The 121,896-nt window shown below is 51.0% G+C and overlaps 2 protein-coding genes across 3 annotated transcripts in view; both read right to left on the bottom strand.

Moving 5' to 3' along the window:
- Positions 1-2,039: 2,039 nt before the first annotated feature.
- PLXND1 (plexin D1) lies at positions 2,040-59,207 on the bottom strand (the record flags this gene model as incomplete). The annotated part of the gene is made up of 36 exons (XM_080809090.1): positions 2,040-3,234; positions 3,460-3,534; positions 3,698-3,838; positions 4,945-5,092; positions 6,244-6,407; positions 6,942-7,046; positions 7,335-7,369; positions 8,160-8,223; positions 8,307-8,410; positions 9,225-9,381; positions 9,570-9,716; positions 10,748-10,946; positions 11,314-11,444; positions 11,959-12,063; positions 12,918-13,030; positions 13,130-13,237; positions 19,822-19,936; positions 20,775-20,924; positions 21,018-21,281; positions 21,454-21,544; positions 21,628-21,795; positions 22,601-22,740; positions 22,834-22,933; positions 23,797-23,948; positions 24,756-24,910; positions 25,872-25,965; positions 26,192-26,281; positions 28,806-28,907; positions 34,883-34,985; positions 35,641-35,749; positions 35,868-36,045; positions 37,463-37,592; positions 37,692-37,792; positions 38,053-38,184; positions 40,914-41,090; positions 57,888-59,207. The coding sequence occupies 36 exons, from the start codon at positions 59,205-59,207 to the stop codon at positions 3,118-3,120; spliced, it is 5,784 nt and encodes a 1,927-aa protein (XP_080665216.1). The 3' UTR covers positions 2,040-3,117.
- Positions 59,208-93,437: 34,230 nt separating this feature from the next.
- Positions 93,438-121,896, bottom strand: part of TMCC1 (transmembrane and coiled-coil domain family 1) — a 192,024-nt gene continuing 163,565 nt past the window's right edge. For both annotated transcript variants that reach the window (XM_080809067.1, XM_080809068.1), the window contains exons 2-4: positions 117,710-118,644; positions 99,854-99,989; positions 93,438-97,452 (exon numbers count right to left, since the gene is read on the bottom strand). In XM_080809067.1, coding sequence (XP_080665193.1) covers positions 97,138-97,452; positions 99,854-99,989; positions 117,710-118,644 — 1,386 coding nt within the window. In that variant the 3' untranslated portion in view covers positions 93,438-97,137. The remainder of the gene's footprint in view (positions 97,453-99,853; positions 99,990-117,709; positions 118,645-121,896) is intronic.

The following is a 121,896-nucleotide window of genomic DNA, read 5'->3' as shown; positions in this document are numbered from 1 at the left end:
CAGAGAAGGAAGGGGTGAGGAAGTGCGCGGGGGAAGGTAGGAGACTGGACAGGACTCGGGAAAGGGGGCAGACAGGGCACAGAGGGAAACCGATGTAGGCCAGCATGGAGCATTGGGCCGTTCCTTCCTGCCCCTGCTCCCTCAGCCCTGTCCTCACTGCCTCAAATCCCGCGTGAGGCTTTTTCTAGCTGTGCTACCAGCTTCCCTGGGGTATCAGTAAGGAGGCTGCCAGCTGCGCCCCAAGGATACTGTGAGCAGACAGCAGGGGCCAGGCTGGCGCTTCCTGTGGAAAGGGTCTGCTTGTGCCCCTGCTCCTTTCACAGTTTGGTAGGGGGTTGACGGGAGGCACCTGGCCGGGCTCCTGGGCAGCATCCCTGGGCCTTGCGCCTCCGTGAGCTAGGGGTGGGGGAGTACCCCAGGTCTGGCCTAGGCCGGACAACAACCAGCACCCAGGGAATGCGGCCAAGTGTCCTCCCTGCTTGAGGACACCGTGCTGAAGTGTCCATGACCTTCCATGACCTTCAGACAGTGAAGGGGCACCTGTTGCTGCACGGCAAGTCTTCAGGTCCCCAGGTAACTATGGGTGGCTCACAGAAGTTGCCCACCTTCTGTGTTGAGAAGTGACCCCCAGAAACTAGAGAGATTTCTTCCACGTGCCAACATGTTTCTAAACTTCAAGAAGGAACTGTGTGTTCGTCAGGCGTGACAACAGGCTGCAGAATATTTAATGCCATGGGAAGATGTCATGACATATGGTTGCACAGGGAAAAGGCAGGTTACGGAACGGTGTGTACACCCTGGTCCCAGATTTACGCAGCCCCCGGCCCAGGTGGGCACATGATCTGGGACAGTGTTCTCTGGGACATGAACCGTGGGTGGGTTGGGAGAGCTTGGCTATCCTGACATTTCAGCAGGAAACATGTATTCATTCTAAAATCACACCAAAAAAAAAAAAAATCCCTATCAAATGTGTCAATAACTTAAATTAGAAAATCTGCTGCTTAATGAAAAGGAATCAGTGCTCAGAATAGAAAATTTGAAAAGATAAAGAATCTGTCTCCACCCAGAAGCCCCTACAGGAAAAGGCTCTTCATAAAGCTAAAAATTGTTTTTCTTTTCTTACTTCTCTGTTCTCATTAATTCTAGAACTGGTATTTGTGGGATTTTGTTTGAAATAGTATGAATTTTTCTGTCCTAGTTCTTGATAAATGGGTGGTTTGCTTTTTCCCCCATTATGATGGAAAAATGATTAACTTGAGTTGTTTCTAAGTTGGAGCTAGTTCTCTAATGACCTTTCTTGGGGGACAGTGATGAGCCTCACACCCAGCTTGGGCCCAGAGCCTGTCGGGTGGGCTGAGGGTTCTGTGGTCATGCTGACCCCAAGGTTGACCCTCCTGAGGAAAGGACTGCCCCTCTGGGAACAGTCTAGGGTTACACTGGCCTTGGGGAAACTGCGCATTTCCTCACATGAAAGAAAAAATGGGGTTTTCAAGATTGAGGAAATATTTAGGGGGCATATGTAAATATCAGTTTTCTTTCTAAGGCTGTCTCCTTGACCTCCCCATGCATATGGGGGCCACGGTGGTGACTGCCTGGAGGAAGCACAAAATGGACATGCAACCTGGTTTGGGTCCCCACTTTGTTACTCCCTGGCCTTTGAGGATTCTTCCACTGTGTTGAGGGTCCATTTTTACATCTGTAAAATGGGTATCATGTTCCGTTCCTCACTGGCCTATTATAAAGGTAAGAGGAGCAGGGCCTGCCCAGGGGTAGGTGGCACGTGGCCACCATGACATCTTCCTGGAGGGCCCATGAGAGCCCTCCAAGCCCAGGAAGGTCAGCTATGGGCCAGGCCCCAGCCAAGCTGACCTTGTCCCACTGAGCCCTGCCACTGGCTCCCCAGGGCTTGGTCCGGTACATGCTCCTCCTCATGCAGGAACATGGCCGAGGCAGGGCTCTACCCGCCACCGCCCCTCTCCTTTCTACTTCGAGCACACATTTCCCTCCATGGCCATCTCAGGATAAAGGCTTGAGCCCACAGCAGGTTTTCCCATCAGGCTTTTATTATAAAGAAGGTTCCAGAGCATCCCAGCCACCACCTCCAGCCCAACCCCCGCAGGCTCGGAGCCAGTCCCAGCACTGGCTGGGTGTGCTGCGGGGGGAGCTGGCCCAGCCACGGAGGGTGGCTTCTCACAGGAACAGAATGGGTGATTTTTTTTTTCAGGGCCTTGGGTGTTGGGGGGTGTTGGGGGTCTCTGCCAGGTCTGCCTGTTCTCTGGAACAGTCCTTTCCAGTGTTGTGGTGGGAGCCCCTGGGGACCCCCTCCCCAGGTCCTCTGCACAAGCGGCAGCTATTCACAGTTGGCGCGTGATAAGTTTTTTAATATATAAAAGCTTTAAAAAAAAAAAAAAGTGGTGCTATCTTTAGAAACACTTCCAGCAAGATCAAGTAGCCCAGCTACAGCCTTGGTACAACATAAGCCCCTCTCCCCTCCCTGCAGCCCAGCAGCGCTCAGCACCTGTCCCCTTGTGCTCTGCCCACCCAGCTGGGGGGGAAGAGCCCACGGAGCCTGCCCACGGGCAGCCGCTCCAGCGACCGACATCTGACGCCGCCGGGAACCATGCGTCGCCAGGATCCTCTCTGGGTGACCGAAGACGGAGGGAACATTTTGATGGTTGAAGCAGAAACCACTCGAGGGCTGGTTCAAGGAGGCCTCCTCTCCGCCACATGGGATGAGGTAGTGTTTCTGGCTGGGGCCTGGGGGCCAGGGGCTCATCTCTGGTGGAGGGCCCTGGGGGGCGGGGCTCACAGCAGCGGTGGTGGTGGCAGAGCTGGGGGGGGTGGGGGCTCCATCCAGGCTGTGCTTGGGGCAGGTGGGAGCCTTACCAGGGGTGGGCTGTGCCTTTCAGGTCCCCAACCCAGAGATCAGGTCTGGGGGCTGGTGGGAGGGGACAGAAGTGCCCAAGGGGCTCGGGGCTGGGGGCTCCTCTGCCTGGCGCAGAGAAGCCCCTCCATGCCCCCCCAGCCTCTCCGAAGCTGACCCTGCTCAGTCCTTCCCCAGCCAGAGTCCGAGGCACAGGGCACAAAGTGCGGTCACGGTCGTGCGCGTCCCCAGGTTCAGGCCTCACTGTAGCACTCGTAGATGTTGTCCTCCATCAGAGCCACCACCTGCTCAAACTTGTGCTGCAGCTGGGTCCTCCGGGCCGTGGGGTTCGCCTCCAGGGCTGTCATGATCTGAGGGGGAAGCAAGGAGCAGCTGGGTCCCGGCCCTGGTCCCAGAGGCCCCCACCACAGGAAGATGGGGGGACAACGCTGCCTGGATTGCCACGGCTGGCCACTGGCAGGTGAGTCCCTGAGCAGGAGCCTCTCCTGGGGCTTCCCTGAGCAGAGGGGAGGCGGGCAGGGCTGCGTGGGGGGCACCGTGGGCCCCAGAGTGCGTACCTCCTATCAGGAACCCACCTGCGGGCGATACCTCTTGGCGTATTTGTAAATCTCAGCCATGGCCACGTTGGTGTTGAACTCGTTCTGGTATTTCTAGGAGGAAGGAGGGGGGAGCGGGGAGGGGGTGGTGAGCTGACCCCTGGAGACCAGCCCAGCCTGGGGGGTGATACACAAGCCCCCAGCTTCTCCCAGCCTCTCCCTGGAAGTCTGCAACCCCCAACCCCGCGCCCACAAGCCCATCCAGTGCCAGCCGCACCCGTGACTCCTCGGCCAGGTGCGCGTTCATCTCCTGCTCGCTGAGCGGAGTCATGTCGTGGATCTGCTTGTAGTAGCGCTGCACGATCTTCCGGTACTCGGGGATCTCCTTGGCGTACAGGAGCTTGTTGGTGGGCGAATCCTGGGCAGAGAGGAGGGGCAGGGATGAGGTGGCCAATGGAGACCAGACAGACCTGTCTGCTTCTGGCCCAGCCCAGGTCCCCACAGCCCCATCACAGCCAGCTTCAGACCAGGCCAGGGCTCTTCCTCCCCACACGCCCCCCCAAGGCTGCCCTTTGGCACAGAACCCCTGCCCTCTTTTCTAGGACACCACTGGGAATGACCTGAAGCAGGGGGACCTGCTTCCTTTAGAGGGGAAAAGTGCACGGGCTGTGGGCCAGCTCTGTGTTGCACGCAGGCTGTTTCATTTGGATCCTTGCTTAGGGCTGTGGGTCTTGGTGGCTAAGGTTGCTGGAAGCCTGATTGCTGGCTCAGTGGAATATTTCCCACTGTATGTTCCAATGCCCGAAAGCCAAACGTGCCAAGTATACTCGCAGGGCTTTATCATAGGCATCCTGTCTGCGGAGACCGTATGTGAGAAGTGAGGGCATTCTATTTCTCTCCCTCTCTCAGCCTTGGAAAGTCCGAGGCTAATGGCAGGGCAGGGTCATGTACCCACCATCCTGCGGCACTGGGTCTCATCAGACCATCTCCTCAATGTTCCCAGCATCCAGGCTTTCATGCCTCCCTGCCCTCGGCCAGGTAGGTCCCTCTGCCTAGAAGGCTGTTCTCCCTCCTCTCCCCCCTCAAAAGCCAGCCGGATCCTCTCCCCACAGAGGTCTTGGGGCTGTCCCTCCTGCGTGCAGCTCAGAGGTCTTGGTCACCTGCCCCCTCTACCCCCTCTGTCACTCAGTGACCACTTGCAGGGCTCCTGACCAGCAGGACGGCTGCTGGAGACTGGCTGGCTCTCAAGATGTCGCACCTGCCCACGCTGGTTTCCCACATGGATACCGGCGTCCCGGGGTCTTGCTCTAGGGCCCAGATGGTGGGAGGTGGTGGTGAGCACAGCTGAGGCGGGTGCAGATTTCTGACAAGGGCCAGGTTCTGGGCGACTAGACAGCCCAGCTGGAAGGCCCCCCATGCCTGAGCTACTTGGGTCCCCCTCCCAGAAAGATCTGAGACCCCGCACCCCACTGTGGCCCTGGCTCCCCGCCTAGCCCATCGGCAGCCAGCCCCGGAGCCGCAGACCTTGCCCAGCTGCAGGTCGGAGATGGAGCAGGCGTCAATGAAAGCCTGAGCAATGACGGACAGGCAGGCGTCAATGTGGTCCGTCTTGTCGATGTCGAAGACAAACTGGGGGTTTTTCAGGATGTTCACCCAGAACCGGAGAGGAAGGCTGTGGGAGGGGGTGATGGAGGCACCATGAGCCCACCCAGAGAATGGGGCAGCGAAGAAGTGGTTGCTGAGGGGGAGGGGGTCACAGGAGGGAGGCGGCCAGGCGCCAAGGATAGGTTTGCTTTCCCCTGCAGACCAGAGAGGCTTCGACCCAAGATGGAGCCTCAGTTTGCCCCTCCACAAAGGGGGCTGAAGACCATCCCTTCTGGCTGGGGTGGTGGAGAGGCCCTGAGCCGAGGCTGTGGCCTGCAGCGGGCCAGGCTACCTGCACGCCTGCCCCCCAGCTCCCACAGCGCCTTCTGTTCTCACGAGGAAGCCTCAAGCCTGGTCCTGGTTCTCATTAGAAGAAGCCCCCACCCCGCCCTGCTTGGCAGCACACGGCTCCTCCTTCCAGCCCTTGCACGGCAGCAGGAAGTCCAAATTAGCTGGGGCCACGGAGCAGCCAGAAAGGGCTGGGGAAGGGCGGGGTCTGGATTTTTGGCCTTGGCCTCCGAAGGCCAGAGAAGATTAGCAATACCCCCACCCCCAGGGCCACCCAGTGACTCAGCAATCTGGCGTGCATGGACACCCTCCCCACCCAGAGCTCAGAGAAGCCCCTGCAACTGTGCAGAAACTTCTAGCCTGTGTCACTTCTCCTAAGGTTCACGCTTCAGTTCTCAACAAGTTGTGGGGTTCTGCAACCCAGAAAGCTAAGAAAGACAAGCCTTAGAGGAAGGCTACGAACAGGGTAGGGGAGTCAGAGCATGTGGGTTTGAGCCTGGTTCTGCCCCTGACATTGGGCAGGCACTTCTCTGTGAGCCTCATTGTTCTCATCTGTAAAACGAAGTTGATGGTACCCACCTAAGAAGAGTGGAGGAGAGAGAGGATGCTGAGGCCAAAACTACCATGCTTGCTTCTGGTTAAGTCTTACAATTAAGGTGGAATACTTTTTAATCCCTCTGGTTTTACAGGTGGGAAGAGTAAAGCACAGAGTGGTGAAGTGACTTACCCAAGGTCACACAGCTAGGACGAGGCAAAACAGGGACTGAATCCAGGCAGGTGAGCTGAGAGACCAGGCTCTGAACCCCTGCCCTGAGCACCGTCCACATTGGAACAATGGAGCCACACATCCTTTCCTGCACGCCCCGGCCCACACATCCGTGGCCCACCAACCTGTTGGTCTTCCAGATGTGCAGAGTGTCGGGATCGGAGATTCCCCTCTTCTCTGCCTGCTCTTCTAGGAAGTCAAAGAAGTACTTGACAGCCAGTGGGGGCTTGTCTTCTCGGATGCTCAAGATGGCCTTGAACAGGTCATCCAGAAACTTCTGCAGCGTGCCCTGCAGAGGAGTGAGGGGGCTGCCATCAGCCCAGGGCCACTTGGGGAGAGTGAGCGGGCACCTCTGTGCTTGGGCTAGTGAGATGGAAAGCTGTGCACCATCAGGTTGGTGCCTAACCTCTCTGGTCCTTGGTTTTCTTGTCTGTGAAATGGGTTAGCAAACTCCTCCTCCCAGGGGTATTGTAAGGACTGATCCAGATACTGAGGCAGAGTGGGGGAACTGGTAGGGCCAGGGTGCTGACTTTGCCCCCTGAGCCATGTGATCTCAGGAACAGCACTAATCCCTCTGGGCCTCTGCTGCCGTGTCATGCTGGCTAATACAGAAGTTGTTTGGGGGCGCCTGGGTGGCTCAGTTGGTTAAGCGTCTGTCTTTGGCTCAGGTCATGATCCCAGAGTCCTGGGACCAAGCCCCGCATCAAGCTCCTTGCTCAGTGAGGAGCCTGTTCCTCCCTCGCCCTCTGCCTGCTGCTCTCCCAACTCTCCCTCCACCCCCAGGCACAGGCACACGGGGGAGGGAGAAAGAGGCCAGGCCCACCTTGGTGGACAGGAGGCGAGTCAGGTAGATCTCTGGGAGCACCTTCTTGCGGTGGCTCTGCCGGTGGGACTTCTTGGGTTCTGCCAGCTCGTCTGTGGGCAATACCTGGGAGGCCGGGGCAGTGGTCAGTCTAGCGCCTGGTGCCCAGCACCATCCTTGGCCATCCTGTGGGAGGTCCTATCCCGAGACCCACAGGTACGGGGTTCCATCTGGTTCCACAGATGCTTTGTGGTGCAAAAGGGATGCGGGGGATTCTGGAACCCATCCCTGGTCTCCAATCCCTGGCCTTTCCCAGGGCCTGGGAATACTCTGCCCAGAGCCCCAGGGTGGCAGGAAGCCAAGTCCACACCCAGTGAGGGCGGGCACCCCCAGGGCCGGAGGCCGGGCACTTACCAGATGGAAATACTTCTCTGTGTCCAAGTCTTTCACTGTGAGAGGGAAAACACAATAAATAAACAAGAGAGAGGAGAGGGGAAAGAGAGAGAGAAAGAAATGGAGACAGAAAACTGGAGAGAGGCAGAGAGATCCAAAGCAATACCTGGAGAAAGTAAGAGAAAGAGAGACAGAGCAGTAAAGAGAAATAGGCAAGAGAGATCCAGAGAGACACACACAGAATGAGACTGAGAGAAAAAGGCCATGAGAGATGCCCATCAGGAGAAAGGAGAAACAGATGGGCATGGGGGAGACCCCAGAGGGGACAGGATGGCTGCCCTCACCCTCTCCACTGCCCAACCCAGAGCTCCTGCCACCCAGGCCTTGTTAATGGCAGGGAGAGACCCAAGATCATGCTCCTGACCTTAGCAGGGGACCCCGAGACCAAAGGAGCCTTGGACCCCACGCCTGGGAGCTGGGCAGCTAGGCCTGGGAGCCCGAGGGTGTGAATGGAGGGTGGGTTCGAGGCAGGGATAGAGCCCAAAGCCCTGATGGGTATGCCAGCCTCCCCCTCCAGCCTGGCAGCGGCCCAGACCTCTTGAAACCACATCCCGCCCTCTCAGGGCCTCTCTCTGGCTGCCCACAGGATCCCAGCCTGAGGAGGCCTGGCGGCAGGCCCTACCCAAACAGTACTAGGGCAGAAGGGCCTGGCCCAGTTCTTGTCCCCAAACAAGGAGACCAGAGCCTGGCCCAGCCCTGCCTCTCGAAGCCTCGGTTTCCCTACTAGGGCTGCTCAGAAGGGGCCAAAGCCTGGCCTGACCCCCTCCCTGTGTCCACCAGTGCTACCTCGGCCCAGTGTGTTGTCCTTCTTGTCTGTGAGGCTCATGGCCAGGGAGGCACCTTCAGGGATCTAACAGGAGGGGAGAGGCCAAGGTCAGAGGTCAGAGGTTAGGGAGGGTGCAAGTGGGAGATGGGTGGGGCTGGGGACCCCACCTTATAGTGCGCCAGCGTGTTGAGCTTCTTGCGGCCATCTTCCACTACCGAGGTGTCATCCAGGTCCCGGAGGATATAGCTCTGCGTGCTCGAGGCAAACCACTCTGGGGACAGGGAATGGGGTGTCAGGGACAGGGACAGGCTGGAGGGGGCAGTACCAGCCTGGCCCACACAGGGAGAGGCCTCTCACTCTCTCTGTGGAACCTAGGGCAAGCCATGCCTCTCTGAGCCTCATTTTTCCATCTGTAAAATGTGGAAGAGGAAAAAGATCCAGAGGAGAGGCTGGTGGTGGGCACAAAGCAGAAGGTCTGGCAATGTCCTCACCCTTGAGGTTGTTACTTTACTGTTGCTGATGAAATAAGAAAAAGTACCATGTGCGAAGGGGATCACGTACCTTCCATGACTCTCCCTGTCCTTAGGTATTGACTCTGCCCTTCCAGGCTCTGGGTGACTGAGTGCCCGCCCAACCTCCTCTCATAGCCTATCCTGGCCCCTGCATGCCAGACCCAGGGAACCCCTTGCTCTGAACAGTCAGTCACTGTGCTCATTTATCATCACAACCTGGTGCTTGGAACAGGGCCTATGATCACAGAACAAAGGGCAGCTTGTTGGCCTAACCAGAACTCCTATGCATCCTTCAAAACCCACTCTAATTTCCACTCCTTGAGCACGTCTTTCATGAATACTTTTTACTGTTGTCTGCAGCTTGCTCACACTGCAATACCCTGCAGTACTCTGGCAGTTCTCCCTGCCAGAGAAGGAGCTCCCTGGCAATGGGCACCTTGTCTGATCATCTCCATGTCCCCAGGGCCACAATCAGCGTACATTTCCTGAGTGAAAGGAATATGCAGCCAAAGCAGGAGAAAGTTCCCGCTGGAGTAGCCCAGTGCTGAGGCCCGCCACCCCACTCCTGCCCACCGAGGTCAACGTCCTCCGCACGTGGCCACTGAGAGTAGGGCACATTCTTGCAGAAGGCTTCCAGAATCTTCTCTTTCACCTGTGTCAGCGTGTCCGTGTCCATGGCCCGCACACTCAGCGAGTCCATGCCGCAGCCCTGGAAGGACACGTTCAGGTTCTGCACAAGAGAAGAGGAAACGGTCAGCAAGCCCTTCCCATCACTACCCTGGGCCCCAGGCAGGGCAACCACCTGCCCACAGCGACAAGGTCAGGATTAGGGTCAGGGTGCTCCAGGCATGTAGATCTCCCCAACAACTGCCAGCCTGGGAGGGGGCTCCCACCTGGCTACCCAGCCACCCAACTCACCCGGGGCTTGGCCTCGATGTTCTCCCGCAGCAGCCACTCCTCATTGAGTGTGTAGCGGGCCTTGCCTGTGATGGCATCAATGGAGCCCTTGTTGATCTGCTGCTTGATGGCACACAGGAGCAGGAAGAATGGCTCCCCAACTGTTTCCTGGGGTGGGCACAGGGCTGTCAGGGGCTGGGGCCCAGCCTGCCCAGCCCAGCCCCCACCCTCCATGGTCCAGCCCTCCAGCCTCTGGCCATGCCATGGTCCCCATGTGAAACACTTTCACTGCCCCCCCACCCCCGCCAACACCTCCATGGCTGCCAGGGTAACACCCCCTCTGGGATCCTAGTGCCATTCTCCCCACCTCCCCCTGCCTCCTATCCCCCACCCCCAATGTCTCTGTGGACTCCCAAGGCAGAAAACCACGGGCTGTGGGCAGGCACATTCATCTGGTCATCTCAGCAACTCTTGCTGGTATGGGATAGCATCCTCACTGCGGACGCTCTTCAGAGAGGACCATCAACCTGCCCAGGGTCATCCGGTGGGGAAGTAGCAGAGCTAGCCTTGGGCCCCGGATCAGCCAGCTCCCAAGTCCCCGTGCCTCTGCTAAGCCACCCAGGGTGTTTAGGTGGAAGCAGAACACAGGATCTGGTCTCCAATCCCAGGCTGTTGAGGGGACAGCATCTTGGGCCAGGCTGGGCCTCATATCCCTGCCCTCCTACGAAGCCTTCAGACCTGAGCTTAGGGCCACCTCCTCCAGGAAGCCACCATGAACCCTCCAGCGGGGTCTGAGGCCTCAGAGCTTGAGCGCCACTGTGTGGCCTTGATTGCTCTGTATTTGCTATTTCTGCCTCCGTCGCCTCTAAGCCTAGAGGAGTCTTAAAGGTTAGGACTGGGCCTGAGTTATGGTCTGAGCCGGGGCCCAAAGGAACACAAGGGCAGTGGGGCAGGGGTGGGGGTTGACAAACAGAAAGCAATCTGGAACAAAGCCTCCTGAGCATGCTCTGGGCCACTGCGGGAAGCCAGTCCTCCCCTGAGCCATATAATGGACCCTACAGGCCTGTCCCTGCTCCCTGAGCCCCTTCCTCATCTGCGCAAAGGGCGTGAGGACCCCTCCCAGCGGAGGGGGCCTGCCCTGTGATGCTGGTCCTAGGGGCAGGAGTTGGGGGGGCATGGGTGGGCCGGCCCCGCCTCACCCGCAGGCAGCTGTACATGCAGATGGACATCCAGTTGGTGAGCATCTTCTCGACCACGGACTCCGTGCGCCGCAGCATGAGCTTTGGGTTCTTGGCAGCCGAGGCATCGATGAGGTCCACCAGCAGCTCCTTCATGATGCCCGTGTAGTACTCGAGCTTGCCGTGGAGCGCGATGGTCAGCAGCGAGGCCAGGCTGCACCTGCAGGTGGGCGGGCACATCAGCCCCGGGGTCCAAGGCGTGGCTGCTGTGGGGGCTCTAGCGTGGCCCCATGGACCTGGCGGCCCCACGTCCGCCTGCGTGGGCGAATACAGCTCAAACCCACCTGCAGAAAGAGCCACTTTCTCTAATGTCCACAGCCACTGCTGTGTCTATAGGCCCCTGCCTTAGGCACCCAGACCCAGGAGAGGGAGGCACGTGGAGGCGCAGAGCCGGGTGGATGCCCCCTGCCCAGCAGGCAAGGTAGTTTGCAAACCGCCCCCGGCATGGGTCCGGCTAGGCCGAGCCCCAACAGGCTGTGTGGCCTCCAGTGGGCCCCTGCCCCTCTCCCAGAGCCTCATAGCCTGACCTGTCACGCACTGCAAAGTCTTTCTGCTGCTCCAGCGCGTGCACGAACACAATGAGGAAGTGCTTGTTGTTGAGCAACGAGGAGAACAGGCTGATCCCCTCTTCCATGTTGGGCCGGCAGCTCTCCGGGATCTGTGGGATCAATTGGTGCTATGCGCGGGGGTCTGGTGCCTCTGCCTGGCCTTGGGGGCAGCACCTACAAATGCCCTGAATGGCTCTGTGCATGCCTCCTGGGATGGTAAGTTTACCACCTTTTCATGACAGATGTCTCTTAACCCCCCATGATTGGGAATAATGGCTCAGTTGAGTTGGAAAGGGGGGCTCAGAGAATGTCAAGGGAGGTATCCCTGTGCCTAGTACCCTCTCGCTTTCCATTTCCTAGGCAGCAGATGGAGTGGGATGTCCAGAAAGGCCCAATCCTCTCCCCTTGCCTCCTGGCTTGAAGTCAGAACCTCTAACACCCTGAATGGTGTTATTCTGTGACTGCCTCCTGGGATGGACTCATTGTCTTCCAATGACTGATTCCTCCCAACTCCCCACACTTAGGATCAGAGGATCAGATGAACAGGAAAATGAGGCCCAGGGAGGGGTGGGGTGGCTCTGAGGCAGCCCTGCGTGTGTGCACACACGTGCATGGGGTACTCACCTTCCACTCTCCCAGCAGTGGGTGAGTCTCCTGCACCGGGGAACTGCCCTGGGAGTTGAGGGTCTGGGAGGGCAGTACATAACGTTCTTCATAGAGGGAGGAGCACTGTAGGGGTAGACCACCCCCCAGCATCTCAGCAGGGCTGTGGTCTCCCCGGGCTGGCAGGCAAGGGATGCTCAACAAAAGCAAAGGAAGAAAGGCAGCAGGCCATGCCCAGAGGCTTTAGGGATTCAGAGACACAGGGAGGGGTGGCCCAACGGGCTTTGTAGGGGAAAAGGAAGGAGTAGAGCCTTCCCTTTAGATGCAAGGTGTGCAATGCAAGAAGGCACAAGGCTTAAGATGAAGCAAGAGGAGCTGAGCAGAGAGTGGGAGAAAGAGCAGAAAGGCCAGCAAGGACCATGGTGTGGCCTCGTTCGGGCTGCTGCGTGGAGAGCAGTGTGGACAGGGCAAGAGGCAGACCACTGCCACCAGCCTACATGCTCTGGCCAGCCAGGGAAGGTGAGGACAGGGCAGTAGCCCCTGAAACACAAAGAGGGGTGGGAAGCTTGAGGCCAAGTCCAGGGGGCAGGAGGAGGGAATGCAGAGACCAAAACCCCTGGAAGGGACCCAGTACTGAGAGAGGCTGGTGGGGCACCAGGGGCCCAGGACAGCATGGACCGCCTCTGCTCACCCCCTCAGTGTAGGGAGAAGCAGGCCTTATACCCCAGGAGCACAGTGGGGCTAGTAGCCGGCTTCTATATGGACAATCAAACATCAAATGAGTAGAGAAGAAAAGTGAGGGGAGAAACTGAGCCACCTCCCTTGGCAGGTGAGGGCAGGTGGCCAAGGCTGCCGTGAGCATGCATGCGGGTTACACACTGCTCAAGGGGCCCACGGGGAACCACGTTTTCCTCTAGGTTGGCATGGCTCAGAAAGAGATCAGGGAGCCCCTGAGGCGGCTGGCAAGGGTGCGGGCTGACCTTAGGGAAGAAGGTGCGGGTCACAAAGTGCTTATACTCCAGGAAGGGGATGCCCTGGCTGCGGTTCAGCTCCTTGGTCAGATCAGTCATGTCCGTCTGCAGCTCGGCAAAGCCTGGTGGATTGGCCCCCAGGGAGCTGTGAGTGGATCTCAATCCCATTCCCCAGATGGCAAATCCAAGGTCCATAGCCCTGCACAGTCCCTACCCGGTACCTTTCCGGATTTCCTCTCGGATCTGAGATTCCATCTCCTCCATCTGAAGCAGAGTCTTCTGCCAGTAGCGCTCCGCACGGCGGCTCTTGGTGCAGAAGACGAACAGGGCTGAGGGCGGTAGAGAGGCAGGTCAGGCCTGGAAAGCCCTTTAGAAAACATTGGTGGGCACATGGCCGTGTACAGGACCCAGGCCTGGAGGGAGAGGTCCAGCTGGCTTCCTCTCCACCTGCTCTGGGCAGGGTGTGGGAAGGTGGATGGGTGCCCTCAGCCCGTAGTCCTCCCCTCCCTGGTGGGCTGGAAACTCTTATATGGTAAAGGGTTCAGGAATGTCCAGGAAAATAATGCTGATGTCCCTTTCTCACAAATAGTTTGTGTTTTAAGGGGCTCCTGGGTGGCTCAGTGGGTTAAGCCCTGCCTTCGGCTCAGGGGTCCTGGGATCAAGCCCCACATTGGGCTCTCTGCTCAGCAGGGAGCCTGCTTCCCCTCTCTCTCTGCCTGCTGCTCTGCCTACATGTGATCTCTGTCAAATAAATAAAATATTTTTTAAAAATTCACTATAAAAAATAGTTTGTGGTGTTTTTTTTTTTAAGATTTTATTTATTTATTTGACATAGAGAGAGAGATCACAAGTAGGCAGAGAGGCAGGCAGAGAGAGAGAGAGGGAGAAGCAGGCTCCCCACTGAGCAGAGAGCCTGATGTAGGGCTCGATCCCAGGACCCTGAGATCATGACCTGAGCCGAAGGCAGAGGCTTTAACCCACTGAGCCACCCAGGCACCCCTAGTTTGTGTTTTAAAACAGTGGTAAACCTTATGAAATAGTGTGTGTTTTAAACCTTATAAAATAGTGTGTGCTTTAAAATAGGGATAAACCTTATGAAATAAAGATAGTGGGTCAAACACTTATAAAGCAAGTATAAAGGTAAGGCAAAGGTAGAAAAATTCATTAAAATATGATAGTTAGTTAAGAGATACATAAAATACACAAGTAAAATGTGGTCATCAAAAATATAAAATGGTGGAGAGATGTGTCTGGGTCTTGGTTTAAGCATCCAACTCTTGGTTTCGACTCAGGTCATGATCTCAGGGTCGTGAGATCAAGCCCCACATCAGGCTCCATGCTCATTGCAGAGTCTGCCTGAGAGCCTCTCTCACTCTCTCCCTCTGCCTCTCCTGCTTTTGCTCCCTGAAATAAATAAATAAGTCTTTAAAAAAAAAAAATATATATATATATATATATATAAAACAGGGGGGAGTAAAAACATAAAGTTCTGTTCAAAATTAACTTACTATCAACTTAAAAGAGACTGTTATACATATAAGATATTGTATGTGAACCTCATGATAACCACAAAGAAAGAACATAAAATACACCAAAGAAAAGAAAGAGAAAAGAGGAAAGAAATCTAAACATACCACTAAAGAAAACTATCAAACCACAACGGAAGAAAAAAAGAGAAGAGAAAGGAACAGAGAAAAACTACAAAAAGAGCCAAAAAACAACTAATGAAATGACAGTAAGTACACAGCTATCAATAATTATTTTAAATATAAATGGACTGAATTCTCCAATCAAAAGACATTGGGTGGATGAGTGGATTAAAAACAACAACAACAACAACCAGCCCCATCTATAGGCTGCTTACAAGAGACTCACTTCAGATCTAAGGACACACACAGACTGAAAGGAAGGGGGTAGAAAAACAAGTTTCATACTAACGGAAATGAAGAGAAAGCTGGGGTAGCAATACTTATATCAGATAAAAGAGACTAAAACAAAGACTGTAATAAAGACAAAGAAGAGCTCTACATAATGACCAAGCGGTCAATCTGACAAGAGAATTATAACATTTGTAAAGATCGATGCATTGAACATACCTAAACATACAAGGCGAATGTTAACAGGCCTAAAGGGAGAAATAGACAGCAACGCAGTGAGAGCAGGAGACTTTAACACCCAACTCACATCAACAGATCACCCAGACAGAAAATCAATAAGGAAAACATCATCCTTAAACGACACGTTGGACCAGATAAACTTAACAGATACATATAGAACATAACACCCCAAAACAGCAAAATACATATTCTTTTCAAATGCACATGGAACATCCTTCAGGATAGGTCACATGTTAGGCTACAAAACAAGCCTCAATGAATTTAAGAAAACTGAAGTAATATCAAACATTTTTTTTCTGACCACAACAGTATGAAACTAGAAATTAATTATAAGAAGAAAATGGGAAAAGGCACAAACATGTAAAGACTAAAAATGGTACTAAACAACCAATGGGTAAATGAAGAAGTCAAAGAGGAAATAAAAAAATACAGAGAGACAAATGAAAATGGAAAAAAAAAAAAAAAACCAGAACAAAATCCTTGCGACACAGCAAAAACCATTCTAGGAGGGAAGTTCATAGTGCTACCTCAGGAAACAAGAAAAGTCTCAAATGATCTAGCCTTAAAGGAACTAGAAAAAGAAGAACAAAACTCAAAGTTAGGAGAAGGAAGGAAATAAAGATCAAAGAAGAAATAAATGAAACAGACTAAAAAACAATAGAAAAGATCAATGAAACCTAGAGCTGGTTCTTTGAAAAGAAACAAAATCAACAAACCTTCAGTTAGACTCATCAAGAAAAAAAAAAAAAGGACTAAATTAAATCAGAAATGAAAATGGAGAATTATAACTGATACCACAGATATACAAAAGGTAAGAATACTATACAGTTGGCTACACCAACAAATCAGACAACCTATGAAAAAAAATGGGCCAATTCCTAGAAATATACAATCTTTAAAGACTGAATCATGAAACAGAAAATCTGAATAGACTGACTGCTAGTAATGAAATCAAATCAGTAATCAAAAAAACTCCCCTAAAACAAAAGTCCAGGTCCAAATGGCTTCACTGGTGAATTCTACCCAACATTTAAAGAGGAGCTACTACCTATCCTCTTGATATAATTCCAAACAACTGAAGAGGAAGGAACAATCCCAAATTCATTTTATGAAGCCAGCATTACTTTCATACCAAAACCGGACAGAGACACTACAAAAAAAAGAGAACTATAGGCCAATATCATTGATGAACCAAGGTCCAAAAACCCGCAACAAAATTTTACCAAACCGAATTCAATAATGCATTAGAAGGATCATACACCATGACCAAATAGTAATCATTTTGGGATAAGAGGATGGTTTAACATCCACAAATCACACAACGTGATATACCACATTAACAAACAAATGAAGGACAGAAATCATATGATCATCTCAACAGAAGCAGAAAAATAATTTGACAAAAATTCAACATCTACTTATGATAAAAAATCTCAACAAAGTGGGTATAGAGGGAATGTACTTCAACACAATAAAGGCCACGTAAGATGGATCCACAGCTAATATTAAACTCAGTGGGGTAAAACTGAAATTGTTTCCTCTGAGATCAGGAAGGATGCCCATTCTCACCAATCTTATTCAACACAGCATTTAGAAGTCATAGCCATAGCAATTAGGCAAGAAAAAGAAATAAAAGGCATCCAAATTGGAAAGGAAGAAGTAAAACTGTCACTCTTTGCAGATGATATAATATATGCAGAAAACCACCAAAAAAAATTATTTGACCACCAAAAAATAAAGACCACCAAAAAAATTATTTGACCACCAAAAAATAAAGACCACCAAAAAAATTATTACAACTACTAAACAAATTCAGTCAAGTCCCAGGAAACAATATTAATACACAGAAATCTATTGTGTTTCTATACACTAATAAAGAGCTATTCAGAAAGCAAAATAAGAAAACAATATCATTTACAATTGCATCAAAAAGAGTGTAATACTTAGGAATAAATTTAACCAAGGAGGTAAAAAAAAAAGGTGTACTCTGAAAACTAAAAGAAACTGATGAGAAAAATTGAAGATGACACAAAAAAATGGGAAGTTATACCCTGCTCATACATTGGAGGAATTATTGTTAAAATGCCCATTCCACCCAAAGCAATCCACAGATTCAATGCAATCCCTATCAAAAAATATCAGTGGTAATTTTCACAGAACTAGAATCCTAATATGTAAATGGAACCACAAAAGACCCCGAATAGCCAAAGCAATCTGAGAAAGAAGGAACAAAGCCGGACGTATCATGCTCCCAGATTTCAAACTATACTACAAAGCTATTATAATCAAAACAGTATGGTACTGGCATAAAACCAGGCACACAGGTAAAGGGACCAGAATAGAGTCTACAAATAAAATCACACTTTACAAGGTCATTAATCTTCAACAAAGGAGGCAAGAATACACAATGGGGAAAAGACAGTTTCTTCAATAAATGGTGTTGGGAAATCTGGACGGCCACATGCAGAAGAATGAAATTAGACCACTTTCTTACCCCATATACAAAAATAGAGTCAAAATGAACTAAAGACTTAAATGTGAGTCTTGAAACCATAAAACTTTTAGAAGGAAACATAGGCAGTAAGCTCTTGGATATCAGTATTAGCAATATTTTTTTGGATCTGTCTCCTCAGGCAAGGGCAACAAAAATAAACAAATGGTACTACATGAAACTAAAAAGCTTTTGGATGGCGAAGGAAACCATCCACAAAACAAGAAGGCAGCCTACTAAATAAATGGAAGACAATACTGGCCAACGATATATTCAATAAAAGGTTGATACCCAAAATATATAGAGACTCATACAACTAAAAAACAATCTGATTAACAAATGAGCAGAGAACCTAAATAGACAATTCTCCAAAGAAGACATGCAGATGGCCAACAGACACATGAAAAGATGTTCATCATCACTAATCATCAGGGAAATGCAAATCACAGCCACAACGGGATATCGCTTCACGCCTGTCAGAATGGCTGGTATCAAAATGACAAGAAATAACAAGTGCTGGTGAGGCTGTGGGAAAAAGGGACCCCTGGTAAACTGTTGGTGGGCATGTAAATTGATGCAACCATCATACTGTGGAAAATATTATGGAGGTTCCTCAAAGATTAAAAATGCAAATGTCCTAGGGCCCAGCAATTCCACTTGTGGGTACTTAACTGAAGAAAACGCAGTAACTAATTCTAAAAGATACATGCACCCCTAGGTTCACTGAAGCATCATTTACAATAGCCAAGACGCGTAAGTTACCCAAGTGCCCACAGAGAGATGAATGGATAAAGAAGTCATGGTGTATTGATACAGTGAAGTATTACCCAGCCCTGAAAAATATCAGTGCCATCTGTGACAACATGGATGGACCTAGAGGGTATGATGCTACGAAGTCAGAAAGACAAATGCTATGTGATTTCACTCACATGTGAAATCTAAAGAACAAAACAAAACAGAAACAGACTCATAGATGCCGAGAAAAATCTGGGGGTTGACAGGGGTGGGAGGTGGAGGATTGGATGAAATAGGTAAAGGGGATTAAGAGGTATAAACTTCCACTTATAAAATAAATAAGCCTCGGGGACCTAATGTACAACGTAGGGAATATAGTCAATAACACTGTCATATCTTTGTAAGGTGACAGATGGTAACTGAATAAAAACACTGAATCACTATGTTGTATACCTGAAACTAACATAATAATGTACATCAATTATAATTCAGTAAAAAAATGGTAAACAGTGACTCTCCCTGGGTGAGAGAATGATGGGTGATTTCTGTTCTCTGTTCCTTATCATTTTCAGTTCTTTCCACAATGACCAGGTGTTAACTTGTGAAACATTTGAAAGATCAAAAATTATGAAACACAAAAGATTATACACCAGTATTATATCATAGTCCCTTTCTGGGGTGGGGGAGGGGGAAACACACAGATACACACACGCAGCCAAACCTTGAACAACTGAGTTTGAACTGTGTGGGTCCATTTCGACACAGATTTTTAAAAATAGATAGAGTAAGAACTGTGTATTTTTTTCTTCCTTACTATTTTCTCTTTTTTGAAGATTTTTAAATATTTATTTATTTGCCAGAAAGAGAGAGAGAGAAAGGCAGGCAGAGGGAGAAGCAGGCTCCCCGCTGAGCAGGGAGCCAGATGTGGGGCTCCATCCCAGGACCCTGGGCCATGACCTGAGCCAAAGTTAGCTCCTTAAACGAATGAGTCACCCAGGCGCCCCTCTTCCTTATGACTTTCTTAATAACATTATCTTCTCTCTGGCTTACTTTACTGTAAGAATGTAGTATGTAACACATGTAACACACAAAATGTGTTGACAGTAAGGCTTTAGTCAACAAGAGGCTACCAGTAGTTAAGTTTTGGGGGAATCAGAACTTATCTGTGGATTTCTGACTGTGTAGGGTCAGCACCCCAACCCCCACGTTGTTCAAGGATCAACCATATCACCTTCATAACCACTATTTTAACAGTGGGGCAGCCTACCAAATATGTAGGTTAATCTTCCCTGAATAATGATCTTTTAAGTTTCCTCAGTAGCTCCTTAGTGCCTAGAGGACAAGGTTCCGAGTTCCTGTGCCAGGCACTCAGGGCCCGCAGCCTGGAGGCAGCACATCCCCCAGCATCTACCCTCTTCTGCCTGCGTGAGCTGTAGCCAGGGCACATCTGGTCTTTGCGCAAGCTGTGTCCCCCGCCCATCATGCCTTTTCTCCAATGTGCCAGTCTTCAGAGGGGCTGGGACAAGGTGGGGCAGGTCTGGCATGGCGTCATGAGAGAAAGGCTCCTTACCAACCACAGAGAGCAGCAGCAGGACACTGCAGATGACGATGGACACGATGATGGCCGTCTCACTGCCCCCCAGCTGCAGCGTGGCAATGGTCTGGTTGAAGTTCCCAACCTGGATCTGTATGGAGGTGGGGGGAGGGGCTGTAGCTTCCCTGGACTTGTGCCTTGGCTCCTCTCCTCCCCAGCTGTGGGGCCCCAGGCAAGCCACCTAACCTCTTTTATCCTCAGCTGCCACATCTGGAATGCAGAGATAACCACGCCCACTTCCCCCGAGTTGCCCTGAGGGCTATATGAGAGGCTACCTGCTCAGTACAGGGGACTGTGTTCATTATTACAGCCTGGCAGGAGCCATGGAGGAACCAGAGACAGGGCAGTTCACAGGCCCTGGCTGCAGCCCACCATACCTGGAGGGCTGTTCAAGGACCCAGGGAGCAGGCAAAGTCTGAGGACTCAGAGGGCATAACTGGGACTGGGGTGCAGGTGAAAGGGAGTTTTCCTGATCAGAGTTTGCCCATTCTGGACAACACCAGCTGCCTGGGAAGGAGGGAGCTCCCCATCCCAGGAGGCATGCAAGCAGGTACAACGTAGAAAAGGTCCCATTTCTGGGCCCTCTCTGCCCTCCTCCTGTTTCCCTCCCCTCTGTGACTCTGCATGGTGACTGGAGGCCCAGACTCCGGGGGGAGCATCAAGTCAAACAGGAACAACTTTTTATGGCCTCTGAAGGTCCAGCCCCATCAGGCCTACCCCACGCCCATCACTGACCTGGAGCAGGTCCCTAAGTGCTGGGGCCTCCTCTGTCAAGCGGGGACGTAAAGCTCTACTTGCTCCCCCTGCCTCATCCACTGAGCACAATGCTTGGCCCCGGCATGGCATGCGGGGAAGGGGTTGGCACTCAAGCAGATGGGGCAGGGCTGGGGGCCAGGGCCGCCTCCACCTGGGGCGCCCTGTTCACTCACCGTGATGGGCAACTGGCCCTCGGCTGTGCCCAGGGACTCGTTGACAGAGCAGTGGATGACTCTGTCCGAGACGATCTGGATGTCACAGGCCACTTGGCCTATCTTGATCCGGTACTCATGGCTCTGGAGCCCCAGGCTGTCCTGCTCCTTCTGCGGGAGCAGAGCGGGGGTGCTCACCAAGGGCCGTGGCTGAGCCCGGCCCCGCCATGTCTTCCCCCACCCCCCGCACCCTTGGGCACTCACATGGATAACCAGGGTGAGCGGCTCCCCAGGGTGGTGCTTGATCCACCTCTCCCTCTTGGCCGTGGAGAACTGTGGGTCAGGGAGGTAGTCGAGGCGGAACCTGCCGCCCCGCCGCGCCTCCTCGGGGTCTAGCAGCTCCTCGGCCACGGCCACCTCATCGGCGTAGGCCCGCCCGTTGATGAAGAAGTCCACAGGGGCAGATGCATTGCTCAGGGCCCCCGGGGATGGGCAGGTGATGAGGGTGGAGTTGAGAACCTTGCAGAGCTGGCAGGGGAGGGCCAGGCAGACAGACATGGAGAAATGGAGAGACATGATGGAGGTTTCGGAAGACAGAGAGAGAGAGAGAGACAGAGGCAAGGGAGAGGTAGCAGAGTGAGGCCTGGGCAGTCAGGGCCACAGGCTGCTCCCCACCCGCCTTGGCCCTGTGCCCCCTCACCGTGGGCTCCCGGCCAATGTGGTGCACAGCCATGGACACATTCTGCACCATGTGGAAACGCTCGCCAGCCACGGTGATGGTCCTGCCGCCACTGCGGGAGATGGCAGGCCTGTCAGCCCCCCTGCAGCTCCAGAGAGCAGGCTCAGCCTGTGGGGGGCAGGTCTGGGGTCTCACCTGACAGGGCTGCGACGGGGACTGATGGCCGTGATGACGGGGTTCTGCATATAGTGGAAAGTGAGGTTGCTGCGCACGCAGCCCCGATGCTCGAAGCGCACACATACAGACACAGGGGCTGGCAGGGTGCCTTCGGGCACCGTGCAGGTGATGCTGGTGTCCGTGCGCCTGCGGAAGGCAGTGGCATCGTCAGCACGGCCCCACCTCCCCCCAGGGTCACTCCTGCCTGTCCCATCGCCCAGGGCAGGAGCCTGTGCACTTGGCCTGGGTTCCAGGCCTCCTCGACAGGGCCCCAGCCTGGGCTTCTGGCCCCTCGCACAGAAACCTGTTGTTTCTATATTTCCACCACCACACTTTGCTTGGGCTGTGCTCCCTACCTTCAACACCCTCCCTTCTCCTCAAACCCTGCCTGTCCTTCCCAGTTTTCCGCCCCATCCCACATCACCCAAGAAGACTTCCCAGAGTTCCTCTCTCAATAGCCATCCCTGCTGTGGAGTGATTCTGAAAGTACTGATTTTTCTCCCTATCTCAGATGTTTCTATTTCCTGTGGGAATGTCTGCTTTCCCCTGCTGTGACTGTGCTGCACTCTCCTTGGTAGCCACAGCAATGCCCATCCTTGGGGCCTGGTACGCAGTAAGTGCATGATAAAGACGGAGGCATTTCACCAAGAGGTTATGGACCACACCCCTGGTGGCAGACACATCAGAGGATCTGAGAATATGTACAATCATCACCATTCTCACTGCAGCTGTCACTTATGAGGTGCCTACTGTATGCCAGAGTATTACTCATAACTACTGTTCTTACCAGATGAGGAAACTGAAGCTCAGAGAGGGAGAGGGGCTTGGCCAAGGGGACACAGCCAGTGGAGACCCAAGTGATCCTTGGTGCAAGGATGTCCTTCCACCCCTCCAGCCCCCCAGCCTTCCAGTTACCCTGGGCTAGAAGGGGTGGCCCAGCCCAGGGGCTTACACGAGCTCTGTGCAGGGCTCTGTGTCGTTCACCAGGACTTGGAGCTCAGAGCCCACATGGAGGTCGCTCCCGTGGATTGTGATCCGGGTGCCCCCAGCCTTGGGGCCCTTGTCAGGCTCCAGGAACTGGACTAGGGGCAGCTGTGGGGAGAAAGAGAGGTGGTCAGGCCTCAGGCCGTTCCCCAGGCGTGTGCCTGGTTGGGTGGGCGGGAAGGTGGACGTGGCCTCTCTTACCACATAGGAGAAGCGCTCCCGGGATTTTCCCTCCTTGGAGGCATTCACTGTCACCACATCTGAGAATGCCCCTGGCGCTGGCCCTGTGGCACACACAATCCTGGGGGGAGGCGGCTTTGGTCAGCGAAGCAGCCCGAGGATCTCAGGGGCTGGGTATTCTCCCTCGAATAATGCCCCCCAGTATACCCTGACAGTGTGGGAGCACCCCACATTTGCCCTCAGCTATCAGCCCTGCCACTCACAGCGGGGGCAGCCATGTGGCCAGGACACCCAAAGGCATTACCCACATCAAAATACTGAAACCATTCCCTGTCACTCGGCAAACAGCCACTCTGACACCCCCCAGTGTCACCCTGATGCTAGGCTCTTCCCCAGGACTCTCCCACAGTTCTGCAACCCTATGAAAAAGAGGCTGGGTAAGACGGTCTCTTTGGACCCAAATGTTCTCCAACCATGAGAACATCGGCTAGGCTGGGAGACTGATGGTCTTTCTGCAAGCTGGCCTTACAGTCCCCCAAAAGGAAACCCAGCTTAGTCCCTGCTTTTCTAGAGCCCCTCCGGGCCGGCCCACAGCTGCAGGCCCAGACCTTTGTACCATACGGGCAGCCCCACGCTTTGTTAATTGCAAGGTTTTTGTTGTTTTGTTTTTTATGAGTGCAAGGCTTCTGTGGAAGGGGAGCTGGTCTAGGGGCACCTGGGAGGGCTTCCCAGAGCAGCAGGCACTGAAAGGGGAACCTGAAGAGTAAAGACGAGTGGCCAGAGCAGAAAAGGGCAGGACACACAGGGAGGGGGAACAGGTTGAGCAAGATCCAAATGGCGGTGGGCCATCTCTGGGGAGCTGCGGGCTGCCAAGGAGGGTGGGATGGCCGAGGGGAGAGGGGAGGGCAGAGCTGTGGCTGGCACTGTTGGGGGCGGGTCACTAGAGGTCATTCAGAACCGCCCCGGGGACTGCCCACTACTCACTCCTCTGACACCGTGTATCTGTCAGCCAGGGGCTCACAGGCCACGCTGCCAATCCACACGCCATGGGCCACGTCGCTAAGCCGCCGGCCTAGGTTCCTGCCTCGGATGGTCAACAGGGTCCCGCCGTCCAAGGGGCCACTCAGGGGCTCGATCTGCCAGGTGACAGAGGATGGATGAAGTTCTGAGGCTGGGACACCAGCAGCCTTCCCCTCCCCAACTACTGCCCAGGGGGAGGCAGGACCATGCCCACCTGCTGCTCAGGAGAAGGTTCTGGCTCTAAGAGGGCTGGGACCACCGTTCACTTGACAGGTCCCTGGGACTGCCAGGGAGGGTGTGCGTGTGGGTTACTGAGCCCACATGGGTGTGGGGATGAGAGTGTGTGTGCACAAAGTCAAGGATACTTGGGTGGCGTGGGGGGTCTCCTGGGGACAATGAGGTCCGCTCCCAGATGTCTGACCACAGGATCCTGCATCCCGGCCAGAGCAGGGCACCTGACCCAGGCTAAGCCCGTGACAATCCCGACCTAAGACTTTCTTCCCTAAAACTGAGGCTCAGTGGTTATTACCACCCTGTCGGCAAGGTTTCCCTGACCTCACTATAAAAACTATATGCAAGCCCCAGCGTCTCTCCTATCCCAGCCTCCCCCCTTCACTCTGTTTTTCTCCATAGCACTCACCATCTTCTATATGTAAGTTACTGACTTCCTTACCTATTACTGCCCACCCTGCTCCCCGATGAGACCATGAGCTCCCGGTCCAGGGTGCTATGTGTTGTGTTCACGGCCGTGTCTATGGCACAGAGGGGGCCCAGCCCCCAGCAGTGCTCAGGAGGTCACTCTGTACACCCGGCCATGTGAAGCACAGGAGCCACAGGTCTGTGGGCCCAAGCGAGCAGCCGTGTGTGTCACACAGGCAGGCACATGGGCACGACAGGCCCCCAAGGGGGGAGGGGTTACTTACCGCACGGATCTCAGGGGCAGGGCAGGTGCCAGGCAGGGGCTGCAGGGGCCCCCGCAGGCGGCAGCCGTCACTCCACACACACAGATGTCCCAGGTCCTCCCGACCCAGGCACTGAGAACAGTCGGGGCTGCCCATGGCGCAGTTATAGACCTCCACTGGGAGAGACAAGGAGGCAGCATGGGTCAGCCCCCTGCCCCATAACCACAGTGGCCTCTGCACCCTCCCTCTCTCAGGGATGTCCACCCACCCCCGCAAGAGGTGAGTCCTTGTCCTCCAAACCCTTCAGGGCCTGCACCCAGCACAGTGCAGCCACAGCCTCATTAAAATCTGTCCTCACCACCATTCAGTCAGCAGGGAGCTCTTTACTAGCTCCATTGGACAGATAAGAGACTGAGGGTCGGAGCGGAGAAGCAACTTGCCCAAGGTCCCACAGTCTATGAGTGGCAGGGCTGGGATTCCCACCCAGGCCTGAGTGGGACTGTTCACCCACCACTGAGCAACGTGGGCTCTGTGGGTGCCAGGGCCTCAGACGCTCGGAGGGGCCCAAGAGGGAGCACAGGAAGGGTTCTTCAGGGCCTTGGGTATTCAGGCTGGTGCTGGGGTCTCTCTGGGGTCTTCATGGTGGGGATGGGGGCCCCCATGTCTATCAGGGGTGGCCGAGGCTCCCCATGGACAGGTTCTTGGGGAACTGATTCAGTCCATGTAGGAACAGCAAGGACACCGGCCACGATCCGGGGGTGCCATGTCCCAGACATGAAGGTAAGATCTGTGTGCATCGTCTCAGCAAATCCTCACCACGCCTTCCATGAAAGGGTCTGTGCCTCATGTCCCATGGGGACGATGAGGCTCAGAGAGGGACAGCTAAGCAGGGGCCCACAGCTGCACAGCCGTTAGCACAGAGATGCCTGGCCCAGAGGAGCTGCCCAGTGAATGAATACTGAGCCAGTGACCAAGTACAGATGGGCAAGGCTCGGTTCTGAGAACCTGTGTGTTAGGGAAGGACAGGACAGGACATCTGTGACTGTGCAGTGAGCACTCGCTGAGTCCCCCAAGGGAGAGCCCCACCCATTAAGACTGAATCCCCTGTGGCCACATGGGGTAGATGGAGGCCCCCACCTGTCATGGGGGCAGGGCTGTCCAAGTATCGGGCTGGCTGCCCCTTTAGCTGGAGGCTGAGTGGAAACACCTGGCTCTTCTGGGTCGTGTGCAGCTGCCAAAGGACAAGAAAGAGCATGAGGGGCATGAGTGGCGTCTAGGTCTCTGCTGGGGGAGGGGATGGATGCCCTGGAGGGAGGACAGGGCAGGGATGTTGAGGATGGGGGGATCAAAAAGAGGAAAGGAATAAGGTGGGAAGGAAGGAGACAGCATCTGGATTTGTGCAGGCCTCCCTCCACACGCTACCCCACCCCCACACACATCCGAGCCACACCACTCACCACCACTTGGTTGCAGTGTACAGTGGATTCATTCACCCACATGGCTTCAAAGATCTCCTCTGGCCCGAAGCTACATTCTAGGGCTGCGCCCTGGAAGACATGGGGGCGCCGAGGAGTGTGGGATCAGCACTCATTACCCTCTGCCTCCATCAGTAGCACGTCATGGCCTACTGCCCTGAGGAGTGGGCTGAGTCCTACTCCCAGGCCCCTCCCTGCCACAGAATGTCCTTCCTGGTCTTCATGTCCAATGTTTAAGGGTGACAAGGAGTACATGAACACCTAGAACATTGCCCTTGAGCTCTCCGTCCCATTAAAAACCTCACCGGCATCCCCCAGTGGCCTTTTACTCAGCTCGTAAAGTCTTGACTCTTCAGCATGGCTGGCATTCAAGGTTCACCCCAGGGAGACTCCACCTGCTCTTTGATCCTTAAAACGCCCCCCTCCTCTCTCCCACAGGCTGACGCCCAAGCCATGGCAGGATGCTTTTTGACATGGCACAGGCCGCCCTGCCCCTGGGCCTTTGCCCTATCCATTCCTCCCACCCAAAGAACTTGTCTCCCCTTTACCCACCCAGTGCAACAACACAGGCTTCAGAATCCAGTTAAAATGCCCCATATTCCAAAGATTTCCCGGTCCCTCCCCTTAAATCAGGTGGGCGCCCCTCATTTGATCATTCATTCATTTGGCAGGGGGTTGGGTGCCTGTTGGGACTCTGGGAAGTTCCTAAAGCCTGCCTCCACCCTTATGCTGAGGACCACCCTTATCCCCCTGCCCAGGTTCTGTTTACCCTGGTCTCCCCGCACCCTGGCGAGGGTTGAGGCTGTTTCTCAGCCCTTGTGACACCTCCAAGGGCAGTGGAGGTCAGCGAGTGAGCTCAGGTTTCATCGGTTTGAATCCCACACTCCTGCTACTTCCTAGCTATGCAAACCTGTGCTAGTGGTCCTCCTCTCTGAGCCTTGGTCCTCTAAACTTGGCAATAGAAACAGGCTTCCCTGCTCTGTAGGGTTGCTGGGGAAACAGGAGCTGATGTATCTTTAGCGAGTTGCACACTGTGGGTGACTAATATATGTGGGCTCTTAGTATGCAGGAGGTGCTCCATACATGTTTGTTGACTAACTAAACAGGGCCCACCCCCCACAAGCCTCATCTTGCCCAGCACAGGCCTCCAGGAAACAGTATCAATGAATATTTGCTGACTGAACAAACCCAGGTTCCAAGCATGTTCAGCCAGCCTCGTGGCAGGATTTCCTGTTTACGTCCCTGTTGTTAGCAGATGTGACACCCTGAGGAGAACACAGGTCAACAAACCCCTACCTCACCCCCCCACCTGCCCAGTCTCCCCCTTCACAGGAAGGTGGCTGTTGAGCTCATCTGCCCATGCTGAGCTTGGCAGGTGGTGGTGGTTGGGGGGGTCTGTCCTCTTGAGTCTCTGAACCCAGGTCTTAGCCACTCGGGACAGCAAGCCCAAACTGTCTTGGGGCTCCCCAAGGGGTAGGCCCAGCAAAAAGGCCTGCTGCGGAGCCCAGGCAGGGGGCTCTGCCTGCCTCTACCCTGCCCTTCATGTTCTAGAAGCAGGCCCAGGGCCAGGAGTGCCGGGATCACTCAGGCACACTGAAGGTAGACACATGTCCCCCAGGCTCCCCAGCTGGGAAGCAGCAGCCAGGATCCAAACCCAGGGCTTGGGCCTCCCCCTGCCGGGTTCCCATAACCCCAGGGAGCAGCACTGTCCTCCATACCAGCCCAGGCCCCTTCTTATCCCAAATATGGCAGGGTGGAGTCAGAGGGTGCCTGCCCCCCACAGAGCTCTGGCCCCAGCCATGAGGCTGCCTGACACATCCCAGATGCCCAGCACGTGGCCCCCACGTGTGACAGCTGTCACAGGCCTCCACTCCCCCTTGGAAGCAACAGATGGTGACTCCCCAGGAGCTGGGGAGGGGGATGGCTGGCACACTTCCAGAACTCGTCAACGCTTCCCACCCAAGACACTCTTCCAGGAGGGACCCAGAAAGGAGCTGCATCTCCTCCTCCCCATGTGGGGGGTGGGGAGGGGAAGGCAGATGGCAGGGAAGAGCACTGTCTCAGGAGTCCAGGGCTAGGGTGCAAGTCCAGCCCTACGTCATGTACATCTACTTCCCCTTTCCAGGTCTCCTTTTCCCCATTTGGACAGTGGGGAATGGGGCAGCACAAGGCCACTCTTCGGGCAAGACAGGCCAGCCAGAACTGAGGAAGTGTGTCTAGAACCACATTTCAACCTGGGGCGGGGTGGGCCAGACAAGGACCAGGTCCACCTGTGGGCTGTGGCCCAGCTCTGCCAGGAGAGCTTTGGAGGGTAGGGGAGCCTGGGGGTCCCCCACCAAAGCATTTCCATATACAGTGGGTCCTGGCCAGAGTTTCCCTCAGGAGCTGTTAGCAGCCTGCCGTCCCTTGGGCTGGGCCCTCACCACCCACTTCTCATTCCTCCAACCCCCTGCAACCACCCTGGGGCTTTCTCAGAAGAACCTGGAAATTCAGAGACACAAAACCAGAGTGTGGGTGGAGGGCCCAGAGCGTGGGTCCCCATCCAGGAAGCATTCTCCCCAGCCTCCCGCCCCACCCGGGCCTGGCCCCCACCTACCTGGAAGGCAGCATTGGCCAGACGCACTGGGATGCTCTGGGAGCTGCCTGTAGGCACAGGTGCCAGGGCTGAGGGCAAAATCTGGGGGCAGTCCTGAGGGCTCTGCAGTCAAAACACAAGGAAGAGAAGGTGACACGGGAGCGTTTCAGAAGGGACAGGACTCCCCGCAGATGTGCCTGCCAGCCTGTGAGGTGAGAAACACCAGGAATAAACTCACAACAGCCCCCACCCCAGAGGGTGACGAGCTTGGCGCCTCCCACACACCATCTCATTTGACCCTCAAGACAAGAGTTGGGGAAGGAGACTTTACTGACCCCATTTTACAGGTGAGGAAACTGAGGCACAGAGCAATGAAATAAACTGCCCACACAGTGAAGGAACCAGTGCTCCCGTGGCTGCTCCAGGGCTGGCCCCCCTCCCCATCTCTGAGCCTCATCTCTCCCGACTATAAAACGAGGGACTGCACCCACTCTCAAAGACATGGCTTCTAGGCTCACACATGTTAATGAGTCAGAGAAAAGAAACTCCAGGCTTCTGGATGGCCTGTGGGAAACGGGCTCTGAGGACCCTGGTGCCACCAGGTTCCACACCCCTCCCCATAGTCTCAGGCAAGAGTCACAGCCTCTGGGCCGAGATGCCAGGCCCCCAGAGTCCCAGGGAAGGCCTGGGCATCAGCATTCCCATGTTGGCAGTACAGCCACTGAGGCCTGGTAGAGCAGGGGCTACTTCCAAAAAGGAAGAGATGGAAGGAAGGAGGGCAGGTGGTGATACACCTGAGGTCAGAGGGCAGAGCTGGTCTTTGAATTCCTACTGGCTGCCTCCCAGGCCAGAAACGGGCCTGAACCTGAGGCTTAGGGCGAGGGGCAGAGATCAGGGGGCAGGGCTGTGCCCACTCTGCTGCCTTAGTGACCTCACTGAGCTTTAAGTCTGGAGCCCTCACCCTCAACTAGGCTCTTCCGACCTGGGGGCCCCCGTGGGCTGTGTCTTGCCTCCTCACACTCTGAACCCGACCGCCAAAAGCCTGAGAGAGAGGAAGACCGAGGACCCAGCAGCAGCCACACCACACCAAGGCCTGACCACTCTCCAGCCCAGAGGGCTTCCTGCTCTGCCTTCCTCCTGCCCAAGTCTGGTTGGGGACAGACCTGGGACACCATGATCCATATGTATCCACCTTGGGGTCACCCAACCAGGGCAACAGCCTCTGGGGATAGACTTGAGAGGCCTCCCTGGGGGTCTTTTCTCCCTACTGTTAATCGGACAGGGAGCTCCTTAAAGGGCACCCCAGGGACCCAGCATCCCACTGGACCTCAAGGTCAATGGGTGCTCACCATGTCAGCATCAGTGGTAGCCATGAGCTCACACAGCCCTCACTGTGCTCCTGGCCGGTTCTGAGCACTCCACACTCACCAAATATTCACTCACCAAATCCTAACTCCCAACAGCCCCATGAGGTAGGCACAATCATCGCACCCATTTTATGGAATGGGCAGCACCGGAGCCCTCCTGGTTGTCCCAACCATTTGCCGACCACCAGGCAAGAAGCCTCGCCCGGACTGGTCTGTTTCCCCAGGAGTGGCGCCTAGTGCAGACCGCAGAGGCCTTGGCTGAAACAGCAGCATGGCCAGGCCAGGGTGAGGCCTCCTGGGCGATGGTTCTGGAGGGCCGGGAGGGAGGAGCTTGTGTCCAGCTCAGTGTAAGCGCACACAAACCTCTGTCCCTCTGAGCTGCTGTCTGGCACAGTCTCGTATGTAAACCCCATGGAATTTCAGAGAATGGAACCCACATGTTTGCAATCAGTCTGCATGGCCGCTGACAGTTCTGCCTTCCAACTGGCTGGGGGCTGTGTTCTGTCCTCCCAGCTCCACCCCACCAGTGGGTCAGTGGCTGACAGGAGGAGCTGGGGAGTGAGGGTCAGAGGGGGCAGCCTCCACAGGAAGCTCCCCAGAGGGAATGACATGGGACTACCCCCCAAGGGCCTCCCATTCTCCTTGATCCCTATCTATGATCCCATGGCCACTGCGATGCTTGTACCCATTCTATGGAGTGGAGTGGAATCAAGACTAAGGGTCCTGGCACACCTTTGCCCTCCTTCGGTACCTCCTCCCCACCCTGCCCCCCTACTTGGCTAACCTTCCATGGGGCCAGCTGGAGCGTCTGCTACTAGCCTCCAGCCATCTGCCTCCAAGTCTGGCTTGGCTTTTGGGGAACTTCCCCCACAGGCCTGCGGTTTGGGAAGACTGACTCTACTCCTCAGCCCCAGGGATAGGCCGGTGTCCCAGGCCTGCCCTGGCCTCAGCAATTGGTTCAGAGAACATAAGTGACCCTAGTTCAGCCAGTGAAAGTCAGCTGCGGGACTCCTGTAGAACCAATAAGAGAAAGAAGCTCTTTTTGTTTTCTGGAGCTGCCAGGAAATCAGGAGCCTGCCTGGAGCTGCTGAGGCTGACTTGGCTACCAAGAGGAGAGGGCTGCCTGAGCATGGAGCCTGCCCAGAGGGGCAGAGAGCCCCAACAACGTGGTGGAAACCCCTGGATCCAGCTGTACCTGAAGGTGATACAACCCCCAGACTTAACACTCACAAGTCAATTAATTCTGTTGGGGCAAGGCCAGTTTGAACTAGGGTTTCCTCAAATGCAACCAAAGGACAGGGGCCTCCCTGTCCCATTCCAGGCCAGGCCATGGACACGTCAAAAAGAGGCTGGGTGGCTTCTCCCCTTTGCTGGAGTGCCATACGGGGCACAGCCTGCAAGTTCAGGAAACCACAGCTAACTGCCCACACTCTAGCAGAGCTGAGAAGGTCGGACACCAGGAACAAGGACAGAGGCTCGGTCGGCAGTGCTGGGGGGCACCACCAACCCCGACGGAAGCCCAGCATGTGCTGGTTCACAGAGGGTCTCACCTGTCCCCACAATGGGACTCACAGACTCTCTTGCCGTCTCTCCCAGGCTCAAGGGTCAAGAACTGGTGTCCCAATACACGGCTGGCCCAGGGGCCTTGAATCCACCACACAGGGTCCCTTCCTACCTTTCTGTACCTTCGCAGCCCCCTAAGCTCTCCCCTGTCCCTACCAAACCACTCTCCTCACTGGCTCCTAATGAAGTTCAGGTTCACAGATGCAGCCACTCCATCGAAGGGGCCTGGCCTCCTATCTCTTCTCCCCTCCACTTTCTCCTTCTGGTGCCCACTAGGGAATGGGAAAATAACAGGAGACTCAGCCCCTGGCAGCTCCCCACGGACACCTTCCTGGCCTAGCGCAAGCCCTACTGTCTCCTCCCAGCGCTCGAGGGGCGCAGACAGATGTGCAAACCTCCCAGCCCACCACCTGACCAGAAGCATGGCGCCCGCACGGCTGAGATGTAATTAAGTGCCAACTTCAGTATCAGAGCCTTCTGCAGGCCTGGGGAGGGGCTGCCTCTTCTCTTCCTAGATTATCGTAATGCTCTAAGACAGGCCCTCTCTGTGCTCCCCACCCCAGTTCCTGGCCCCCAGATCAGCAGAACTGGGGCGGGGGGGGCGGTTTACAAGATGCTGCTGCAGAAATATCTCCAGGCTGGCAAGCTCCTATGCATCTGTCAGGACCCTGCACAAAGGACTCTTTCCCAGAGATGGGCACCCTGGCCCACCCAGTAAAGTGGCCACCAGCTCCTAGGTAGCACAGGGGCCTTTTAGGGAGTACCTACAATGGGCCACACATGGAGCTAACTGTACTCCCAGGTGCAGTTCCAGATTCCCAGCACAGCAAAGGAGGGCCATTTTAAAGAAGTAAAAGGGACAACTTTACAGCAAGCAAAAGAGATGATGGGGGAAAAGGCACAGAGAGGTTCAGTAGCTTGCCCAGGATCACACAGCCACAACACACACCTTGAGCTCTTGACTCATGATGGGGAGAGCAGAACTATGTCTAACTGGGTCCTTGCCAACTGCTTCGTGAAGACTCAGGCATACAAAGGGTGCCTGATCAATGCTGAACGGACCGTGCTAAGGTAGGGTCCTCCTCACCCCACCACTCCCGTAGGTTAGAGCACAGGACTCCGGCTGCCAATGCATATGCTGTATGTTCTCATTCACTGAGTCCCTGCTCTGTATCGAGCCCTGGCTGGGGGCCGGGACATGCAGACCCCAAACAAGAATAGGAATCCCAGTTGGCCGGGACCAGAAACTTAGTGTTCACTGCAGAGGCCTGGGGGCCTCCCCTATGGTTTGGCCACATGGACACCCCTGGAGCTCTCCCCCAGTGCCAGAAGGCCCATGTTACTGTGTCAGTCCTTTGAGTTAAACTCCTGGTGACTCTTCTGCAAAGCAGTTCTGAGGCTCAGGCAGGAGGTGCAGAGACCAGAGGATTCCAGGTGTGGGCCATGGAGCCCCCACCCCTTGCACCTGCACACTGATCTCTTAGAGGATTAGAGGATTCCTGATAAGCTTCTCTGAGCCCAGAGTCAAGAGTTTCGGGCTTCAGAAGCTCTGGGGACTGGGGCTGCTTCCCTGGGAGGCATGCCCAGGGTGACCTCCTCCTATTAGGAACCAGGGCCCCCAGGACCATACTGGCTACCTCAGTTGCACCATCTGGAAAATGGGGCAGGAACATCCCCTTCCTGGAGAGAGGAGCCTCAGGCAGAGACTCAGTGCCTTAACCTGACCCCTCACAGCTCTCATACAAGACAGAGGTCAAAGAGGGCATGAGCTGTCTAGCCATCCCACCTGGCTGAGCACGACTGTCCCAGCCAAAGCCTCGGGAATCCCATTTGGTCATCCCTGGCCCGAGGCTGGGGTGGCCTTAGAGGCTTTTTGGGCAAAGGCAGGAGGCCACTGTGTGAATAAACACCACAGAAACCAACCAGCCACGAGTTATGTGGCATTTTCATTTGTATTTCGCCCTGTCCCCCAACTCTCCCCACCAGGCCCACCCCAGTGCAACTGATTCAATCCAGCCTCTCCAGAGCACCCAGGAGGGCCTGGATCCTGGCCAGCTGCAGGGCTCAAGGGACCGGCAGAAGCAACTGGACCTGGAAGCTTGTGGTTCCTGAAGACAGCTCACCTTCTCTGCCCAAGAATCACCTGCCCTCGGGTTCCCAGCACCCATGGGGAGACCAAGGTGAGGGCCTTTCAGGCCAACTCCTGACCTGGGGAAGACAGGGGAACATGGGCTCCAAGCCAGAAGGGCTTGGATTCGAGGTCCCAGTCTGGTACTTCCTGGCCTTGGGGACAGCTGACTTGATCCCGCAGGGTTGTTGAAAATGTTACAGGTGAAATTTAAAACTAGCCAGTACTGGGGCACCTGGGTGGCTCAGTCAGTGAAGCATCTGCCTTTCACTCAAGTCATGATCTTCAGGGTCCTGGAATTGAGCCCATGTTGGGCTCTCTGCTCAGCAAGGAGTCTACTTGTCCCTCTCCCTCTACCCACCCCCACTCATGCTCTTTCTCTCTCTGTCCTCGCAAATAAATACTTTTTTAAATATATATTTTTTAAAGATCTTATTTACAAGTAGGCAGAGAGGCAGGCAGAGAGAGAGGAGGAAGCAGGCTCCCTGCTGAGCAGAGAGCCCGATGCGAGGTTCAATGCGGGGCTCGATCCCAGGACCCTGAGATCATGACCTGAGCTGAAGGCAGAGGCTTTAACCCACTGAGCCACCCAGGCGCCCCGCAAATAAATAAAATCTTAAAAAACAAAACAAAACAAAACAAAAACTAGTCAATATCAGCAAAATGTGCAGAAAGGGACCCTCCTACTCCAGGTGAAGTTTAACCAGGCTCAGACTTTCTGGAGGCAGTTGAGTTAAAGGTGTAAAAACATCATGGCCACACTTTCTCCCCCCAAGTGCCATTTCTAGAACTGGCCTCCAGGGATTAATCAAGGACACATACCACGCCTGGGCTATTTTAGAACACAAGAAGAAACGGGAAGCGATCCGTATATCCAACAATAGGGGATTGGTTAAATGTGTTGTTATGTGATGAACCCAGCCCAGCTGTTAGATCTAGTGCCAGGAAGAAAATTTAATGACGTGGAAATGTTCTCAACATATTAAAAAAAAAAATGGTAATGAAAGAAGCAAAGGGCATCCCCCTCAGGCCTGACTTACCGTGGGATTTGGTGAGGCCTCACACCGTGACTGGTTGGAGACACAGGCATGCTGCTGGGTGCACCAGAAACAAGGCCACTGTGCCGACAGGCAGCTGGTGCAGCTGGAAGACAAGGGACCCCTCAACACTCAGCTCCCCACCCCACTTCACCCCTGCCCCCAGGAACTGGGACCCAAGAGGCAGATCCCAACGCAGAAGGGAAAGGTCTTCTGCATCATCAGGGGCTTAGCCACTCTAAGATAGTGAACTCCCCACTGCAAGAGGTATGCAAGGAGCAAAGAGACAAGCAGGGCCTTTAGGAGGCGAAAGTAAGTGTGGTGAAAGCCCTTCTCTCTGCCCCTGCAGCCTGAGTGCCCACAGAAGCCAGGCGAGGGTTTTTTGTTTTTGTTTTTTTTTAAAGATTTTATTTATTTATTTGTCAGAGAGAGAGAGAGAGCGAGAGAGCGAGCACAGGCAGACACAGTGGCAGAGGGAGAAGCAGGCTCCTTGCAGAGCAAGGAGCCCGATGCGGGACTCGATCCCAGGACGCTGGGATCATGACCTGAGCCGAAGGCAGCCGCTTAACCAACTGAGCCACCCAGGCGTCCCCAGGCGAGGGTTTGCAGGTGGTAAATGAGCTGGCAAGTGAACAAGCGAGGATCCTATCTGCCTCCAGGACACCACCATTTTTCTTCCAAGGGTCTTCCCGATACCAGAGGAACCCCCCCCACCCCGTGCCCCTGCCCACTGCCCAGGGGCACGCGCCTGACCCACTCACGCAGCGTGGGGATACACTTGTCCGATGCGGCCACAGTCGTAGATGGTGAAATTGGCTTTGACGATATTCCGCCCGTAGACCCTCACAGACATCTCAACAATCACGTGATCTAGAATGGACCAGGGAAATGGACCGGGGGAACCAGGGAGAGGACAAAGGGGTCTGGGGTCTCCACCAACCTCACAGGCTGTGCTGTCAGGACACCGCCCAGTGAGCAAGGTGCTTACCCTGCTGGGGCGGGAACGGCGGGAACTGGGCCCTCGGCAGGAGGTTGCAGTAGGCGATCTGGTGGCCAAAGGCAGGGCCTGGGACCCGGGCCACGGTGCGGATGTCGTTGCCATAATCACAGGCCATCTCCATGCCGCTGAGGCTGGGCAGGCTACCTGAGATCTGCAGGATCATGCCCTGGGGGCCAGGGCCCCTCAGCAGGGGGACTGGGGAGCAGGCCCCACTCCTAACCTCAACAACCCTGGGAGAAGTGGGGACAGGGGGCCAGGACTCTAGACCAGAGGGCTATATCTACCTGGGGCTCCCTAGGCCTCAGTTTCCCCAGCTGCACAACGAAACGGACCACCTGATAACAGTCCAGGAGGCTTTTTGTAAGATCTGGTCCCAAGACTCCTCTGACCCACTCCCCTGAGAGTCTCTTAAATCTACCAATCTGTTCTCACCACCTGGTGAGTTCCATTCACCCAGAATGCTCTTCCCAGAGACCCACCTGACTCACCTACTTCATATCTTTGCTCAAAGGCAACATTCGCTGCACGAGGCCAGCTCCAACCTGGTCTAAAATGTCAACGTTCCTCCACTCGTTCTCTACTCCTCCCTTCTGCTTCCTTTCCCACCGTCGTACTTCTCACTGTCTTGACAACCTATCTTGCCTACTCCCTCACCCCCCACAAGCATGTCAGCCGATCAGGGGCCAGGCCTTTGTCTTATTCAACGCTGTGTCCCCAGAGTCCAGAACTGCACTTAGCACATAGTAGGTGCTCAAGAAGACAGTTGATGAATGAATACATGAATGCATGACTAGATGGATGGATGGATGGACAAACCTATGCCCAGTCTGCCTGATGAGATAAGGCACATGAAGAACTCTGACAGAGAATAATGGGGAGAGGGCTGCAGAGGAGCCCAGGCCCCTAGGCCTTTAGAACCACCGTCTCCCCCGTTGATGGATGAGGATACCCAGCCTCAGAGAAGTCACTGAGGGCAGGGCCGAGGGGGACCCAGGCCTGTCTGTCCCTTGGCCCCCTCCCCATACTGCCTGCTATGGGTGGGGGGTGGCTGGGGCAGCTCCAGGCCTTCCCGGCCCAGGCGGGGCAGGGAGCCACTTGCCTCCACACTGTAGATTCATCAGTTTCCGAAAGCAAGAAATAGTGCCCTGGCTCTTGGTGGCCCCTCTGCCCTCTCCCCGTACTGGGGCCGGGAAGAGGTGGGGGTTGGGGACTCACTATCCTTCTACTCTCCAACCTGAGCCCTCCCTCCTGAGACTCCAAAGCCCACCCACTTGAGTTCAAATCCCAGGTCCCCTAGTCCCTAGCTGTAAAACAGTGAACAAGTCATTTTCCCTCTCTGTGCCTCAATTTCCTCATGTGCACAGAGCTGTGTGAAGCCCGACAGAGGTGAACATCACGTGCAGAGCGAGTGCTGAAACTCAGTGAGCACTCGGCAGAGCCCAAGTCATTCTCATTATTTGGCTCCGGGTCCTTGGGGCACCATGGGCAGGAGTCTCTACCTCAGGGGACTTGGGGACCAGGTGAAAGGTGGCTTCCCACCCTGTGTTGCCCTCGGGCTGAGAGCCGGCTCCCCCATGACTCACTGGGTACTCCTGGTGTACGTCGATCTCTGCAGGCAGGACTGTCATGGTGGGACAGCGGCCGGGGCCCTCGCTGGCACTGGTCCAGAAATGCTGCTGGTCGGAGTTGGCACAGTCCTGCTGCAGGGTGCACCTAGAGTGGCAGGGTGCAGGTCAGGCCCCCAGGGGGCTCCTCTCCCCTCCCGCCCTGCTGTGGCCGTCCAGGCACAGCCTCTGCCCCAGGGAGGCTCACCGTGTCTCCAGTGCACACCAGCCGCAGTAGGCGTCAGCGGCCCCCACACAGTCCCCACAGGTGGCATGCACGGCACAGGCAGCAACTTTCACCCGGGCCATCTGGAGGCAGAGGTGAGGGCCCAGCTCCGTGGGGAACCAGCCACGGCCAGGGTCCTGAGACGCTGGGGAAACTGAGGCTCGAGGCTGTAATAGGGAGCACGTGGGGGCACAGGGCTTCCCCTGCAGAGGTGATGACCACACTGGGAGGGGAAGGGCTAGCCAACAAAGGGGGTGGTGACAGAAGGTGCTCCTGCTGGGCAGAAGAGAGGAAGAAAGCTTAGGTGTCTGGGGACCCTGACAGGCCGGGGCTCTGGCCTTACCTGGTGGGACGTCATCAGATAAAGGTAACCGGGGTCTGCTGGGTCGAACTGCATGACATGGTGCACAGGCTCCCCATAGGCCACCGTCACCACCCGCCGGCTCACCACCTGCATGCTCTCATTCAGGTTGATCTGGGGTGGGGGGGCAGGGGGGAGTCAGAGGGACTCTGGTGCTCCAGGACGGGGCCCATGGTGAGGGACATGCACCTGTGGGTGGGGACTCGATCCAGGCTTGGGGTCTCAGCCTCATCCTCTTTCCGGCCTTCCCAGGTGGGAAATCACAGACATGTGAGGGAGAGCTGTGGGTCGGACCTCTACATGCGTGCCTCTGCTGGGCCCCCATCAGGAACTCCCTCCTTGAATGATGTTCCCCAACACATCCCAGCGTGTGAATACATAGACACTTTACAGTTTACAAAAGATTCTCTGGGAGGCTGTCTGGCATCACGCCTAAGAGCAGGGACGTGGGTTTGAATTCTGGCTTTGACATTCACAAGCTGTGCACATGTACAAGTCGTCACTCCCCTCGCTCACAGCCACAGCTTCCTGACCTAATGGGACTCGTGATGGCACCCGCCCCTCAGGACTGTGGTGAGCACACATGGAGAAGATGCCCACAAAGTGTTGATGGGGCCACACTTCTCATCCTTCCCCTCTTGCACCCATTTCACAGATGAGGAGACCAAGGCCCAGAGAGGCTACAGACTTGGTGAGAGTCATAAAATGAATACACTTCGGGGTCACAACCCAAGCCCAGGCCTGTCTGACCCCACAGTCTAAGGATGCGGTGAAAGGGTGGGGTCCAGGGTCCTGGCAGGAGGAAGACCAGGACTAGTGGAGGCCTGAAAGGTCCTCTGGCTTCTAGAGCCCCCTGCGTGTCCTCCTGAGAGCAGACAACGCTCACCAGAGCTGCATCCAGCCTTGTTCTTTTTCTGCTGGCCCCTCACATTCCCAGCATGCTGCTTTGTTGTAGGCCCCGCTGGGCCCTGAGTTGGGACCAGCAGTCTAGAAGCCTCCCTGGGCCAGCTGCCAGGGGCTTCCTACTGCCTGGCCCTCCTCTGTGGGCGCCTAACTTTTGGTAGCTCCTTCCTGCTTATAAACTAGTTCTGGCATTCAAGGCCCCAACAACCAACCCCAGCTTATTCCACCAGGCTCATTCCCACCCACTCAACCCAACTCTAGCGTTCTAGCCTCTAGGCCTTCGCTCACGCTGTGCTCCCTGCTGGAGTGTTTCTCTTCCTGCCCCTTCAGCGAAGATCTGTCTTCCCGGTGCCTCCTTCAGAAGAGCTTCTCAAATGCCCTCCTCACACCAAATTGAAATTACTCTCTTCCCAGGCTCCCACAGCCTGGGTTCCAGTCCCTGAGATATCGCCCATCCTGGGGGACCTCTCTGTGGATTCTGCCCAGGCAGCAGGGGCCCCAACTCAGTCTCTGACCTTCTCCTCAGGCACCCAGCCGATACTCAGCTTATTTCCACTCCTTCAAAGGTCTACTGAGCACCTACTGTGCTCCAGAGCCGGGGCCGGGTGCTGCAATCGAAGCCGGGTGCTGCAGTCGAAGCCGCGATTAGGGAAACGCTGGTAGGAGACCGTGCACAGGACAAGGTGGTAGGTAAAGAGGTCTGGGTCGAGGGATCACATGCTGGGCTCCTGGTCAGCTGGCCCTGAATTCAACCCCAGCTCTCACTGTGTGACTTTGGGGCAGTCATTGCCCCTCTTGGAGGCTTAGTGTTCTCATCTGTGAAATGGGAATACTGGCACTACCTCCCTCACAGGGGACCGTAGACTGACCACAGTCTGGGATGGTCCGGCTCATTTCCCCCATGACAGAGGAGGAGACAGGAAGCTCAGGGTGATAAGCAACCACCCCCAGGCCACACACCTGGGGCCAGCAGAGCCAGGATCTCGATCCAAGTATCTGACCCCCAAAACATGAGTCCCAGGATCTAAGGACCATCAATGCATCTTCAAAGGCTGAAAAGGATGCCCCCCACCACCTCCCTGTTCCAACACCAGGCACCTTCCTCACCCCTGCTAGGGGACCAGTTAGGGTCCTGGGGCCAGGCAGCCAGGGTTCCTATCCCCAGCCCACCCCCTGGCCCATGGCGTCCGCCTGGGCAGCTGAGGGAATTAAGTTATCAGATCTGAGTCAATTAGGCAAGGGCCTGGTACACCCTGGAACTGGGCCAAGCGGCCGACTTTCCTGACAGGCAGGGTTTGGGAGGGGGCCAGAAGGAAGCTAGCCCAGCCCCTCACCTGGGGGCCCGGGAAAGTCCTTCCCACCCCACGGTGATAAGAGTCCTCTCACCTTTCCCAGCTCCAGGAATCACTACCTCCAGAAACCAGTCATCTTGGTTGGGACGGGTGAGGGGAGGGGGAAACTTCAGAGGGAGGCCAGCGGGGTTGGGGAGGAAATGGCAGTGAGAGCCCCCGCTTGCCAGGCTGCAGCCTTCCCCTGTCAGAGCCCAACAACAGTCTCCAGAGGCAGGGCTTACAACCCTCCACAGATGGGGAAACAGGCCCAGAGGGAGAAAGTGCATTGTCCAAGGTCAAGCAGCCAGCAAGTGGCAGAATCCAGAGACTCTGGTCTCTGCTTCAAAGCCCGAGTCCTAGAGACCCAGGAGAAGGGCCTCTCTCAGGCCTAGTTTCCCTCCTCTGCAGGACAGGGTACTTCTTGTTATAAGCAAGAGTAGAAGAAATGGATGTGGAAAATGCTTTGTAAACTGTAAGGTGCTAGGCATACCGGAGAGAACGAAGTCTCGTATCGGGCCTGCATAAGCCATGTGTACACCCTCCCCAGACTCGGTCTCCCTTCAGCTCCTCCACCCCTTCAGCCTCCCTAGTCCTGGCCCCCAGCCCTACCTTGAGCAGCCGCCCACTGACAGTGCCCAGGAAGACCACGGTGTAGTTGCTGACTGTGGCCACGGCTACAGAGGAGAGGCCCGGGGCTCGGAACACAGGCGTGGCCTTCAGGGGCTGCAGGATGGACAACGGGTGCTGCAGGTGGGCAGCCCCACAGTCCAGTTGCTCTGGCTGCAGCTGGAAGAGAAGCAGGATGTCAGACCTTGGCTCTAGAACCTTCCCTGGCTCCCTGCCCACACTGGAGGTCAGGCCTCGGCATCAGAGCTTTAAAGTCCTGCGTTGCATTATATGCCCAGGTTGGGGCTGAGGCCCAAACACAAGCAGGACCCCATCCCTGACCACAGGCTGACCCCTGACCTCAGCATTCGTCACAGAGCTGCCCCAAGAAGATGGTGTTTCAGGTAGGTACAGAGCATATGGGAAAAGTTATGTGATGGAAGCAAGAAGAGCTGGCAGTGGGACAAGGACAGGAGGCCAGGGAGGTAAGGACAGGGTGAGGTCCACACACCCTCATGGACTTGGAGGTGTCCCTCCTGGCTGGTCATAGCCAGGCAGAGAAGAGGAGCCCACACCTCCTGAGGCCATCCTCCATTTCAGCTTACTTGCTGCTATCCAAGAGTGTCCCTCCTGTCTTGGCTGGGGGTTTCCCCAGGACCCTGGGGTTTCCTGAGTCCCCTGCTCTGACCCCAGCACCACCATCCAAATTCCCAGTGGCTTGCCAGACCCCAGACTAAGGCCTCCCCACGCCGAGGCCTTCCCTTTCTCCCACAAGCATATACTCCCTACATCTGCCCACATTACAGATGGGTAGACCAAGGCAAGGTATGTCCGAGTGCCCAGGCCTGCCATCCGCATCAGCCCAGTGCCACCCCAAGTGGCAGATCAGTCCCACCATATGTTGGAGTGAGACAAAAGGAGCTAGTGACCCCAGCCCCCAACCATTCCCTGGACTCGTCCCTACCCTTCCCTGGGTCTTGTGGCTCCCTTCGAAGTTTCCTTCTGCAATTTGCACAAAAATGCAAAACAGGCATCCAGGAAGCACCTTTGAGAAGATAATCGTGCAAATCCACAAGGATGCAGACATGAGGATGGTTTAGAAGAGTGAACAAGGGTACACAACCTCAGGGTCCTGCAGGACTGAGCACGAAGATAATGGCACCTCATCCAGGAGAGCTGACACCACCCCTGAGTGACATCATGAATCCCTATGGATCAGGACACAAAGATACCCAGCTGAGAAAAGTCACAGGACATCAGAGGGCCGTTTTGCTAACCCTGGTGCATCCACAATAAGGTAACAGTCATGACTGCAAACACAACAGACTGTGTTTGGGGCACCTGGGTGGTTCAGTCTGTTACATGTCTGCCTTTGGCTCAGGTCATGATCTCAGGGTCCTGGGATTGGAGCTCCCTGCTCAGGGAGGAGTCTGCTTCTGCCTCTCCCTGTGTGTGTTCTCTCCCCTCTCCCTCTCTCAACTAAATAAATAAAATTGTTAAAAATTGTTAAAAAGTAATAAGAATAACAGGCTGCACTGAGAGAGAACTGACATTGTACCAGGCCTGGGCATCAACTCCCTACATCCTGGCAGCCCTATGAGGTCCCATGTCACAGATGGGGAAACTGAGGCTCAGAGGAGAAGGAGCCTGCTCTAGTTCCCCAGTTGCAGTGTCAGGCCTCCATGAACGAAACTGGCAATGGGGGCACCTGGGTGGCTCGGTTGGTTGGCTCAGGTTATGATCCCAGAGTCCCAGGACTGAGTCCCACATCAGGCTCCCTGCTCAGCAGGGAGTTTGCTTCTCCCTCTGACCCTCACCCCACTTGTGCTCTCTCTCTCTCAAATAAATAAATAAAATCTTAAAAAAAGAAAGAAAGGAAAGGAAGAAAGGGAAGAAAAGAAGGAAAGGAAAGAAAAGGAAGGGAGGGAGGAAGAAAGAAGGCAAGAAACTGGCAGCAGACTTGAGCCCCCCCCTCGGCACCCTGGATGCTGGGCCGTGGGCAGCGGAGGCTCTGAGCGGGGACTCAGAAGGTCACCATCATGTAGCATCAGAACTGGATTGAGGGTGCAGCCTTAGAGTCTTTTGTTTTTTTGTTTTTTAATTTCTCATTTGTGCTTTTTGCAAGCCTAAGCCACTGATGATGTACCCGTATGGGTTTGCTCAAACTCAGCTAGTTTTCAAAAACAAAAAATACCAGGTTCACCTATCCTCAGCCGAATAAACACAGTTCCAGGCCCCACAGGCTTCTAGGTGAGGCCTGTATCCCACAGCATTCCTGGGGGGGGCTGGGCGCTGAGCCCAGAGGTGCGGTGGGGCTGGGGCTGCCCCTGGGCCAGAACCCATGAGTGGATGGTCTTCCACAGGAGGGCCGGGGGTGACAAGGCAAGTGGCCTGGATTTTCTGAGCTCCCAAGTAGATACATCTCTCGCAAGCAGTGGGAGGGGATCACTGGATAGGAAACGCTCGTGAGGTGTTAGGTGACTCCACTGCCATTTCAGATGGGACTGTCACTCAAATATTATGAAGTGGAATTTGGGACAAATCATGCCTACCTCTAAAGCCTTCCAGCCAGACTGCCTAGGAGCCCCTTAAGGCAGCCTCTCATCTGGGAGGCTCTCCCAGCTCCTCTCTTCTGGGCCCACTCTGACCTCAACATGTCCCCCTGAACACAGCTGCCAAGCGAGCCCTTTAAAAAGCACAAAGAAGCCTCCCTAGGCTTGATACCCTCTGGTAGTTTACACAATACTCAGAATAAACACTGAATCCTAAATCCTCCCATCAGGGGCCCTGAGCCCTTCTAAACCCATCCCATACCCTCCTCACCGCCACTCCTCCACTCTAGCCACAGGAGCATCTTTTCTGTTCCTCCAACACTGGGCCCTGCCTCAGGGTCTTTGCTTGTTGTTGTTCCTTCTGCCTGGAGTGTCGTTCCCCAGACTGTCACATAATTGGCTCCCTCTTGTCCTGCAGCTTTAGACCTACCCTGCCTGACTTCATCCTGTGTGTGCCCAAGTAGGGGACAGCTGTGTAAAGGGAGAGCTGGACCATTTCCCCCAGAAGCCTCTCCCAGTCCTGGGCCCACCCCTCAGCCATCCTGCAGCTGTAGGGAAGAGGTGAGGGGGGTTCAGTCAGCAAGTAGGCAGAAGAGTGGGCACTTGGGCCTGAGGTCTCCCATGGGGGATGCTTCTCCTAGGGGTTACATAACTTTTCTTCACTGAATATGGATTACTTGCATCATAAAATAAGCTGTTTCAAAATTAAAATTGTAAACCCTTGCCTGGAGGACATGATTTTCCTCCCTGAACTCTGGGAGCGGGGGAGGGAAGGAAAGACCTGGGAGGCCCCGGATGACACCCTTAGGTCTTTCGGCCTTGGGCCCCACAATGGGGGACCCCAGCCAGTCCGGAAAAGCCGGATGAGGCACCCTGATGAGGGTGATTTGTTGGCCCTGCGGCAGAGAGGATGAGGCAGGAACACGTAGCAAATCCAGCTCTCGCCTGCCCGCCCTGACGTTCACAAGCCATTAATTCTGTACCGAAGGAATTTTCTAAAAAGCCTTTCCTCCAACTTTTTTTTTTTTTCCTTATCCTAAAAATAAAATCTAAAAAAAAAAAAAGTGTTAAAGGAGAAGTAACCCCCGTCAGCTGCTCTGGATGGTCTGTGCTCTAGGGGAAGCTGACTCCGGACTGCTGGGGGATCACAAGGCTGAGAACCCACTGGAAAGTGGAAGCTGGGACCCGTGCCCACGGAGCAGGCAAGAGGCGGGAGGTGCTTTCCCTGCTGGGGGAGGGAGCTGCAGGCCTGGGAAAGGGGGACAGTGCCCTTGGGGACGGGGCAGCCCTCCCAAGCGTGGCCTCTGCCGAGCTTGGTCTCTAGGGGCAGTTAGCTCCACAGCCCCAAGGTACCACCCTGACTGTCTGACTCTGCCTCAAATTCCTCCCCTTAGCACCAGCCTTCCTTCAAGTCTCACTGTCAAAACACAAATTCCCCTGGGAGCAGGGGAGGGCCAGCCTCTCCCAGCAGCCCCCTCCAACCCAGTAGAGGCACCTTTTGAAGCACAAAACTGGTTCACTCCTCCCTGGCGTCAAACACTTCTCCAGCTCCCGGCTGTCCTCTGGATCAGGCCTGGCATTCAAGGCCTTTGTGATCCGGTTCCAGCTGCTCAGGCTTCAAGTCTCGCTTTTTTCTTCTGTCCCACCCTCTGCTCTGACCACACCAGCCTTTGCAATTCCTCCCATGTGGCCACACCTTCCCACCAGGGCCCCTGATCCTTCATAACGTTGCTCCCTTAGCAGCCAATGCCCTTCCCGCCCCTTTGCACACTCACAGTTCCCCTGTCCCATCAGTCCCCCTTGTCTTGACCCATGCTAGTCCCTTTGCCAGACATGTCCAGGCAGTGAGTTTTTCACCAGCTTTCAAAGATGTGATGCAGAAAAAAATCTCCCCTCCTCTGGACGGCACTGTGCTGGTTACCACTTTCATTTATCATGGTAGCATAAACACGAGCTTCTCCAGGGTGGAAACTGTGCTCCAGGGTGAATGTTTACTAAGGAAAGGAGACTAATTTTGACTAAAGTGTGATTGACTATATTCAGCTGCTGCTTTTCCAAACAGAGATGGAGAACACCACTACCATGCTGGCTGCTGGAGAACTAGAACAACATACAAACCAACTGTATACCTACTGTGTGCGGCAACAAAGGGGAGTCAGGTGGTCAGGCCCAGGAAGCACCCAGCTACTACTTTTGGTTCCTCTAAGAACCTCCATGTACCCTTCTCTGAAATGGGCCGAGCAATAGCTAGCCACCGTCTCCACTTTCTTCTGAGAGCAAGACACACCCTCTTACTCCAGCTAGCTGCCTCCTGGGGCCAAAGCTCAGCTCTGCCCACTTTCCCATTAAAACTCTGACATATTGATTTCACTACCAACTGTAATTGTGTTGCCTTTCTCTCCCCAGGAGGCCGGCTGCAGCAGGAGCTTCAAGAGCCCAGTTTCTCAGGCCTCTGCTTCCTGCCTGCAGACCCCACCAAACCTCGGCCCCACAGTAGGTGGCATTCTGAGAGGAGGGAGAGGCGTCCACTGTGGGCCGGGTAGCAGGCTTCATAGGCCCAGGGGTTCCGTCCCAGGGATAGAAGCACCGGCTTCTGGGGCTTTGTGCTCAGGAACTGAGGGCATTTTCCCACTTCAGGTGTTTGGCTGTTATTGAACCAAGGTCCCAGGAAAGCCAGGTTTCACGGCGAGGAGCTAGAAGCACACCATCACTGTGGGGTGTTAAAAATACAGGTGGGCTGGGACTGGACCAAGCCCCCTCCTCTTCACCCTCCACAGAGGCCAAAGGGAGCTTTTAAAACTGTAAAGCACTAAATGCAACATGGGATCCCAGAAAAGAAAAAGAACACTCGCGGAGTAAAGTCTGAAGTTCAGTTGAGAGTAAAGTACTCATGTTGGTTTCTTAGTTTTGACAAATGTATCATGGGAACGTAAAACCTTAGCAATGGGGAAAATGGAGGGAAGGATACGTAGCAACGATCTGTCCTACCTTTGTAACTTTCCTATAAATCTAAAAATATTCCAAAATAAAAAATTTTTTAAAAAAAGCAACCACAAACCAGTCTGCGTCCCCTCTGCAGCTCAACAGCCATCAATGGATCCCTAGCGCCCTCAACATAAACCCAGACTTTGCTCCTGGGCCCTCAAGGCCATGCTCTACCTGGCCTGGCCCCCTGAGGCTCCCCTCAACACACTTCCCTGCCAACTCTTCCCTCAGCTTGGACAGCCAAGGACAAGGAATTCTCCCTAGGAGAATGCCCCAGACTAAAGGAGAGGGGGCAAGCAAGGATCAGGTAGGGTGGTCTCAGGGGTCTGACAGGCAGTCTGCAGGAGGCCTAGACAAAAAAACCTGCAGGATTGTTGCCTCCCACAAAGCCCCGGTGAACAGCATTTCCCCCACCCTTCTTCAGAAGCCCTGAGGTTAAAAGGAAGCATTCTCAAGGTCACCCACTCAGGTGACCACGTGGGTACTTGGTCAGGTCAGTCAGCCTGTGACTCCAAACCCAAACTCCTCCCTCCCACTTTAGCCGGGGCAGCTTCTCAGAAACCACAGCTAATGGGTTACCGCTCCACCGAGAGGACGCCTCCACTGACGATAAACTGAGTCAGGGAAAAGAGCCATGGGCCTACTGTGCACCAGCCTAGGGAGGAAACAGAACCAGGACAGACCTCTAAGGGGCAAGCCCCCCCCCCCCCACCCGCAGGAAGCCAACCGCTGCCTGGGAAGGAAATACCAGCACCTCCCAGTGGGTGATCAAGATGCTTACTTCCTGGAAGGGAAGGCGGGGAGAGAATGTGCAACCCGGCCATAGAACAGCAGCCGAGAGGCCTGGCTCTGAGCCAGAGGAGAACCCAAGGTACAGAGAGGGGCAGAGGCTTCCTCAGGACACACAGCGCCTGAAAATCCCCTACCTAACCCCAGGCTGCCTGAATGGGGGGGGGGGGCAGTGTGGGGGCTAACCAAGAAGTAGCAATGGACATGGCAGCTTGTGTAGGCCCATTCAGAGTTTCAGACACCTGCCTCTATTTCCCTGACCCCCTCTCTGGAGGGGTGGGTCCCTCAGCCACAGAGCACTACATTCAACCAGGCCCGCTGAGCGTCATCTGGAAGGGTTGAGTGAACCAGCCAGTCAGGCCATTCTGAGCACGATCTGTCTAGCCACAACTGGCACCCTGGGCCCTGCCACCAAGCTGGCTGCAGTGAGGAGGGACAGCCCCCAGGCTGAGGTCAGAGGCCCGGCGAGATTGCAGACCTGCTGTGTGTAGGCCCTGAGTGGAGCTGCCTCACAGCTGTGCCCCTGTTGTATCCCCACGTTACAGACAGAGAAACTGAGGCTCCTGACATAGCAAGTCTTGTGGCTCATCACTCAGCATGGGATGCTGCATCCTGCCTGAGCCTCAGTCTCCGCATCTGTAAAATGGGGACAATAAAAGCACCCTCCCTAGAGGGCTGCCACCAAGGGCTCAGCTCACTGCAGCCCTCGATATTGGCCCCTGCGGATGTTCAGTCAATGCTCCCCATTAGCTGGGCAGGTAACACGGAGCCCCCCAGGAGCAGCCACTCCACCACATCCACCCTCATCCACGATGCACGTTGGAAGCCCGGTCTCGGCCGAGGCCCGCTCTGCTCAGGCCAGCTTGGGAACTCCTACCACAGCCGCTGACTCAAGCAGCCATTGTTTTGTTAGCTGGACACAGCCCCCCCAGACACTCAGCTCCCCCTTCTTGAAGCTGTTTCTCATTCTGGCCCAGCCTGGCCCCATTTCCAGCCCTTCCCCCTGGGGTCCCAGAGGAGCCCAGTGTGGGATGGGCAGCCAGCGACTCTTCCCTGGCCGGGGGAAGTCACTCCCGCCCGCCAGCTCTAATGGGGGGCAGGGCGGCAGAGCACTGCGGCTCCGGCCCCTCCTTTCCCTGGAACAGTTTCTGTCCCAGCCTCTTCCCCTAGAGGGGATGTGGGCCAGGAGAAGCTGAGAGCCGCAGCTGCCTCTCTCTCGGGCACATTTGGCCTTCCTCCTCCTGGGGCCAAGGAGCCCTGGGGACTGGAACTCACACCCTCCTCCCATCCCCTGGGTGCTGGCCTCCGTCCCAGAGTCATCATATAACTGATTGTGGGCACAGCAGAGGGGACAGGGCGGGCTCAGAGGCCCCAGCAAACAGCTCTGGTCTGGGTCTTGTGTTGGGGACATGGAGGTGACACGGGTGTCCCTCTCTCTGGCTGCATTCCAGTTCAGAGATCTCCCCCAAGTCGGGAAAGAACAGCTTTAAAGTAATAACAATACAGTAGTATCACCAACACACTAATAAGTTGGCTTTGTGCCCCGGCCTGTAGAGCCTCATTTAACCCTGAGAAGTCGGTGCTACTTTACAGCAAGGGAAACTGAGGCACAGAGCAGTGACTTGTCCAGGGTCACACAGCCAGAATGGCCAGATGTGAGCCTGAAACCTCAGCAGGCTGGCTCCAGAGTCCTTGCCCTTAACTACAGCCTCTCCGCCCAGTGCCAACAGCTGCCGGGGGCCTGGCTGCCTGGAGCTGGAAAGGCCGGGGGTGGCAAGGTAGGGAAACTGAGGCCTGTCAAGGAGATGGTCACTTCTGGAGGACTCCTTCACTGCAAACACAGATGCTGGACGGGCCTGAGAAGGGCATGGGGGCAAAGGTGACTGCAGAGCCCCATTTAGCTCCTTTCCCCAGGCCAGGCCTCCACTTCAAGGCCTCTGCCCACTGCCCCCCCATTATTTACCGATCAGAGCAGAAAGCACTACATGATTAACGCCCCGCTGGGGCCTCGCTGGGCCTCATAATGGAGCTTCGAGCTTCCTCCCTCCTCTAGCGTGTGATTTATTGTGTTTCAGGGGAAAGGATGGCGGACCGGGAGGGGCCAGCCCCGCTGGCCCAGCAGATCTCTGATCTCGGTGGCATCAAGTGTCAGCGGGAGAGTGGGGGGTGCAGGGGCCCTGTTGGATTCGGCACTGGCCCAAACACGGGCTTTGAAAAGAAGAGACTGGCCACACTCCGGGGGTAGCCAGCATCCAAATGCACGTGGCTCGCGCCAGGAGACTTTCCAGGCCTGTCCCCACGCGGCACCGGCTGGTTTCCATGGCAATCCCCACACCGTTGGCAGAGCTGGAGAGGCCCACGGGAGTCACCTGGTCCAGCCACAGTGGGGGCTCTGGGACAGAGCCTCCTACTCCTGCCAGCACCTAGCAGGACTGATAAGGGACCAGCAGTTCTGGAGTCCCTTCTAGAATCAGATCAACCATGTCTCACTCTTTCCCCAAATCCTTGCTGGCTCCCCATAGCCCACAGGAGAGCATCTAAATCTTTGGCCTGCACCCCAGACCCCACACACTCTCAGCTTCATCTCTGCCTGCTACCCAAGCCATGTTCTACCACATCTCTGGGCCTTCGCCTCTGCCTGGAATGCCTTCCCCTGCCCCATCTGCCCAAGTACTTCTCCAACATCCCCCTCTTCCAGGAAGCCTTCCTGGACTTCCTCAGAAGAGGTTGGGTGGTATGCTGCCCTGGTTGCAGCATATCTTCCATTATGATCTCCTCCTGGACTGTCTAGGAGCTCCTGGAGGGTAGGGGCAGAGTCTGATTCATCCCTTTCTGGGGGCTGCCATGTAATTGTTGGGCTGGGCCCCTTCCTCTACTGCCACATTCTAACCTCCACCAGGAGCAAGGACAGGCAGGAGATGCTGGGCTCTGGTGGGTGAAGGTGGAGGCAGCTGCAGTCCTGGGGACAGGGGCCCCATGCCCGGGACCACGCTGGGCACTAGGGCTCACTGGAAAGCTCTTGCTCCTTGTCACAGCAGCCCCAGCAAGGCCAGAACTGCCCCAAGTGTCTGTTTCCTCACCTGTAAGATGGACCCGTCCACCTCTCCCCACTGTGACCTTGAGGGCCCCTTTGGATCACACCCCTTCTGTCAGTGTTTTGGGAGGAACCAGGGAGTAAAGGGGATGAGCACAGGCTCTGCAGCTAGACACCTGCTCCACATTTTCCCCACTGTGTGACCTCAGGCAAGTCACTTAACCTCTCTGGGCCTCGGTTTCCCCTTTCTGTAGATTAGGGTTAACACTCATCTCATTCCATTTTCAGGGGGATTAAAAGATAGGCTATCTTGAAAGCGCTCTGCGATATGCCTGACACAAAATCCTGAGAAACGCAGCAGTAATAGCAATCCCACTGGGGCTGGCAGAAGCCATTCCATGCCAGCGAGCGCTCCCTTGCCACTCCACAGCCCAACTCTGATCCGGAAACTGAAGTCCAGAAAGGGGACGGGACTCCACATCGCCCAGGGCTCAAGCCCTCAGGCTCCTATTCCATACACACCATGTCTGTTCTCCCTCCAGCAACCAGGGCACAGAAGCCAGCCTGTCTCCTGCATGTCCATGAAAACCAGCAGCGATGGGCCAGCGAATCTGAGTCTTGTGGACTATTTTTGCAGGGGCTGATGCTGACTCCCACAGCCTCTGATGAACACCAGGCTGCCCCCAGTCTTCCCAATGCTGAACCCACTTTACAGATGGGGAAAAGGAGGACCAGAGAAAGTAAGTGACTTGCTGAGGCCCCAGCTAGGAAGGCACAGCAGCAGGATTTGAATCCAGGGAGTCGGTGCTGGGGTCAAGCACACATGTACCCTCTGGGCCTGCCTGGGTGGGGCAGGTCCTAACTGTGGGTATGGTCAGGGCCAGACAGATCCTCCATCCCCTTCCTAGCAAACCCTGGATGGTGCCGTACTGCCCTGGAGGGGAGGCAGCCTCCCAGCCCCAGTACCCAGCCAGCACTGGTCCAGGGATAGGGTCACTGTTGAAAGAGATTTGTCAAGTCATTGTTCAAACTGTCCGCATCCTTCACTTGCACACTTAAAGGGCCAGGAGGCTCACTCCTTCCAGAATCCAGAGGATCACATTTTTAGACGCGAATGCAACTTGTACTTCCCGGCCTTCCCCACTTCCTCAGAAGGCCTGACCAGCCCCAGCCGGCCTCCCCCTACTCTGGAACTGAGTCACTGCCCCATCAGCTCCCGGCTGCCATCCAGGGCCTGCGTGGAGGTGCTGTCACAGAACAAGGTTTGTACAAAGGGCTTTGCCCAAGTCTCCCTGGGGCAGGGTAAGTGCAGAACTCCCAGCCGAGAGCTCATAGCTAATACTAGCCATCGCCCACCATGGACTCTGGTGCCAGCCAGCCAGTCTGCAGATCCCTCTTCTTGCTAACCAGCCGTGTGACCCTGGGCCTCAGTTTCCCCATCTATAAGCTGGGGATAACAGTACTTCCTGCCTTGTGCTGGGGGGCTGTGAGATCAAACACACTGGTGCTCATGAAGGGCCAACACGGTGAACCCACTCAGAACTGGGAGCTCAGCAATGTTTACTATCCAGCCCCAGAGAGCTGACAGGGGACCTACCCTCCGCACACCCCTAGGGCCCACCAGAAGCTCGGTGCCTGCCCCATCAACAAGCAGGGAAAACATGCCCACTCTCTCCCTGTCAGCCGCTGCCTTCCTGCCTCTGAGCTCACTCAGAGGACCTGGACACGCCCCCGCCTCACCCCTCTGTCTCGCCTGACCAAGTCACCTTTAGGACCTGGTGTGCCTCCATCTTCTCCAAGGACCTGACCCCCCTCCTCTGCGCACTCCCTGCTCTGCTGGCTCTCTGACACATGCTGAGCACATTTTTCTCAGATGTAGTTTTTCCCTCCTGTTACTAATACCTCTACCTGCCATTTCCTGGGCACTGCATATGAGATTTTAATCTGCCCACATCCTCAGAGAGAGACGCTGTACCATCTTACAATGAGGAAGCATGAAGCCCAGACAGGGTAAAAGATCACCCTGGGTCACACAGCATACGGGCAGAAGAATGGGACTCAATGGCTTGTACCTGGGAGTCGGGACTGGTGACATTCCCAGGGTGGGTTGGGATATTAACTGTTGCCCGGCCCAAGGCCTATCTGTCTCTCTAGGCCAGAAGGGCATCCTGGCCAACACAGGTGGAACCTGAGTCCCACCAAGTGTCTGCTTGTACCCTTGGCCGCAGGAAGCTCACTCCCAACCCCCAGCCCAACTCCAAATGTAAAGCCCATCTTGGAAGCTCTGTCTCCCTCCACCTCCACCCAGCATTTCAGCCCCTAAATTGGTTCAGAAAACGCCTTCTTGACGATGAGCACCCACCCACAGCATGCCAGTTTAAAACAGCCTGAGGGTTTTTTTTCCACCTTTACTATAAAAAGACACCTTGAAAATGCAGCATTGGCATTTCCTTGTTGGTTTTCTTTTTTACTAAAAAAAAAAAAAACAAAAAACAAATATCATGGTCACTCAAAGGTTAATAGGAAAGATTCTGGGCAGAGGATTAGACTCAGCCTGCCCTCGCCTGGCTGGGTAACCCTGTGCCTCAGTTTCCCCCATCAACAGCACACAGCAACTCCCTAACTGGCTTTCACCTCAAACATAAATTGAGGAAAGGGATCCAAGCTACATGCAATAGGGGATAATTTTCGCACTCGCTTTTGCTCTCAAAATCGTGCAACGGCCCCAAGTATGCCAAAAATAATCAGGGACAAAGTTGGGGCCCTCCAAAGCCTGGCAGGGTGGACAAGTTTCCCTGCTTCTGACCTCGCACCTTGGCAGCTCCTCTCTTCTCCAGCAGATTCCTGGCTGGAAGGTGGCAGCGGAGGTTAAGGCTTGTCATAAAGGTGGGTGGCCGAGGACAGAGTCCTCCAGGAGAGAAGCTGGGATGTCTGAGATCACTCTGAACTAGGGTCTAGACCTATGGGGTCAAAAGAGTCCCCAAGCAAGAGTGGAAGCCTGGGCTTCCAGAAGCCCACCCCAGCCACCTCACTTGAGGGTCAGATATCCCTAGAGGACAGGGTCCTGTCCCCCACGTCCAGCCCCCCTGAGACCACCTACTGCTAGAGAAGTCAGACCAGAGGGCTCTGTGAGAGAAAGGTATTCCAGACACCTGGAACTCCAACACCCCCAAACCAAATCTATTTTCCCCCATGGAGGCACCCCACCATGTGCTCTACTCCAACAACACCAAATTCCATCCTGATGCTGGACCAGACGGGGCCGCTTCTTGCTCCTCCCTGTCCAGCCCCACCTCTGGGGCTATACCCTGGCACCTGAAACTGGTTGGAACCCACTGCTTCCCTCTATGCCCGCAGACTAGGCCCTACACAGCCCCCAGGATCAAGGCCAGACCTGCCGCCTCCACCGCCATGCCCAGCGCCCACCACAGGGCCTGGCACACAGTAGGTGCTCAAGAAATATTTGCGAATGGGGGCGCCTGGGTGGCTCAGTGGGTTAAAACCTCTGCCTTCAGCTCAGGTCATGATCCCAGGGTCCTGGGATCGAGCCTCGCATCGCATCCGGCTTTCTGCTCAGCGGGGAGCCTGCTTCCTCCTCTCTCTCTGCCTGCTTCTCTGCCTACTTGTGATCTCTGTCTGTCAAATAAATAAATAAAATCTTAAAAAAAAAAAAAGAAATATTTGCGAATGAGTGAGTGAAATGCTTGACTGGAAGACAGCACCACCCTCCAAACACTCTTACTGCCTCTCATCTTCCCTCTCACTAGCCACTTAGGGACTTTGCAGAATAATTACACTAAAAATAATCAGAGTACAGTTGACCTTTGAACAACGTGGGTTTGAACTGTGTGGGTCCACTTATGTACGGATTTCTTACAGGACAGCACTGTAAATGTATCTTCTCTTTGTTCTGATTTTCTTCATACCATTTCCTTGTCTCTAGCTCCCTTTCTTGTAAGGATACACACAACACACATAACACACAAACCACACGTCGATCACTGTTCATGTTACTAGTAAGGCTCCCAGTCAACAGGAGGCTATTCTGAGTAGTGATGTCTTGAGGGAGTCAGAAGTTATAGGCACATTTTTGACTGTGTAGGGGTTTGGCATCCTGGAGCCCTGAGTTGTTGACTAGTCAACTGTAATTGCAAATACGTGTGCCGGGCACGCTACTAAGAACTTTACAAGTGTCAGCTCCTTTAATCCCCACAACAATCCTGTGCGGTTCAGTACCTTCTTATTGCTCCCATTCGACAGAAGAGGAAAGTGAGGTGCTCATTCAGCTCACATCACTCCTCTGGCTAAAACCCTTCATGGCTCCCACATCCCCCGGATAGAGTCCCAACTCCATGATGCAGACTCCCTATACCTGCAGGCCCTGCCCCCCTCCCCCAGCCCCTTTCTCACATACCCCTCCCATCATCCCCCCACCGCAGGGACCACCTTCCATTGTTCTGGCGCTCTTGCTGTTTCCTACCTCCAGGCCCTCACACAGGCTGTTCCCTCTGCTGGGACCCTTTTGTCTTCTTGTGCCAGCTTCATGGGGCTAAACCCTGCTCATTCATCCACCTCCACGTTGATAGCCCCTCCCCCGGAAGCTATCATGTCCCCTTTTGGGGCTCCCTCTGTCCAGGATCTCTTATTACCCACCCCTAGGTGTCTGTCCTCTGCTCACCTGCACGAACCACGAGAGCAGAAACTGAGTCACCATTGGTCTCCAGCACACAGCGCCAGGCTAGGGCACACAGTAGGGGCTTAGGAAATGTCTACTGAGGCCTCCATCTGTGGCTAGAGGTGGGAAAGGGTGGGGTGTTTGCTGCTGTAGGAGCCAAAAGAGGTCAGGGCTGGCTGGGGCAGAGCTCAAAGCCTTGTTACCCCCCAGGGTAACGGCAGGAAAAGCGGGCAGCTACCAGGTGCTACTAGGGCCAGGCATCACGTGCTTTTCATTAATGCGTTAATTTAGTTCTTGAAGCAAGCCTTAGGGATTTGTTTTTCATGTCCCCACTTAGTGGAGGAGGAAACTTGAGGCTCAAAGAGGTTAAGTCACTTGCAAAAGTCACACTGCTGGAAAGTGACAGAGGAGGATTTGAACCAGGGTACAAGTCCAAGTTCTTGGCCTGTCACTGGGGAGCTGGAAACAGGCTGGAGCAGGAATAACCATCCCCCGCCTCACCCCCACCCACAACTACTCTAGAGGCCCAGACCCTGCGGCCCTGGATGCATCTGGGAGACATGGCCTAGCAGCACTGTCCTGTGCCCACAACTAGGCATGGGGAAGGGGAGAAGGTGTGGGGGAGGACATAGGGAGAGTGGCTGAGGAGGGCCAGAAACCCACCCCACCTTGGGGTGGGGAGAAGGCCTATGGCCACTCTGTCCCTGGGGCTGTGTCCCTGGAGAGGCCCTGCCCCTCTAAGGAGAAAGAAGCCCCAGCCCCCTTCAGCAGAGTGAGTCACTGCACCAGGCCAGGCTGGGGACCGTGGGAACCAGGCCGGTTCCTGCCAGAGGGGGAGGGGGGATACTGCAGTGGCGGCCTGAGGAATCCCATGGATCAACCCACACCAAGGGCCTGGATGGACACACAGGCCCTGGAAAGGCCGAAGGAAGGCCCAGGGGCTGGCCTGACCTCAGCCTGGGCCAGCACGATAGGGTCTTCCCTCCGTAGGACAGGGAAGACTGTCCCCACCCACCTCCTCTGGCCCTGAGACCCCCAAACAAAGCTTGTACCTCAAACACACCCCTTTGGAGGATGTGGCTCTGCAGAGGGGAGTGGTAGATGTCCCAATCACCGGATTGGGCAGCCAGCCCTGACCCGGCCAGCCCTTGTGGGTGGCAGTCTGCCCCGCTCACCCACCGTGCCCTTTATCTTCAGGGCACCCAGCCAGCTGGTGGTGGGCAGCTTTGGGAGCATGAAAGCGGAGAAGGAATCTGCGTTTTCTCAAAGCCCCAGTGTTGGGCACACCCACGGGAATAATTAATCTCATGAGATTTTTCCGCAGCCTGAAGACGATGGAGAAGGCATGGGGCAAGGCCACGAGGGGACTGGCCCCAAAGAGGGCTCCCTAGGAAAAGGCCGAGTTCAGCGTCTTGCTGAGGGAGAAACTGAGGCTTCCTAGGTGTTGAAATGGACTCCCCTGCCTCACACCAGGATGCAGAGTGTGGAAAAGGCACAGGGTCCCACCTCTCAGGGCCCCCTGAAGAAAGGACCGCTTGCTAGTGGGCTTTCTTGAGGGGACCTGCACAAAGTTCCCTTCTACACCTGTGTCATGTCCCCTGCAAAGTCAACATACATAGGGATCCTCCTGCCTGGCACCCTCACCTCTGTCTAACCCAGCCCAGCCGCATGGGCCCCATTCCTGCCCAGCTGGTTTGCTGCCAAACCTGATTCCTCCCCATTCCCTCCTGAGCCCCTGGCCCTCTCCTGCCCCCTGCACATCCCAGTGCTGCACACAGCCCTGTTCACCTCCCTCCACTCCCCCGGCTCCCGCACCTCCCCACACCAGCCACCTGAGACTCCTCCAACACACTTGCGTGTGTGCACACACACACACTGAGCTCCACAACCATGAGGTAGAAAAGGAACAGTGGTATTAAGAACACAGATGAGACCAGCCAGCCAGACCCTGCCTCTGCTGGTTCCCAGCTGTGTGATCTTGAGCAAATTATTGAACCTCTCTGTTTCTCAATTTCTTCATCTATAAAATGGGGATGAGAATAGAGCCTACCTCAGAGAATTGCTGTGAAAACCAAGACAGTTATGCCATTTGGTGCACTTAGTAGGCATTCCACAAAGGTGGTTGGCTAGCCTACAGCCCCCAAGCCTGGTCTGTGCTAAGTGCTCAGTATATATGTGTTAAATGAGTGAATAAAAGCTGGCCTCAGGAACACACCTCTTTGCCAACCAGGGGTCTCTGCAGAGTCTACTGGTCTCCAAACACCTGCGTTCCCTGCCACACACATACCACTGCACACTCGGGCCCACCCTGCTGCCCGTGTCCCTCTGGGACCCTTCTACCTGCCCTACACTCCTGCATGACCAGCTCAGTGACACACAAATCTGGCGCATACACCCCCCTCACTCCCTCCTTGCTGACCCTCACACATACCTGCAGGGCCCTGGAGCACACCTGCATGCCTCCCTGCACACCTGCCACACCCAAGCACACAACTGCCAACTCCCAGGGCAGCCCTGATAGGCTCACGCTGGAAGCCTGGGACAAGCTTTTGGGCAGATACGCACTCGCTTGCTCGGACACTGCACACACGTAGGCCCACCATGTGCACACCTGGCCTATATACCCGCCCTCAGCTCTCTCCAGCGCACATGTGTAACCTCGACCCCTCCCACACACCTAGTTGTGCTCACCTGTAACTCAGCACTCCCTTGAGTGCCCGCCGGCGCACACCTGTACCGTATTTGCACCAGTGCCCCCACCATGCCTGACACCCGGGTCCCAGCAAACACACCTGTGGCCCAGAGTACGTACCTGAATCTCCACACGCACGTCTGGGTCCCACACATTGCCCCCTGTGTCCCGCTCAGCACACAACCCGCCCAGTTACCCGCACGCTGTCCCTCCTGCCCCCCGGTGCGGGCGTTCCGCTCCCTCAGCGTACCTGGATGTTGCGCTTGCGCTCGCAGGCCGGCCCTGTGCCCTGCACCACGCTGTCGAGCACCGCCACCACGTCCGGTGCGGGCTCCACGAAGCAGGCGTTGCGCGCGGCGCGGATGGCGGCTTGCACGTCGGCGAAGCGGAAGGCGCACAGCGCGGCCGGAGTCGCGCGGGCCGCGGGGGACCCCTGCGGCCGCTCGAAGACAGCGAAGAGCAGCTCGCGCGCGGGGAAGACGGACACCAGGCGGCTGTAGAGGTCGCCGCGGCCCGCGCCGCCCGCGCACTGCAAGCCCAGCTGGATGTAGGACTCGGTGAGCTTCTTGGCGTCGCCGCCGGCGCCGCGGGGCAGGCAGATGCGCGCCAGCAGGCTCCGCGCCTGGCTCTCCTTGTCGCCCGCGCGCGCCTCGCTGTTGAGCGCCAGGTACGCATAGGACGGGGCGCCCGGCAGCGGGTCGGGCGGGTGCAGGAAGGCGCGCACGAAGCCCAGTTTGTGCTGCTCCTTGGCGCCCTGCTTGATCTTGAGAATGTTGTCGTCGGAGGGGTTGAGGTCGAAGGTGAAGAGCTTGGCCAGGTCGCCGCGCGCATCCAGAGAGCGGATGGCGATCTCGGGCGTGTTCTCGAAGCGGTGGTCCTCCAGGCTGCGGTTGCGCGGGAAGAAGGCGCTGCCGTAGCCGGTGTACGTGGCGCCCACGAGCAGGCGGCTGCCCCCCGTGCCGGCGGCCGGCGGCAGCACCAGCCCCACGGTAGACGCGTTCGGGTGGTTGGCCGCCACGTTGAGCATGCTGGGGAACACCGTGACGGGCTCGGCGGGCGGCGCGGCGGGCGGGAAGCGCACGGCCACCGCGGAGATGTTGCCCCGGCGCCGCAGCTGGCAGAAGCCCTGGTAGATGGACCCGCACACGACCACCAGGCCCTGGCCGGGGTCCAGCTGCAGGATCTTGTTGTAGTTGTCGGTGAGGCGCCGCGGGTGCTCGCACGAGGCCTGAGGCAGCTGCGGGGCGTGACACAGCGGGCTGTCGGCCACCGGGCCCACGGCCGCCTCGGCCTCCAGGCTCAGGTTGGCGCCCGACAGCTGATAGAGGCGGTTGACGGCCGCCAAGTACACCGTCCCCGCCGCGCCGTCCAGGGCGAAGTTGTTGGTGGGCGTGGGCGAGGGGAATCGGCGTTGGATCTCCAGGGCGCCGGCCCGCGCCGCCCCCAGGAGCAGCAGCAGCGGCAGCAGAGGGCACGGTGACGGGGCCCGGAATGGCGAGCGCGGCGGCGGGGGGCTGGCCGCGGCGGCCCGAGCGCTAAGGGGTGCGCCGCCCGCGGCGCGACGAGCCATCCGGGCGTGCGCGGGCTGCGCGGCGCGGCGAGTGCATGGGGCGCGGCGCGGCCGGGAGCCGGGAGCCCGGAGGCGGCAGGAGGCGGGGGGCGGGCCCGGGCCGCGAGGCGCTTCCTGCCCGCGCCAGCGGCCCCCGGCCCAGGCGCCCCGGCCCGGCTCAGCCGTGCCGCGCAACCCGGGGGCGGGGCGGGGGCGGCTCCGCCGCGGACACGCCCTCGCGCCCCGCCCCCGCCGCGCCCCGCCCGACCGCGCCCCGCCTCCCGGGCCCCCCTCCCGCCCCCGGCCCACCTCCCCAAGCGCCCCGGCCCCCTCCCCCCGGCAGCCCGCCGGCCCCGCCCGGCCCTCCAGCCGCCCGGCCTTCGCTAGGCTGTCGATGGGTCCGGCCGCCCCGCGCCCTCCAGGACTCTCCCGCGCGGCGCCCGCGGCCCGAGGCTCGAGGCTCCCCTTCCCGGTGCTGCCTCCGCCTCCGTCGCTCGTTCCTCTCGCTCGTTCCTCCCTCTTGGCCGCTTGGCCTGTCTGGCTCGGGCTTGTTTCCTTTTTTCTTTCTTTCTCCCGGGTCTCTCTCAGTGTCTCCTTGTCCGTGTCTCTGTCTAACCCCTCATGGCCCCCCAACTCCGGGTGTGTTGTCTCCCTCTTTTTCTCAGCCTCTGGCTCTTCTTCCCTCTCTCGGACTCCCTCTCGTTCTATCGGTTCTGTTACCACCACCCGTTTCCCCCCTCTCCCTTCTGTTTTTGTGTGCCTGGCGCTCCCCCTCTCTCCATGGCTCCCTCCGTCTCCCGCGTCCCTCACTCCCCGTCTCTGTCTGCCCCCAGTCTCTGCCTTCCGGATCCACAGCCCTCGCTAGCATACCCCAGCTCACACTCAGAGGCTCTCCCCTAACACTCGCTTCCACCGGACGCAGTCCAGCCCTTCCCTGGGCCAGTTGGGCACAGGGCACTGCCTCCTCAGACCCCACCATTGGCCCCCCAAAACTCAGCCCCATAAAGGAGGTTTTACAAGTGTCAGGGACAGCGGGACAAAAGCTCAAGGGTCAGACATGTAAATGAGGAAAACAGGGAGAGAGGAACTATTTCAGGCATGTGCCAAGCCAAGGGGCAGGCTGGGCTGGGAGGGTGACCCAGAGTGAGGCTCTGGCCCTGGGGGAGAGGGGAGTGGCTCTGGGAGGCCCACCCTTGCCTCTGTGGAGACCCAGCCCTGTGGGCTGCTGCCCTTCCCCCCACTGCATCTTGCCAGGCACTTCCCCTTACTGAGGACTCTGGAAGGACCTAAAATCTTCCCAGACTTAGTGGAAGATCAGTCGTGAGCGAGCTGGCACTCAGGCCGCTTCTCCTTTCTTTGAACCTTTCTTCTTTCACCTGGAACAGGTAGGCACTGAGGTCAGAGGCAGGCCGCCATGATTCTGAGGTCACAGAGCCCCTGCGAAAAGCATCCAGGGCCTCTGGCCACGGTGGTGCCCGAGCAGTGCCCTGCCAGGCATGATGCCAAGTGCTTTACTTGTACTGCCTCACTGAGTCCTCACAGACGCCTTCTGAGGCTGGTGCCCTTATCACACCTTACAGATTTGGAACCTGAGGCCCCAGAAGTGAAGGGATTGGCCCAATATGCCCACCTCACCGGGAGCAGAACTACCAGGCTTGAAAGCCGAAATCTGTTGGCCTTGAGCCTCACCCAGATCACTCCCAGCCCCACGCCAGCTCTGCCCGCTCAGAATCAGGGGGCTCCCATCAGAGGTCACACCCCGAGGCCCCTGCTTTCAGGGTGGTCTGGCCTCAGCTCCTTTGTTTCCACCTGGCCAGGAAGGAAAGACAGAGGGTTTCTATGTCTCAAAGGGTAGGCAGGAAAGACCAGGTCTACTGTCTGCCACTTCCCTCATTCAGCACTTGTCTTCCTGCTGCCAGCCTCTGCCCACCACGCTTGCTTTTTTATGACCCCCTTGGTCACCCCCTCTAGCCACTGCTTTGGCAACCAGGAGTGTTCAACTGCAGGGAATCAGAGGCTCTGTTTCTGGTGTTCTGTCCCCCTTGGCTCAAGGCCACTAGAGGGACAGCTCAATAGGCTGCCCCCCCATCCCTGGATGGGGAGGGCTCCTGCTGTGCCACCTGTGGGAGTGGACTGGGGAGCCCCACAGGGGTACTGGGGTGCTCAGTACACTCCCCACCTCTCCTCAGAGTCCCCCCCTATCAGTCCATCTGTCTGCCTCTCTCCGACTCTTATCTTTCTCTAGCCTTCCCCACCCCATCTCTGTTTTTGTCTGTCTTCTCGCTCCTCCTGGTTACTCTCTCTCTTTGTCTCTCTTCCTGTCTCCCCCCCACACACACCTTCCACTCTGTCTCTTTGTGTGCATATCTCTGCGTCTCTCTGTGTGTGTGTCTCTCTCTCTCTGCCTGTTTCCCTCCCTATCTCCCACCCCTCTCTCCCTCTCTGGCCCCTCCTAGCTTCCTTCCTGTCTCCGTGCTCATCTTACCGCATCCTGCAGCTCCCCCCACTGAGCCTTGAGGAAAATGCTCGGTGTGTCACAGCTCCTGGTTCCTGGCACTTTGGACAGAAACTACCCGCAGAGCAGAGCACTGGGAGCTCAGGAGCCACCCTGGGCTGAGGGTATGCAGGGCGAGGTTAGACTGCAGAGGGCCCAGGCTGGGTCCAAGTGTCCTCTCAAATTGCTGTGTTGACTACGGCAAGGCACTTGGCCTCTCTGAGCCTCAGTTTCCTTGTCTGTAAAACAAAAACAATCATAATGGCATGCAGGCCTCTGGGAGATTGTAAGATGTAAACAACGCAACTACCAGCAAGTGCAGTGCCAGGTACACAGCAGGCACAGGGCAAACTGCAGTTCCTCCCCACCCCCATCCCCCCCACCCCCGCATTGAGCAGTGGCCCACAGGGCCCCACGTCCGGCCTCGGGTTCCACAGCTGCTGGTGGAGCCACTGTCCACGGAGGGCGAAGTGTATACCCAGCACTGCACTGCAAAATCTCATACCACCCTCACCGCCCACAGACAAGGCCGGGGTCATGGAGCCCATTTCACAGATGGAGAAACTGAGGGTATTAGCAAGGTGAGAACTTGAGCCCAGTTCTGTCTCCAGGTAGTGGATTTCCTCCCCTTGGCCTATTAGGTGGGAGCTCCTTCAGATCAGCATGGGTCACACAGCAGGCTCCTAGACCCCTCCCTGGCTGGGCAGAAGAGAGGAGGTGCTGATAACTTTTGGCGGAAGGAAGGAAGGAAGGAAGGAAGGAAGGAAGGAAGGAAGGAACAAGCAAGCAAAAGAACCCACAACTTCCCTGGCCTTGCTAAGATGCGGGAGGGGTGTCCTCCCAGAGAGGATTTTAGAGGAAACTGAGGGAAGATGGAAGGACTCCAAGAGGGTGGTTTAGGTGACACCCAGCATTAACTAACTCTGAATTAACTAGCCCCAACTGACCAACTCTAGTCTGATGACCAGCTAATCCCAAATCACACCAAGACTCGGTTCCTTTCCAGTTTTTGTTCACGCCTTGTGATCATATCAAGGAGAAGTTCTTCGTTTGGGGCTAATGTGCCTTTAATGCCTCTCTAACATCTGTCATTGTCCATTTTTAACAGAGAAAAGGTCTTAAGCTCAGTGCTGTTGACATCAGGATTCTAGAATTTACTTAGAGCTCTGTATTTTCTTTAATTTGCAATTATGTTCTGGTTTTGGCAAGTGATACTGGTTTCCAAGTACACTCATGATGTAAAAGCTTGCTTGATAAATGCACGTATTGAAATTTTTAAAACGATGTGCATTGAAGACAAATATGGAGTAGGTTGTAATCCGTGCGGGACGACACACCAGAAAAATGGGCAACATGGATTTCATCCAGTACTGTCTTTAGATGAGGACATGGTGGGGCAAATGGGGCAGGTCCTTGCTCGCTGACCAGGCTGGCCCCCAGACGGCAGGTCTGGGCTCCCACCACCACCTGGGCGGGGGCTTCCCCATCCTGCCCTGTCCATCCTCAGCGGAGCCATGAGGAGGAGGAAATGTTTTTCTTCTTCAATTGGAAAAAATAACAGTGGGGCCAGGGCTGTGTTGGGAGGGGTGTCTCCTGCCCCTCTGTCCCTTGGGCCTGGCCTAAAAGAATGCTTTCCCTGCAGGAAATGCTCCTGACGCGCGCTGACTGCCCCAAACGCTGCTCTGGTGACAGGAAGGTGCTGGAAGCAGAATCCTCTGGGACAGCGTAGCACCCCAGCATGGGCCTAGATAGTGCTGGGAGCTATCAGTGCAGCTTCTGAGGGTCTTTACCCATCTTCTTTCCTCCTGAAAGGAAGCGGTAGGTTTTCTCGTGCCTGTTTTACAGATGGGGACACTGAGGGTCAGGAAGGTGCCATCACTCACCTATAGCTACACAGCTTACTGGCCTCCAAACCCTGTGCTTGGCCACTGCACCCCTCTATTCCTTGCCTTGCAGCTGAGAGACCTGAGGTCCAGGCCCACTTCAGCCCCTGACCACCTGTGTGACTTTGGTGGTGCCACCTCTCTTTGAGCCTCAGTTTCCTTATCTGGAAAAGGCGGATACAATCCACCTCACAAGACTGCTGTGAGGATGGAAAAACATAGGCATGTCCTTTGCCCAGCCTGTCGGGAAGTATCCATTGCCTTTCCAGCTCTGAAACATGGGATTCTCTCCCTCAGACTCCTCAAACTGATCATCTGTACCTGACTCAGGAAACCCCTGCCAGACGCAGATAATGGTATCATCCCCATAGCGGCTGCCACAGAGAGGTGTCTTGCTGGCTCGACATCACCTTGTTTAATTAACCCTCCACCACGTCTCCCCCCTACTCATTAACATGGAAGCCAGGGCTCAGAGAGGTCTAGGGGCCTGCCTGAGGTCACACAGCAAATAGGTGGCCCAAAGTGACTCCTGCCCCCTCTCCAGCCAGTCTTGCCCCTCCACACTGGATCACTTGTCATTGCTACCACGTCCTACTGGAGTGGCCCAGGAGGGACCAGGGTGACCCTAGAGTGGCCTCACTGACAGGAGACACAGATCCCATCACACTAATGTGTTTAAATTACAGACAATTGGTGCGCCTGGGGTGGCTCCGTGGACACTTCCCCATTGCAGATGCCATGGAAAACTAGGGGGTTTTACCCCCCATTGGAGTTCTGGAGTACACCCTCCCCTGCCTCCATCGGAAGCCACCCTGGGAGTGGGGTGGGGAGGGTGACCAGAAGGTCTGGTTTCGGGGCTCAGGAGGGGTGGCCTGCCCTTGGCTGTGAGGATGAGCCCCTGGTCATCGCACTCTGTCTTTGTCTCCCCGTGGGGCTGGAGGAAATGGTTCTCATTCCTGTGCGTGAGAGATGCCCTCTCCCAACTCCGGGCACATGCTTGCCCTCTGTGGAGCAGACACGGCAGGCTGGGGTGGGGACATGGGGCCCCCATGCACCCATCCCGGGCGCCTGGCCTGCCGAGCCCCGCGTGGCCCCTTTGTGCTCTGTGAGTGGGATAATGGGCGGCATTCTCAGACGTCCAGTCATGGGTCTGGGCCTGTGAAAGGACGTGGCAACTCCACACTGAGGCCTCTGTCCAGCGGCAGCCAGGGAGGGGCAAGCCGCCCCAGGGGGCCCCACCCACATTCCCAGGCTGCAGCCATATCCAGGGGACAGCTACCCGGGGCAGGGCCAGCCGGGTGCAGGTGATTCCTGAGCAGACAGCAGGTGCTCCATGAATGTGGCCCTGAGGCCAGGAGCCACAGGGAGGCAGGGAAAGCCCAGAGTTGAGGATGATGGGGAGTCATGTGGGCCGGGCACCTACCATACACTAGACATTGCCCAGCCAATCCTTGCAAAAACCCCACAGGCCTGTGCTGCTGATCCCATTTGATGGATGAGTAAACTGAGGTTCAGAGAAGCAATGCAGTAGTGCCGGATTTGAATCCAGGTCCATCTGGACCATGCTCATTCCAGCAGCTGTTGAGTAAGCACCTACTGCATGCCTTGGGGACACAGCAGTGACTATGCCCTTAGGCAGCAGGGCTGAGGGAGTACGTAGAGGACATTTGGACAACCAGGCCCATGGGAGCAAGCAAGGCAGCTTCCCAGGGGAAGTGGCACCTGAGCCAGGTTTATGGAGTGCTCCATAAACCATGTTAAACTCCATGTTGAGTATCCAACATGTCTCATGTCTTCATGCTGCAGAGACTGTGAAGCCCATGTACATAGGGGTAGACTGAGGCTCAGAGAAGGGAAATGACTTACTCTAGGCCACCAAGCTACTCAAGTTAGAGCTGGAACTTTCACCCAGGTTTGGCTATTCCCTCTTCAGGAGTGGGCCCAGTGAGAATGCAGGGGAACCCCAGGCAAGCTGTGGAGTGTGTCACCCTGTGGTCCTGGGACCTGGGTTCAGATGCCAACTCTCTGTTTCCTATCTATGTGTCCCTTCAGCTCTCTGGGTCTCAGTTTTCATGCCTGTGAAATGGGTAGAGGAGTCCCTTACCTCTCCTGGCTGTAGGGATCAAACGAGATAATCCCTAGAGAGTATGTAGCCAGCACCCGGCCCTTGGTAAATAATGGCATTTATTATTAAAGACATTGATGGTAAGGAGGTGTTGGTCCTACAGTACCCCTAGCTCAGACTTTTGGAAAGTCCTGCCCTTTTCCTGCTCAGAGCTGGCTTGGGTTTTTGTCAGATGCCCACTTCTCCCTGTCCTGCCTCCTCCCACCTGCAGCCAGGGCCTCATCTCAAGAACCTTTTTCTACCTCTCAGATTACACCCTCTTCTGGGCCTCAGTTTTCCCTTCTGTAAAACGAGGTGATGCATCAGCCCCCTCAACAGAGCCAGCCAGGGATATTTGGTCGCTGCTCAGGGTGGGAGCTGGGTCTTTCCTCAGTGGCTCCCTGAAATCTGGTGCTCCTCCAGATACGTCCCCTCCCCAGTGGCCCCACCCCTCCCCTTGCTGAGCAAGTGCCTGATAGATAAAATAACAGTAACTGCCATTTCCATACCCAGACCACAGCCGAGCCCAGTTCTAAGCACCTCGCATCTATTCCTTTATTGAAACCTTACAACAGCCCTTCAAAGAAGCTGCCATTATCATACCCATTTAGTGGTGGGGAAACTGAGGCACAAGGACATGCAGTGACTTGCCTGAGGTCAACAGCTGGTATTTGGAGCCTGGATTCCAGACTCCTTGTTCTTACTAACACAGGGTGTAATGGAAAGCCTGGCACAGATGAGCAGGGCCCGGGTCGTACTGGCCCAGTGGCCTATACAAGTCTGAAAGGAGAAATGAGTGTCCTGGGGTGCCTGGGTGGCTCAGTCGATGGGCGTCTGCCTTTGGTTCCAGTTGTGGTCCTGGGGTCCTGGGATCGAGCCCTGAGTTGGGCTCCCTGCTCCGCTCCGCAGGGGGATTGGGGGGGCCCTGCTTCTTCCTTCTCCCCCTGCTTGTGTTCCCTCTCTTGCTGTCTCTCTCGGTTAAATAAATAAATATTTTTAAAGAAATAAAGAAAGAAACAAGCGTCCAGGGAAGATGTGTTTCTGGTCCTGTTTTCTCGGTGAACTTGTGTGCATCCCTCAAGACCCAGCTCAAATGTCCCTTCTGAAAAGTCTTCCCTAGTGAACTCCTAGGCATCCCTCAAGGCCTACTCTAAATGAACCTTCTGAGTGGACTTTCACAAGCCCTGAAGCAATATTAGAAGTTCCTCCTATCAAATCGGTTACCACACAGTATGAAGGCATCGTCTCCCCCAGTGGACTGAGAGATGCCTGGATCTTCCAGCGTGAGACACATGGTCACTACCGGGGATGGACGGATGGCAGTATCACCACCCTAGGACGTCTACCAAGGAGACAGAATAGTCCTGTGTTCTGCTGGAGGCCCCCTCCCTGGGCATTGCTGGATAGACTCTGCCAAAGCTGCCTCCTGACCCTTATTTTGTCCCTGTGGCTACGAGGACCACCCACCTTCACAAGAACAGGCCATTCTGCTCTGCCCACTTCAGCCTGGAAGGCGTGCTGGCCCTTAGAGTGACTCCTCACACCTGATTCCTGGGGCAGGTCTGCCCCCTCCATTCCACCTCCACACACAGGCAAAGCCCTTAGTGGAATAAGGCACAGGGAACGGAGCCCGTCCTTCCTTCCTTTCTCTCTTCCTCCCTTGCTCCCCTCTGACTAAGCACCTACTATGTACCAGGAATTGAGAATATCACAGGGACCCACAGACATGGTCCCTATCCTCAGCCCAGTCCAGGTGTTCCACCTGAGGCTGGAGGGCAGGCAAGGCCTGGGAGAGCCCTCTGTCCCCACTGCAAGCTTAGGAAGCCATAGATGGTTTCAGGATGCCTTTCAGAAGGAGAGTCAGGATCAGAATAAACTGAGGGAGGCCAGGGACAGGGCTTCTGCAGACAACCAGCCAGCTGATGCCAGGGGCCTGAACAGGGGCTGGTGGAGGCAGCGAAGGAAAAGATGACCTGAGGGCTGGGTAGGAGATGGGCTTGCCAGGCCTGGAGTACCTGGTGCGGGTGGAGGATGAAGTGAGGAAGGCTCCAGCAGGGGAGTTCCTGAGTCTTGGGCATTCGCACCCTGGGGTGCCTCTTTGGAGAGAGAAAGCACTGGGGAGGGGCTGGTGGGTGGGTGATCCACAGCTCATTTTGGGGGGTAAGCTTGAGGGGCCCCTCTTGGTCACAGGGAACTCCACAGTCAGTGCCCTGCAGCCTGTCTCTATACTCCCGAGCTGGGCGCCTGCCACCCCCGGCTGCTGGTCTGCAGGGGAAGGGCCTTCTCACAGACAGCTGCCCGAGAGCCTGGGGCCTGAGCCCACTGGTCCTGCCACCAGGAGAGAGGCACCAGGGGCCCCACGGGGCTGCCCTGTTAATGAGCTTCCCCACAGCCCACAGCAGCCTGTAGCGCCCCTGTGTGGGGGTTCTTGGTTTGTGTGTGCATGCCCAGTGGTGGGGAGATGGGGACATGTGCAGAGATGTGAGGGGACATGCACTTAAGCAGGGGTGGGAGTGTGTGTGCGTGTGCATGCCTGGGGTGCACATTGGGTTTGTATGTACAGAAACGGGGTTCAGGAGCATGTGGGGAATGAGTGTACACCAAAGGTCTACTTGTCCCTTTGTGTGATTTCCGATGTGGAGGGATGTCCCTGGGGGGCCGCTCTGAGACCATGATCTATGGCGCACGGTGGGGATTCAGGGCTTGGAGGGTATCTCAGGTCCTGGTCTTGCTGCTCCTAGGGACAGAGGAGTGTTTCCTCTTGAAACTCCATGATTGTTTTGATCAACCTTCAATAGCCCAATCTCTGCTTTGTAGAGTTCAGCCTGACCTTGGCTGGCCAGCCTTTGACCTTGGATGGTCTAGCTTCTGACCATGGGTGGCCAGCCTCTGGCCTTGGATGGGCCTGCCTCTGGCCTTGGGCAGTCCAGCCCTTAACCTTGGGCAGCCCAGCCTGTGAATAATTACTCAGCCCAGCCGGAGTCCCCTCTGTTGAGGAACTTGGAATTGGTTTTTTAGGGACTTTTGGGTGACGCCATTCCTCATCTTACACAAGAGCAACCTCCACTGACCACAGCTGCGTGCGTCGGCATGAGCCACCATCCTTTGTACTTCCCTCACCCCCCCCAGAGTCTCTTACCCTTAGTCCGAATCTGAGACCCAAAGGCCTAGCAGCCCCCTTGCCTTGCCCTCCTAAGTCTCCAGGGTGTCCCCAAGACTTGGCTCTGGCTGCTTCTTCCAGGCACCCTTCCCAGACCTCCCAGCCTGGGTTAGACCTCCTCCTCTGGACTCCTGTGGTGACTCGTGCTTCCACTGTCACAGCCTACACGGGTGACAATCCCTGTTGCTCTGTCTCCTGCACCAGCCAGGAGGGATCTCAGGAGCGGGATCTTATTGGGGGCATATGTCACCAGGCAGAATGTTACACTTAAAACAGGCTCACAAGGATAAATGAATGAATGAATGAATGAATGAATGAAGGGGAGAGGAAATGAACAAATGTTCTTCCATCAGTTCCTGGGCCAGTGCCCGCTGCATATACCTTGGGGCAGCCTTGACCCTCTCTTCACCCCACTCCCTGGCGTCTTGCAGATGTCCTCACCTGCACTCACCCACCTGCCAGGGAAGGTCAACACCCCTTGCTCGGTCCTGGGGAGAGTTTGTGTGTCTAAAATGAAGGATCTCCAGTGAGGATGTGACTTGGCTGGGTTAAAATATATAAGGCAATGGTACCAGCCTCACCTCCATTCCTCAGCTCAGGGCCATGGGCAGTGGAGGTCCCTGTGGGTCCTCGAGCAGAACAGTGTGGGAGCTGCAGGGCTGGAGGGATCCCAGTTCACATTCTGCTTCGCCACTTCCCAGTTGGGGGACTGTGGTCAGAACCCTTCTCTCTCCAAGCCTCCGTCTCTCCATCTGCCAAGGGGGGCGGGGTATGAGGCTGTCCCTCTTGGATTCACATGAGTCTTGTCACTCCTTGCACAGCAGAAGGTCAAGACCTACAAGGCCTGAGGTAGAAAAACACCTCTGGAGTAAAAGCAGCTGATATTCATTGAGGCCACCCGAGAGCTGATACTTCTCCAAGAGCATCGCAGGGATTATTGTATTTACCACCTTAGAGGGAGGCACTTTCATTCTTTCTTCTACCTATTTTACAGAAGGGCGAGATGAGGCATGGCAAAGTTAAGTGACTCATCCAAAGCGTTGGAGCACAGGAACGGCACAGGCCAGACCCAACCCCAGGCCCCCACTGCCATGCACACAAGGGGGAGCCTAGGAGACGCCCCGTGCTCTGTTCCTTCCTCCCATGCCTCCAGAGGTCACCAGCTAATCACCCTCCATCAGTTCAGGTCTCCTCCTCCCCCAAGACTATTGTATCCGTCCAAGCCCCACCTCCTCCTGCCTGGATGCTTCCTCCCACTCCTTCCTCTTCCTCTCCCCAAATCACTTCTCCATGCAGCAGCCTGAGGGATGTTTTCAAATTGTAAATCTGTTCGTGTTGTTTTCCTCTAACTTGAAATTCTGCAAAAGCTCTTGGAGTAAAGTCCCGTTCCTTGTCCACAGTCTCTGTGCAGCCGTCCTGCCACACTCCAAACCTACACATGCTTCTGCTGGTCCCCCCAACCCGGGTGGGTCTCCCTCTTGCCTCCCCACTTGACTTGAGGGGGTCAGACTCCCTTGCACGGAGCCCACACAAAGCTCGTGGCTCACTAGTGACTGGATTATTTGACGGACGTCAGCGGATGACCCAAGGTCACATCCTCAGTTGTCCTGTCCCCTGCTACTGCCCCATGGCCAGACCCTCCAACTGGGTGCTGCTACATCCCAAAATGAGTGACGGGAAGATCTTTGGGCTGGTTTCATGTCCAGCAGAACCCAGACTGGGGTGATGAGCAGCAGATGCCCAGGCCTGGGTGGGGGCACATGCTGGCAGGGACTTGGAGCTGCAGATACTTGGAGCAGCTGTCCTATTTCCAGCTCCAGGAAACAGGAAGTGAGTCAGGGCCTGAAAAGGCCTGCCAGACACTCGGCACCTTGGGTGCGATTGACGAGCGCCTGGACGGAAGTACCGGCCGTGCCTAGGGAAGCAGGAAGGAGCCCAGAGGAAGAGGATAGGAGGGGAGACCCTCTCCTCAGGAGAATAGGCAGCCCTGTGGGGTCCCAACGGAAGCGGATGAGGTCAACACAGATGCAGCTCCCCAGCCCATTGTCCCATCACACCTGGTGTGGCAGGAATGGCCATGAGACCCAACCCCACAACACAACTGACACCCATCCTGGGTCCCTCCAGGGCGGGTGTGAACTTCTTGCACTTACTCCCTGTCTGAGCACAAGGTCTCACTGGCCCCGTTTTATAGGAGGCCAGAGAGAGGCAGGGGCTTGCCAGGGCCACATCAGCAAAGAGGGCAGCATGAGATCTGAACCCAGCTCTGTGTGGCCATGCAGATTTGCATGGAGATACAGGGGGGAGAGGGAATTTGGGACAGAACCGTTCCAGAGGCACCCATCAAGAAATTCCAGGGCAGCTGTCTAAGGCCATAGCTGGACCAGGCCAGGGTTCTAGTCCCAGCTCTACTTCTGCCTAAAAATGGAGCCAATCAGGTGCTCCTTCCCCTGGCCTTGATTTCCTGGTCCTCACTCAAGAGGCTTGGCTGTCCAAGCCGGCACCAAAGTCAGGGGAGTGAGGCTGGGAAGGTCCTCCAGACCTGGGGCTCCCTGGACAGGGGGCCAGGGGACCCCTTCCACCCTGAATTACAGTTTTGCCTGGGTGCAGGGGGCACTACTTTGGGACCCTCCAGACAAGGGCACTGTGTCTGGAATAGACACTGGCCACCCTCTGTGGCCAGTCCTGTCAGAGATGGGAGGATTCAGGGACACTTTCACTTCCTCAGGGGACCTGTGTCACCCCCATCCCTGCCTCTGCATTCTCACTTCCCCGTCAGTGCCCGTGGGCAGACATGGGCACCCCCTGCCAGAAAAGGAACCGAGGGCTTCTGTAGCCTGGGATCGAGCCCCAGGTCGTGGGTTTGGACAAGTGGTACAGCTCCCTGAGGCTGTGCAGCCCCAGATAGTGGGGTCTAGGAGAGGCTGAGTCAGGCATGATAGATTCAATGCCTGGCTAGGTGGGGTGTGCAGAGGGCTGAAGATTTTCATGTCTGAATTTTCTAAGTCTCCTCAACGAATGTGTATTACTTGCATTAAATATAAACATGGGGCCGAAACCATGGGCAGGGCGATGTGGCTTCCGGTGGATTTTTATGGGAATCACAGACCAAAAGTGCAGCACCTGCAAAGGGAAGGGTGATGGCGTGGGGGGTGGGGGCGTGGGCATTGGAAAGGAGGCACTCAGACTGCCCCAGCCCAGCCCAGGAGCTGTCACCTCCCCACAGCCCAGAGGGACAGACTCAGCTCCATCCTGCGGTGGGGACACAGAGTCACCTGTCTGGGGTCATGCACCCCAGGCCCTCCCCTCCCACACAGCTTCCAGGGTTGGACTCAGTTTGAAAGGCAGCATTGGTGGAACCCCAGCTCTGCAACTTCCTGGCAAGTAACTGCCTTTATCTGTGCCTCAGTCTCTCCTGGTTGTCGTGGAGCATTAACTGGGGGAAGAGCCAGGCCCATGGTGAGAGATGTGTAAGGGTAGGCTGCCATCTGACCAACACTGATCACAGTGTCATGTGCATACATAAGGGCCAGGCTGGGCAGGGGGTCGGGGGACAGGATACTTTGCACTGAGGCCGGTGTCTGCGAGTTACTGTCCACAGACAAGCCCCCATTGATGATCCTGCCGGAAAGGTGCAGGTGTTTTTCCAGGAGCTACCTCCCTCTGCCTCCTCTCCCCATATTCCAGTTCTTCTCTCCTCACTAGACTTCAAGGCCACCGATGGCTCTTAGGCACAGGAAGCCCAAGCCAGAGCCCCAACCCTCTAGACCCCCTTGTGCCCACCCAGTGCTACCCCGGCATGACCGGGGAGAGGCCAAGAGGTTAAGTGAGGAGTCTGAGAAGAGGCTCGTAAATGCTGCCGTCCCGGTATGATTTACAGCAGATTTGAGTCCCCCTCCCTGCCCATAATTCACTTCTATTTGCAGGACCCTTGCCCCTCTCTTGGAGGATGCTGGGAGAAGGCAGGAGGGGGTGGTCACGTTATTCTTAGCACCAGTAGCTGAATGGTCCGATGTGATTTATCTCTCTGGGGCTCTGCTTTCACCCTCATGCCCTGAATCCTCCTGCCAAAGACCCCACCACCTGGGCACCAACCCCAGCTCCTGCCCTCACTCAGCTGGTTGAAACACCTGCAGCACGACCCTGTGGCCATAGGCTGGTACCAGTGAAGTTAGTCCCACCAGGTGGTGCTGTTATCCCCATTTTACAGAGAAGGAAACTGAGGCACAGGGAGATCTCAGGGCCCAGAGTCACAGCACAAAGTTCCCGCACACATAGTCCAGCCCTTGTGAACTGTCCCATCCACATCCCCATTGTTCCTGTGCCACCTACCCTGACCCTGGCCCTTCCATCTGAGTCTGACTCTTCTGCTTTCTCCCCTACCGCCTTTCCCCTCCCAGACCAAATCCCTGAGCAGACAGTGAGAACCACAGGGCAGGGGCTGGGCCCCCTTTCCCTGCTCAGCTCAGGTGGTATCCCCCAGAGGGCCATCTTTAGGCCCTGTGCTGAGTTAAGAGTCTCCCCCTGAGGAAAGGGCTACAGTGGAAGAGGGAACTAGGTTAATGACAGCAAGAAGGTGCTGACCGCACTTTAGCCCTGGTTGGGGAGGTCAGGGAGGGCTTCCTGGAGGAGGTGATGTCTGATCTCAAGGAGGCATAGGGGCTAGCAACCTGGACAGGCACTGAGGTAGGGAACAGCTGGGCAAAGACCCAGAGGCAGGAGGAAGCACATCCCATCTTTCCCTACTCCTTGCCTTGCCAAACCTCCTCCCTCCTCTTCCCTCTCTGACCTCCTCCACCCACACCCATCCTTTCCCGGTGGCTCCTCCAAAGACCGGAAGGCGAGGTAAGAATCTAATCCCACAGCTCTCAGATGAGGAGAAACTGCTCCAAAGGGGAAAAAAACAACAACACACACACACATTAGTTCCATTGTTTCCGCTTCCAGATCCTGCCTGAAAAACAAAAACAAAACCAAAATCAAACCCCAGCTGGGGAGACCTTATCTGGCAAAGTTTTCAGCCAGGGGGTTGTTGAATGGTGGATCCTCCCAGGCGCCCCCCACCTCCACCCCAACCCTGTGAGGTGGAGAAAGGAGACCCTGTCCCTCTTGGCCGCAGAGTGGGAACACCCACGAGCCCCTCGAAGTACATACCATAGCGGCTCCCAAGCAGCCTCCCCTCCACATTCAGACAACTGGGGGGCTGGTCAGGCCACAAAGCTGGTATTTGCACCTGGGTCTTTCTGATCCCAGAACCCGCTAGTTTGTCCACTTCGTGCCCCGGTCCACAAGGCTCTCGAAGCTGTTGAGGTGAACTGTTGGCAAGGCCCCCTCCCACGATTCCAGCTGCCCCTGCTCACACTCCTGGGAAGGGGAGCTCAGTTCTCACAGCCGATCGTGGTCGTTTATTTTACCTTGTCGAGAATATCCACTCCGGCCCCAACCCCGGCCTGGTTCCCGGTCTCTGACAGGGACTCCAGGAGGCTCTGAAGTGACAGGAACAGGCCTAGAGGTGCACACCATGGGACACTTCAGAAAATGGGAATAAGAATGGGGGGGGGCATAGGAGGGAAAGTGTAATCTGCCCCCCACCCCACACCATGGTCCTGGGGGATGGTGTGGAACCTTACACTCTCACGCCCTATGGGCAGCGCCACCCTCCCTGGGGCTGAGCTCAGTCCTGGCGCTTCCCGTGTCCCCTACAGCCCTCTGAGGTGGGTACACTTAGGCCCATTTGATGGATGGGGACACTGAAGCCCACGCACTGTTCTGGTGGTTCCAGAAGAGGCGGGGGGACCCCCAGGGCAGGTCGGGCAGACCCCCATGCAGGGGCTGGGTGCCTCCTCCTTCCCACTTCTCTCCAGGGTTGACCTCAACAGCCCCTGGTTGGGCTTTTCCCAGAGCCGAAGCCGGAAGCACAGGTCCCGAGTGTTTGTTCAGGCCAGGCTGGGGCTCCGGGCAGGCGAGGCGGAAATGGCCGCAAGATGTTTGTCCAAGTGGGGGCTCAGGCTGTGTTGCCAGGAAGAAGGAGGAAGGGCCAGAGGAGCAGAAGGGCCAAGTCAGCATGCCACATGGCCCGGTTCTTGCCTCCAGGCTTTGCCCTCCTTACCCGCAGGGGCTGAGCTGCACACTGGAGGCACACCGTGGATAAGCAGTCATGCCTGAAGGCGCTGGGCTTTCCCTGCCCCCCCAGGCCCCTACGCCAGTCCCCCTCCACTCCTCTTCTGCCCCCACTCCCCATCTATCCTTCAAGACACCTGCGGCCTCCACCTCCCAAACACAATAAAAGTCTGCCCCTGCCTCCCACCTGCTGGACCACCCAGGTCCAGCCACCAGCTCCCAGCCTGGATCATGGCAGTAGCTTCCTCACTGGGGTTCCCTTTCTCCCCTGGCTTCTAGTCTTCCCTCAGCCTTGGTGCCAGAGGGACCCTATTAACATGCAAACCAGATCTTGTCTGTTCTGGCTCAACATGGTTCACCCAGGCCCCCACTTCCCTGGGAGCAAAAGCCATCTGTTAGGTGCCAAATTATGTCCCCCGCCCCAAATTCTTAGGTTGAAGTCCTAACCCCCAGTATGACTATAGTTGGAGAGAGGGTCTTTTCCAGAGGTGATTAAGTTAGAATGAGGTCATATGGGTGGGGCCTAATCTAACGGGACTCGTGTCCTTATAAGAAGAGATTAGGATGCAGGCGGGAACTCGCACAGAGGAAAGGCCTCGTGAGGAGGCCGAGAGAAGGTGGCCATCTGCAGGCCAAGGAGAGAGGCCTTGGGAGAACCCAAACGTGCTGACACCTGGCTTTTGGACTTCCGGCCTCCAGAACTGTGAGAAAAAAAATGTCTGTGGTGAAGCCACAATACTTTGTTAAGGCAGCTGGAGCAGACTAAAACACCAGCTGACCCCCTCGACCTCACCAGTTTCAGCCTCTTCTGTTCTCCCCTTTGCTCTCTGCTCTAGCGACCCTGGCCTGCTCGCTGGTGCTTGAGCACCCTAAGCATGTTCCCACCTCCAGGCCTTAGCTTTTGCTGTTCCCTCTGCCTGTAAACCCTTCCTCCCGACCTCCCCCGGGGCTGCCACCTTTCTATCACTGCTCAAACTCCCCCCTTCAAAGACGCCCTCCCCAGCCATGGTGCTCACTGGGGTTGTCATCCATTCCCTCCCGCTGGACTGTGACTCTCACAAGAGCAGGGCTTGTGTGCCCTGGCCCAGCCAGTGCCCTGCACACAGTTAAGTGCATGAGGGGCAAGCAGGCCTCTCATAGCAATACGGCCCCATCTTCCAAAACTCAGGTCATGAGGAGCTTCTGAGGGAGAGCCAGGGCCTCCAGATGCCGGTGGATTTAGGGGGTGGCCCTCAGTGGTCCAGCCGTGAGGCCTACCCGCCTGCCAGGTGCCTGGGTTGCTGCCCCACCCCCCACCCCAGTTTCCAACCCCAGCACCTGCATTCACTCACCTCTCCCCATCTGTCTATCAGTGATTCTTTCAGAGGCTGGACTGTAGACTGAATGTGTTCCCTGCAAATTCGTATGTCATGTCGTAACTCCCAGTGTGATGTAGGAGATGGGGTCTTTGAGAGGTGGTTAGGTCATGGAGGTGGAACACTCATGAATAGGATTAATACCCCTATAAAAGAGACACCCGAAAACTCCCCTGTCCCTCCTGCCATGTGAAGGCACATTGCGAAGGCAGTCGAGTATGAGCCAGGAAGCAGCCTCTCACCAGACACCAGCCTTGATCTTGGACTTGTCTTGGACTTGTCTTTGTCTGGAAGGGAGGCTGGATGGCCCGGCAGGTAGGACTCAGGTTGAACCCCAGCCCCCTCGCTTTTGACCTGGGGACTCAGGGCCAGCTCCTTCCCCAAGGGCTGTTAGTCTGGGAAGGAGTCAAGCACAGGAAGTTCAGGGACTGATAGGACCAGGCATCAATCCACAAGGATCTGCTGGGCTGACTGGCCGCAGGACCCATGCCTGCCCCTATACACTGTTTGAAAGGCTGGGAAACCACTGGGACTTCCTTTCACTTGCTAAAGGTGAGGGGTGCTCTGGGTGTTTGCTTTTTTGTTTAGTTGATAAACACTCTCTTGAAATAATTCCACAATCGCCAGAATGGCTGGAATTTACAACTGGCCATACCAAGAGATGACATGGATGTGCAGCCACGGGGAATCTCACCCACAGCTGAAGTGTGTTTGTGTGTGAAATGGGGCAGCCCCTCTAAAAACCCATGTAGCAGTTTTTTAAAAAATCAGTGTAGACTTAGGCAACCCAGCAGTCCTAGATACAGAAATATGAAAACACACATGCACACAAAAACCTGTATACAAATGTTTATAGCAGCTCTATTAATAGTTGCCCTCAACTGGAAGCAATCCAGATGCCCCATAACCGGTGAACAGATAAACCAATGGAAATACAGCCATACAGTGGAATAAAAAGAATCCTATTATTGATGGACACAAAAACATGGGGCGAATCTCAAAGCCGGTTTCAAGTCTCCACACTGTATGATTCCAATTACAGGACATTCTAGAGAAAGCAAAGGTGTAGAGACCAAAAAAAACAAACAAACAAACAAACAAAAAAAACCACAACAACAAAAAAAACAGCGGCTGTCAGGGGCTGGGGTTGGGTTCAGGGACTGGGAAGGGGCACCAGGGAATTTTCTGGGAAGCTGGGAATGTTCTATCCTGTTCTGAGGATTGGTAACAGGATGCATACACGTGTGAAATTAATCAAACTTCACATTTGAGATCAGTCCATTTCCCTCTATGTAAATTTTACCTTAATTTAAAAAGGGGGGGGGTGTTGAAAACCACGTCTGCCCTCGCCAGGCCTCCAGGTGGGCAGCGCTGGGGGCGGAGTTGAGTGGGAGGGGTGGACCCCTGGCCTCCGGGACGGCCGCCGTGGGAGGGTCGCAGGGTGTGAGTTGGGGAGAGGGGCAGGGGCACCGGCTCTGCACGGGAGCTCTGGATCGCGGCCGGTCTGAGCCCGGGTGTGTGGCGGCCTGAAGCAGCGTCACCTCCGCGTCCCGCTCATCCGCCCAGGCGGAGAAAGGCCGGACGCGGGCCGGCCAGGGTGGGCGGGGGGTCCATTGTCCACACGTCCGCTCCAGCTCCGCCCCTGCCATTGTCCCCGGGGTGGGATCCTCGGCCGGAGCCGGGATCGGGCCGGTGGGCGCGGCAAGGAAGCGGGCTGGGGGAGGGGTGTCTGGGTTGCGCCGCGAAGACTTTTCCAGCCCGCGCCGGCAGTCGTCGCCTGGGAGGGGACCCAGACTAGTGGTCGCGAGCCCCGCCGCGCCCCCGGCTCTGCCGCTCCCGCAGAGCCCGATCCCTGCGGCACGCTCGCGCCCCTCCGCCCCCACCCCGGGCGAGGCCACCAGTAGCCGCCCGCCCCCTGCCTACACCCATTTCCCCCTTCCCGGACTTGCGCTCCTCAAACCACAGACGCTCCGGGAAGGGAGCTCCCTCGCGGACGGTCACCTGGGAGCAAGGCGGGGACTGGGGATAAAGGAACCAGGGACAAACATTCCTGCTCTCTCCAAAGTTGCCGTTCTGTTCTAGGCACCGTGGACACACCGGGAAAGCGCACAGACAGCGTCCTGCCCAGAGGAATCCCCCGTCCAGGGAGAGGGAAGAGGGGTGCCCAGCTACAGGTCAACGACAAGTAGATGAATGCACTCCTAGGGAGACTCGTGCGGTTCGGGGAGTCGGAGTGACGCGCTGCACGTGCAAAGGCCCTAAGGCGAGAGAAGGTGCCGGGTGGGTTTGAGGCCCGCGGGCGGAGGCGCGTCGGGAGTGGGAGGCGAGGTCAGCCAGCGCTTTGTGCGAGCTCAGACTTTCAGCGGCGTGGCCAGCCGTGAGGGTCAAACCTAGTGAGTGGACGGTGGGGCGTGGACCACCTGCTGGCTGAGAAAAGGAGGCAGAAGACTTTGGTTCTAGTCTTGCTCTATCTCTTGCCCTCTCCGGGCCTGTTTCCTTCGTGGCAGAAAGCACGCGATCTGTGTTGGAAGCTCGGAAATTCCGACTTCTTTCAAACCAAGATTAGTGTGACTTCGTATCATTTCGCACAAGAAGTATGCCGCAGCTGTTCACAGAGACAGATGGATTTAAGCGTGCAGGGAAATCAAACCGGCCTAGCCAGGGACGCCCTAGGCGGGAGGGGGTTGCCGGAGGGGGTTGCCGGAGGGGCGGCTGGACCCTGGGAGGTTGGGAACCGCAGCCCGAGGCGGGGATTTGGAAGGTTTCGGGCACGAAGGGTGCGCCCCCCACGCCAACCACAAGGGGGCGACAGAGACCAGGCTTGCCGCATCAGTTTGTTTGGAAATCGGTTGAGTTACGGAAAAGTTGTGAGAATAGTATAGAGAACCTTTGGACCCCCTTCTTAAACCTGATTCACCAAGTTTTAGCATTATTACCCACTCTCTGCATATTCAAGACCCTCTTCAAGCACCGGAGAGTAAGTTGCAGACATGTCACCGTTGAACCCTAAACCCTTCAGTGAGTACTTAACCAAGAACAAAGGTATTCATTACACAACCACAGCAAAGTTTTCAAGATCAGGTGATTTAATCATGATGCAATACTATTATTTAACCTGCAAAACCTTATCAAATATTGCCACTTGTCCCAAGGAGGTCTTTTATAGCATGCTCCCCTTCCCCAACCAGCGCCTCTGCCCCCCAGGATCCACTCCAGGACATTTAGTTGTTCACTTTTATTCTAATTAATTGAAATTTATTCACTAAGCTTTCCTGGGCCGAAGTAATCACCGTTCTTAACTGAATGACCCTGTGCAGGTCTGAGGCCCTCTCCACTGAAAGTGCCAAGCTCTGGGCAAGAGGCTGGACGGGGCAAAGAATGCACCTACATTCTGTAATGGAATCTTTTTTTCATCCTTGGCCTGACCCATTTCCCCAGGCCTTTGGTCAAGGGGTCCACCATCCTCACCCAACACAGTCTTCAAATGGGGCATTGACTCTTTGAAAAAGTAGCTTCTTGTTTTGGGAAAGAAAGGCAAATGCCTCCAACCTGAGGCCAACAAAAGGCCAGTTGAAGTCCTGCCTGGATGTGGAGAGGAAAAAGGGCTGTAAGGGTTCCAGAGATTGGGAGAGAAATCCTTTGGCAGTCAAGTAGTTCCCACATTTGCCGACAACAGGATTGCAGGAGGGCCCTTTCTCTTGTCAGCCAATAGAGACTAAACATTTAATTTTTACTGTGGGAAATGTAAACATACACAAAAGCAGAGGGACCAGTATAATGAATGCTCATTTACCTATCACCTAGTTGCAACAAAAAATAATGCTTGATGATGGATTACTATTGATTTGGTGTAAAACTCAAAAGAAGTTAAAATAATTTTAGAGTTACATTGCTCCAATACTACTTCCTTTCTTTCCTGTTGCCTACTTATGTGACGAGACCTCTAAGTGTTTATACCTGTAAAAATGAGAACTAGGGAGAGATGAAGCCGGACACTGTCTCATCATGGATGTAAGGAGTATTTATCCACTGGGACCCCAAACCAGCGAAATTTAATCAACTCATTAAAAATGCATCCAAATAACATTTTGTTTAATAATAATTATCAAAATTTGTAACATATTCGTATTGTTTTGATCAGTTGCATTCCAATACCATTTGTAATGATAACTTTCCAGAATGACAGTTTTTAAATTCTTAAGTAACTTATAGTCACAGAAAATTTTAACTTTTGAAACTTTACATCCATAGGTTTTACTACAGAGAAGTAGGAGCATGTGATAGGGCAGAAGACTATTTATCCTAGGCTGAAACTTTGTGGGGACTGTCGAATTGAGTTCAATTTCAAAATATTAATTAATATTCAACATATTCAAAAACAATGAGGTAAGGGGTGCCTTGTTGGCTCAGTCAGAAGACTTCTTGATCTTGGGGTTGTGAGTTTGAGCCCCATATTGAGTGTAGAAATTACTAAAAAAAAAAGATAATAATAAATAAAATAAACAGTGAAGTAAAACTGCATTAATAAAGAAGAGCTTATTTGTGTACTTTAATGTGGATAATGGTCAGTATACAATCACTATGCTCTTTAAATTCACTGGAAATATTACCAACAGCGATGAATCACAATGTCAATATTTAAAATATCCTGGCAAGTACATTCTTTACATCAGATTAAACTTTAAAATATTGTAGATGTAGATTTAAAATTGTGTGGGAAGGTGCATAGGGTTTCCAAATTCCTTTGGGGGCCCTCCTGTAAATTAGCTGGTGGTTCTCCAATGGGTGGCACCAGGGAGCTGGGTCTGGAGTGTGGGGACCCATTGCATATTGGCCTCCCTCTAGACTCAAGTTCTCTGGTACTTGTGCCATAACTGGGAGATTTCTAGTTCAATCACTGTCCATTTCATGCTAGATACCTCCCTTTCCAAAGCTGGGAGCATCCTAAAGTGCCCTCATGGGATATATGTCATAGGCTCTGAGAGCCCCAGCCATCATCTATCCACTGAGGGGCTGGGAGGTTCCTGAGGAGAGGAACCCAGCCCCTCCCAGTGTTCCCCTCATAGTCCAGGGGTGGGGGAGCCTGACAGACGTGTAAATGCACAACCACACTCACTGTGTAGTTGTTGCAAAGGCCCAGTCCAGCTGGCCCTAGCAGGAATACCCAGAAAAGGAAGTGAAGACCACTTTGTGGTCTGTCTGTGGGACGTGGCAGGGGAAAGGGGTTGGTCAAGGAAGTCTTCTGAAAAGAGGTGCTCTTCGAAGGAAGAATAGAAATTTCCCAAGTGGACCAAAGGATGGAGAAGCAGTGGGAGCAACAACTCCAAAGGTGTGGAGGGGACAGCAAGTGGCAACATTCTGTCGGCTGTAACAAAGGATACACGTGGGAGTGGGGCTTCCAAGTAATCACAACACTAGTTAGATTGTCAGATTCTCTTCTAGGGACTTGGATGGATTAATTCATGAAGCCCTCATAACCTCATGAGACTGGTGTGTCATTACCTCTATTTTCCAGCTGAGTCGAGAGGCAGTGAGAGGTGAAGTGATTTGCCTGAGGTCACAGGGAGTCAAACTTGGGCGGAAGGCAGGCTGCCTGCTCTGCCTGCACTGGGTGCCTTCACAGAGACTTTTCCCCAGAGGCCCCACTGTTGTTCTCTCCACTGACCATCAGTCTTTGCAGGATGAACCAGGCCCTGAATGTGCTCTGCTGTTCTGGGTACACATGCCAGATTCCCAGGGGTGGCAAAGATGCTGTTGCCTAGCTGTGGCCAGTCTGGGCTGAGCCCGGTGAAAAGCAGTAGGATGGGCCCCATGGTGAACCTGCAGCAACTCTGCTTGACCCTGGTGTGTTCGTTGAACTTCGGGGCCCTTGGCCTCCTCTGCTTTCAGCTGCCCACTGAGCAGAGGGCAGACAGGCAGGACCTGGGCTCTGTTTTGTGGCTTTCTCTTCTTCTCACTCACTTATGCCTTCTAAAAATCAAGGCCTCACCTTGCCCATCAGTGCCACCATTTTTTACCTGGCTTACCTTGAGCAAGACCCCAAGTCTCCCTGTCTTAATTAGCAAGACACCATACATATTGATTGGGCCACATGAAGTTGCTGAGTTTTGTTAAGCCAAACACAATTATTGAGTACTGGAAATTTCACATGGTTCCATATACTTGTATCTAATAGGAATGCTGGGAGGATTAAAAAAGATGACTCACATAACAACGTAGCTCCTAGAATGGATAAGCACCAGATAGAGTGAGCTATGTGTCCATATAGGCGTCCTGTCAGAGTGCCGGACTGGTATTAAAGGCATAGAAGTGAGTAAGAAGTGGTTTGTGTCTTAAGGAGTTTATGGGAGACACATGAATAGACGGTTAGATCAGGCCCAAAGATGGGTTAGTTTGAATTATACTGGTTTATCTTACATGTCAATCCAGGGTGAGGATAGAATGTGCTGAGGGTAGGAGCAGCTGGGGCCAGTGCCCTTGGCGCTGTGGCATGTGTGGTCTCCCCTCTTCTTGCTGGCTTGGGGTCTCGCAGCCAACAGCTCTCCGTATGAACTTCACACTTAGCTGCTCCTATGACCCCAAAACTAGGACTGACCCTCTCTTGGGTGTCAAGCCCGACAGTCCCAGACTGAGAATAATGGTGTCATGCAGCCAGCAGGGTTGAAGCTAGGTGGGGGTGTGGTTCCACAAGGAAGGGTATTGGCAGACAATCCCTTTAGGGGTCAACCATGGCAATGATCTCCTGGCTGCAGGTAAAAAACCCAACTCAAAGAGTTTTAGCAGTAAAGGAAATTTAGCAGCTTGTGCCATTGTGAGGTTCAACAGATGAAATGGCTTTAAGCATGGCTGCATCCAGGAGTCACACTGGTTTCATGAGGAACCTATCTCTTGTCTCCATGTCTTGGATTTGTCTCCCTCTCTCTTGACTTCATTCTTAGTTAGGCAGGCTGAGCTTGGGACAGCTCTGGGCACACAGGACTCTTGTAGAAAGCAAACCTACGTGTAGAGCCCTTCTTTCCCAGTGCAGCCTGCAAGAGCCTCAGAACTGACTCTCACTGGTCTGACAAGATCACTTGTCCATCCCTTGAGCCAGGGGTCATATGGGGTTGGTTCTACTTTAACCAGGAGGAATGAGAATGGGGAGAGTGTTTCCTGAGAGCAGACTCAGTCACCAGAGGACGGGATGTAGTGTGGTAAAACCACACATACACCAACAGACGTCATCGGGGAGGTGGGTGCTGTAACCAAGACGGCAGCTAAAGGCGGGGACATCGGAGTGTATGAGGGAAGTCAGGGCAGGCTTCACAGGGGAGCGGCAGCTTACCCCCTCCAATATCACACACTGAATCACCAAATGACCCAGCCATTCCACTGCCAGGTGTGCACCCCCACAGAGCTGAGAACAGATACTCAAACAAGTACACGTACACGTGTTTGGAGCAGCTGACTCGGAACAGCCAAAAGGCGGAAACAACCCAAGTGGCCACTGACTGATGAATGGCTCCACAAAACGTGGTCTGTTCATATACCAGAATATTGTGCAGACATAAAAAGGAATGAAGTGGTGCCACGTGCTACAACATGAATGAACTTTTTAAACATTACGTTAAGCCACAGTAGCCAGACACAAAAAGTCGCATATGGGACGATTCCATTTCATCCCTCTACCATGCACCCCAGTCCTTTAATCATCACATTGATGATTCCATTTAAATGAAACATCCAGAATGGGTAAATCCACAGAGACAGAGTCCAGGTTGGTGATTAGAGGAGGGTAGAAGGGGGAATGGGGAACAACTGCTGACTGGCTATGGGGTTTCTTTTTGGGGTGGTGAAACTTTTCAAACCAGATAGACAGTGGTTTCACAATATTGCAAGTGTACTAAATGGCACTGAATTGTTCACTTTAAAATTTTGGTCAGTTTTATTATCTGAATAAGGAGCATTTGACCAGAAATAATAAAAAAAAAATCAAAACAGACAAATACTGTCTACTATCTGGTGTTTACAGATCCAGTTTGAGGGGAGAGGAGGGTGGGGAGTGGACAGCAAGTGCAGATGAAGCAAGATTGGCTACAAGTTGGTAACTGTGGATTTGGGTTCATTACACTATTCATTTCTTGCCTACCTTAAATTAAAGAAAAAGAACTTGCTAGGCAGACAAATGAACGGGTGGGGGTGGTGTCATTGCAAGGAATGGGAAAAGCACAGGCAAAGGGGCCGGAGGAGTGAAGGGGCACCAGGCAGGACCCAAGGAGGTGGGACACCCCAAGTTCCAGGTCACACAACTAATGGGAGGCAGAGCTGCCTTCTTGCCTCCCCCGCTTTCTTTTCTCCCTTTCTTCCTTTCTCCTTTTTCCTTTTTAAAAAATAAACATCTTGATTTTTAAGCAGAAAGCGCTTCAAAGCTGCTACATCAGCAGTCACAACATCCAAGCACATACCTTACTTACTGGTGGGGTCCCATTCAGAAGCCATGGGATCTTGTTTTGGACATAACTGAGTCAGGATATATGGGATCCCACCCCACAGAAGATGAGACGCAGTTTTTAGAGGGGAAATGGAACCCTTTTAAGGAATGCAAGCTCTTGGGCAATAATGAAATGTGATGGCCACAGCCTGGGTTGGAAGGCTATAGATAGGAAAGCTAATGAAAAGACGCATTAGAATAAAAATACATACTCATCAAGGAAATGCAAATCAAAACCACAATGAGATACCACTTTACACCCATAGGATGGGTATAATTAAGAAGTCAGATAATAACAAGTGCTGGCGAACACAGAGCTTGCTGGTAGGAATGTAAAATGATGCAGCCACTCTGGAAACAAGCTGATAGTTTCTTAAAAGTTTAAACATAGTTACTCTATGAGCCAGCAATTCCACTCCTAGGGAAATGAAAACACATGTTCATTCAAAAACTTGTGCCTGAATGTTCACAGCAGCACTACTCATAATAGGTAAAAAGTAGGAAAAGACCCTAATATACAATGATGAATAGGAATGTGGTAAATTCATATAATGCAATATTACTGAGCAGTGAAAGGAATAAAATACTGAAACATGCTACCCATATGGACGAAACTTGAAAATAGTCTAAGTGAAAGAAGCATCTCAAAGGACAAAACATTGATGAATTCCATTTGTATGAAATGTTCCAAGCAGGCAAATCTACAGATAGCAAGTAGATTTGTGGTTGCTTCATGCTGGCAAGAATGGGAGAAGAGGAGGGTGGTAGATGAGGGATGCAGAGTTCCTTCTGGAGGTGATGAAAATGTTCTGGAATCAGTGATGCTGGATGAGCAACTCTGAATATACTAAGAACCACTGAATAGAGAACACTGTAAATGGGTGAATTGTATGATTATGGGAGTTCTATCTCAGTAAATTTTTAAAATTTTATTGCTAATAAAAAAAAGAAAGAAAAAAGGTAGTCTGGGTTGTTTTAGTGCAGGGGCAAGAGTGTCACACTAATAATCCAAGTGCGGGGACACCTGGGTGGCTCAGTTAGTTGGCGTCTGCCTTCGGCTCAGGTCGTGGGATCCAGGGGTCCTGGGATCGAGTCCCATACCAGGCTCCCTGCTCGGTGAGGAGCCTGCTTCTCCCTCTGCTTGCCGCTCCCCCTGATTGTGCTCTCTCTCTCTCTCTCTGACAAATAAATAAATAGGATCTTTGAAAAAACAAAATAACCCAAGTGCGCTCTCCTGGGCTGATAACCTGATCATGGGCTATTAAATGAATTTTAGCAGGAAGTGTGTCATATGTTTTGGAAGATACCTACTGAAAATGAGTAAGAGGAAAAAAAAGTTTCCAGTGCTTAAAGCAGTGTGAGTCAGGGGCTCAATTAAAAGGAGGTTGTCAAGGACCCCCTGGGCAGGCAGAATGACACCTCGGGGAGTTAAAACACTTGTGAGGTCAACTTTTAACATGTATAAATTACACATACTCTTTAGTTTTATTGTCTGAGAAAAAGGTTCATTGCTAAATACAAATTTTATGTATAAATATTCTGAGAAGCAAATAAATCAATAAATGAAAAATTGAACTATCATTTGTTTTTTAGGGCATTTAAAATGGACAAAAGCATTTCTTGATATTTGAAATTCTTACATTTTGTACTTGAAATATCAACTATTAAAATACATTTTCTTAGGGGCACTTGAGTGGTACAGTTGGTTAAGTATCCAACTCTTGGTTTCAGCTCAGGTTGTGATCTCAGGGTCATGGGATCGAGCCCCGTGTCAAGCCCCCTGCTCAGCGCAGAGCCTGCTTAAGACTCTCCCTCTCCCCCTCCTCACCATCCTCTTTCTCTAAAATAAATGAATAAATCTTTTTAAAAAATACATTTTTTAAAAGGACATGAGAAAATTTTAAGCTGCCTGCAACTACCTTTCTCAGATAACCCATTAGAGGTATAAGCCTTCAGTCATTACAGCAAATGAATAACTAAATGGGATAGAATTGTGCTACGTTTTTTTTCTTTTGAACATTGGTTTTTGAAGTACCAGTGATGTCTTGATGTGCTCTGTAAGAATTCTGACCAGCTGAATACAACTTGCAGATCTATTGAATAGCACACTGAGAACTGGCCCAATTATCATCCTCTTAATGCTCCCATTGATGTGCTATATATGGGAACACCATGATACTTTACCTAATTTTTTCTTTTAGATCAGGAAATAGTTCATACAGAAAGAGAACAGAATGACCATGTGCCCACCGTCATGCAGACATCCTGTTACATTTGCTTCAAACCGCTTCCCTGGCTTCCTGCTCCCACCCCTCTTCCCGTATGCACGAGCCTATTATGGTCATATCCAGATCTCAGCTGCAAATCTCCACTTCATCCTGTCTCAATATTTAACCCTTTCAGTGGTTATGACCAATGCTCCTAAGGAGATCATGAGCTGGGCAACAAGTGCTAAGAATATCATTTTATTGCTGGAAGAGAACTAAGGTAACTTTATAGTAAGGACACTGGGGTCCAGAAAAATTGATTTGCCTTCTCAAGGTTACACAAAGCCTGAAATCCACATATCTTGATTCATTGTCCAGCAAAATGGAGGAGTAGAAACAGTATAGGCTCTAGAGGCAAACTCAGGGGAGTTCAACTTCTGACTTTGCCATTGATGAAATGACCTGTTCATAGGGAAAAACCCAAACACTTATCTGAGCTTGTTTTCATTGGCAACATGGAAATTATACCAGCTCCTCTTCAGAGCAGGTATAAGAATGGAAAGTAACACAGGTAGGACTGTGCTTGGCACAGAATAGGAATTCAATAGTGATTTTTTAAAAAGATTTTATTTATTTATTTGACAGGGAGAGATCACAAGTAGGCAGAGAGGTTGGCAGAGGGAGGAGGGAAGCAGGCTCCCTGCTGAGCAGAAAGCCCGATGCGGGGCTCAATCCCAGGACCCTGAGATCATGACCTGAGCTGAAGGCAGAGACTTTAACCCACTGAGCCACCCAGGTGCCCCTCAATAGTGATTTTTGAATTCCACTTTTTAATGAGCACCTGTTAATTGTCAGGCATCATTCCTGACACTGAGGACATAGCCATGAACATGACAATGTCCCTGTCACCATGCTGGTTAAGAAAACACTGGTAAAATCAATAGCCAACTGTGTGAACATCTGTTTGCAAGTTTTTTTTTATCCCTATGGCTGTGTTCCTTTTTGTTTGGGTTTTCTTGACACATACTGATTTTTCCATTCCCCAAACGAACTCCAGAACCAGGGCTGGCCAGGGATTACTGAGTCTGGTTACTGAGCCCCTCGTCAGGTGAGAATGGGAGATGGGATATATTCTGAAGAGATCCAGAGAGACAGGTCCCTGTCCTCAAGGAATTCTTGGTCTATTATATTAAGACCATTTGTGGAGCACTTACTTGAGGTCAGGTGCTGGGCAAGACACTTTACAATTATTTCATTTAATCCTCACAACCATCTCTTTAAGGTATGGTTTTCTTTTCTTTAAGATTTTATTTGAGAGAGAGAAAGAATGAGCACACACAAGCAGAGGGGAAGAGCAGAGGGGAGAGGAAGAAATAGACTCCCCAAAGAATAGGGAGTGGGTACAGTGTGGGGTTTGATCCTAGAACCCTGAGTTAATTACCTGAGCTGAAAGCAGATGTTTAACCAACTGAGCTACCCAAGCACCCGTTTTTTGTTTTTGTTTTTGTTTTTGTTTAAGTTATCTCTAAGCCCAACGTGGGACTCGAATTTATAACCCCAAGATCAAGAGTCACATGCTCTACCGACCAAGCTAGCCAGGCGCCCCTGCTGTACCTTTTAATAGTCTCAATAACTGGAGTGCCTGGGTGGCTCAGTGGGTTAAAGCCTCTGCCTTCGGCTCAGGTCATGGTCTCAAGGTCCTGGGATGGAACCCCGAATCAGGCTCTCTGCTCTGCGGGGAGCCTGCTTCCTTCTCTCTCTGCCAACCTCTCTGCCTACTTGTGATCTCTGATTGTCAAATAAATAAACAAAATCTTTTAAAAAAAAGTCTCAATAACTGCTGAAATGAAGTCGTCTTTTTTTTTTTTTTTTGAAGATTTATTTATTTGCAGGAGAGTGGGGGTGGGGAGGGGAGGGAGAGAGAGCACGAACAGGCGGAGTGGCAGGCAGAAGGAGAAGCAGGCTCCCGGCTTATCAAGGAGCCCAACGTGGGACAGGATCCCAGGAGCCTAGGATCATGACCTGAGCCAAAGGCAGACACTTAACTGACTAAGCCCCGCAGGGGTCCCTGAAATGAAGTCTTCTAAAGGAAAATTTGATTGGACAGCTTAAACTGAAGTTTCATCAAGGCAGAAGACTAGATTTTCGTTTAAGATTTTGTTTATTTGGGGTGCCTGGGTGGCTCACTGGGTTAAAGCCTCTGCCTTAGCTCAGGTCAGGATCCCAGGGTTCTGGGATGGAGCCCTGCATCAGGCTCTCTGCTCAGCAGGGAGCCTGCTTCCTCCTCTCTCTCTGCCTGCCTCTCTGGCTACTTGTGATCTCTCTCTCTCTGTCAAATAAATAAATAAAATCTTTTTTTAAAGATTTTATTTATGTATTTAATTGACAGAGAAACACAGCAAGAGAGGGAATACAGCAGGGGGAGTGGAAGAGGGAGAAACAGGCTTCCTGCCAGAGCAGAGAGCTTGATGTGGGGCTCGATCCCAGGACCCAGGGATCATGATCTCAGCCAGAGGGAGATGCTTAACGACTGAGCCACCCAGGCACCCAGAACACTAGATTTTGTCAAGTACTCTTGCTCTAGAACTGAAGGATTCTAATGCCAAAAGTAACAAAGTTTTGTTTGTTTGTTTGTTTTTTAAGATTTTATTTATTTGACACAGAGAGACACAGCAAGAGAGGGAACACAAGCAGGGTAAGTGGGAGAGGGAGAAGCAAGCTTCCCGCCGAGCAGGGAGCCGGATGTGGGGCTCCATCCCAGGACCCTGGGATCATGACCTGAGCTGAAGGCAGACGCTTAACCGACTGAGCCACCCAGGCGCCCCATGTGTTTTTTTGTTTGTTTGTTTGTTTGTTTTAGATAAGAATTGAGGTCTGAGAGTGCCTGCGTGGCTCTGTTGGTTAAGCAACTACCTTCAGCTCAGGTCATGATCCCGGAGTCCTGGAATCGAGTTCCGCATCGGGCTCACAGCTCCATGGGGAATCTGCTTCTTCCTCTGACCTTCTACCCTCTCATGTTCTCTCTCACTCTCTCTCTCTCAATAAATAAAATCTTAAAAAAAAAAAATAAAAAAAAAAAGAATTGAGGTCTGAGCTTCCTATACCCTCAGTTCTCATACATCAAATAACAATTTGAAGCTCCTCCTATTATAGGATCAAAAGGCAAAAGACCTAATACCTTGGGCAGCATTTCTCCATCACCCAACTGACTTGGACTTCATGAAAAGGAGGCTACTGGTTTCTTTTGAAATTATGACAATTATTTTTAAACACAAGGCTGGGTGACTACACCTCTCAAGAACTTTGATGAAACTTCAGCATTACATTCTAGATTTCTTACAACCTACCCTCCCCCCACCCCGTCCCCTCACCCCCATCATTTTTAACTTTGTTGCTGATTCACACATTGTTCTAGGCAGCCTGCCAGTCACTCACAGCTCACATCCATGGCTGGAGCCACTCACCTCTGGCTTTCTCACCTCCACACTTTAATACTGTTTCTTCAACTTGCAACACCCTCCTCACTCACCTCCACTCATCCCATACTCATCCTCTGCCATCCCAGATACTGCTGCCTCCTCCACTGAGCCTTTCCCAACTGCCCTGCCAGAAGTGCCTCCTCCTCTCCACTCCCACACATGGCCTCTGACTCTATTACAACATGTATTTCATTCTACCCAGTTCCTTTTCTCTTAGCCATCTCCATAGCCCAGTCCTGCCCACAGTGGCTCTCAAACGCTGCTGGATGAGTGTGGGGCTGAGCTGAACAGGCTGAACACGCTACTCCGGTCACACTTCTCCACACGTCCCCTCTGGCAGCAAAACAGCCTTCTGACCACCAAGCCTGGAAACCCAGGCTTCCAGAAAGTCCAGTAGATGGGCTTTATTTGGGTCTAGAGCCCCTTCTAGGGCAATCCTAAAGAAGAAAATGGTCTATTATAATCTGGTATTAGAAATATTAACAACTCTTTTCATTTCTCCACAATGGACCTATCATTTTCTTTTTTAAAAGTTTCGATATCTTTTTTTTTTTTTTTAGATTTTATTTATTTATATGACAGACAGAGATCACAAGTAGGCAGAGGGGAAGGCAGAGAGAGAGGAGGAAGCAGGCTCCCTACGGAGCAGAGAGCCCGATGTGGGGCTCGATCCCAGGACCCTGGGATCATGACCTGAGCTGAAGGCAGAGTCTTTAACCCACTGAGCCACTCAGGCGCCCCAGTTTTGATATCTTTAATTAAAAAACAGACAAACGTATTTTGCATTAGAGAGATTCGTACTTTACAGGCGGCAAGTGTGAAGGCCCCCACACCCTGGAGTGACTACCTGGGGACAACTCAATGTGCAGTTTCATTTCTAGAGACTTACATACATTTACACAAACAAGAATATTTTCCCCCAAACAGGAGACAGTATAGTATTCCACAACTGGCTTTTTATTTTATTTTTTCATTTACTGTACTGATTTACACATGGGGCTGAACATTTTCTTCTGAATGCTTATTGAGCATTCATTTCTTTTTCTGTGAACTACTTCTTCATAACCTTTCCCTACTTTTCTGAGTTGTTTTCTTCTTGGTTCATATTAACTTACACTCACACATTGTAGACACTCATCTTTTGTTATCTATGTTGCACAGACCTGTTTTCCAACATGTTCATTTACCATTTCCTAACGGTATAGTTTTGGGCAAGCCACTGAACCCTGGGTTGTTTCCTTACCTAGACAATGAGGACACTGCCCGTGTGAGACTGTGGGGAGAAGTGAGAACTGCATGCCAAGTACTAAGCATTATGCCTGGCATTCAAGAAGTACTCAATAAATGGGAGCCACTCTTCACTACCTAGACTTGAGGTCACAAGCTGGCTAGGTTTAGACTTGCCCAGCATTTAAAACCAATACACTTGAATCCTTTAGATGAGACATACATTTTCTGGTTGGCCATACCCTCACGTGTCTCCCCAGTCTGTTTTCACAACGGCTTCTCAGATCTGTTACCAGCCTTCCACTTTCTCAAGTTCTTAATGAATGAAAATAAAGCAGGCTTTGAGATTATTATATATTATATAATTATTGTAATCAGGCCTGCTCTTTGTACCATTAGGCACTGCATAACACTTGGATATATTATTCACAGTGTAGCCTACTATAGCGTTGGGCAATGTACAACCTGCACATCTGTACATGGCAGCCTGGTCCACATTTCAAGAAATTTAGGGCATTCTTACTGTGATTTAGAAAGCTTTCACAGGGGGCACCTGGGTGGCTCAGTGGGTTGGGCCTCTGCCTTTGGCTCAGGTCATGATCCCAAGGTCCTGGGATGGAGCCCCGCATCGGGCTCTCTGCTCCGCAGGAAGCCTGTTTCCCCTCCCTCTCTCTCTCTGACTACTTGTAATCTCTGTCAAATAAATACATAAAATCTTTATTAAAAAAAAAAAACTTTCACAGAGGCTCTTTTTATTTTCACAACACCCACTAGGTAGGATCAAAGTGGGAATGATATCTCTAAGTACAGATGGGGTAGGAGGCAGAGCTAGTAAGCCAGAAGTGTGGGCCCAAATTTCTCAACATTCAAATTGTAGTTATGAAGAACCAAGTCATCAGGTCCCTGCTTGATATCCTGTCAAAGGAAGGCAAGATGAGAGCTTCTGGATTTCCAGAGGCTTCCCAGAGATCATTAAGGAGAAACCATATTAAAAATGACTACCCCTAGGGCTGGCTCAGTCAGTAGAGCATGTGACTCTTGATCTCAGGGTTGTGGGTTCGAACCCCCAACTGGGCATAGGTATTACTTAAAAAAAAATTACTACCCCTGGAAAAAAACCACAGATGGGATTTGGCTACATAAACACCCTTACATGTATCTAGAACTTCAGATGTCAAATATTTTACCAAGTTTATCTATATACCCACCATAACATTTGTTTATTAACAAAGCCTTGTAAGAATGGACAGGGACTAGGGAATATAATCAATGGTATTTTAACAGCATTGTATGGTGACAGTTGGTAGCTACACTAGTGAGCACAGCATAACACACACACTTGTCGAATCATTATGTTGTGCACATAAAACTAATGTAACATTGTGGGTCAACTATATTTCAATAATAAAAGAGGAGGCAGGGATTATTATATCCACTTGGGGTTGTGAGATGAATCTGAGGTGGAAGTATACCTCTAAAAAACTCCCTCCAAAGAACTAAAAGGCAGTCTTACCTACCAGTTGAAAGGAATTGTGGCAAAGTGACAATCTGAAATGATGGGTATAAAATCCTGGGAGACAGTGACAGTCACCCAGCTATCAGTTATGGTTTCAAGATACTGACTGCACGCACACACGCACACACAGTTTCTAATGTACAAACTAATGGAAAGTTTTCAGACTGACAAACTTGTCATGGAAACTGAATATGCAAAAATAAGGAGCAAAATAAACCCGAGTCCAACCACCTCGTTAATAGCTGAGGTCTTTATTTCAATTTGTATGTACAGTAAAAGTGCTGCTGAGAATATGCAGCAACCAGACAAAACAATAAATGTAATTCTCTCTCAACAATTAGCAGCTTAAGATCTATCAACTACAGTGTTAACGTTCACGCGTTCACAAGTGTCATTTCTGTACTTTTCAATTCGTGCAAGTGAGTTTTTATTCTGACACACTTTGATAAAACACACTTACAGTCTAGTAGTCAGTCCTACTGAGGGTATCACCTAGCATACACAACACACAGAAATGTTAACTCTTAGAGCCACGTTCAAAATCCCCAGTTTCATTTGGGGGTGGGAACCATAAATTTTGCCTGTGTCAATTTGTCGATTATAATATTTGGTTTTGTTTTGGATGCATATTTCCCAAAGCTGAAAGGCAGCTCCTCACTGGAACTTACATGGAATTCAGCATTTCATCTGACTGTACCTCAAAGGAATATGAAGTCAGAAACAAAACCAAATGCAGTGAAGACCACATAAAAATATGCTCAGTATTAGGGCATGGCTAGCAAGGAAGGCTTGATCCCAGTGTTTTCCTTCGTATCACATTTTTACCTCAGTTGGGTGGCAAGGGTAGGGGAGAAAGGAGACCCCAGTCAACGAAGTGTAAAATTTAACCTACTTTTTCTTCTTAGGGAGCCAGTGGAGTAGAAAGCCTTCCTTGCTAGGATGCACTGAGTATATACCAAGGAATTGAAATTGGAGCAGACAGAAGTGCCCTTCAATTGAATCATAAAAAAGGTAAAATGTTAGTTATTCTACAACCTGAACAAGAGTCACCCATGCTACCACAGCCAGCCTCAAGCACCAGCACTAACAAGTAATCCAGGAATGCTTCATTTCAAAGGGAATGCTCGTAGTCTTTAAAAGAGAAGCATTAAAGCAAGGGGAAATTACCACTCACAGAACAATTGTTAAACAACCATTAGAGTGAGATTATAGAAGAGCTTCGACTAGACCAGAATTCGGGAACAGCCACAGTGCAAAGAAACACAAAGGCAACAGGTGTGGGCAGCGGGAAGTGGGGGAAGGCATGAAAACAGATGCATGGTTACAAATAGCATTAAATGCAGACAACTGTTGGGCCTGGTGAAGAATCAAGGGACAAGACAGCTAGAAAGCCATTACTGTGACTGACCTAGCCTGAAGCTCCTTCCTAAGACAGTTTGAGAGAGGATGGTGGACAGTTAGCACGGGCCTGTTTGGCTGGGAGCTCAGGGGGCTGTCCAGAGGCGAAAACCATCCTTTGATAGAAATTGTCCCATGGCAAATAGGAACAATTTCAATCCATCCATCACAGTGACTTCTAGTGCCCACAAAACTTAGTAGCCTCTACACAGTTTAGGGGACTCAAAGGTTCTGAGAAAAACTAGAAGATGGTGGCCACAGTCTCTGATTGATAACTTTGTGGGGCTCTCTTCCATACTTGAGTGATTAAGCTAGAGGAGAAGGTTAGGAGAAACTATGCTAGTTTGACAAGGTCACGGTGTCCTTTGGCACTCCTGCCTAAAGTCACTGCAGTATTTTTAGGCAAAGTTAGCATTTAAAATACATAGGCATGAGAACAATTTGTTTTTGGCCTGAACGTGAATTGGTTCCAATTATTTTTTAATAGAAAAATCATCCCTGTGGTCCCTGCTCTGGGCACTAATTTTGAGAGGTCAACAGAGCTAACAGGTTGTACTACAATCATCTGGGGATGGAGTGAAGATTGGGGTACCTGAGTTAAAATATCAAAATGATTATGGAAACAACATGCTGACTCTGAGAAGGCCAGCCTGCCAAAGCCACAGGAGGCTGGAGCTGTCATGTAAACCGTCCCCTCAGACAGAGAAGGCAATGCTAATCTAGTTCCAAAATAATTTCCTGGTGTGGGAAGAACAGGCAAAGGATGCTTTGCTATTCTCTTCAGGGCTGTTATGTGCCCCTTGCTCATCACTTGGTTGCACAGAACTGAGGCCAAGAGGGAACAGCATTTGGGATTCAAAACTATGAATATGAAAAGATTAACCAAGCTTTCTAGATATGCTCTAAAAACCCAGTTCCATCCTGGTAGAACTGGTTACAGCATGGGGAAGAAGGCTCAGTCGTTTTCTTCTAAACTGTCTATAAAAGTCCACTGAGCATAGGTATGTTAGTAAGTCAGTCTAGATGAATAGGAAGTGGATAACATTTTACACCCCAAACTTGGGTCCTTCTAACCTGACAGATCCTTTTCTGCTTTTTTGGGAGAATCACCTTCGGTTGATTCTCTCAGGCAGACAGAATAAAGCTTTGAAATTAAGGATGCTGGGGCCAAAATGCAGACAGAAGATTCCACATCACTTTGGTTTCAGTAATCAGGGGGTGTTAAAAATAAATTAAGGAAACACAAGGAATTATGTATGACTCTCATAATATAGTCTCAATTCTTCCTCAAGACAATCGATCCCAGTCCAAAGTCACTGGGTGAACATTTTCTTGGGGCAAAAAAATCTCTATCCTATCATGCTGGTTTGTGGAAACAGCCTCCTCCTCTCCCTGCACACCCCTTTCCTCTCCAACCAAGCCAAGCCCATGAAGTGGTGGGTGGGGGTGGCAGGACACCAAAGAGCAGCAGCAGCCAGAGGAGGAAGTCTAAGCTGCATCTCAAAACAAGGGCTTCAGAGGAAAGCATTTATAGCAAGTCTTCCCTTACTCAAACTATTTCAAGACAAGAGGGAGCAGCACACTTAAATATCCACACATTTCTTCATTTAAAAACATCACTTCTTTATTTCAAAGGAAAAATAAAAGACCCTCCCAACCCCTTCCAAAAAAACCCAATAATAATAATAACAATAATAAAAAATCCTATTAGAAACCATAAGGAAGCACTGAGAGTTTGAGTATTACATTCTTCAAGTATGCTGTTCGGATTTTTTGTTTTTTTAAGTTGGTGACTATACACATATTTAAAAAAACCTTAAAAGTGCGGCCAAGGGATTTTGCTTCAAATTTAAGTATTTAGAGGGCTACTTCAAAATACTGTAGTAGGGCTTTGCAGTGATCCTTTGGGGGCATGATGCTCTCACTTCTGTATCCTAGCAAAGGTTAAGGGACCAGGTTCAAAAGTGATCATACTCCAGGGTTAGCATGAGTGGCCAACTTGGGTGAGAAAGCCAGGGAGAGATCCATATGTTCTTCCACGGACAAGGACAATCCACCCTGAATCCAAAAATTCAGACATGGAATGTGGCAGGATTTCACAGTAAAGTTAGTCTGGGAGGGGGAGAGGTGGTGAGCCCAGACGAGGCAGGGTGTTAGGTTTAACTGGTTTCCCCTAATCAGGTTTTTGCATCTTTTTAGTGGGTTTTAGTGCAGTCCTTCAAGCCACAATTTAGAATGCCCTTCAGTGTGCTCCAGATTGTTGGTTCATATTAAAGGACTGTTTAAGATTTGCATCCCAAGGAAAATCATGCTACATAAAAATGATCCAAGATTTTTGCCCAAAAAACTTCTTGGATAAAATCTAAAAAATACTATTGCAATTGTGTCTCTTGAAGAAAAAAACATTATTCTAAATGTAAACAGATTCACTCAACTCTTTTGTTGTTGTAGAAAACTTCAGAGTAGGTAAGTTGCTGTCTAATTCTTCACTGCATGCACTCGCCAGAGGGTAGGGGAGCACTGCCTTCTGCGCCAGCATCATCTGGGGGAGGAGAAGAACCGTTCCACATAGCTGAAGAGGGCATCCCAGTGCTTCCAGAGAAAGGCAATGAAAACCACAAGGAATAAAGTGCTGAACGTCCTGTTGCGAGTCTTCATGAGAGGAACCACGCAGTTGGCTACCGTGGAGACAAAGACCAAAAGGACCGCCATGACTGCCAGAAGGATGTTGATGAGTTTGCCCAGAAGGTTCCGGGCAGTCGCATTCTCCAGCCCTTCCAGCTGTACCACCTGCTGCTGCTGCTGCTGCAGCTCCATCTTGGAGATGCGGGTCTGGCACGCCTCCAGGGCCTCCTGTGGGCCAGAACAGGGAATAGTTAAGCCTTCTGCTTACACTACTCTGAATAGATAACATGCACTTTGGGCAAGCCAGATGCATCTTGAGCTATGCCAATGATTTTAAATATGTGAGAGTCTTGAATACGGAAGGCTCAATGTGTAAGTCATTATTCCAGCAATTATTATTCACCTAAACTGCCCTCCATTGCATTCCTCATGGGATGGCTCACAGGAAGTAGCAGCCACATTTGGAATTGGTCTTGAACATTTTAACAACAAGACCTCTAGTATATGATTTTTTTCCATTTAAAAATCACTAATTTAATTGCACAGGACAAGCGTACTTGCTCAACATTTCAAGGAGGATATATAGTCTCTCTTGATATTTTCCTTAAATCCAGGTCTTGGCCTTGAAGTAATACTGTCACTTTGACATGTGTTCCTTCTTTCACCTATGTTTCAATACATACATATTTAAGCCTAGGGAAATGTATGGAATTATTTTTAACTTCCTCTCTTAATATAAATAGTATCATATTATAGGAACCAATGCATAAGTCTTTTTTTTTTTCACTCAACAGTGGGTCCTGCCGATCCTTTCCAAGTCAATGTGTAGAGATTTACCTCATTCTTTTTAATTGCTATGTAGCATTTTGTAGTACAGATAGATACGCCACAGTTTATTCAGCCAGGTCCCTGCTGGAGAGATTTAGGTTACTTTCAACTTTTTCACCGTAACAATGACATGGTGAACATCCTCTGGACATCCTTGTATGCACTACCTGTTGTTTTCCAAGTCAAGTAAATCACAGACATCAGTGTAAAGGGCTCTCTGATCTGTCTTCATAAGAAGAGTATACTCCCTCTACAGCCGCTTTTAAGATTGATCTTTGTAAGGGGGACACTATGCCCAAACACTAGACCAAACATTATAAGTGATATGCTCCCTTCAAGCTGTGAGTTTATATGAAATTCACCCTCAACATTCAGAGGACAGAACCTATTTCCTTAGCTATGGTCAGGTATGCTCCAAAGTTCAGCAGTGGTGGAAGCCCTAGGTTTTTCTGGTCTTGGTTTCAATGCATCCTGGTGTCCTGTGATTTGAGATGAGGGTGAGGCAACTTCAGACCGAAGCAAGCTCATGAATGGACAGTGAATGCTACCCAGACCAGAATGATCATGGGAAAAAAACTAAAACATAAACAGAATTCCGGAGTCTGGAGAAGATGGCAGCTGGGCAAATGATCCAGACATTCCCTTAATTCTTTAAGGCTGTAATACAAGATTCTTGGACCACTTCCCTTCCCTAAGACTAGCTTATTTCAAGATACTTCTTTGTGAAACCAGCAACTGTTCCCTTAGAAATACCTCCCAACTGGAGTAAGAAAAAAGTTACATACTCTATTTCCTCATAGCATTAACTAGAGAGCCTTAAACATAACTGCCTCATGTGTTATTTTCGCAAATGGCCTGGCAATGTGCCTGTAAAAGGTTTGAATTTGGCAACTAGGATAAATGCCTCCTTTGCTATAGTAGAAGACAGACAAGATGGCCCTGAGTCTTGTCAGAGCAGCTCCTGAAATGGTAACCAACAGATGTAATAATGCAGGTGGTCTATATACCGAGACCTGTGATCCTCAGAACATTTCCTAGGAACACAAGCAAGCATACCACCCCTACATGGTACAGCCTTTCAAGAAATGCACATCATTTGAAGGGTAGGTATATTACAGTTGGTATAACCTTCTCTTGATACTCTACAGACCTCATCTTTTTTCCTAAACTTTTCATTATTATGGTAAAACACGCCTAACATTAAATTTTAACCATTTTAGAGTGTACAATTCAGTGGGATTTAGTAAATTCATAATGGTGTACTACCATCACTACCATCAAATTCTAGAACACTTTCATCACCCCAAAAAGAAATCCCCTATCCCTTAGCTCTTACTCCCTATTTCCCCTTCCTGCAGCCCCTGGCAACTGCTCAGCTACCTTCTGTCTCCATAGATTTGCCTGTTCTGGACATTTCATGTAAATGGAATCACATAATATGTGGTCTTTTGTGACTGGCTTTTTTTCACTAAGCATAATGTTTCCCAGATTCATCCATGTTATAGCATGCATCAGTATTTTATTCCTTTTTCTTCTTTTTCATTGTGGTAAAAGACACATAACATAAAACCTACCACCTTAATTAACCTTTTTTAAGCGTACAGCTCAGTGGTATTAAATCCATTCATAATGTTGTGCAGCTGTCACTGCCATCAAACTCCATAGCTCTTTCCATCTTGTAAAACTGAAACTCTATAGTCATTAAACAAAAACCCCTCATTCCCTTCAACCCCTGGCCCCTGCCAACCACCATTCTACTTGTTAGTCTTTTGCTTTTACAAACCCGAGCCTTCATGCTAACCTGGATGTCCCGGGCCCGTTCATAGGACTGATATGCAATTTTCTCTTCCATGCTGGCCAACTCCTGCTTCAAGTTTAAGATTTCATTCTGATGGAGTTCCGTTAGGTCATTTAGTTGTTCTTCTAATCGTTCGCATCTAAGAAGGTGGGGGGACAGTTAGAACTTTATGCATTCTATATTTTTTCCTGGTATTATTCACATATAATCCCCAAAACCCATTCTGCAAAGGAAGAAAACAAAAGCACAAAGAAATTAAGTCAGTGGCCTGGGATAAAAGGGCATGCTAATGGGGACAGCTCTTAGTCCCTGGAATGGACAGCTTGTCTCAAGGCCATATCATAGCAGCAACATGGTTCTTTCACAATCTTCTCAACACACAGTATTTGCAGCAATGCTAGCAGCCCTGGTTAGCTTGGAGCATACTTATAATAAATGAGGGAGTTCTTACTCCGTTCTGAGCAGCAAAAGAGAGGCAAAGACTAGAATACAATTAAGCAGGTTTCATCACACGATAAACAGCACATAAATGAAAACTGACCTTCTAGCGTCACCAGTAGCTTATCCTGATACTGGACAGGTCACTCACCTGGATGTTCATGGTTCAGACCTTCATCCCCATGGCCAAGCACAGTGTCTAGTAGGACATCTCAGTCAACAAATATTTACTGAGAGTCTGCTGTGTACCAGGTATGTTCAAAGTACTGGGAATACAGTGTGGTAAGCAACACAGAATGCCTGCCCTCAGCAGTTTACATGCTAAGATGTATGTGTGTTGGGGGGAGCAGAAAAACCAAGACAACTGCAGGTAAGGATAAGTAAAATGAAGATCAATAGGGGTATATATATGACAGACAGCCTGGTGGTTGGTTAAGCTGGAATAGTCAGAAGAACTCTTCCCTGTTCAGTGCTCTCCAACGATGACAGATGAAACTTGAATGATGATACGAATGGACTTATGAAGATGTGGGGGGAGGAGTATCTTAAGGCAGAAGGAATAGCAAGTATCAAGTTCTCAAGATGAGAACTAGCGTGGCAGGTCTGAGGGACACAAAATAGGCCAGTGTGGCTATAACTGAGAAAAAAACAGGAAGAATGGAGGGAGATAAAGTTCCTTGGGAGCAGGTCATTTAATTCATCTTGTATCTCTAGCACTTAGGACTACCTATGAGAAGGTTATCTACTTAAATGTAGAACCTGGTCTGGGTACCTAAGGACCAGTAGGGTTGAAACAAGTTTTAAGGACAAGATCAGAGATTTGAGGTAGAAAAAGAACATGGGTATAGGATAGGAGATAAAAATGGAAATCTGGCCTTAAGAGGTAGGTATGGGGTTGGGTTTCTGGAACAGAAAGTAAATGGGCCCAAAGCAGATTGCTGATGGGGGAGGGATGACATGAGGAACACAGCGTTTTAGGAATATGGGTTATGTAGAGGAGAAGAGGATAGACTGGGGTAGGCTGTGTGTGGGAATTCCAGGAACCAGACAAAGAGATACGTAGGTAGGAGGATAGTTGAACACTATACATTAAAACAGACTGGAAAGGGAACAATAAACACATCTCTAGTTTGTGGTGAATAAAATGTAAATCTCTCAGTCAGACAGAGGGCTCAGGTCGACAGGAGAATACACTACTACTGAACACTACTGGGGCAAACACACACCCAACGCTAGCATAGAAGCCTCAAGAGACTCTGTGTTTAAAAAAAAAAAAAAAAAAAAAGAAAAAAGATGACATTTAAAACTACCCTCCCTTTCCTTGTTTTTAATCTCATATATAGCACACCAACTTTTAAGGAATACACAGAAGTTTTCTGTTTAAGGTAATTCTTATACTGCAGCATCACTGATATTCTCCCTCCCAATAATTATATAATAATTATATCCTACACTCCATTCTTTCTCTAAGAAACAAGTATTTTTATTTAAAAGGCACAGTCCGACCCGTTTCACTGTATTACTGAATCCTACTGAGTTCTCCTTTATCCTTAATAGGCATCTGTATTGTTTTCTCTCGCACTGAAATTCTGTTACTGAAGTGATGGAACAGATCAGAGAGTGTTTCCCCCTGTTACCTGTAACTCGGGCCCGTATTCTCTGTGACTGTCTTTTCACTTCATCTGCTGCCTAGGGCATGTGCTCAGAAACAGGCACCACCTCTAGAACTGATTTTCTATAAAATTTTAAGTCTACCAACTGCCATAAGAATACGTTGACATACTACTGCCTTTTCAGGTTCGTCCTATTTTATTTAAATAAGCTCACTATTCTGTGCTGTTTTTAGGATTTGATGACTTCATCATTCTCTCTCCTTACCAGAGATGGGACAGAGGCTTTATAAAAGGAGTGTTCCAAAGTCTCAATCCCTTGAGATTTAAGGGAAGAGCTGGGCCTAGAAGCAAATAACCCTCCTAACCTAAGGATTGATGCTGGGTGACAGGGAGGGGAGCATGGCAGTGGTGACAATCAGTCTGCTGATGAGAACAGACCCATGTGACATTTTGGCATGTGTTCCATAATTGTATAGTCTTTCAGGAATGTTGGAGAATATATGATATAAACGTAGCTCAAGCATACCACTAAAACAGAAAAGTAACAGCAGCTGCTGCCATTTATTTAGTGTCTACTATATATCCAAATTAATTTTTTAAAAGGTTTTATTTATTTATTTGACAGACTGAGATCACAAGTAGGCAGAGGCAGGCAGAGAGAGAGAAGGGGAAGCAGGCTCCCTGCTGAGCAGAGAGCCCGATATGGGGCTTGATCCCAGGACCCTGGGATCATGACCTGAGCTGAAGGCGAGGCTTTAACCCACTGAGCCACCCAGGTGCCCCCAAATTAATTTTTTAAAAGTTTATTTATTTGGTGGGGGGAGAGGCAGAGAGAAACTCAAGCAGGGTCTGTGCTGAGTGTGGAGCCCAAAGCAGGCTTGATCCCAGGACCCTGAGATCATGACCTGACCCAAAATCAAGAGACACCTGACTGCACCACTCAGGCGCCCCTATCGAAATTCATTTTTAAAACTCCAAGAGGGTAGTAGGTATTATCTTCACTTTACAGATAAGGAAACTGAAGCTCAGAGAAGTAAAGTGACTTGTCTAAGGGCACACAGAAATAAAGTAGGGAGCAAAGATTCAAATCCATGTATGGTTGACTTTATTTTTTTATTTTATTTTATTTTTTTAAAGATTTTATTTATTTATTTGACAGAGAAAGATCACAAGTAGGCAGAAGGGCAGGCAGAGAGAGGAGAGAGAAGCAGACTCCCTGCTGAGCAGAGCCCAATGCGGGGCTCGATCCCAGGACCTAAGATCATGACCTGAGTGGGAGGCAGTGGCTTAACCCACTGAGCCACCCAGGCGCCCCGTCATGTATGGTTGACTTTAAACCCAAGTTTTTAACCTCTATACTGTGATGCCACTTTGAAACTACTCAAGAAGCCCAGATGAGCTAAACTCCCTTTTGTAAGTAAGAAATCTGAGGCATGTCTATAGTTGATCCAAATTACACAGCCATACAGGGAGCTGGACCAAGCTACAGTAACATGATTGTTTGGAGCCTGATGTCAAGGTGGAGTCAATGGGAGGAAGAATGTAGTAACTCTATATACCTAGAATCAAAAAGAGGATAATAAAAAGTGTTGGGGAGGATGTGGATAAATTTGAACTCTCATACAGCTGGTAGGAATATAAATGGTGTCTCAAGCTTTGGAAAAGAGTTTGGCAGTTCCTCCAAAAGTTAAATATAGAATTACTGTATCACCCAGAAATTCCACTCCAGGTATACACTGAAGAGAAATTAAAACGTATTTCCACTCAAAAAGGTGTACACAAACATTCACAACAACATTCTTTTTTTTTTTTTTTTAAGATTTTATCTATTTATTTGACAGACAGAGATCACAAGTAAGCAGAGAAGCAGGCAGAGAGAGAGGAGGAAGCAGGCTCCCTGCCAAGCAGAGAGTCCGATGCGGGGCTCGATCCCAGGACCCTGGGATCATGACCTGAGCTGAAGGCAGAGGCTTAACCCACTGAGCCACCCAGGCGTCCCACAACAACATTATTCTTGATGGCCAAAAAGTGGAAACAAGTAAATGTCCATCAACTGATGAATGGATAAATAAAATGTGGAGCAACTGTACAATGGAATATTACTTGGAAATGAAATGAAATGAAATAATGACACATGCTACAAGATAGATGTATACATTATTGTATATATACAATAATGTAACACATTATTCTAAGTGAAAGACACTGGTCAGAAAGGACCACAAACTGTATGATGCCATGTATATGAAATGTCCCAAACAGGTAAATCTATAGAGATAAGAATTAATGATTGCCAAGATCTGGGTGTAATGGGAAGATTGGAGGGCAATAAAGATGCCCTAAAACTGATTATGGTGATAGCTGTATATATCTGTAAATACACTAAAAATCACTGATATATATATATTTTCTTGTTGTTTTTAAGATTTTATTGGAGACAGAGACAGACAGAGAATGAGCAGGGGGAGGGGCAGAGGAAGAAACAGACTCCTCACTGAGCAGGGAGCCCCACATGGGGCTGGATCCCAGAACCCTGGGATCATGACCTGAGCCGAAGGCAGACACCCAACTAACTGAGCCACCCAGGCACCCCTGAACTATATATGGGTGAATTCTATGGTATATAAATCATATCTCAATGAAGCTGTTAAAAAAGATTATGGATGTCTGCAATTTACTTTGAAATGCATTAAAAAAATAAGAGGAAGGTGGTGCCTGCGTGGCTCAGTCAGTTCATTTTGGCCCAGGTCATGGTCTCAGGGTCGTGAGACGGAGTCCATGTTGGCCTCTGTGCTCAGTGTGGAGTCTGCTTGAGATTCTCTCCCTCTCCCTCTGCCCCTTCCCCCACTCTCTCTCTAATAAATAAATAAATCTTTTTAAAAAATGAGAGGAAGGATGGATAGATGGGAAGATATGTGAGAAAACACAGCAGAATGTAGAATCTAAGAAGTGGGTGGTATGAGTGCTCACTGTATAACTGTTTCCAACTTTGCAGCATATTCAAGGTTTATAATAAACACTGGGGAAAAATGATTATAGCCAGGAAAATTTGGGTTTGAGTCCTACGTCTGCCTCTCTTAAACTGTTAGTTAAGTTAGCTTGCTTTTCAAAGCAAGTTCCTTCATCTATAAAATGAGGGTAATAATCTTAATTTTTTATACTCATGTCAACACAAAAGCATTGTTAAAAAATGTCAGTTTTTTGTCCTTTCCATCTTCACAATGTACCCAAACATAATGGCCCTTTCCCTCTTTCCTTCCTTCCTCTCTCTTTCTTTCCGTTTTACTTATTTATTTATCAGAAAGAGAGAGAGAAAAAGCAGGGGGAGTGGCAGGCAGAGGGAGAAGCAGACTCCCTGCTGAGCAAGGAACCGGACCCAGGACTTGATCCCAGAACCCTGGGATCATGACCCAAGCAGAAGACAGACACCCAATGGACTGAGCCATCCAGGAATCCCACATAAAGGCCTTTTTGAAAATGTTTCTACTTATTAAAGAAGGCATCACTTGAAAACATGCTCCCTGAAAGGAATTCATGGGCAATTTGAAAAACTTTTTAGCCAGCCAAATATTTCCCGTGGTGACTAATTCATGGCCTTAATCTCATTTTAGGCTCACTGCAGTCCACATTACTGTGCTAACTATACAATAAATCCAAATATCTTACACTCGATTTTACAGGTCTCAAAGATGATCACTATCATACACCTCCCTATACATCTAGAGCTGTTAAAATCAGTATGTTGTGAAGAAAGTATACCACAAACATCGGAAGTATTGTTTGAAAGATAACATAGGTTCCCTTAAAAGAAGGAATCTTAGGGGCGCCCGGGGGGCTCAGTGGGTTAAAGCCTCTGCCTTCAGCTCGGGTCATGATCCCAGGGTCCTGGGATCGAGCTCCGCATCGGGCTCTCTGCTTGGCAGGGAGCCTGCTTCCTCCCTCCTCTCTCTCTGCCTGCCTCTCTGCTTACTTGTGATCTCTGTCTGTCAAATAAATAAAAAAATCTAAAAAAAAAAAAAAAAAAGAAGGAATCTTAAACTCTGGAGGTTAGAAAAGATCTTAGAAATCTAGTTGCATCTCTTTCAACTGAGGGATTATTTCTATGACACCCGTGACAAGCACTGAATACCTCCAGCTGCAGGGTTTCATTTTTCTTAAGGCAGTGTTTTTCACTATTAGAGAAGTTTTTTTTTTTTTTTTTTTAGATTTTATTATTTATTTGACAGACAGAGATCACAAATAGGCAAAGAGGCAGGCAGAGAGAGGGAGGGATAAGCAGGCTCCCTGCTGAGCAGAGAGCCCCATGTGGGGCTCGATCCCAACCCAGGCCAGCAGGCAGAGGTTTAACCCACTGAGCCACCCAGGCACCCCTAGAGAAGCTCTTTTTAAAACTGAACTAAAACGTAGCTATTTGTAACAAGCTACTTCCTTGCCTGCATTACCTCTGCTACCTGCATTCAGCAACAGGAAGTAGTTCCCCCATGTAATTCTATAGGACGAATCCCTGGTAAAGTCTTAACTGCGCCTGCATCTGTCAGTGTCATTTTGAACTCAGTCTGCTGATGGTGGTTTCTTTCAGCATGCTCTCTGTGCACATATTTGTAAAGATAAGCCTGTCTTCTGTTGTCTTCATCCTGGGTGAAGACACAGAGGCCCAGAGAGGGCAAGGCCAGGCCAGAGCTCACAGGTTGCTACGAGAGAATATTCCAGCCCCAAGCCTGGGCTAGGGTGACATATACTTTGGTGTGCATTATAAAAGATTGGGTGAGAAGACCTTCCTGCCCCACCTCTCCACCGAACTATCAGCAGTAGCAAGTCCATGCTGGGGGACCAAGGTTTAAGTTCCCTATTCTGTCATTTTATCTGTGTTTAGGAGTCCCACAGCTACACATCTAGTTGAAAAGAAAAACTGCATTCACATTTGTGTTTTATTTTATTTTTCTTTGAGCACCTACTGACTGAAAGGGACAAGAATAAAGTGAGCAGAAAGTTGCCAAGTACCAGGCAGATTAAGGTACAAAATATGTTTCTTCCCCCCAAGTTTTAACACTCTTTTTTTTTTTTTAAAGATGTTAATTTTGAGTAAATGCTATACCCAACTTGGGGCTCGAACTTAACTCTGAGGTGAAGAGCCACATGCTCTACTGAGCCAGCCAGGCGCCCCAACACTCTTAATATGCTGCTGAAATGCAGTCCTTGAACCCCACGTTCTTTTCTATAATTTTAGATCCAAATCGGTGTAAGGCATTCAGATTTTTTTTTAGTATATATAATTTTAAGTCCCTATTTAATTAGAATGTGCATTACTGACTTCTTTCACCCATTGTTTGAGTCTTTCCCCCCTTCTTGAGTTTTATCCTTTAGTATTTCCTTCAGCAACGGTTTCCATGAGTGGTAATTTTTGTTTACATATGTCTGAAAGTTCTCAATTTCACTCTCTTTCTTGAATAATAAATTAGGTGTACCCAGCATTCTGAGGTCACAGTTATTCTTCCCTGGCACTCTGAAGGTATTATTGCTTTGTCTTCTGGCAGTATAATCTCTCGCTTGTTTGGTCCATTTCACATTGAGTTTCTTTCATCAACTGGATTTCCCTGTGCCATCTGCAACTTTTGCTTGACAGTATTTTATGGAGTTCCCTCCTACATGTATCTCTTTCAGGTTCCTTTTTGGGCTATTTCAAGGCTTTGGGTTGTGATAAAATATGTTTTGGATACTGTCACTTGTGAATACCTAAGAGGATTTATTAATAACACTTCAGGCTGCCCCTCAGATTTTTATCTGTTTGTAAAGAGGGAAATTCTGTAGTTATGCAACACTATATATAAATATGTAACACTGTATATGAATCACAGGGTACTTAACAAAAGTCCTTAGCACTTGTTCCCAACATTCTTGAACCTTATTATAAGCCAATGTTTATCATAAAATGGTCACTAACATGACAAGGGTTCTGGAAACTATTTTCACACTGGATTTGGTTTTTCTTTAAAAATTTTTTTCTTGGGCACCTGGGTGGCTCAGTGGGTTAAGCCTCTGCCTTCGGCTCGGGTCATGATCTCAGGGTCCTGGGATTGAGCCCTGCATCGGCCTCTCTGCTTGGCGGGGAGCCTGCTTCCTCCTCTCCCTCTGCTTACTGCTCTCTCTACTTGTGATCTCTTTCTCTATCAAATAAATAAATAAAATCTTCAAAATAATTTTTTTTTCTTTTTCTTTAAAAGATTTTTTTTATTTGAGAGCACACACACATAGGAATGGGGAGCGGAGGGCAGAGGGAGAAGCAGACTCCCTGCTGAGCAGGGAGCCCAAGACAACGGCTGCAGGGCTGGATCCCAGGACCGAGATCATGACCTGAGCCAAAGGCAGACAGAAAACTTAACCCACTTAGCCACCCAGACGCCTCTGTTTTTATGCAATTTTTACCAGCCGATAATCTGCTCAGTCTGGGCTTTGGTTTCAAACCCTGGCTGTGCAACCCACCAGTGTGGGTGATCCTGTGAAGAGGCAATCTACCTACTCCAAAGGGCAACTGTGAAGTTGAACAGAAGTTAGACGTCAAATGTCCTGCACAGAAATGGAGCTCAGTGGGAAAGATTCATCACGGGTATACATTTGGTTTCATTTTTGTCTTTTACGATCTTCCCAGGTCCCTCCAACAATCCCTAGTGAGAAAGTTCAAAAGGACTGCTTGTTGACCTCAAGTGCTGTGTGGCTCCAACATTCAAGGCTTCCTCCTTCTGACTTTCCCCCCCTTTAATTCTCCACTTCTTCATCTATCACTACATCCTCAATTTTACATTTTCTAAAATCTTCACTGTTCTAGTATACTTTTTCCTGACATCTCACAAATGGGCTTTCTGGGTACATATTCTGTCCTTCTTTCAAAAAGGACAAGAGAGGCACAAGCCTCTTTTCTTACTTGCTCATCAGGAGGGCCAGCACATACAAATGGGTTCCTGCTATTTCCCTGACTCAACTTTGCCAAATAACTAAGTCCATTCACTGGTCTGTTCCAAGCTTTCCTTTAAATTGATGAAACTGTTCTACCTACCTTCCTTTCATGGCATGTGTTTTGTATGTGTGAGCGGGAAGGTATCTCAAATAAATTTCATCTGATCTTTGCAAATCTCTGGAGAGAGCCGAATAGAAACTGCTAATCCTCACTATGCTCCTGCGGAAAATGAAGTCCTTCAGAGATGGAATAATTTACTCATGGTTACATGAGAAATTAACAGCAAGATTTCCTCAAGCTGAGAATCTTCCCAAATGAGAAAATACACTATTGTTCCCAGAGATAGTACTTAAAATAGTGAAATAGCATTTGGGTAAGTAGAATGCGCTCCATTTCCCTGCAGATGAAAACAGACCAACAGGTTAGGAGACTTGCCAAGTTGACATAAAGCTGCAGAACTCAAGGGTGAAGCAAGACCCACAATGGGTTCAGTTGAAACAGCCCCATTAATTCACCAACTAATAACTACTAGCATTTGCTTTCCTCTTCAAGTCATAAGAATTACCTGGAGAATGATGACTTTCTGAAAGAACAGAAAAGTCACAGCTGTTATTGTGTAGCTGAAACCCCATTACACTTACACATTTTTTTTTTTTAAAGTAGGCTCTATACCCAACTTGGGGCTCAAATTCACGACCCTGAGATCAAGAGTTACCTGATCTACCAGCTGAGCCAGCCAGGCGCTCCTACACTTACACAGCTGTGTTTGGGTTACTACAGTAAGTGCCTCCAATCTGCAGGAAACATCAGGGAGAAAACCAAGAAAGTCTTAAACTTTGAGGCTTTTGTAAAATATGATGAACAAAGAGGTTGGCAAGATGCCCTTGGTGCTTGGAATGTAGGTCTTCTGGGTTGCCTCAGCACCTTAAAGATCTTTACTGGGCCTGTCATTACTGAAACACTTTTGCTGATTTGTTCACCCAGGTCACGGAAGTTTGCTTCTTAGCTCTTTTCACAACCTCACAACCCACAATTTGAAAGCACAAACCTGATCAAGCTTAGCAATTTCCAATCAAACGTTTTTCAGTGCCATCAGTCATTTTTATGTGGCTTACATAACCTACATGTGAAATTATGGTCTGAAATCAGGCTAACACAAAGAGCCCAGTAAAGATGATGTAATGTCATTTTGGGTGGAGGAGTGCATGTGGGGGAGGAATTTAGGGTTCAATCTACATTTAGTTAATCACTGTAAACATCAAAGTACCAAAATACTAACACCAATAATAACAAAAGCCATAACCACCCACCCCCACACCCCATGCCTTTTTATGTGTGGCATCTGCCTCTGATTCATGAAGACATTTCTACATTAATCCTTGTCCCTGGGAGGTACTTCAATTTCTAATTAAGAAATGCGAGGCTGAGAAAGATGCAGTAACTTCCCCTTACTAGGTTAATGAGGTGTACTGAGAATCCTAAACACTTGGTTCATGCTTCCTGTTTCTAGATTTCCTTTATTATTGTCTTTTAAAAAACTTACTGTTTCTATACCCTTAATCAAATGCAAAATGTAAACAACAACAAAAGGAAGAAAATACCCATTATTCCAGTTCCTATTGACTTCCCACTACTCCCATTATTAATATTATAATCCCTTTTACTTTACTTGCTAGTGTTTACTTCCTACCTAAATCCTAAAATAGGGAAGTAAAATACCCAGGGAATTCAAAGAAAGAACATGTCTGTCCTCTCATTAAATATTAGTATCAAATGAAAGAGTGGGGGTGGGGAAGGAAAAGTACACTGTGTACAGTCTTTCACATGTGATTAAAAAAAATTTTTTTTAAAGATTTTATTTATTTATTTGACAGAGATCACAAGTAGGCAGAGAGGCAGACAGTGAGAGAGTGAGAGAGAGAGAGAGAGAGAGAGAGAGAGAAGCAGGCTCCCCGCTGAGCAGAGAGCCTGATGCGGAGTTCGATCCCAGGACCCTGGGATCATGACCTGAGCCAAAGGCAGAGGCTTTAACCCACTGAGCCACCCAGGCGCCCCCACATGTGATTTTTTAAAATCAAGAACTCTCTCTAAAGGATTTTAATCTCTTGATATGATGCCAATTAGAGCTCTCTGGACATGAAGTCGGGGGGCATTTCTTGGTCCTACAAGTATATGATTTTGGCACGTGCTTTCCATGAGACTCCAGCTGGATCACAGAGGAATATAAGATTAATACTCTCATTTTGAGACTTTTTACTCAAAAGTCCTTCCCAAATCATTACAACTCAAAGAAAACTTAGACACTTGAATACGGTTTGAGTTTAACTATTAGTGAACAGAAAGCCTGAAGACTGTGAGACCTTTTTTCAGTATAGGTTATGTCATATTTTGACATGTGAAATCCATCCCCCATCCCCAAGCAAAATGTGCTCTATTTACAAAATATAAAAAGACATCTAGATTTTGTTGTAGGTAAACAATTAATAAATAAGTAAATTAATAAAATGTTTCAGCCACTGGAGGTCAACACAGTTGTCATCTTAGATTAAAGATAAGCCGGGCTCTTTTGTGTCAAATTCCTGATGAATGAGAAACTGGATGAGTATCAGGCTGGGAATGTTTCACCTAGTGCATCACTCTTCGGGTGTGGCTCAAAAGTTCAGAGCCATCTCTGAGAGCCGGGATAGGGAAGTGTGCTTCCCTAATTGGGCAATAGGTCAGTAGGACAGGATGGCTGAAGAATCTTGCAGAGTGGGTACTGAGAGAAACAGGAAGAACCAGATCCCAGGGCTAACACCAACAGGGACCCAAGGTAGCTTCTGCCAGGGTTTGACTAGAACAAACACAGCTGGGGTAGGGGTATGACATGTGGTGGGAACCTGAATATATTCCTGGCTGAATTGGGGAAAGTGGATGTTCCCTCTTTACTTTTTGTTACTTCATTTGTGTTGAAGCCTGAAAAGAGGCTAGGAAACACTGAACTAGCCTGCAGTTGGAAAGGAAAAAGCACAGAATCAGTCCCTGAAACGTTCAGGGTAGGCAGTGCATTACCTTAAAGACAAGAAACAGTAGATGCCTATAGCATAGAGGGAATAAATAAAAGCCAGGGCAGGGGAGGTATCTAGGCAATCTGAAAACTTGGTAATGACAGATTTCTTTTTTTTTTTTTAATTTTTTAAATCAACATATACTGTATTATTCGCCCCAGGGGTACAGGTCTGTGAATCGTCAGACTTACACACTTCACAGCACTCACTGTAGCACATACCCTCATACCACATACCCTCCCCAATGTCCATAACCCAATGTCCATAACCCCCTCCCCACGGCAACCCTTGTTTTTGTTTTGTGAGATTAAGAGTTTCTTATGGTTTGGGTAATGACAGATTTCTAATATCCTGTCACACTACACACCATACTAGGTGCTTCATGTACATTATTATCTCCTTTAATAATCTCAACAACCCTGTATAGTATACATCATTATCTTGTTTTTATAGAGGAAACTGAAACAGTCATACAAAAGAGCTGGCAAGTGAATGCAGGTTTGTCTAACCTCAATCACTTAACTGAAGTGAGTAAGTTTTCTCTCCCTCTCCTTCTCACCTTCCCTTCCATTCTTCCTCCTTTAACTCTTCAGTGGCTATGTTGGGAAGAGCATATCTGTAAATCTCTTTTATGGAAGGTCTTACTTTTCCTAAGAACGTATCTCAATTGGGCTTTATTTCTCAATAGGAGCTAATTTGATCCAATATTCTCAAGTTTCTATTTCAAACTCATTGTCCAAACCTAGTCTACATATACTCTGGAGACTCTCAGATCAATTTATAATTGACACAGGTCTAATACCTGGAATAAAGGGGCCAAAATAGCTGTCTCTGGTGATATTTTTCCTTCCTTTTTTTTTTTTTAAGATTTTATTTATTTATTTATTTGAGAGAGAGAGAGAGAGAGAGAGAGAGCATGAGAGGGGAGAAGGTCAGAGGGAGAAGCAGACTCCCCACAGAGCTGGGAGCCTGAAGCAGGACTCGATCCCAGCACTCCAGGATCATGACCTGAGCCAAAGACAGTCGCTTAACCGACTGAGCCACCCAGGTGCCCTGATGATATTTTTCTAATGTCTAGTGATGGTAAAATAAAATAGTATTTAACTGATCATTTGTTTAGTTAAAACTCCAATGGCCTGCACCTAACTGGGTTAGCCTAGCTACCTAAGGTTGTGCTGCATGTGACAACTGCTCTGGTGACTGCCTTCTTCCGTATTTTTGCTCTTATGACTCAGGGCAATTTAAAATATCCCTGGGCTTAATACAAACAGTATCAGAAGCCGATTTCCAAAGGACAGTAATCCCCTTAAAATAGAATCTTTTAAAATGGCACACTGCTCATCAGGCGGAGGGTTTTTAGCCTGCCTACCTGACACTGCTACGCACGGGCAACAGCTGAGTAGGATTCCCAGCCAGATCCCTGAAGGCAAAAACTACAACAGGAACCTGTAAAACTGTCAATGAATGTTTTCCTAGTTCTCTCCTATTTTCAATACATTTTGCCACCGCTCAACTTTTTCCTCTGGTAGCTCAGTAATATATTATACACCCTATGGGAACAGGACCAGTGTTCCAGTTTTTTGCAGATTAAATATATGTTAACAATTTTATTGTGTGACTTGGCAAAAGTCAATTTATCTTTCTGGGCCTCGGTGTACTCAAGCGTAAAATGAGATTAAACTAGATATTGAAGGGCCCTTCTATCCCTGAAGTACTACATGAACACAAGTTCTACTAATAAACCTGTGATAATACTTTAATGGAATGTACAGACTACCTACACAAGTGAGCACAATCCCATTATTAGAAAAACTGTCTAAACCTCGCATCCTTCTTTCCCAAAATACATGCTCTCACTCATATCTGAGAACCCAACAAACAACTCAAAGATTAAATATCTAGTTCCTGATAAAAGGTTGAGGTGGAGCTCACATCTACGCTGTTACAGCGGCTTCCTGGGCTGAATGCATATGGGTGCTGAAGACTTAACTCAGCCATGGCACAGTTTATGGGGGTGAAGATAGAGACTGTACTCCACAGGCTTCTGAATGTTTCTTCAGAGTAAGTAGATGGTCTTGGGTAAAAATCTTAACTTGGCCTTACTCACGGGTAGAGAGCAACAGGAAGGACATTAAGTGACAATACTGAAAAGGGACTGTGCAAAGTGGGAAATAAGGGTGGTAGTGAAAGTTTCCTTAGTAGGTTTCCCCTATTACCTATATAGCTGTAGAAAACCTTCCAGAGTTTGTGCAGTTGTACATTTTTTTTTCGCATTCACAGAATTTTATACAATATGTTAGGAACAGTGACTCAGCTTTTAGCGAAACACACTTTGACCTGGAAATGGCCCAATACCCGATGTAGTTAATGGTTCCTAAAGCTAGACTATAGGCTAGTCTTTCAATCAAGCAGAATTCAGCTAGACTATAGTCTTTAGATAATAACAGGTTTCTGGGTTGAGCCTGGGGGAAAAATCCTGTCCTGAAATAAAAACAAAACAAAACAAAAAACCACTGGCTTTGGATTCACATTATTCCTGGCTTTACCACTTACTAAGTAACCTTTTGGCAAAACGTAAAACCTCACTGGGCCTCCATTTCCTCACCTGTAGAATGAGGAAAATACAGTCCACCTAAAGGGCTACCATGAGGATTAGCAAATATATGTAAGGTATCTAGCATTATGCACACCGCAGGAGTTAAGTAAACGCTGAGTGATAGTGTTTTCCTCCACCTCATTTAAATAACAAGCAGCAACACTGTACAGAGCCTGCCTCCTGTCAACTCACATATCAGTAAAATAAACTAAAGCACAGAAAATAAACTGAAATGGATCTAGAGTGGCCATGTATGCTTCAACTGGTTCTTGCTCACAGAAGAATCCCTTAAGTTCATCCCTAGCTAGCCTACTTTCTTCTTAGACAAAAAGCCAAACCTACAACAGCGCTCAAATAGAAATTAGTAAAGAGAGGCTGTTGCAGGCAGCTCAGTAACAGTGTGGAGATAGGGAAAGGAAAAAGAACAAATTTTATAAAAACCAGACAAAAGAACTTTAAGGAGCAAGCTATCTTGGACTGTTTACTGCACAGGCACATAATCATACCACTCTCACTGACCTGACAGCATCACTGAGCTCGAACACCACTGTTCTATACTATTTCCAATCAAGTTAAGGTTCACTGTGTTACTCTATTAAAAGAAGGTAGAGGGGCACCTGGGTGGCTCAGTGGGTTAAGCCTCTGCCTTCGGCTCAGGTCATGATCTCGGGGTCTTGGGATCGAGTCCTGCATCAGGCTCCCTGCTGAGCAGGGAGCCTGCTTCCCTCTCTCCCTCTGCTGCTCCCCCTGCTTGTGCTCTCTCTCCTTCTCTCACTCTCTGTCAAATAAATACGTTCTTTAAAAAAAAAAAAAAAAAAAGGTAGAGACATTCGCTTAAAATGCAAAAGAAAACTTTTGATACTTAAGAGTAAGCTTCAATGTGTGGGAAAACTTGACTTATATGAAATGGTTCAGAGATTAACAAAATTAAGTATATTTACTGGTTAAAAACATGTAACAGAGGAGAAATTTCTAACTGCTCTATACATGGAAATACTGGTGCAACAAAATAGCTGAGTGAAGCAGTTGTGACATTTCTGGTGCCTTTAAAGGCTTTCTTTCTTCAAGATTCCACTTTAAGGAAAGATAATTCTAAAGTTTAAGTGATATGACAAAAGTCAGATTACACATTATACTATGTCTTCCCTGGCTCTCCAAGTTTTACCTCTGTTTTTGAAAATTCTTAAGTCTTCTTTATTCTCTATTCCATAAAACTAATCATTCACTCACTACAGAGAACCCAAAATGCAATGAAAGAAATGTACTTCTCATTACCTCACAAGTGTTTTGGACTTGATTCTTACAATGAGGTGATAATTACCAGCTAAAAGTTCTATCCTGTGCCTGGATTATTTTAAACTGGTACAAAGGTGGGCCTTGGGAGACCCGTTTTTCTTCTCTGATTTTCTCGTATTGGTCTACATCTGATTTGAAGACATAAGGAGCTCTCTATGAATTTTAAGCTCTGAAAGAATTTAAAAACTGGAATGTTTTTAACTATCCATTCAAAATAAAGGGATCAAAGCAGGCAGTTGGGTTTTTTGGTTTGTTTTTTGTTTTTTTGAGCATCTAACTGTGGGAGGCCTGGGTCTCCATGTTTAGGGGGTCTCCTCTGATAGCAGCAGTAGGAGCTGCTACCTAACATCAATTGAGCAGTCACAGGACCAGGCACTGAGCTATGTGCTTTACATAAATTATTCCATTTCGATGTCACAATAACCTTATGAAGGACTGTTACTACTCCTACGTTATAGATGAGGAAACCAAGACTTTGAGAGGTTTAGAAACCTGCCCAATTTTCAAGGTTAGCAAGTGGCAGAACTAGTATTTGAACCTGGCAGTTAGCTTTCATGCTTTACAAAAGATCAGATGTTTTATTTTTAGAGTCCATTTGAATATCTGTTAGATTGTTCACGACTTTAAATATTGTCTTTTAAGTATATGAAGGAATATACAAAACACTGAAATAATAAATTGTAATATGTTTGCTTTTAGAACTTCATTTCTCTCTCCCACACTCACTTTTCTTCTCCCTTAAAGTCTTAAGTTAGAATTGAATGACAGAAGAATGAAGAGGCAGGGCTGAATTACTAGTATTTTCACCATCTGAAAACAGCATGCTACTGTCACTTCTCTCAGAGGTTAATGGATACACATGAACAATTTATTTCAAGCCCTGAGCTTATCTCATAAAAAAAAAAAACTTAAGAAAAAAATCACTGTTTTTTTAAAAGAGGTGAAACGGACCTTAAGAGATCTTCTGTTCAACCCTTGATATTACAGTAGTGAGGATTCTGACGAATTAGTATTTGGGATAGGACCAAACCCAGGTCTTTCAAGGCCTGCCCTGACCTGTGGCTTCTGTAAAGCTGGCCCTTAATCTCTATCAGTGAGGTGGCCGGTGTTTGGCTGACAGTTTGGATCTGAATGAGTACTCTGTGGGGGATATTATTTCTCTCTGCATGGAGTAGAAACAAGGGGAAAAAACATGTTTTTGAAAACAACTAACATGAATATGGAATATACTATGAAACAGAAGACCAGCTTCTCTACCTTTAGCACAGATTACGACTCAAAGCAGTTAGCCCTTTGAGAATTCTCTAACGACTATTGAAACATTTCATGTTTAAGACCATGCTCATTCAAACATTTGCCAGTTCATAACAAAGGTAACAGACATGCTTATCTGGATCTACTTTCAGTCTAATCTCTCTACACCAATTGCCCACAGAAGTGTGCTTAAGGTCAAATACCTACAGTGTTCATTACATTTTAGCCAGGTTGTATCTTTGATTCTTATTAGATTTCTTGGAGTTCAGAAGGTTATAGATCTTTTGAAGTCAGTGTAGTATAGTTATGGGTTGCAATGATTTATGGTTCTGTGATTACAAATAAATAGGTAGGATGCCTTAGAGAGCCTGGGCTTCATGTCAAAGTCCTAAAGTGCAATGGAAGACTGGAGAGCTACAGTAAGCGTCATCCCCTAACTCCCAGTGCTTCATTGGTGTATGATCTCAGGAATCATTTAATTTTGCTGTGCCTCTATTTTGCTCTCTGTGATAGAACTATGCAGGTGTCATATGACATGTCAAAAGTGCTCTGGATGCTATAAAAAGACACTCTACACAGAGCTTTTAAAGCCACCTCCCCAGAGCCAAAGGCAAGGGAACTGCAAAAACAAATAATTCAGAATTTTAATTCCATATAACTTACCTATATCGCTCCTCTTGTAAGGCCTGCATTATTAATGAATAGTCTCTCTGATAATGTTCCTTGAGAGTCTCAAAGGATTCCTCTAGTCTGGCCTGTGTTTCCCGGATCTCCTGGATCTCATGTAGTAGTGCATCAAATCCTGAGCTCTGCATGTCCAGGGTGTTTGTTTTGGAGCTGGACGCTCCTACAGCAATGCCTCCAGTGGTGCTGTTGGCTCCCACTGAGCCTGAAGTGGCACTAGAACAATCTTCCTCACTACCATATTTTGGGCTTGATTGAAAGTTTGAAATCACCCCCAAACCCTTTCCCCCATCATCCACTTGCCCTTCCTCTAAAGAGTCCTTCAGGTTAGGGATATTGTCTGCACTGCCAAATTTATTCCGAATTAGTGAGGCGATCTCTCTGGGTTTTGAGACTACAGCTCCTGCTGCTGAATGGGTCGCCTGGGAGAAGCTAGAAAGTCCACCTTTGACACTGTCCACCACACCTTCGCTGAAGCCAGTCACCTTTGCTCCTACATCCTTCAGACCCTGGTGCATGTCCCTGAAGACATCCTTCGGCTGCCGGGGAATCCCATTCTGCTCCACCTCTCGGAGTTTTCTGTGGTAGTGCTCAAGCTTCTTTTGTAGCTGGAGGATGGTTTGGGCAGATTTCTGGTTCTTCTTCTCAAAGACCTGCTTGATGCGGGCAGCCTGCTGCTTGTCTGCACTGTTGGCAAGCTTTAAGTACTCAGCAACGTTGTCGTCCCTGGCTGTTTGTGCAATCTTGATCTGTTCTGTGAGCTTCAGGATTTTCTGCTGCAGGTGAGCAATCGCAGCCTTTGTGCGCTGAGGGTCTGGTGTTCCATCCACAGAGTCTGTGTGGATGCTGCCATCGGTGCTGGAGGCCACTGCACTGGAAGTCTGGGCGAGGCTGCTTACTTCCAACCGCTCAATCTAGTGTACAAATGAGAAGTGGATGTTAGAAGGAGCCCAAGAAGACTACCTCTCCAGAATCAACAGGCCAAATATATTGAAAATTTATCTACTCTCAGACCTCTGCACCGATAGCTGACCTAATTCCTCCCATCCTATACAAGCCCCATCTCCCTTTTGGATACTGTCCTTATACAAGTATACTTTGCCTTACACAAAACAGACATATGAAAAAAGATCTGCACAAGATGTAAACTGGGGGCATTCTTCCTTTGTTAGAAAATTTATTACAGTATTTCTTTAAACAACAAAGCTCCCCTAGTTGTTTATATTTTTTAAAAAGATTTTATTTATTTGAGAGAGGAAGAGAGAGTGAGAGAGTGAACACAAGCAGGGCAAAGGCAGACAGAGAGAAGCAGACTCCCCACTGAGCAGAAAGCCCCACTTGGGGCCTGATCCCGATCAGGGCCTGAGCTGAAGGCAGACGCTTAACTGAGGAGCCACCCAGGTGCCCCCGCTAATGGGTTTATAGCATGACTTCATTCACAAACATTCTTCACACACACTTTTGTGAAACAAGGTACATCTGCATTTCAATTTAATTACATGAAAATCATCTTAGTATTTAGACATTGCTATAATTCCAATCCATGCTCTCAGATTATGGTCATCCAAAATGCTGGTGAGAATAGGTTATTTTACTGGCTAGATATAAAAATCCAATTTTTATCACAGTGTCTTTTTACCCAAAGTATGTCAAGGGTAATGGGATTATTCTCTAATAGGGACACTCAATTGGTAGCTGGAGACAGGTGAAGGTAAGAATGAGAAGGTACTGCTCCAAGTGCCAAGGTTGAATGTGGTATACTCTTAAGGGTTAATATACCAGGTCACAAGTAACTATGATATACCTGGGCGAGTAAGAGGTAAGGGACAGTAAGAGGTAAGAAGTTAATCAAGTCAGCAAATAAGTTCAGGCCTTCTGGAGCTCAGCTTCTGTGAGTTCTATTCAGTATTTTTTTTAATGAGACAAGAGACTGCAAAACACAAACAATGACTATCCTTCATATGGGTGAGCAACCATTTGAAGGAGATGAAGAAAAAGACAAGCTCCTCATATGTGAAAACTGAAACTATCCTATTTCAAAGCCATTAGCCAAAGCTAGAGAGAGGTCAGGTTTCCCTAACTCAGGAGAGAAAAACCCTCAGGTTTGGCTTGTCATGAAATGGAGTAGGGGTCATGCAAAAAGTCTGTAGAAACTGCTCTCTACTAAGCAGTAGCAGAAATAAATAATAAAAGAACCATCTCGGGGCATCTGGGTGGCTCAGCTGGTTAAGCATCTGTCTGTCTGCCTTCGGCTCAGGTCATGATCCCAGGTTCCTGGGACTGAGCCCCACATCAGGCTCCCCGCTCAGCAGAGAGTCTGCTTTCTCTCCTTCTGCCCCTGCCCTGCTCTCTCTCTCTCAAATAAATAAACAAAATCTTAAAAAAAAAAAAAAAAAAACCAACCCATCTCAGAGTAATAAAAATGCCTAGTATGAGTGTCAAATTATAAATTTACCATCTTGGAAATTAAGATCATATCCCTTTATTTGGTCCTCATTCCAAAATCTATAGCCAGCAGCAATCTGATAGAACTGTATATAGGTTACCCTCATATTTTAGAAGTGTGAATTACATTTTTGTGATAATATACCAAATCTGAAATATTTGTGAAATACTGGTAATTAACTTGTCAGTCTTTTTTTCACCTCGGTTTTATCTCCTCAGTTTTCCATCTGAGCAGGAATTATGGTGATCTCTAACTCCAAAAATATTAGTTCATTAGTGGAAAGTTCATTACTGGAATTAATGTATTACTACTGATGTGAATAAAAACATATTATTTCCTTTTCAGATGAACAAATGAGAAATAATATACATTTAAATAAAATCAAAAGATAATTTAAAACTGAAATGGAGAGCAAAATGACATTATGTTCGTTCCACTAATAAAAAAATGTCCAGAATAGTTTAGGGACTAGCACAATAATTATTTTGTATAACTTCCTCCATCTGCCCCATTAATTTTAGGTACAAGCTAATAAGCAGTGAAAAGGGCCAGAGGGAAAGCAGCAGAAAGGAGAATGAGCCAGAGTTCCAGAAAACCACGTTGCCAAGAGTTGAAAAACGAGCTCCCGGAAACCCATTTTCTTCAGTGCCTTACAGTCACTCTCTTAAGTTGTACAGGGTTCCCACTATGTGATCTTCTTTCTGAAAGGGATTTCAGATCCCACAACTACAGTATGTAATTCAGGGTATAGTATGTACCCTGATTGTGTACTCAGTTAACAGCTCAAAATCTACCGCAGGAAAGGAAAGCAAATACAAAGTATCACTGATTCAAGACCACAAGCTCATGTATTATCTAGTTTTCTTAGGTTCTTTGCTATTAATTTGAATATCACCTTACATGTAGTCTATTGTCTAAAGAAGTGCAGATACAGAAGTCAAGTTTAATTATTATGCAGGGAACATAAATATGGATCATACTGATGAAAATATAGCTTTGGTACTAGAATCAGAGTTTTATTATATTTCTAAATTTGAAAAAAGAACAACAAAATTTCTATGTATTTTTTTACAAATGATGACAGTTTAGTTCTGATTTTATTTCCCTACACAGTGACCAAAGAAGTAAGCCAGATTATCTTTAATCTGACTTCTGTCCTACCTAGGCTGTTTGGGGCCACACTATATCCTACCAGTATATGACTCCCACTTAGAGTCATCAATATTCCTGCAAGAGTACATCTGACAGAACCCACTGTTCTCAGCCTCCAAAGAAAACTAACCCACAGCTTCAGCAGGAGGGTAGTTTAACACCTGAAACCATGAATCACTTGATTACTCAGTGACTCTTCCAAATTTTGGCAAGCACTATCCTTAAAAAGGAAGGAGAGAGAAGAGGCAGAAATTATGAGAGGCAGGGAGGAAAAATAAAAGGAAAGAGGAAGAGGAAGAGAGGTGGCAAGTAAAAGATATACTGAACTACAGAATTATAGCACAGGGGCTGTGAATACCCTCTGGGTATCTTCTGAGCTATGAACAAAAGCCCTCAGAGATAAGAATATTTAGCCGTGAGTTATACATGCACCAACTGAAAAGTGGTTCTCTTTTTCAAAAGACTTTGCTGGCATATTAGGCTATCTATATATAACAAAATTAAAATTAGATTCCTACCCTCATTCCAGACAGGTAACTGAACTACAGATATTAAAAGCAAATTTTAT

The sequence above is a fragment of the Martes martes genome, assembly GCF_963455335.1.
Source record: "Martes martes genome assembly, chromosome: 1".
NCBI lineage: Eukaryota > Metazoa > Chordata > Mammalia > Carnivora > Mustelidae > Martes > Martes martes.
This window is presented reverse-complemented; position numbering and strand designations above follow the sequence as displayed.